Source organism: Argentina silus, assembly GCF_951799395.1.
Source record: "Argentina silus genome assembly, chromosome: 4".
Classification (NCBI taxonomy): Eukaryota; Metazoa; Chordata; class Actinopteri; order Argentiniformes; family Argentinidae; genus Argentina; species Argentina silus.
This window is the reverse complement of record NC_139658.1, coordinates 22,551,365-22,663,864: the sequence shown is the minus strand read 5'-3', so window position 1 is coordinate 22,663,864 and position 112,500 is coordinate 22,551,365. Positions and strand designations below refer to the sequence as shown.

General features: G+C 46.8%; 16 protein-coding genes across 23 annotated transcripts in view; 12 read left to right on the top strand and 4 right to left on the bottom strand.

Moving 5' to 3' along the window:
- Positions 1-3,223, top strand: part of plch2b (phospholipase C, eta 2b) — a gene marked incomplete at both ends in the record, with an annotated part of 13,656 nt that extends 10,433 nt beyond the window's left edge. Inside the window, 6 exons of the mRNA XM_083668546.1 lie at positions 1-90; positions 389-513; positions 882-966; positions 1,271-1,417; positions 1,758-1,837; positions 2,036-3,223. The exon at positions 1-90 is cut by the window's left edge and continues 18 nt beyond it. Of these exons, the coding sequence (XP_083524672.1) occupies positions 1-90; positions 389-513; positions 882-966; positions 1,271-1,417; positions 1,758-1,837; positions 2,036-3,223 (1,715 nt within the window). The remainder of the gene's footprint in view (positions 91-388; positions 514-881; positions 967-1,270; positions 1,418-1,757; positions 1,838-2,035) is intronic.
- Positions 3,224-4,315: 1,092 nt separating this feature from the next.
- On the bottom strand, positions 4,316-9,650 carry grik6 (glutamate receptor, ionotropic, kainate 6; the record flags this gene model as incomplete). Its single annotated transcript, XM_083669316.1, has 9 exons — positions 4,316-4,711; positions 4,896-5,140; positions 5,372-5,591; positions 5,858-6,075; positions 6,633-6,730; positions 7,368-7,591; positions 7,897-8,076; positions 8,183-8,214; positions 9,581-9,650. 9 exons carry the CDS (start codon positions 9,648-9,650, stop codon positions 4,613-4,615), a joined length of 1,386 nt encoding a protein of 461 aa, XP_083525442.1. The 3' UTR covers positions 4,316-4,612.
- Positions 9,651-11,500: 1,850 nt separating this feature from the next.
- On the top strand, positions 11,501-21,590 carry brpf3a (bromodomain and PHD finger containing, 3a). Of its 5 annotated transcripts, none has more exons than XM_083669110.1 (13): positions 11,501-11,794; positions 12,785-14,317; positions 15,321-15,477; positions 15,679-15,810; positions 16,847-16,975; positions 17,450-17,762; positions 18,006-18,344; positions 18,869-19,441; positions 19,903-19,972; positions 20,076-20,158; positions 20,297-20,394; positions 20,956-21,116; positions 21,351-21,590. In XM_083669110.1, exons 2-13 carry the CDS (start codon positions 12,798-12,800, stop codon positions 21,532-21,534), a joined length of 3,759 nt encoding a protein of 1,252 aa, XP_083525236.1. In that variant the 5' UTR covers positions 11,501-11,794; positions 12,785-12,797; the 3' UTR covers positions 21,535-21,590. The 5 variants fall into 5 exon arrangements, with proteins under 5 accessions (XP_083525236.1, XP_083525235.1, XP_083525232.1 ...); XM_083669109.1 differs by having other exon boundaries at positions 19,888-19,972; XM_083669106.1 differs by having other exon boundaries at positions 18,869-19,495.
- Positions 21,591-23,122: 1,532 nt separating this feature from the next.
- On the bottom strand, positions 23,123-30,076 carry mon1bb (MON1 secretory trafficking family member Bb). Its single transcript, XM_083668362.1, has 6 exons — positions 30,026-30,076; positions 29,345-29,445; positions 28,183-28,917; positions 27,020-27,812; positions 25,849-25,996; positions 23,123-24,945 (listed from the first exon to the last, which is right to left on the bottom strand). Exons 2-6 carry the CDS (start codon positions 29,427-29,429, stop codon positions 24,715-24,717), a joined length of 1,992 nt encoding a protein of 663 aa, XP_083524488.1. The 5' UTR covers positions 29,430-29,445; positions 30,026-30,076; the 3' UTR covers positions 23,123-24,714.
- Positions 30,077-30,689: 613 nt separating this feature from the next.
- Positions 30,690-32,536, top strand: tcta (T cell leukemia translocation altered). Its single transcript, XM_083669164.1, has 3 exons — positions 30,690-31,024; positions 31,187-31,241; positions 31,599-32,536. The coding sequence occupies exons 1-3, from the start codon at positions 30,814-30,816 to the stop codon at positions 31,639-31,641; spliced, it is 309 nt and encodes a 102-aa protein (XP_083525290.1). The 5' UTR covers positions 30,690-30,813; the 3' UTR covers positions 31,642-32,536.
- A 112-nt stretch (positions 32,537-32,648) lies between these two features.
- Positions 32,649-36,752, bottom strand: glyctk (glycerate kinase). 2 transcript variants are annotated; one of them, XM_083667540.1, is made up of 5 exons: positions 36,560-36,752; positions 35,361-35,739; positions 34,797-34,948; positions 34,463-34,638; positions 32,649-33,945 (listed from the first exon to the last, which is right to left on the bottom strand). In XM_083667540.1, the coding sequence occupies exons 2-5, from the start codon at positions 35,714-35,716 to the stop codon at positions 33,049-33,051; spliced, it is 1,581 nt and encodes a 526-aa protein (XP_083523666.1). In that variant the 5' UTR covers positions 35,717-35,739; positions 36,560-36,752; the 3' UTR covers positions 32,649-33,048. The 2 variants fall into 2 exon arrangements, with proteins under 2 accessions (XP_083523666.1, XP_083523667.1); XM_083667541.1 differs by lacking the exon at positions 36,560-36,752 and having other exon boundaries at positions 35,361-36,438.
- A 106-nt stretch (positions 36,753-36,858) lies between these two features.
- wdr82 (WD repeat domain 82) lies at positions 36,859-41,860 on the top strand. Its single transcript, XM_083669275.1, has 9 exons — positions 36,859-37,229; positions 37,749-37,846; positions 38,313-38,379; positions 39,554-39,653; positions 39,795-39,911; positions 40,104-40,259; positions 40,690-40,759; positions 41,258-41,400; positions 41,644-41,860. Exons 1-9 carry the CDS (start codon positions 37,069-37,071, stop codon positions 41,671-41,673), a joined length of 942 nt encoding a protein of 313 aa, XP_083525401.1. The 5' UTR covers positions 36,859-37,068; the 3' UTR covers positions 41,674-41,860.
- A 2,585-nt stretch (positions 41,861-44,445) lies between these two features.
- twf2 (twinfilin actin binding protein 2) lies at positions 44,446-53,969 on the top strand (the record flags this gene model as incomplete). Its single annotated transcript, XM_083667573.1, has 8 exons — positions 44,446-44,542; positions 50,381-50,559; positions 50,758-50,853; positions 51,153-51,257; positions 52,345-52,470; positions 52,983-53,133; positions 53,498-53,619; positions 53,799-53,969. The coding sequence occupies 8 exons, from the start codon at positions 44,446-44,448 to the stop codon at positions 53,967-53,969; spliced, it is 1,047 nt and encodes a 348-aa protein (XP_083523699.1).
- Positions 53,970-55,658: 1,689 nt separating this feature from the next.
- LOC310802952 (cytokine-inducible SH2-containing protein-like) lies at positions 55,659-58,066 on the top strand. The gene is made up of 3 exons (XM_083667586.1): positions 55,659-56,097; positions 56,607-56,767; positions 57,052-58,066. The coding sequence occupies exons 1-3, from the start codon at positions 56,078-56,080 to the stop codon at positions 57,546-57,548; spliced, it is 678 nt and encodes a 225-aa protein (XP_083523712.1). The 5' UTR covers positions 55,659-56,077; the 3' UTR covers positions 57,549-58,066.
- A 263-nt stretch (positions 58,067-58,329) lies between these two features.
- On the bottom strand, positions 58,330-65,635 carry hemk1 (HemK methyltransferase family member 1). Of its 2 annotated transcripts, XM_083668277.1 has the most exons (12): positions 65,429-65,635; positions 65,029-65,202; positions 64,748-64,839; positions 64,545-64,638; positions 64,257-64,394; positions 63,951-64,015; positions 63,710-63,759; positions 63,512-63,617; positions 63,307-63,402; positions 62,431-62,541; positions 62,092-62,196; positions 58,330-58,837 (listed from the first exon to the last, which is right to left on the bottom strand). In XM_083668277.1, exons 1-11 carry the CDS (start codon positions 65,498-65,500, stop codon positions 62,133-62,135), a joined length of 1,062 nt encoding a protein of 353 aa, XP_083524403.1. In that variant the 5' UTR covers positions 65,501-65,635; the 3' UTR covers positions 58,330-58,837; positions 62,092-62,132. The 2 variants fall into 2 exon arrangements, with proteins under 2 accessions (XP_083524403.1, XP_083524402.1); XM_083668276.1 differs by lacking the exon at positions 58,330-58,837 and having other exon boundaries at positions 61,715-62,196.
- On the top strand, positions 58,830-61,543 carry LOC310803487 (cytokine-inducible SH2-containing protein-like). The gene is made up of 3 exons (XM_083668278.1): positions 58,830-59,564; positions 60,077-60,237; positions 60,492-61,543. Exons 1-3 carry the CDS (start codon positions 59,545-59,547, stop codon positions 60,989-60,991), a joined length of 681 nt encoding a protein of 226 aa, XP_083524404.1. The 5' UTR covers positions 58,830-59,544; the 3' UTR covers positions 60,992-61,543.
- Positions 65,636-66,018: 383 nt separating the features above from the next.
- Positions 66,019-70,263, top strand: nprl2 (NPR2 like, GATOR1 complex subunit). The gene is made up of 11 exons (XM_083668117.1): positions 66,019-66,362; positions 66,456-66,547; positions 66,790-66,958; positions 67,049-67,157; positions 67,311-67,447; positions 68,092-68,189; positions 68,336-68,372; positions 68,945-69,038; positions 69,146-69,263; positions 69,814-69,956; positions 70,151-70,263. The coding sequence occupies exons 1-11, from the start codon at positions 66,285-66,287 to the stop codon at positions 70,216-70,218; spliced, it is 1,143 nt and encodes a 380-aa protein (XP_083524243.1). The 5' UTR covers positions 66,019-66,284; the 3' UTR covers positions 70,219-70,263.
- Positions 70,264-71,036: 773 nt separating this feature from the next.
- zmynd10 (zinc finger, MYND-type containing 10) lies at positions 71,037-76,480 on the top strand (the record flags this gene model as incomplete). The annotated part of the gene is made up of 12 exons (XM_083668545.1): positions 71,037-71,125; positions 71,288-71,396; positions 71,720-71,836; positions 72,055-72,108; positions 72,399-72,551; positions 72,899-72,987; positions 73,592-73,686; positions 73,881-74,053; positions 74,891-75,016; positions 75,191-75,312; positions 75,841-75,966; positions 76,381-76,480. 12 exons carry the CDS (start codon positions 71,037-71,039, stop codon positions 76,478-76,480), a joined length of 1,353 nt encoding a protein of 450 aa, XP_083524671.1.
- A 1,050-nt stretch (positions 76,481-77,530) lies between these two features.
- On the top strand, positions 77,531-86,343 carry LOC310804136 (ras association domain-containing protein 1-like). 2 transcript variants are annotated; one of them, XM_083669246.1, is made up of 7 exons: positions 77,531-77,718; positions 78,237-78,600; positions 80,011-80,159; positions 83,973-84,080; positions 84,224-84,515; positions 84,764-84,879; positions 85,089-86,343. In XM_083669246.1, exons 2-7 carry the CDS (start codon positions 78,285-78,287, stop codon positions 85,233-85,235), a joined length of 1,128 nt encoding a protein of 375 aa, XP_083525372.1. In that variant the 5' UTR covers positions 77,531-77,718; positions 78,237-78,284; the 3' UTR covers positions 85,236-86,343. The 2 variants fall into 2 exon arrangements, with proteins under 2 accessions (XP_083525372.1, XP_083525373.1); XM_083669247.1 differs by lacking the exons at positions 77,531-77,718; positions 78,237-78,600; positions 80,011-80,159 and adding an exon at positions 80,932-81,407.
- Positions 86,344-86,550: 207 nt separating this feature from the next.
- tusc2a (tumor suppressor 2, mitochondrial calcium regulator a) lies at positions 86,551-90,461 on the top strand. Its single transcript, XM_083669281.1, has 4 exons — positions 86,551-86,702; positions 87,270-87,532; positions 87,831-87,951; positions 88,712-90,461. The coding sequence occupies exons 2-4, from the start codon at positions 87,366-87,368 to the stop codon at positions 88,775-88,777; spliced, it is 354 nt and encodes a 117-aa protein (XP_083525407.1). The 5' UTR covers positions 86,551-86,702; positions 87,270-87,365; the 3' UTR covers positions 88,778-90,461.
- Positions 90,462-92,061: 1,600 nt separating this feature from the next.
- Positions 92,062-102,562, top strand: LOC310803691 (uncharacterized protein). Its single transcript, XM_083668544.1, has 9 exons — positions 92,062-92,209; positions 92,604-93,579; positions 94,579-94,674; positions 94,984-95,366; positions 97,375-97,391; positions 98,881-98,970; positions 99,496-100,412; positions 100,872-100,961; positions 101,604-102,562. Exons 2-9 carry the CDS (start codon positions 92,650-92,652, stop codon positions 101,928-101,930), a joined length of 2,850 nt encoding a protein of 949 aa, XP_083524670.1. The 5' UTR covers positions 92,062-92,209; positions 92,604-92,649; the 3' UTR covers positions 101,931-102,562.
- Positions 102,563-112,500: the final 9,938 nt, after the last annotated feature.

Genomic DNA, 112,500 nt, shown 5'->3' with positions numbered 1-112,500 from the left:
CGGAGGGTCGCATGCTTGAGCTGAACAGGGCCAAGTTCTCAGCCAATGGGAACTGTGGGTACCTTCTAAAGCCCAGGTGCATGTGCAAAGGTGAGTATGAGATAAGGACTGTACTGTAGCTCAAACAAACATGTAGATAATATGCTAGTGTCTTCTGGTTTGTTGATCTTTCTCTTGGTGCAGTTACAGTTCTGTCTGTCCACACTATGCATAGCATGTTTATGATATATGTTATTGTTTGATTCACTCTGTGTATGTTTTTAACTACCCTTCCAGGGACTGCAGATGGAAATTAGCCTTTCTGGCTAACTCTGGCTCATTTACAGAAATGTTATTGATGTGCACTGTCCCTGTTTCTGAGAATGAGAGCTGTCTTGGTCTTCTCCAGGTGCCTTTAACCCCATGCTGGAGGACCCTCTGTCTGGACAGAGGAAGACTCAGCTGGTTCTGAAGATCATCAGTGGACAGCAGCTGCCCAAACCCAAATACTCCATACTGGGGGACAGGGGGGAGGTGAGACCACAGACAAATATCATCTCTGTGGGTGAGACATAACTGGACACTGGGGACATAAAGAACTGAGAACTGTCTCTGAGAACTGTCTTCTTCAAATCTTCTTCTTCTTCTTCTTCTTCTTCTTCTTCTTCTTCTTCTGCTTCTTCTTCTGCTTCTTCTTCTTCTTCTTCTTCTTCTTCTTCTTCTTCTAAAAAGGCTCTTTTGTGTGAAGGGATCTGCCTGTCATGACAATCAGTTGAGGCTGGTGGAGGTAATGCATTGTAATGCTTGGAATGGAATAGGCCAGTCCTACGATTTCTACCTCCACCAGCCTCCCCTGATGACCATGTATTGTATGTGAAGACATGTTTTCCGTGTTGCTCCAGATTATTGATCCTTTCGTGGAGGTGGAGATCATTGGTCTGCCTATCGACTGTTGCAAGGTGCAGACCAGGGTCGTGGATGACAACGGTGAGCATGAACTTGATCTTGGAACACAAAAAGATTCACAAAGAGTTTTTATTTAGGTATTTAATACATTCTTTACAAGGTGCTTATTCATAACACAAGGCATTTTGGTATCCAATCAAACCCTCTTCACATCAATTCTTTGTTTTTCATTTTAATCATTTATTTGAGTAGGGACCAGTACAATTGACACATTACCAATCAGATGCATTGCACCGCAACACTTTAAGCTTTTGCTCATTCCCAGTGTTAATCCCTCAGTAATGGCTCAGTAAGCACTAAAGCGCTTCCCTCCTGTCCATGGCAGGCTTCAACCCCATGTGGGAGGAGACCCTGGTCTTCACCCTCCACATGCCCCAGATCGCCCTGGTGCGTTTCCAGGTGTGGGACCATGACTCCATAGGGAGAGATTTCATTGGGCAGAGGACCATAGGCTTCAACAGCATGATGCCAGGTAGAGTAGATGACTGACTGCTTGTTTCAGTTCTGGAGTTTTACACTTAGAAATGTGACACTTATCATCAGTCACCAGAGTCAGGATATAGTACAGAACAGTACAGCAGTGGAGGCTGGTGGAGGTAGAAATTGGAGGATGGGCTCATTGTAATGTGTTTGGTACCATTCCCAATTCCATTCCATGCATCACAATGAGCCCGTCCTCCGATTTCTACCTCCACCAGCCTCCCCTGCATTACAGTACAGCACCACACAGTACAGCCATTGTGGATTTTGCTGTTAAACAACATGTGCATGTTTATGAGGTTCATGTGTATAAATTATGATTCATTTTGAAGGTTATCGACATGTCTACCTAGAGGGCATGGAGGAGGCTTCCATCTTTGTTCATGTTGCTATGAATGACATCACAGGGAAGGTACAGTAAGCACTGGGATGTGTTGGGATGTCTTTTTTTTTGAACATTCATGTTAAAATCAGACTCAAACAATTATCTGTATAACAATAGATAGTTAGGTTCGATTTCCCCTGAGGAAATTCACACACCGATATCATTCTCTCTCGCATTCGACTTCAACCGACATATCTTAGCTCGTCTTCTGTTTTTGTCCTGTAGCTCAAGTCCAGTAACGCAGTGAAGGGTCTGATCAAAAAAGCCAAGAGGCACACCACCGGTCATCCAAAGAAGGTCTCGCTGGACCTCTCCGCTCACTCCTCCGACGACGGCTATCCGCTACGCTCCCGTAAGGACCTGGAATCCTACTCCCAGAACAGCAGCCGGAACGGCAGCATGTCAGCCGAGCTTCTGGGGCCTGCAGCTAAGGCCTCCATCCACAAGGGGGCGATGAGCGAACCACTGAAGCGTGCTCAGAGGGTGCAAATCCTGGACCCGCTGCATGAGAAGAAGAAGAGCGTCCTCACCCGCATGTCCTCCACCCTCTCCACCTCCGGGATGGCTCTGACTCCGTGCATTAAAGCCACAAGCCCCGATTTAGAGGGCTCGTCCCAGTCATCTCCGCCTGAGAGTCCAGAGCTGGAGAACCAGCCGTTTCAGCCCGACTGGCCCCAGGACTGGCCGGTCTGGCCAGGCCAGGACAGCCCGGGACCAGGTCAGGCGTTTCAGTGGCCCTTTGAGAATGTGGACATAGGAGGACATGAAGGATCAACGTCTGGGTCAGAGATCAGTGTTGACCCTGAACCTCACTCTGTGTCAGAACCTTTAAATCAGACTGAGCCACAAACCCAGTCCCAGTCGCAGTCCCAGCCAAACCCTGAGCTCCAACACCAGCCCCAGCCCCAGCCTCAGCCCCAGCCCCAGCCCATACCCCGGCCCCTAATGCCACCACCAACCCCTCCCAGGGTCAGAAGGACCCTGGAGACCCCAATCCTCAAACGCCCCCCCAGCCCCTTCCGAAGGAACACCCGCTCGCGCAGTTGTCCACGCAAACAGCTTTCCTCTGTCCTCACCCCGATGGTGAACCGCAGGACTGCAGTGCACTGGCAGGACACTCTTCCCCAAAACTGGCAGCCTCCTCCCCCTCAAAACTGGCAGCCGCCTCCCACTCAGAACTATGGCAGCTTCGGCAGCCAGGTGAAACCCATACCCAACGGCCTCTGCCTGTCTGACAGTGACTCCAGCAACAATGGCAGTGTGGACAGCCTGGAGCTCCTGCCCTCACGCGTGCCAGCCGACGAACAGAGGGCGGAGGGCACCCTGCAACGGGAGATGAACGCCCTCTTCAATCAGAAGATGAAGGAAATCCGCTGCAAATCACCACTCTTTTTTAACGGTGAGAGTGAATGACTCCTGTTTCCACTGTGGCCGAGCCAGAGAGCGATGAATGATTTTAGAGTCGCAAAAGAGTTTTAAGTGTGTGTCTGTGTGAACTGCAGATCATCTTGATTGCTGTCTCTGGAGTCAAAGTAATGATTGTGTTATTTGTTTGTGTTTGATTCGCAGGACGCTCTACACTTTAAGGATCGCCAGAGCAGTGGGAATTCCTACTGGACTAAGCATGGAAGCAGGAAATAACTTTGGAAACATCACTATTCATTGAAGTTACAAACATTAGATATTTTCATAAAGGTATTCTTTAAGTCAGCTAGATGTATGTGGTATTGTGGTCAGCGTACTGATTTAAGATACGCAGCTGTAATCAAAGTATGGGAAAATTAGCATGAAAGTTTGCATGAAAATTTAAAAATGGCCCTCAAAGTAAAACACCCAATCTGATGTAATACTTAACTGGTACATACATGTACGTACGTCTGAGGGAAACAGAGGCTCAACACACATTGTCTTTGTTAGACTGGTTTTATTATTTTAAAATATTGTGTTGTAACGTTTACATCGACATCATTGTATGACATAATACTTATCTGTGTGTGCATTCGATGATCGCACAAACTTTGAACCAACGGTTTTATAGTTTTGAAATAAATGTGAAAAATGTGTGATGCCAATTGTACAAAAAACTGTATAATATAGAAGAAGAAGTATTCTGTGGAGATAGTCATACTAGATAGCACTACAATACAATACAAATATGATTATCTAAAGTACTTTGATAATAATGCACTACTGTACATCATATTAATTGAAAGCAATAATCTGTTTTTTTAGTTTTTAACTACTGAAAGGTAAATGTCATTTTCTCTTTGAAGCATTTCTCATTTCTACTTTTTTCACTGCCCGTGTATTTCTAAATCAGTAGAAAGAAAATGTGTAAATGTGTGACAGAAAGTTGCTCTTCTAAATAAAATGTTCTGTTGTCAGATCAAGCTGTACTGCATATCATATAACATAACTCTGATATGACATGTCATCAAGGCTACAAAACAACAATATATTATCATTAGTATTATTAATATACAACAAGTTAATATATCACTCTTTATTATGTAAATTAGATATCCCCCTGCATTTAACACACACATCATAAAACAACCACAATTAGCATTTCTGACACCCACGAACTCTCTGTGGTGCTGTATAAGACTTCACAAACAATTGTGACTTTGTTAACAGCTAACACTTACAATAGGGGTTCTCTAACGTGAAACAAAAAGTCTTTCAATAAGGGCGAATAAGCTAGTACGTTTTTCATGTCAATACGTTCCAATGGAAATACACTGGGGGGGGACGTTGCTTGGTTGGCCTTTAGGCGGCTACAGTAACTGATGTATTAGCTCCTCATGCTTTGTCTTTGTCTGCAGTTTCCTGGGGTCTGTTAACATTGGTGCTCCTCAGACGCTGACTCAGTTCACCAGACAACACTGAGCAATATGATTTCTGTGGGAAGAAATATTTATATGGAAGGCATAAATATATCGATATTTAGACAATAGGGTGATCTTGTTATCTATTCATATTTTACACAATTCCTGCATGCGCGTGTGTGTGTGTGTGTGTGTGTGTGTGTGTGTGTGTGTGTGTGTGTGTGCGTGCGTGCGTGCGTGTGTGCGTGTGTGCTCACCCTCTGCTCCCCAGCACTGCTCCGGGTCTTGGAGGTGAGCTCCATGAGGGCCAGAAGCACTCCCAGCCCCAGCCCCAAGGCCAGCACCAGGAACATCCCCTTCATACTGTGGGACTGCAGGGTGGAAGCCTTGGCTGTCTCAGCTATGCAGCTGCTGGCCCACCACTTACTGCGCAGGTAGTCCAGCTCCCCAGCCTCGCTCAGCTGCAGGATGGCCACACTCAGGTTCTTCAGCATGGGAGAGCCTGGAGGATGTAAAATTGAAGTGTGATTTTGCACCTGCAGTTGGCTTGTTAAGGAAAAGTCAATCAATGATCAATTGCTCTTCTATCTGATCTCCACTGTCGTGCCATGTCAACATTCCTTTGAGATTCTGGTCCATGATGACATAATTGCGGGTCTTCCCTGGTTAAATAAAGGTTAAAAAAAACATTTTTTATTTTTTTTAAATAACACTGCGACGACAGTCGGCTCACCTAGGGTGGCTGCGATGCTGTACCCTCTCATGCCGATGACCTCATGGGTCCGGACGAGCTCGCAGTGCCGTGCCGCTGCCAAGTCCAGCGACACAGACTCTCCAATGAACGCAAAGTTTCCCTCCTTCGCCCTGCGAACCCCCTCGTCCATTGACGAGACCAGACTCTTGGTTCTCTCCATGTGCTCGTAGATCCTGCGATAGTCTGGGTTGTTGGAGTTCTGCACGACGACAAAAGAGAGGAAAAACAAACAAACAAACATGGAGGGAGAGGAGACTGAGTTAGCCAATAGCATGCTGGCGACGGAACTGGGAAGACGGGTGCATTATTAGCCAATTCTTTTTGAGGCTAGAGGAGGAGGGGGAAGGGTGTGTGTGTGTGTGTGTGTGTGTGTGTGTGTGTGTGTGTGTGTGTGTGTGTGTGTGTGTGTGTGTTTGTGTTTGTGTGTGTGTGTGTGTGTGTGTGTGTGTGTTGCACAATCCTCACCTTGAAGAAGGCAAGTGTAGAGGAGCCAGACAGAGTCCCGTACTCAATCACCTCCTGGTTGGCCAAGTCCTCAAACCCTTTCACTGTCAGCTGAGTGGCGTCGAAGGCCTGCGAGGAGCTGAGGTTGGAGAAGTAGCAGGCCAGGAGCACCACGGCAAACAACCACCAGGTGCAGCAGATGACCCGCCCTGACAGGGCTTTGGGATGTGGACCGGCACCTGAGCACGTGGAAGAAAGAACACTTGAATCATCATCGAAAACGAAACAGAGTCACACAGTCCGGCTGTTTGTACGTGCTTTGAGAAGGCAATAGGCTCTTTGCACTAAGTGACGTCACGAAAAGGCTATCCTTGCACGTTAGTTTCCGGGGGACACTGCGCAACGCAGAGTGCGACACTCAATCGTCTCATTCACATTTACAGCAGGGGAGGCTGGTGGAGGTAGAAATCGGAGGACGGGCTCATTGTAATGCATGGGATGGAACGAGGAATGGTATCAAACGTGTGTGTTTCCTCGTTCCTCATTTCGTTCGGAATTTACAGGGGTAGGAAAATGCGGAGGTTCTTAGTGCAGACAGCCCATTGGCTGAAATGCCCCCGAGGTAGGAAAGCCCCATCCAGTCATTGCTTTATTATTACTTCATTATATTGTATTGTTGATTTATTGGTTGTTGTTGAACAAGGAGCTGGATTCCAAAAGCATTTCACTACATCACTTACGGCCGATGTACGTGATCAATAAAAATTGATTTTGATTAGATGTTTTGATTAGTTACCCTGCAGGGTGAGAGCCCCAGCGGTGTACCACAGGCTGTGCAGGAGGGTGAAGCTGTTCTCCTCCGTCTGGGGCTGACTCCACTCACACGGGCTGAGTCTGCGTTAACATGGGGAATGTTTGTGTGAAACACCTTCAGTTAGGAGTTACTGCCCTACCCTGCCCAACCCTAACCCTAACTCCAGCCCTAACCCTAGTTCGAGCCCTAACGCTAGCTCCAGCCCTAACCCTAGTTCTAGCCCTAACCCTAGCTCCAGCCCTAATACTAGCTCCAGCCCTAACCCTAGCTCCAGCCCTCCAACCCTAGCTCCAGCCCTAACCCTAGCTCCAACCCTAACCCTAGCTCCAGCCCTAACCCTAGCTCCAGCCCTCCAACCCTAGCTCCAGCCCTAACCCTAGCTCCAGCCCTCCAACCCTAGCTCCAGCCCTAACCCTAGCTCCAACCCTAACCCTAGCTCCAGCCCTCCAACCCTAGCTCCAGCCCTAACCCTAGCTCCAACCCTAACCCTACCCCTAGCTCTAGCCCTAACCCTATCTCCAGCCCTAACCCTAACCCTAGCTCTAGCCCTAACCCTATCTCCAGCCCTAACCCTAGCTCCAGCCCTCCAACCATACCCCAAAAGATGATGCAACAGAAGTGCTTACTTGTCAAATAACAGGAAACCCTTTTATAAGTTAAATAAATAATATCACTTCCAATATCCAATTTTCTTATATATTTTCTTATATAACTCACCTTGCCACTATGCAGAAGCAAACAGCGGTCCCCAGGTAAGCCACGAGGATCCCCACCCAGGTCTCTGCTGAGAAGGGGGTCATGAAGCTGAAGGAGCCCGACTCCTCTGAGATGTCTTTACGCAGCAGGATGCTGATCCCCGTCTGCATGAAGGGCTTGGTCATCCCGACCACTTTCTCCCGCGCAGCAGTGAGGGTCAGAGGAGCGATCGCAAGGTCTGCCTCCTACAGCGACAACAAGGTAAACGTACATGCTACCTGTTACCACCAGTGGAGGCTGGTGGAGGTAGACATCGGAGGACCGGCTCATTGTAATGCACGGAATGGAATGAGGAATGGTGTATTTGTGTTCGATACCATTCCTCATTCCGTTCCATGCATTACAATGAGCCCGTCCTCCGATTTCCGCCTCCACCAGCCTCACCTGCTGTACACACGCAATTTACATTTTGTCTGCATTCACAATATCACACATTTTTTTATTTCCTGTACGTCTAGACGGTGGGTTCTGCTAACTGTCCTGGACTCACCCCTCTCACCACCTCCCCGATCATCCCATTCCAGTCCCCATTGTCGTCCTGCCTGCCGTAGGAGCCGTCTTTGACCAGGTGAACGTTGTATTTGAAGTCCACTTTCTTGGACAGTTCAGACAGCAGGTCCATGCAGTAGCCCTCCATCTGGGAGCCTTTGGACATCGTGTATGGATCTTGCTGCAAAAACGAGACACCAAGGCACAGTTCATACATGACACCGCATCCATGCAGCAGCAAGTGAGTCAATGTAAGTGGACGTGCCAGAAGGTGGGAGAAGAATTACCTTTATTGTGGTGATTCTCAAGTCTGTCCGTACTGTTTGTTTTAAAGGGGGAGAGAAAGAGGTGGAAATGCATGAGACAACAGCGTTTACGCTGACCCAGTGTAGAGTCGGATGAGAGGGCACAAGCCAGTTTAGTGCTGCTCCTTCCACCATTAGCATTGACGCTCTGCCAAAGTGTCTTTCCGGTCCCACAGGCTCGACATCACTGAGTCACCAACCGCTTTCCTTTCACGACGGGAGTGCCCTCCAAATTTAGCCGCAGGCGGAATCAAAGGGCCTATTGTGTGGTAGCCACCTTTAGCTCTTCTAACCCTGAGGCAGTGACCCCTCAGCAGATAGTGTGAGGTGAACGTGGGGGTGCATTGACGCCCCCCCCCCCCTCTCTCTCTCAGTCACCATTGGTTTCCGGCAGCATCCCAGAGAGCTGGCCTGGACTCCTTTCCCCCTCTTGAAAGGTCTCTAAAAACACCACAATCTATTTACGGCTATAAACCAGTTTGGCATGTCACAAAGGGAGCCACAAAGCCGTGGCACTGTGGGGTGGGAGGGCAGTCAAAGAGTACCAAAAGCCTTGATTCAGGCTAAGACCTCGGGGCTCCATCAGTACCACAGGGGGACTCCTGACAACCATCAGCTCCTCCTATTGAGAAACTGACACGCATACAAGCTCCTCGGGGACCTGTCACTTTTTGGCTACTCTTAAACACAGGCCTTTTTGTTTGCTGTGCTGAATTGATTTATGACCGTCTTTGTGAGCATGTCGGCTGGCTTGCTTCCCTCTCTATCTGAGTAGGCGATGGTCGGTGCCAGACAGGATATGGACCCTCACTTTGATCCCATGCCCAGCTGACAGTTATGCCATTTATGGCTCTTCAAGCCTGAGAAGTTCGACCAAGTCCAGCAGCGAGGACATGAGGAGTCTGGCACAAACATGAGTATATCCACTGGCACGGTGCCACCAGACAGGGACACTGACAAGTGCATTCACTGGTCAAACAGCAAAACATGACACGGCTAAAGTTACAGTCCACAATTATAAATTTTTGTTCACGTTTTCTCATGTTTTCATTGAAATGATCTTCCATGTCAAGATCCCTGTTGTACATGTAGGCCTACACTTTTCACCGGAATTATACTCAAACTTTTGCTGTTACAGGTTAAAAACTTGGCATACCTGCAGAATTATTTATTATTAGCATTGTGAATAGTGCAAGGGAGGCCAGTGGAGGTAGAAATTGGAGGACGGTCTCATTGTAAACCATGGAATGGAACGAGTAACGTGTTTGATACCAATTCCTCATTCCATTCCATGCATTCAAATGAACCCGCCCTCCGATTTCTACCTCCACCAGCTTCCCCTGCTGCAAAACATTACTAGCATTATAAACAGTGGCTTACCTGCTGCACAGGTACCCATGCTCAGTAGAACCACCAAGGTGCACACGATGAAACTCAAAAGCACCCTCATGTTTTCACCTCTGATCCTACAAATGAGGTAAAGTTATCAATGTGGTTTGCCACAGTGCACAAAAAACTATACATTCCGAAAAATAACTGCAAGGATTAAACAGTTCAAAATAAGTACACATATTAGGCCTAAACTAAAATGCATAGTCAATTGAAAATGTTATTTAATCCACTAGACTAAATAAAATGTAATCATAAAGTTAAGCCCCAGATCACCAAATAATGGAAATAAAAGATAAACAAAAGACTTCTCCATACCTGACTCAGCTCCTAGTCGTTCAGTGAGACTGCTGTGTTGGACCCTCCAGTGGAAGATGGATCGTAATGAGCTGGATGGGCAGAGGATGCTGAGAAGTATTCATTTCAAGAAATCAGGGCGGCTGAAACAGCCAATAGACTTGTTGTGGGTGGAGAATGTACTGTGGAAGGTGGGGGGGGGGGGGGGGGGGGGTTGATTGGGGGCGACAGGCATAGAGCGGAAAAGACACTTCCTAATATGGTCCTCTGTCAAAGGTATGTACAGTATGTTTGACAGATTCAACACAGAATCACTAAGATCCAAGCCCACTTTACAATATTTTACATTTTGGAATGAGAGTGTTCTACATGGTATGTTACCAGACGGTTAGGGTTGTGTTTCTGTTTGGTTTGGAGTCAGTCAGCCCTTTTCAGGTTCATATTTCACACTTGACGACCCTCCCTTAAATCAGGTGTCGAGTGTGGTAGGCTAACGGAAACAGGGAAGGGAACGTGTGGTTATAGGGAATATGTAACCAGGAAAGGGAAGAATGTTCTCAGTGTTTGGGGACACTTCGGATGTGGCTGATCCCTCCCCACTCCAGCATCCCCTGACACCGTAGGTCCTCCTTAGTGTCCGAGGGATGATGATACCATGATTGAATTACCTATGATGCAAAAACTAATTCAAAAAACTAATTCAAAAACACATTCAAATACTAACTTGTACCACACTCACTGACCCTTATGAACCACCAAGGAGGCCATCATGGACATGGAGGTGGACCCACTCATTTGGGAAGGTGCAACAGTGAAATGTGGAATCATGGACACTGAAAGCTAGGGTTGTGCAATAACATTGTGTGCAGTGCTCAGGGACCTGGTCCTAGCATAGATTACTTTTTCTTATGATGACTGATGATGGATAGACAAATGTATTTGTTGTAAGTCGCTTTGGCGTCTGCTAAATTCCATAAATGTAAATGTAATAACAATAAGGGGGTGTGTAACATTGAGTGTATGTGGGAGGGGGGTTATGGTTCAAGGGAAAGGAGGGATAAAGTCCTTAAGCTGTAATTTCTGTCTTGCTATTCATAAATCTTGTTTATGTGTTTCGTTTCTATCCTACCGCAGTCCATTTTCTACACGCAAAGCAAATATCTGTGAAAATCAGACAATAAAGAAATCTAATCTAATGTGCGTAAATTACTCATCTAATCTAATGTGTGTAAATGATGTGTAAATTAATGCATATAGTGTGAATTAGGACATTGTCTGATAGAGGGCAAGACATGTATTTGGCATGGTATAAGAAATAACATGTAGCGCTATAACGGCACCGTGTTGGTAAAAGGACGTAACAGGTGTCACATACTGTTGTCCGTCGATAATGAAGATAAGGCGCGCAAACTAAATGTTGGGGTGCTTATCTCAACGCACTCTGCTACTGTCTGCTCTGGGTCGAGCCCGGTGGCTTGGGTTCTTCGTCTTCGCCAATCAGAAGCCAACGCGCGTTGTGTACGCGGTAAATTTGCGACCCACAATTGGCTGTGCTCGATTTTTCCAAAGGGGCGTATTTTTCAAGCCATCTTGACTGAATATTATAGCTAGATTGCTACATCTAGGTACACTGACCTGACAGTTATTACAGGATTTTAATGAACAATATATTGAAGCTGTTCTACGTTGAAAACGTCTAAATCACAGATATGAAATCAGGTCGAGTTTCAACCTATGTCCGAAGTCACAATGGAGGACTGAAGTACTGAAGATGACGCTGTCGCCCCTGATATTACCGGCTAGCTATGGCATAGCTCGCTACTAGCATGTCCGCCTCGGTCGCATTTTAACATTAGATAACGCTATATTTCTCTGTGTCGCGCATACCACACGACAGCGTAGAATAAGGTAAATACTTCCGACGTTTTTACTGACATGTTTGTTGTGCTTGTGGAGACCTAATGCTCATGTTGAGCTGTGTCCCTGTCTCAAGCGAGAGTTGTTGCAAGCTATTTGCAGGGGTTATCAAGCCTCATACCCATTCAAATGACAGTATTGCGGTACTTAAGCACACATGAACAAAGGTGCAATTGTGTACGGTGTTAACATAAGGCGATGCAATGTCCGGTTGTGTTATTGTCATGTTTAGGGGGTTACTTGTCAGTTCACAATGTTAGTGTTGACTGCAATTGTTGTTGTACGGAGAAAATGGCTGACGGTCGGAGACTCTTGGTGTTTAGCGCCCCGCAACCCAACTATGTTCAGCTGGAGCGGAAAAAAAAGAGAAAATACGACGATTTGATTGGTTGGAAATAAATATATGTAAATTTGTCGAGCCGTGATTGGATGCCGAGATGTACTCTCTTGGGTGCAAAGTTAGTTGTGCAGCTCTAGACAAACTAGTTAGTTAGTTACTGGAACACCAAATTGGAAACATATACATTGTGACAGCCACTTATCCAAGCGATTATCTGTTCAAATTTACTGATTAGTAGCAAAACTGTCCTCTTTGGCTGCTGTGTGGCTTTTTTTTTGTAGTTTTCTTTCCAGGAAGAGGCTACAAACTGTAATACACACACATTCCAGTGAGACAGGCTTGCTCTAACTTGCAGTAGACAGGCGCTATGGTATTATGTTGGTGGACTTATTTATTTGTTTGCTTATTTGTTTGTGTTTCAAAGCTATTTTGGTGGATTATCCTTATCTCACATGTAACTGAGTGGTAGTAATTGTATCTGTCATAACTCCATTGTAATTAACATTGTTTTCTGATCTAATCACTTGTAGTGATTTGACTTGTATTTATCAGAGAGGTAATTATATAGTATAGTGTAACTGATGTAGTGTCATCTTGTGCTTGTAATTTGCATGACAACCTCTCATTCTATCCGTTTTTAGGGGCCCGGCCCCTATGAGGAAGCTGAGAAGGAGGGGATGCGAACCAGGGGCTAGTGGTCTCGAGATGCCCAGGGGCAGAGGCAGGGGGCGGGGGCGGGGCAGGGGCAGGGGGTCGGCAGGCCAGCTACGACCATCCTCCCCGTACAGACTCCAGCTGTCTCCATCCAGGGAGACTTTGACCTATGCTCAGGCCCAGAAAATGGTGGAGGTGGATCTGGACGGAAGACTCCACAGGATCAACATAACGGACCCGCTGCCGGTCATCACCGAGGACGAGATGACGGCCCAGGACATTGCTGAGTGCAACAGCAACAAAGAGAACAGCGAGCAAACCCAGGGCAGGGCCAGGCCGGGCCGCAAGCCTCCCAACGCCAAGGGCAGGCGGAGAGAGAGCAAGAACGCGTCTCACCAGAGCCGTCGGTCCGGCTCTCAGCAGAATGCGCAGAGCCAGACGAATCCTTCCCACCCCTCCCATCAAGGGCCTTTACCCGAGCCCACGTTTCGCGTGTTGGACTCCCTGTGCACCTCTGACGCGCCCCCCCTCCCGGCCGCCTACTACCGCTACATCGAGAAGTCCGGCGAGGAGCAGGACTGCGAGGCGGAGTACGACATGGACGAGGAGGACCTGGCCTGGCTGGAGATGGTCAACCAGAAGAGGGTCACGGACGGCCACGCCTCCGTCTCCGCGGACACCTTCGAGCTGCTGATCGACCGCCTGGAGAGGGAGTCCATCCTGGAGTCGCGGAACCAGGCGCTGTCGCAGAGCGCCATCGACGAGGACGCCTTCTGCTGCGTCTGCCTGGACGACGAGTGTCTGAACAGCAACGTCATCCTCTTCTGCGACATCTGCAACCTGGCCGTCCACCAGGAGTGCTATGGCGTGCCCTACATCCCCGAGGGCCAGTGGCTGTGCCGCTGCTGTCTGCAGTCCCCCTCCCGCCCGGTGGACTGCGTGCTGTGCCCCAACCGCGGAGGTGCCTTCAAACAGACCAGTGACGGGCGCTGGGCCCACGTCGTCTGTGCCATATGGATCCCCGAGGTGTGCTTCGCCAACACGGTCTTCCTGGAGCCCGTGGAGGGGGTGAAGAACATCCCCCCCGCCCGGTGGAAGCTCACCTGCTACCTGTGCAAGCAGAAAGGCCGAGGGGCGTCCATCCAGTGCCACAAGGCCAACTGCTACAGGGCCTTCCACGTCACCTGTGCCCAGAAGGCCGGCCTCTTCATGAAGATCGACCCGGTCCGGGAGACCGGCGTCAACGGAACCACCTTCTCCGTGAAGAAGACCGCCTTCTGTGAGAACCACTCTCCGGTCGGCTCGCGGCACCGTGACGGGTCAGGGGACGAGGGTGTGGAGGGGAGGCTGGTGGGGGGCAGGGGGAACAGGGGCCAAAGGTCGTACACCCAGAGCCCCCCGGCCCAGAAGGAGAAGAAGACGCCCAAGGGACAGAAGAGGAAGACAAAGAAAAGCTCTGGTGGGTCGTCACGTCGGTCCCCCGTGCCTGTGCTCCTGGTGCCTCAGATCCCCTCTCACAGGTTAGATCTCTCTGTCTCTCTCTCTCTCTCTCTCTCTCTCCTCTTCCTTTCTCTCTCTCTCTCTCCTCTTCCTCTCTCTCTCCTCTTCCTCTCTCTCTCCTCTTCCTCTCTCTCTCTCTCTCTCCCTCCTCTTCCTCTCTCTCTCTCTCTCTCTCTCCTCTTCCTCTCTCTCTCCTCTTCCTCTCTCTCTCTCTCTCTCCTCTTCCTCTCTCTCTCTCTCTCTCTCTCTCTCTCTCTCCTCTTCCTCTCTCTCTCTCTCTCCTCTCTCTCTCTCTCTCCTCTCTCTCTCTCTCTCCTCTTCCTCTCTCTCTCTCTCCTCTTCCTCTCTCTCTCTCTCCTCTCTCTCTCTCTCTCCTCTTCCTCTCTCTCTCTCTCCTCTTCCTCTCTCTCTCTCTCTCTCTCTCTCTCTCTCCTCTTCCTCTCTCTCTCTCTCTCTCCACATCACACCTTAATTGTTCTTCTTGTAAGTCGTGACTTGAATGTCATTGTAAATGTTCAGCTAATGGTGTCATTATGTCTGTCATTAGATTCCCCACGTCCCACTACACCTCAACTCGTTTGGTGTCGGGGGTGAAATAAAGTCGCCCAAATTGTCAACATTCTAGAGTGCCACGGGTGACTTTATTCACCAAAAAATGCATACATTTCTATGCTTCATTTTGTAGCCAATCAGAGTATGTTTGTTGCTAGGTAAAACACTTGGCGTGTCCCGGAATTCTTTGGCAGCCAGTGAGTTAAATGTACTTATTGTAAGTCGCTTTGGATAAGAGCGTCTGCTCTATAGCTTGAATGTAAATGTACACCTAATGGTCTCTATCTCTCTCATTAGATTAACTGAACACTTTGAAAAAGGCAATCTCGTGTTTTACACCAGCGCTGATTGTATTTTAACGTCGTAGCGTTAAAGCAATACGGCGGCAGGACTGCATGTAATGACATCAACAGACGGTAATGTAGAAATGTTGATGAAGTATTGATTTAAAAAAAAATATTGACTTGACAGACTCAACAAGATTTGCACTGGGGTTGCTGTCCAGAGGAAGAACCAGTTCATGCAGAGGCTTCACAACTACTGGCTGCTGAAGCGTCAGTCGCGAAACGGCATGCCCCTCATCAGGCGACTGCACTCACACCTGCAGGCCCACAGGACTGCTGAACAGGTCAGCGCAATGGGGAGAGGAAATACCCAACTATTACTGATTATAGATCTCAAGATGATTGTGGATTTTGAATTCTAAAGGTGTGTGTGTGTGTTCTTCTGTTTGCTCGTTTGTTCTGTGTGTCTGTGTGTGTGTGTGTGTGTCTGTGTGTGTGTGTGTGTGTGTGTGTGTGTCCGTGTCCGTGTCCGTGTCCGTGTCCAGAGGGAGCCGGATGAGAAGCTCAGTGCTGCTAGGGAGGAGCTACGGTACTGGCAGAAGTTGCGCCAGGACCTGGAGCGAGCCCGACTCCTGGTGGAACTCATCCGCAAGAGAGAGAGGCTAAAGAGGGAGCAGGTACGTTACGGATGAGGGCTGAACGCCACGATAACGCCACGAAAGTCCGTATGTCCTAAAATGCAGAATGTAAACAAAGCTGGACACTCGTCATTTTTGGAGACAGGATGTCAGAGTAATGATTCCTAGCAGAAGAGAGTCAGCACAGTACTGTAGCTAATAAGCGGGACGTTTCAGTAAACTACTAAATTTACCGTACGCGCAAACTTAGTGAACATTGGGTGCTTAGTGGCGTAGCACACTAATGCGCTTACCACGTAATCGCAAGGTTCCTGGTTCGATTCCGACCCTCGACCTATCCTGCATGTCATCCCTCCTCTCTCTCACCCATCCTTCCTGTCAATCTCTACTGTCTCTATCCCAGTAAAGCAGAAATGCCCTAAAAACATACAGTACCAGTCAAAAGTTTGGACACACCTTCTCATTCAGTGGTTTTTCTTTATTTTTATTATTTCCTACATTGTAGATTAATATTGAAGACATCAAAACTATGAAGGAACACATATGGAATTATGTAGTAAACAAAAAAGTGTTAAATAAACCAGAATATGTTTTATATTTTAGATTCTTCAAAGTAGCCACCTTTTGCTTTGATGACAGCTTTGCACACTCTTGGCAAGGTGTGTCCAAACTTTTGACTGGTACTGTATTTTTAAAAAAAACTTAAAAAAAAAAAGACTTAGTGAACATTGGGCAACATCAGAACATATTTACCATTCGTTTTGCTTGCATCATAACGATGACGCCCGGCTCCAAAAATGAGGTGTGTCTCGTGTTTTGTTTACATTCTGCAGTTTGTGACGTACAGACTTTCACAGCGCATTGACAAATACTCTGTATTCTACATCTCAGGCGTTACCAACTGCATGTATGAAAATAGTGTTCTGTTTTTATTATTATTATTATTATTATTATTGAGTCACTGCTTCCCTCTCTGTAACCTCACATGTTCTCTCTCTCTCTCTCTCGTTCGTTCGTTCTTTCTCCCTCCCCTCCGTCCACCTTCTCTCTTCCATCCATCACTTCCACTCTCCAGTTGAAAATCCAGCAGGCTGCTCTGGAGCTGACGTTAACGCCGGCGCTGATGCTGCTCCGCTCCACGCTGGACCAGCTGCAGGAGAAGGACACGGCTCAGATCTTCTCCCAGCCTGTCAACCTCACAGAGGTCGGTGGAGTAGGATGAAATGAGTGCGTGTGTGTGTGTGTGTGTGTGTGTGTGTGTGTGTGTGTGTGTGTGTGTGTGTGTGTGTGTGTGTGTGTGTGTGTGTGTGTGTGTGTGTGTGAATGAAGCGTAGGGTCTTTATCTCTCCTCAAAGTTGATCCCGAGTTGGGAAAAAGGTGCAGGGTTTTGTCTTGTCTTGTTTAACTCATTTAGTGAGAGTAGAGGGTGAATAAAGTCGCCCAAATTGTCAAGGGTGACTTGCAAAAATGCATGAATTATGATGCTTCATTTTGTAGCCAATCAAAGTGTTGTTCCTAGGTAAACACCACATAAAACACTCTAGGTGGTGAGTGTTCCGGAATTCTTTGGCAGTTAGCTGTAAGTTAACTGTCAAATCAATCAGTCACCAAGCCTTTACTCTTTTCTTGATGGGGCTGTTTCATTCAATGTATTATTTATTGTTGTACATTTACCAAGGTACCAGATTATCTGGAGTTCATCTCCCAGCCCATGGACTTCTCCACCATCCGTGCCAAACTGGAATCCCACGCTTACTGTTCCATAGCAGACCTGGAGGGCGATTTCAACCTCATGGTGTCCAACTGCTTGAAGTACAACTCCACGGACAGCATGTTCCACCGAGCGGCGCTGCACCTGGGCGAGGTGGGGGGAGCCGTCCTCCGCCATGCCCAGAGACAGGCCCTGAGCATCGGGCTGGACCCCAGCACCGGCATGCACCTCCTGGACGCCCCCAACAAGCACAGCTTCTACAACTGTACCTGGGACGACGGTGGGTGAACAACCTTAGAGGAATCAGGCTTTCACTAGCATGACACTCGTCCCTCATTCCATCCCCCTCCTTTCTGTCCTCCTCTCCCCTTGTATGGCCACTAGGGGGGATGGCCACCCGTCAAACCCTTGTTGGTCTTTTTTTGGCTCCTCCTGCAGATATAGTTGTTTTTAACCGTGTGTGCTGATTTACTGATTTAATAAACAGGCTAAACTGAACTCTTTCCCTCCCTGCTCTGTGCAGTGGACACTCTCCTGGACCCGGAGAACCGGCTCCACCTTTCCTCGGACGAGCAGCTGAAGGCCCTGCTGGACAAGATGGACATGGTGACGTCCATGCGGTGCAGCGGGGGGAGGACCAAGCGCCTGCGCCTGCTGCGGCGGGAGATCAACACGGTCCGGCACAAGCAGCAGCGCAGCTCGCTGTCACTCAACGGGAAAGAGGAGGAAGAAGAGGAGGACGAGGAAGAGGAGGAGGAGGAGGAAGAAGAGGAGGTGGTGATGGTGGAAGAAGAAGAAAAAAAGGGAAAAAAAGAGAGTGTGGATAATGGTCCTTTAACGTCAGCCTCTACACCTGGGACAGGTAAGGGGGGGGGGGGGGGGGCTATTGCTTGTACTCCACAGTACATGGTTGACTTTACCTTTTATAATACTTGTTTACAAAAGACACTTGAATGTTAGTATACAGTACCAGTCAAAAGTTTGGACGACCTTCTCATTCAATGATTTTTCTTTATTTTTATTATTTTCTACATGTCTACATAATCTACATTCTGTAGATTCATATTGAAGACATCAAAACTATGAAGGAACACATATGGAATTATGTAGTAAACAAAAAAGTGTTAAACAAACCAGAATATGTTAAATATATAAAGAATAAAGTAGCCACCTTTTGCTTTGATGACAGCTTTGCACACTCTTGGCAAGTCTGTGTCCAAACTTTTGACTGGTACTGTATATTTTAGTAATATATCAGAGACCCTATAAAAACAAAGATATTAATTCCAAAATACTGAATGTTACACTGCAGTTCACCCCTTGTGAATGATATTCCCCTTGTGTGGTGATGATTGAATTCAGGATCTTAATGTTTCCTTTGCACAGACGACTCTCCACCGGTACTAGAGCCCACCTGCCCGGCGTCCTCCCCCCTGCCCGGGGATGCCCCGCCTGAACCCCCCGTCCTGGGCGTGGTGACTGGAGGGCGGAGGTCACCCGGGCGCTCCTACAAGCGGCAGAGATCTGCCCGCAGTGGGGGCAAAGGTCAGGACGACGACGACAACGACGACGAAGTGTCGGAGGCTCCGTCCTCACAGGAGGAGGCTGTTCAGAAGGTGGCCTCTCTGGGGAGCCCCCCCACGCCCCCCATGGCCGGTGTCGGGCGCCGTACGTCCGTTCTCTTCAAAAAAGCTAAAAACGGAGCGAGATTCGCCAAAAACAAGGCCACGCCACCGCCACCGCCGCCCCAGAATGGGGGGGATGCGGCGGTTAAAACCAACGGTGTGGACAGCACCCCCACTACTCCACATCCTCCCAGCGCCACGGCTCTCTCCACGCCTACCCCTATCCCCCCTCCTCCGCCTGCACCCCCCTCGCCGTCATCCCACCACCTGAGGTCCAGGGGTCCCAGCTCAGACAGTGACGGAGACAAGCCCCTCCCCCTCATCAAAGAAGAGGGTAAGGGAAATGGAGTTTACGTTTCTGCTGTGGTTTCACTCCTCGACGTTTTAGGTGGTTGAGAAACGTTCTACCACATCTTAGCTTGCTCTTAGAAAAGGGGAAAAAAATAATAGCACACTGGCTTTCTTGCTACTTGACATTTATGTGGTGAACAGACCTTCATCAGGGTGTCGGTCTGTTGGACGAAACGTACGTGACTTTCCACATAAATGTGACGCAGCAGAAAAGCCAGTGTACTCAATTTTTACATGACATTTACTTAACTTGTTAGACAATATTTCCTCCCAGACCATAAAAAGATTTCTGGATTTTGTTTCTCTTGCTATTTTTATCTGTGGAAATTGAATTACAGAAGGGAATGTTAAAACTTTTTTTTTTTTTTTTTTAAGTATGAAAGGATGAGATACAGGAAAGTAGGATTCCATTTTAATGATTCCATCAAGTGATTTGTGTTCCAGTGGGCTTGACAAATGGGTTAGGCAAGCACAAAGACTGTTCCCCAGACACTCCCAACGACCAAAAACACAGGTGAGAATCCACACAAACACCTGACACCTGAGAAATTAAAAATAACCTGAGGAAGAACGTGTTCAGAAATAACCGTTTCACTTCCCTCTCGTCCGCGCGGCAGCGTCTCCCCGCCTAAACGCAGCCGAGGCAAACCGGCTCTGGCTAAAGTCCCAGAATGTGAGAACGGAGACATCTCTGGAACAGGTTAGTACCTCGCCTCGGCCTAGATCAGGTTTGTTTGATCAAGGAGGAGATCGCAGCCAAGAATATTTGACATGGTGTTTTTTTTTTTTTTTATCTGTACGTCTGAACTCCGGTTCCCGTGTTTGTGTTTGGGCTCAGGGAGGAGCGTGCTGCTGCCCTTTGACAGCGAGACGGAGCTGACCCCCCTGGACCTGGTCTGGGCTAAGTGTCGCGGATACCCATCGTACCCGGCAATGGTGAGATGGTGAATGACAGCATTGGTTTGGTCACTTATTGATTTTACAGAATAGTGTCGACTATTACAGAATAGTGTCGACTATTACAGAATAGTGTCGACAGGATTACCTCAAGAGTTTGGATTACAAGAAGAACTGGTTATCAAACCCCCACTTATACGATGCTTTGACATAGGATATTTTGTCAATACGTGTCAGCAAATAAAACCTTGAAGGGACCAAGTTGCCAGCTGTCCAGAACCTTTTTTCTTGGTACACACCCTCCTGTACGATGTAATGAACGTTTCAGTGATGTTGAACCACTCAGATCCTGTATGATGTCATTAATGTTTCAGTGATGCTGAACCACTCAGATCCTGAATGATGTCATTAATGTTTCAGTGATGCTGAACCACTCAGATCCTGTATGATGTCATTAATGTTTCAGTGATGCTGAACCACTCAGATCCTGTATGATGTCATTAATGTTTCAGTGATGCTGAAGCACTCAGATCCTGTACGACGTCATTAATGTTTCAGTAATGCTGAAGCACCGAGAGTAACCGTGATCCGTGTCCACAGATTGTTGACCCAGACATGCCCCAGGAAGGGCTTCTTCACAACGGCATCCCCATCCCTGTGCCCCCTGTGGAGGTGCTGAAGCTGGGGGTGCGGAGGCAGGAGGAGGAGGAGGAGGGGGAGAAGCTGTTCCTCGTGCTTTTCTTTGACACCAAAAGGACTTGGTGAGGAAAAAACTAGGCTAGATGAGCTGTGTGTGTGTGTGTGTGTGTGTGTGTGTGTGTGTGTGTGTGTGTGTGTGTGTGTGTGTGGTCTGTCTGTCTGTCTGTCTGTCTGTCTGTGTGTGTGTGTGTGTCTGTGTGTGTGTGTGGTCTGTCTGTCTGTGTGTGTGTGTGTGTGTGTGTGCGTGCGTGTGTGTGTACAGTATGTCATTGAATCGTCCTCTGTTTGCCTTTCAGGCAGTGGCTGCCGCGGGACAAGCTGCTGCCAATGGGGATGGACAACACTGTGGACAAACTGCGCTTAATGGAGGGCAAGAAACCCAGCGTCCGCAAGTCTGTGCACACCGCGTACGACCGTGCCATGATCCACCTGAACCACGTGAGGGGGAACCTCAACTTCAACCCCTCCAATTTTATATGAAGGATTTGAGTTGTCGGAGTCCGATCGATCCACAATAAGCTGTCTGGTTCGGGGGGTGGAGGTGGATGGGGGGGGGGGCGATACCTCACCAACACCACCAACAACAACAACAACAACAACAACGATCTTAAAGGAGACACAGGATTAGCTCTGTTGATGGCCATTGTACAATAGCTTCTGGTTGACCTCGGACTGGTTTATTAGATTACTAAATCAATGTTCGGTCTCACTGACTCTGACCTCCTTACAGCAAATGTTATTATGTGGAGTTTTGGGAAAGGGGGGGGATGTGAGAGAGACACTGAGCTGGAAGAGGGGGGAGTTCCTTTTAGACTACGGACCTGGATTTTAGGATATATTTTTAGATAAATATTGTGATTTTATTCATTGTGATTGCTTTTTATTGTTTTACACAACCACTCTGTTGCTATGAATCTGTGTTATAATAATATCAAGTTTGTTTTAGGCCAAAGTGAATCAAGCACATCAAAGGAAGACAATGAAAAGTGTTGGAGAGTCGGCTTGGTTCGGGTTGCGTATTCAGATTGTATTCGTCATTGAGATACCACGCTTCATACACATATTTTTCCACATTGTGAAGCTGTTTCGGTTTTTATTTTTTTATATGAAATGGTAATGATGGGTGTGCTTTTGTAGCTATTTGATTGGACGGTGAGGACGTTTGAATGTTCGATCACTTAGAAGGAGACGGTGCTGTTTCTCAACGGTCATGTCGGCGGTCACTGCAACAACATCGGTAACGCGGGCTAGCGGTCAGTACGGCGGGCTTACCTGCAAACCCTCCTATAATGACTTGAAAAGCACAATCTGTTTGTTTGAAAAGGTTTGTAGATTTGATGAGCTCTGAAGCCATAGGTATGATTAAAAGCGTGTGTACTGTATATATATAAACTCAAGTCGAGCAGGGTGCATGTGTAGAGACATTTGCACATCTTTTTTTGTATATATGTAAATGTCTGTGTTTATAATAGCCTACATGAAGTAATTTAAGGAATGCGGAAAAAAAAATCTAAAATATTAGATTTTAATTTATATCGTGTGACAATTGAAAGAGTCTGTTATTTAAAAAAAATAAATATTGAAAAGATTTATGTATGATGCTCCTGTAGCTCTTTGTGACAGTGATAGCCGATCTTGTTCCTAGCGGTCCTTTGGCACAGAACCCTGTAGTTGTGTAGGAGTCCAGTGCACTAGCCTACTAGCCTGCTAGACTGTTTACTAGGCTGCACAGAGGCGTTTTTGATCTTGTCATTTGAATTGTAACGCAAGATCTACAATCTGACTGAAACAATATTTTCTCACAAGAAATAAATATTGTGTTAAAAATGGTCTGTTTGTTTTTAAGTCATATATACATAAATACGCCATTCAGCATTCACGCTTTTATCCAAAGCGACTTACACTGCAGTGAGTGCGTACGTTTTTCAGTATGTATGGTCCCAGCGGGAATCGAACCCCGAACTTGAGCGTTGTTAGTGCCGTGCTCTACCAGCTGAGCCACAGAGGACCTCGTATACACAGTACAAGTCTGCAAACACACACTTCTGAAATAATGACAATCATGGGCTAGTGCAACCTAGAGTTTATTTTAGCACCAGTTAGACACACATCAACACTCTGGTTCCTAACAGACAGAGAAGCCAATTGACAATTTACACTGGTCTCACTTCTCACACAAAAATAAGTACATTCTCATTGAAGGAACAAGCATTACTGAAAACTTGCTACAAGTGTCTTCAAATAAAGAGCCCCACACAATGAGAAAGACTTCAGTGCCATGGCGTCAATCCACCTTTAAAATTGGACTGTCTTTTAATACTGAAAGAGAAGGTATGAACAGACGTCCGGTAACTTAGACTGAGGGTGAAGAATTTGGCTTCCAGCAATAAAGACAATGACAGCGGCAATAATGACAATGTAGAGTTGTTTATGATTACAATTCCAGAGCAGTTACTATTTACAATCTATGCTGCAGAGATGGTTAAAGCACATGCAGGTCAAAAAACAGTTGGAACAGTTTTATGAACTGAAAACAACGTACTGTAGAAAAGTCATATCATAGACCTTCAACAACTCTGATGCATACAAGAGATAATGTAGTCAAGTGCTTTCCATTCCAGTTTTCATGAAAATGTCAACAAAATGCAAATTTCAAAGTACAACGGTTTACCTGTTCACATTTCCTGTCACTTATCGATAACAACTACACATTTTAAGCAGTTTCCAATTTAAATCAGCCTTTTAACATCTTGTGTGATGGAGCAATGAATGATTAACAATGACGAATGGGCATTTAAAATGACCTAGAAGAGGACAAGGAAATGCAGATTTTATTTTTCTCCTCTCACTCGAGCGTTTGCGGTGAAGGAGTCGTATTTCAAAAACAAGCACAAGAGAGTTTTAGGTAGTGTAGTTTGTAGTTACTCATTTTTGTCATGTACAATACAATACAACAGTCAGAGTGAAAGCTTTAACTGTAACACGGCTAGTTGTACAGCAGGTAACAAGTCATTAAAGTGGTACATTCACTGTTTAGGTGAGAGAAAAGTGATCACCTTCATTATATAATAAAACAATATAAAAACCAATTAAATTATATAGAGTTGCATTGATATTCAATAATTCTACCACAAGCCAATTTAAAATGTACTCATTTTACATTGCAGATTCCCTGATCACTGTAATCTAAAAACACTGATTCAATTACATGCTTTGTCGTCAAGGGAAAAGGAGAAGTAATACTGTACTTGTTTCCGTGAAGGTCGAAGAAGAGGAAAATCCTCCTTAAATAGTGTAAAACAAAACTTTCTGAGTCCAGTAGTCAAAGTTCAATATTGTCCAACGAGGCGCAGGGATTGGCCAGAGCCAAATACCTCTTTGTAGCCAGTGCATTCACTATGTTGAGAGAGTGGGATTGGACCGAGCGCGCGGGGGAGGCTGGCGGAGGTAGAAATCGGGAGGACGGGCTCATCGTAACGCACGGAACGGAGTGAGGAACGGTATCGAACGTGTTTGATACTATTGCTCATTCCGTACTGTACATCACGCTTGATGCACATTCCCCGTTCCGTTCCATGCATTACAATGAGCCCGTCCTCCGGTTTCTACCTCCGCCAGCCTCCCCTCGCCAGAGATACTAGTGTACAGGAACGCGGAGCACTATAGCAGGGACAGGAAGCCATTATCTGTGGAGTCCTGCTGGTCGGAGCCCCCCTTCCCTCGGGAGCTCTTGCTGGGGTTGGGGGTGGTTGAATACTTTGGTGGGTATCGGATAAAGAGGCGGTCCTCCTCCTTCTTAATCCACCGTAGGAGCTTAGTTATGGCGTTGATGGCGCAGGCCTTGGTCACCAGGGGGCTGAAGCAGGTGTACAACTCAAATTTACTGGTGACCTGTTGAGGAAAGAGGAGGACAGAGAGTCATGCATCAGTTGACTCGGCAAATCAATCGAACTGCTTTTTATTCACACGAGGTGATGGTTTCAATAATCAATAATCACTTTGTCATTAGTGCTGTGTTCATCAGATAATTGTATAGTGTAGTAAAGTGTAGTAAACACAATTGAAATCCTTAAACTTATGGGGCAGTCACAGCATCCCAGACATACTGCTCCACTTTCAATGGAAGCTCTCAGTTGAATATGCTTTTTTTGGTCCAGGAGAGGGCTTAAGATAAGTCTGGGAAACCTGCCCTAAATCACCACTAACATGCATGTCAGTGTGACAAGGATTAACACAACCTCCAAGAGAGAGACAGACTGAGAGCGAGAGACTGAGGGAGGGAGGGAGGGAGGGGGAGAGGGAGAGAGAGAGAGAGAGAGCTGCTTAGAGCCGCCTGTCCTCAATAACACCAAAGTGGGTGACCTTTAACATTTGGAGTAACGCTGCTAACGGCTAATATCATTGAGTGCATTGTGGTATACAAGGAGACAAGGTTCTCCAAAGAGGCCAAGGAAAGAGCATGAGAAATGCACAGCAAATAGTCCTCCAAGGGAAGAAACTGTTTGACCTAATTCTTTTAATAAAACCCCTTTCTAACTAACATGACATATGAATTAGTTTCAACCTTCCGTTGAGGAGAAACAGGAGTTTGAATGAATGGAATGAACATGCTCCCCAGTAGACAGCGCAGCACCACGTCGGGAATGATCAAGGAATGTAACAAGACGTCTGCCATCCGAGCCAGCCGACCGGCGTCCATCTCCGCCGGTTAGCGTTACTCGAAGCACTTTGCAGAATGCTAACAGTGCCCTCTCTCTCGAGGCGTGCATCATACCCCCACAGGGAGCACCATACCCAGGCCAGCAGGGTTTCCCTCTCGGCCACGTGGTAGATGAGCTTGAGGGGGCGCGAGGAGCTGTGGATGCGGCTGTGCATGTAGCGGTACAGGTCCAGCAGCCTCATCTTCTCCTCCTCCGTGCTGTAAGGGGCCTCCATCTCTGGGCTGCAAGGAACCACAACATCACAGTTACAGGAAACGCAGACAGATCAAGAACTCCGATATTATGCAAAATGCATAAAAAAATATAAAAAACATTGTAGGCCTTGTGTATCCTACAGTGCAGTGTCGAAGATGGCCTGTATCTGTGTTTTCTCTGCACTTAGACGTGAACAGCATTAGGTCTATATATTGACACTTGCAGACAAAGGCACCCTTTCAAATCAGAGAGCAAAACCATTTACCATTCTGGATAATTGTTAATTACAGTCTATTACACTTTATCAGTGTAGGAATACCAGCGCTCCTTATAGATCATGGTCAGTGAAAACTATCAAATCTCTCTGAACTTGTGGGACGAAAATACTCCATGCAAAAGGTGTTTGTTTGTTTACTCCCATTCTAAATATTCTCAGACACAGATGTTAGGCTACTTGTCTGTTTGATGGAGGCCTACTGTATTATTAGATTGTGTGAGGTTGTGCTCACTGGTCAAACTCATGGAATAAGACACCAAATGCTTCCAATCAAGATGAATGAGTAATAATTGGAGTCAGTTGACAATGCTTGCTTAAAAAGAGAATGAGACAATCTTGTTTGTTTCATGGATATCATGCATTTCCAATTGTATCGTGAGCAATACAGTCCAATGTCCCTTTTTACTTTAAACTTAGAAGGTATAATCATTGTCTAGAATAAAGTACTGTAGTTTCATAACACCGTTTATCTGTCTACCATTCAGTGATGCAGGGCATAAAGTTACATCTGCTAGCTAAATAACAGTCAAATGAAATAGCCTAAATACAGATGTTAGCAAATACAAATAAAAACACAGTCCAATGTTGTTTTTCAATTTAAAAACTTACAGAACACACAAGTAGCCTAATATCTGTGTCCAGGATCTTTTGTCTGAGAATATTAAGAGTAGAGTAGGAGTATCAAAGAAACTGTTTTTTCGCCCGAAGGTTCAGAGAGGTTTTCACTTTCTCACTAGATCTGAAAGATACGCAAATAGAAAGTAGGACGCACCTGGTGAACTGAGTCAGCTGCCGGTGATTGTCTGGCACATCAAAGGGCTTGTACATGAAGTGTCTGAGGTCAGAGACTCCCACCTGACTCACGCTGTACGACTGGGCCTTCGCTATGAGGCTCAGGGAGTTCTGGGCCACCATGGCCTCCTCTATCCTCCTCTTACACTCAGCCACGGCGTAAAAGGCCTCCTTGTCTGTGGAGAGCAGCAGCAGACAGACAGTGCATTCAGGGGGGTCCAGGTAGGAGATGTAGGCGTAAAAGTAACAGTCAGGGTTAAAGAGAGGGAGGCAGATGGGAGTCCAGATCTCCCCGGCCTGGAAGGCGGAGGAGGCTCCGATGAGGTTGAGCAGGAGGTGGACGTCCGCGGGCTCCAGCCTGGTGTCCTCGATCACCGTCTTCTCCTGGACGATGGTGAGCAGCTGGTTCTTGGCGATGAGGATGGAGAAGACCAGGTTGGGGGTGATGGCCTTCTGCAGGATCTGGCTGAGGTTGTCCCTGAGAGAGGAGGTCAGCGGCAGGCAGTGCACCGCGGCCAGGAGGAAGCTGGGGTCAGAGTCCACCAGGTTGAGAAGGCCGTCCAGGATCTTCTCCGAGCCGGCCAGTAACCTCCGCAGGTCGTAGTTCTTCTTGGTCTCGAAGATGCGGGCGATGCTGGCCTGCGTGAGCATGCTGATGATCTGGTAGTAGACGTAGAGAAGCTCCCCACGAAGCTGCTGTTCCGACTGCCGACTCCTGGAGACAGACACCAGCACCAGAGGACCCTTCTGCATGAACACCACCGTGTGCTCATCTGATGGGGGGGGGGGAGAGAGAGAGAGGAAGAGCCAGGGGAGAGAATGTTAGGCTTCTATTGCTGTCAAAAGGAGTGACAAAAATTGATGTTATAACAGTTTAATAGAATACCATATCAGACAGCTCAGTGCAGACTTATCTGCCAAACAAAACATGATTTCTAAATGGCAATATATCAAGAGGAAAGTCTAGATTGACAGGGTCTACAGCAGGGGAGGCTGGTGGAGGTAGAAATCGGAGGACGGGCTCATTGTAATGCATGGAATGGAATGTGGAATGGTATCATTCCTCATTCCATTCCATGCATTACAATGAGCCCGTCCTCCGATTTCTGCCCCCGCCAGCCTCCGCTGGTCTACAGGTCTCACCTGAGTAAATTGAACGGATGATGTTGTCTCCACTTTGGACGAAGGACACCAGCGCCATCATGACTCCCATGGTGGAGGACAGGGCTTCCTCGCTGCCGTAGCGGGAGTAGATGGGCTTCCCCGCCTCGCTCAGCACAAACACATGCTTTCTGTGCTGCCGCCAGCTCTCAGACGTCACATCCTCATCGCGGTGAGACGGGGGAGCCTCCAGAGTGCCGGTCTCTGACAGCGGGGAGGACCTCCCCTTCACACCCACACCTTGCTCCTCCAGTTTACCCCTGGCCAACACGGTGACCACAAACTCTCCCGAGTCGTCCTGGCCATTCTCAGTTAAGGCCTCCGCTGGGACATCCTCTGGTTGAGCACAATCACTGTTCGGACATTCCAGCGTACTGGAGCCATCAGTCTCTTCTTCCCCTTGTACCTGGTTAGCGGCTGGTTCTGGTGCCAGAGTCCCCTCACCTGGAATATCTGTCGGCAGTGGGTCCTCTGTAGGTTCCTCTGTGCTCCCATGCGTAGCAGGTTCCTCTGTGCTCACACATGCAGCAGGTTCCTCTGTACTCACACATGCAGCAGGTTCCTCTGTACTCACACATGTAGCAGGTCCCTCTGTGCTCACACATGTAGCAGGTTCCTCTGTACTCAGACTGGTATTGTCAACTCTTTCTACTGGAGCAGCTGGTTCTGGAATCATGTGATTATCCAAAGAAAGAGCAGCGGTGAGCTCAGCAGAGCCTAGGAAGACATCGGAGAATACTCAACTTAGTAAGAATCACAATCACTCAACTATAATTGTTTCCTTCTTATTCTAGATAATAAAAGCAGCATATAATATTTGCCAATCACAAGCATACAAATTGTTGCAAATGAAATAACAACAACAAACAAAATCATCGTTCATTGGAGACAAATTATTTGATTTTCTGTGGCCACAATTGTTCAACACATGGGTGTGGTCCTGTGGACAGGCTCACTGTAATGCATGGAATGGAATCAGGAAATGGTATCAAACACACTGTTGAATACCATTCCTCATTCCATGCATTACAGTGAGCCTGTCCTCCGATTTCTAACCTCCACCAGCTTGTGTTACCTCCTGACTTAGAGGATCAGTTTCATAATTGAGACTCAGATGGAACCACAACAAAGAGGCATTCATTACCAGTTGATTGAGTGCAATTCACAGATGAATCATCACGATTCTTCAACCCCTCTGCCTCTCCTTTTTCTTGACTGTCCCTCTCCATGTTAACATCCCAGATGCTGGTAGACACAGAAAAGGAACTATGATGAGATTAAGGCATATCTGTCATTCATTTTTGATAAGATACAGGCATCAGCATCAGAAGACAGACACAACTAAGCAGTTAGCAAGCAACTGAACTATTAAAAGACAAGCACAGGCAAGCCGCGACATTTAAGCCGACCAAATCAGACTGGCTAGGTAGGTCAATAAGAGGTACTGCCAGCCAGCTGGATGTTGTTCAGCCAGTAACGAGCTACAGTCCTACAGGGGCTATCTGTGCCAATCCACAGAGTGTAAAACAATCTAACGAGCGTGTCATTGATCTAATTTAGCAAGACGAAACCCCAAATGATCCATAGCGTCGCGATGTTCAACAGATTTAGCTACCTAGAAAACTGGCTGGCATGAAGCGAGACGGGGCTCAATTACAGTTGGATACGCCGGTATCTAGCTAACTGGTTAGCTACCCTAACCAGCAGGATCCGTTCAGCCAGCTATCACAGGACAGAACAGCTGGTTTCTGCGATATTGTATGTCCAACGTACGATCAACTCGTATACGACATTTAAAAAAAAAAAGGGTGTCAGTCGAGCTTACGTCTGGAAAGTGTCTTGTCAAAACAGCTAGCTTGCCGAAAACAAACTGCATTTGCACCCACTGAATTAACACATCCGGAATCCCAGAGAGAGTCCTGAAGACAGACCATCCGATGGCCAATGGGCGTTCGGACGGTGCAGGTAATAGACCAATGATGGAAGAGGACACCGCCCCTCGGTGTGCGTTCCAGAACCCCCGTCGCTGCCTTCAGTCCAACGCGACCGGTTGCAGAGGAGATGTTTCTGTCAGTGTGCGTTGTGTGCCGAGCCTCATACCTTGCCACATGCAACCGTAAAGTGTTGCCTTATAGTTTGGCACAGCAAATAAGACAATTCAAAACACTATCCACAATACTGCAACATGAGAAGAAAAAAAACACAAACATGGAAGATTGCCATAGACATGCGCAGCATCATATGAATGATTCGCTAAAACTAGACAACAATCTTGCTAGTTTCTTCATTTTCTGACTTGCAGATTCGATTATGAAAACACGTCTCCAAAAATATCCGATGCGTAGACATTGCAGTCGTGATGTGTCACTGTAAAATATTACGGAATTTATTTGTTGAAAAAAAAGTCTATGCATGTTGTCAGAAGTGAACATTAGTCACGATCGGTAATGAGATTGTATTGAAACGGTTAGCACCAACTGACAGATAGATCGCAGCACGCAAACAACACCTCAGCTCAGTGAAACAGCTTGTAGTGTTTTAAGCCGAGCTAGTTTCAGTGATTACGATATGTTTCCTTATACGTTATTGATGTTGGACGGTGTTTTTTAAAACATGGAAGAGCCGTGGGATTTCGAGTTCGTGTCCCGTATTGTGGACAGTTTCGTGTCTTTCCTCTCCGAATTCGTGGATGACTGGCTGGCTAATGATATGAGAGTGTCTATTTTCAAGATCTTATTCAGCTGGCTTGTTCTCAGTCTCATCGCCATCCACTTTGCTTGGAAGGTTTACGGAAATACCGTAAATGACATGTATTACCGCCAAGGTGAGTGAGTGAGTGCTGACTGTGATTAGCCGTGTTCTCTAGTCTAGGCGTCTTCATTGACTCAGCTCTATGTCGTCAAGCTACAGCGCGACGCGTTTGACCTTTGATGATATGCGTTTCTAATAATCAAGATTAACCGATCCGTGGTCCTCTCATCATTAGGGACCGGTGGTCAGAATGGAGGCACGCCGGATACAGCACCTCACCACAGCGGATGGTAGGTGTCCGAGCATCCCTGTTTCATCAGGTACCCCCAACACTGTATGTGACTCTTCCCTGTCAAGCCTGCGTGTCTCGTTTAAATGCTGCTTCTCGCTTGATCTTCATCTTATAAATAGCACTTGGGACCTATACGTAGCACATGTTCTGCATTCTCTAACCAACGATGGATCTGATTGCATTGGGGGGGTTATTTCTCTCCTTAATGGTGGATTTACCCACTGTTGATAGAAGGTTGACTCATTTGCTTCCCTGCGTTATATCAGTGATCGATAGTTCTGACTGTTGTTGAATGGGCATGTCTTGTTTTGATCATATGCGTGAATTGGTTTATTTACTTGTTTCCTTCTGCTAGGGAAACTGCTGCGGGGGACACCCTCAAGACACACCGCGAGTGACAAGTCAGGACTCTTCTAGTTGGACTACCACTTGCTCCCTGACCAATCAATTAAACCGCTGTTAGCTACAGACTGGACACAGACTTGGTCATGTTGTGCCTTTTCAAGAGGGCTGGAGTAACTTGATGCGTCCTTACTCCAAGTTGAAGAAGAAGAAGAGTCCTCTCAAGTCAGCTGTTGTGAGGATATCAAAGTGGAATCAGCTTTCAGTCACACACATCATAATAACATGCTAATAGCTTATCTATTTAACTGTAGTACATCTGACACCTGCCCAACTTTGCCACTTGATTCGTGAGTCAGTACAGGTTCTTATTTATTTTATTTTATTAAAATGCCCGTTCTGATATCATGGCAGTGCTGTTTCCGTTGGCTGGCTGGTTGTTGTGAAATAGACAGAATCTGGAGAGACTCTGCAACAGTACTGTGAGAGTTGTAGGTTGGTGACTGGCTGTTGTGAAACCTAATTGACCAAGGAGACTGAATTTTCTGTCACATCCCCCTGTCCATGTAAATGGCCTGGAAGCAAGGGCCCTGGAGAGAATGTTCAGATGAGGAGGCCTTATGTCAAACAGCATTACCCAGCCTACCCAGAGATCTTTTTCTTCACAAATGTGCATCAAATTTAGACATCATTCTACAAATTGTTCACCTCATTCATCTGTGCTTTAAATATATTTAGAAGGAGTAAAATCATGAGTCCTAACTGACTGTCCTATGATTGCTGTAAAAAAAGAAAAACCAGGAAGACCAACAACACTCAGCCTTTTGTTGTGTGAGATACAGGCAGCAAGTACCGGTAGAAGTTAATTGATGAAGACAAATTGATTGTACATTTTGTAAATTATGGTGTTGTACAATTGAAGGGGATTAAACAATTTTGTTGAAATCTACATCTCCAAGCTCTTGTTGATTGTTTATACAATGTTATGCAGAAAAATATAGTACTGTCCTAATTTGACAAACCTTAAATGAATACACACAATGTGAATACAACTCAGTGTTTATTCTTCTCCTACACAGTAGCAATGATAATGCAGATTAAATGCTGATTTACAGAAGCGCTTGCTGGAATGAGCACAGTTGGCATAGTTTGGCAAGATTTGAAAAGTTACACCTGAATGAAACCTATCCCAAGTCTGTAAGTGTTCCAAATACTAACAGCACTTCCTCAATTGCTAGCGGCACAATTCCTCGCGTCCTCTCCTCTGTCCTCCACACTCAAGCCGTCCTCAAAAGGCCTCGGAGGAGAAGATCTAAAGGGGGAGAACCTCCATCTTCTCCTCCAATGAGCTTTCAGTAGGACACGACTGGAGGACGGAGGAGGAGGCGATGAGTCGTGTTCCTAACAGTTAAGTAAAAGGCTGCTATCATCTGTGTCTTAAGGGATTCTACACTTCATATCCCTCAATGCTTAGGGATGACTATAGGGATGGGCGGGATGAGCAACATGTGCACGTCCATCACATTAGTGCCCGTTAGCCCTGGTAGGAGCAGGCGCTGCCCGCCAGAGAGACTTGAAAAGAAGCTGAAGGAATCATTGTTGGCGAGGAAGCCGTCGGTGTCCAGCCCCTGTACTCGAGCTTCTTCCCCGAGCCCACCGTCCGTGACGGCCCCCGCTGCGTCGGTTGGCCCGTCTTGACCATCTGTCCCACCGCTCAGGAACAAGGGGCCCATCGGAGGGAGCTCCATGCCTCCAAGCTCCAGCCCCACCCTCAGGGCCAGCTCCTGGTTCCGTCCGCCACGTCCCTTGCCCATCAACTGCACGGTGGGCTCTCCCCCAGCCAACAGGCATGTGGCGCCCCAACCTTCCCCGCGCCCCTCACCCAGCACCTGCATGGCACGGCACAAATCCCAGCTCTCCACGCCCACCTCCGGCCCCAGCTTCAGGACCTCGGAGGCTATATCAGGAGGGGGCTCGTCGCGAGAGCAGGCGAAGCGGGCCAGCAAACCGTAGAGGCGTGAGAGGGAGCGGACATCGCCACACACCCCCGGAGACAGCACCACCGGACGGAACCCCAGTTCCCGCGCGCGTCGACCCGCGCACTCCAAAGCGATGCTGTTGGAGCCGATCACAGCGTTGAGAACATGCCCCTCCCACTCAGACTGCGCTCCAGCCTCCTCCCAGCGGGGAGTCGCCCGTCCGAGGACCTCCTTGACCGAGGCGGGGAGGGAGGCGGACAGCCCGTAGCGCTCCAGCACCGACAGAACCTCCTCGGGCCACACCTCGGTCCACACTGTGGGACCGCTGGCTATCAGGTCCAGCGGGTCTCCTATCACGTCGGACAGAACCAGCGCCACCACCTGTTCAGGAATGATGAGGCAGAATATGTCATTTCACAGAAAATGTCATTTGTAGAGGTTGATACAATTTCTGGTTGAAGTTTCCTTATTGTTATTGTAGAGTGGGTTGCGTGTGTGTGTCTAGGATACTGAATATGCTGCACGTGAGTTTATAAGACCTCCAGTGTTCTCGGATGAAAACTGGATGCATCAGAGGAGGCTGGTGGAGGTAGAAATCGGAGGACGGGCTCATTGTAATGCATGGAATGGAATGAGGAATTGTATCAAACACGTGTCATTCCAAGCCATGCATTACAACGAGCCCGTCCTCCGATTTCTACCTCCACCAGCCTCTCCTGGAAGGCATACAGCTGTGGCCATACTATATATGCCATTTAGCTGACACTTTTACCCAAAGCGACTTACGTTGCAGTGAGTGCATACATTTCAGTATATATGGTCCCAGCGGGAATCAAACCCGCAACCTAAGCGTCGTTAGCACCATGCTCTACCGACTGAGCCACAGAGGACCACATACCTGAGAAGGGTGAGCACAATGTGCCAGTCCTCCACCCTTCAGTAAGGAGAGGGCACGGCGTACTGAGTTCAGCTCCTGGATGGTGGCACCCGCCCCTGCCAGTTGGCGTGTCACATCCTGTTTCTCCTGTAGAGAGATGGGCGGGACTGGCGCGGGCAAGAGTGCGGAACCTCCTCCTACACAAACGTATTGGTGTGAGGACAGGCAAGCGGATCTCACATTAACAATTGATCGATTGAAAGACTCCGAGGCCCGAGGCCGAGACTACGCTCGGATTGAGTAAGTGCTCGAGATCGTGTCCAACAATCACATGAAGCAGTTGGGTTTGATTTACCTGAGATGAGTACAAGCAGCAAGTCGTCTTTTGTCAGCGTGCTGGCCAGCTCCTTGATGCATTCGGCCGCCCTCTGTGCATCAGCGTCCGGCAGGTTGTGTTTTGCACCTTCCATCACTTGGATACGACTGCCGTCCTTCAACAGCATCTGGCTGAGGAATGATCAAAGCAGCAATCAGGACAGTCATTTATTTAGTAACCCTCTGCACCTACTAACATTCTTGTCAGAACCACAGGCCCCGATACCGTATATCTCTGTTGCGCTAGTAACAACATTGTAATAACACTGTTATACTGTAGTACATTACAAATTGCTTTGTAATTACATAGTAATATAGTTGGTGTGTGTGTGTGTGTGTGTGTTACACAAGTGGGGTGAAAACTGTTCCTTGCAATAACACAAACCGCCCAACTCAATATTTCAATAATTACTAGGTAACAACATAGTAATTATGTTAGTACAACGTTATGACTAGAGTAGTTACAGTGTTATGTAAGGTATGTACACTGGCAACTTAACATGAAGTGTTACCCTCTTCTCCTGCTCCTCAAGCGGTCACTTACTCTTTCCCGTGCTGCCGCAGTGTCTCCTGAATGCCGTGTGGCACACTGATCACTCCTTTCACCAGGTGGTCCCCCACGATCCTCTCTGCCTCCGCAGCCATGCCCAGAACAGCTTTGCCAAAGCCCACCAGGTGCAGGTTCTTCCTGAGGGCGAAGCTGTGGCCGTTCACCAGGAGGGCGTCTCCTGTGCGCTGCAGACTGCGCCGCACCACGCTGTCTGGTTGCACGCCTTCGATGGCTGCAGCGAACACCTCCCGCGCACGCTTGTCCAGGGACATCCTGCACAGTGTGGTTCTCCTCACCCTGACGGGGGCCAGGAGAGACAGAGGCCGACACAGGGACAGGACGCGAGCCATCAAGCCGTCCTCGCGGGCAGCACCTGTGCGGCAGGAAAGGTCAAAGGTCAAAAACCTTGAGGTTTGCGTGAGTTTAGACTAGCACGTTCGGTTGCTCTGATTTAACTGGTTTGCACTATCCGTCTCAAATGTGAATGTGCATTAGAAGTACACACAACATTCCAGACAGATAGAATCGAATTCTACAGTTGATGGCCCTCTAACCATTGAGAATGCCCACACAACAATTCAGATAAAGCCATATTTTTTCCTGCAGTTTGTTGACAAGACTTTGATTGTGAGTAAAAACCTACAGTAATGAAGTTGCCTACCTGTGCACAGGATTAGAGCAGGGAACCCTTGGAAGTCCTCTGTTCTCTGTGTGAGAGCTATGTGCTTGGAGAGCCAGGATCAGAAATAAGACAGTGTGGCAAAATCTAGACAGAGCTTGACTCAGGTTGAATGTGTACCCTCTGTGTAATGATTGACTCAGCTTGACCATAGAGCAGACAACAGTGCAGTACGGGCTGTGTGGTTTGTGTGTCCGGAAATTTTGTACAATCAGCGACAGTTGAGGGTCAGCAAAACAGCAGATTGTGCTGAAGCATAACAACCGAAATATTGGCTGTGTGGAATGAGTGGTAAGTGTGGCAGGAGGGGGCTTTTTTCAGACATTTTCACGATATGCATCTCATTGACAAACCAGGCTTGTATTTTCGGATTTTCTTATCGTCGCCGGGGTTGCTTGTAACAAGGTTATTGGCAACGACAACCCAGTGAACAACACACACCAGAAAGCAACGACAATGAAAATGCAGGGTCAGGATTACACTGATTCAAACAGCTGCACGCAATTTCACTCACCTGCATGGCTTCTTCGTTGCTTGTGTACCTTGAATGCACCTTTATAGTAGTTTTTGGTCGTGTTGCACTATGACAGGCTACGGTAAATTGACACTGGTAGGTCGTAACCCGGAATTAGCGACTTCTAAAGTGGTTGTCAAAAGTATTGGATAATATATGTGATATCGATCGTAGCGTGTCGCTTTAGTTTGGTTGTTTACATTGCAGAGTACTGTTTCGCGAATTTAATCGCGAGATGTCACGGTGAAATTATTGGTGTGCGCGACTCTGGAATGCGCGTGGCCGACGTCAGTTACGTATCGAAGGCGGTGCTTTTCCGTGACTCGGATAACATGTACCACAGGCGGGCTTTCTTTACAGTTTTTGAAACGTCCTTGTATATTCTGTTTTTTGTCTTAGTATAGCTTGTATTTCTTTTTGAATAAGCCATTTAAAATCGATTCTCGCATATTAGATTCAACTGGAAACCGAGGGTCTGCGCCCTCTCAAAGAAAACCACAGAGGCCATCATGAAGCTGACGGACAATGTGCTGCGAAGCTTCAGGGTTGCGAAGGTTTTCCGGGAAAATTCAGACAAAATCAACTGTTTTGATTTCAGCTCGAACGGCGAGACTGTCATCTCCAGCAGTGACGATGACTCCCTGGTCTTATACGACTGCCAGGAGGGAAAGTGAGGCTCAAATTCAACTTATTTCAATCGAATGTTTTTGCCGCACTACACGCTACTAGCGAGCGCAGGCCAGCCCCTGCCTGCCTGTCTTGGCTGCTGCTGCTAATCTGTCCTGCGAGTGAGGCCTACTGCAGTGCAAAAGCCTCGGTCTTGAGTTCAGACCCAAACGGGGATTGTGGGGATGCCTTGCAGTGGTCGATAGCGAGACTCTTACGTTTATTTCACATACAAGCTTGTGTTCGTCAGTGTTAGATGGATGTTATTAACTTGATTTGTATTAATTTATCGTTGTGGTTATTCGTTTTTACAGATAAAAACTAAAATAAGCGATCAACGTTACTCAAGAGAGCATGATCCTCGTGGACTTGTCGTGATGTGTATTCTGCAGATGATGGCATTTAAAATACCTATTACGCTGTAATTACATGTTAACAACGGTGTTGGTTGCTAATACTAGTGTCTCAGATTCATAACGTATAGTGGGTTTTTTCTCTTACACTCAATCTAATGCTGTTCCAGACCCAAGCGGACCCTTTACAGTAAAAAGTATGGAGTGGATTTGATCAGATACACACATGCAGCCAACACGGTGGTCTACAGCTCCAACAAAATCGATGGTATGTCATTGAATTTGTACATATATTTATCAAAAAAGGCATTGAATTTGTAACGGATACTGCAACAACCTGTTGTCCATGTAATTCTTGCCAGACACCCAGTCATGAGTTTGTCATGTTGTGCTGAATGTAATAGAGATTGACTATTATTGTATTCGAAGGTGTGACCACCATGTACTTGTATTTGAAGCCTGACCACCATGTTGACCTCCGCCTGGGACAGTCTGCCATGCTCACCCTGGTTTGAGGTAGTTGTTTGTACAGTTTGAGGGTCTGTGATTCTGCCCGATACAGGAGCTAACTGTACAATCCACTGCCTTGCCTAGGGTTGAGCCTACTCGTCTGAACCTGCTCGGCGTCCTCCAGAGCTCTGCTTGCCCACTGCCAGTATACCGCTTGCGTTTGATGTGTGATGATGTATTTTCTTCTGCCCCCCTAACCCCCCTTTCAACTGTGGTTATTGCAGACACGATACGGTACCTGTCCCTCCATGACAACAAATACATCCGCTATTTCCCCGGGCACAACAAGAGGTGAGGAGGACAGGAGAGAGGCTAGAGACACACCTCCTAAGACCTCTTCACCCCCACTACCCCCCCTGTACTAACCCAACCCCCACCCTAGAGACCCCTTCACCCCCCCCTGTACTAACCCTACCCCCACCCTAGAGACCTCTTCACCCCCACTACCCCCCTGTACTAACCCAACCCCCACCCTAGAGACCTCTTCACCCCCACTACCCCCCCTGTACTAACCCAACCCCATACCCTAGAGACCTCTTCACCCCCACTACCCCCCCTGTACTAACCCAACCCCATACCCTAGAGACCTCTTCACCCCCACTACCCCCCCCCTGTACTAACCCTACCCCATACCCTAGAGACCTCTTCACCCCCCCCTGTACTAACCCTACCCCATACCCTAGAGACCTCTTCACCCCCACTACCCCCCTGTACTAACCCTACCCCATACCCTAGAGACCTCTTCACCCCCACTACCCCCCTGTACTAACCCAACCCCATACCCTAGAGACCTCTTCACCCCCACTACCCCCCTGTACTAACCCAACCCCATACCCTAGAGACATCTTCACCCCCACTACCACCCTGTACTAACCCTAACCCTAGAGACCCCTTCACCCCCACTACCCCCCTGTACTAACCCTACCCCATACCCTAGAGACCTCTTCACCCCCACTACCCCCCTGTACTAACCCAACCCCATACCCTAGAGACCTCTTCACCCCCACTACCCCCCTGTACTAACCCAACCCCATACCCTAGAGACATCTTCACCCCCACTACCACCCTGTACTAACCCTAACCCTAGAGACCCCTTCACCCCCACTACCCCCCTGTACTAACCTAACCCCATACCCTAGAGACCTCTTCACCCCCACTACCTCCCTGTACAAGTTCTCTCCTGTTAATAAAATAAAATAATAATAATAATAAAAAAAATACGACTGCCCATGGCCCCTGGTCTGAGCATTGATTACTTTGTCTTATGATGACTGTTGGATAGATGATTCACTTACTTAAACAAATGTATTTGTATGGATAAAGGCGTCTGCTAAATGCCGTAAATGTCGAGAGACCCGGTGGACAGTAAGGGTCTGGTGTGGCAGTTTGAATATGTTGAGTATTGGTTATTTGTTTCAGGGTAGATGTTTTATCCCTTTCTACCGTGGTTTCAATGTTGTTTCAGAGTGACGGCTCTCTCCATGTCTCCTGTGGATGACACATTTATCTCAGGCTCATTAGATAAAACTATCCGGCTGTGGGATCTGCGGTCTCCAAACTGTCAGGTTTGTTCTTTCTCTTCTCTAGTGTTTTGACGTCTATGTCTCATTAATTCTCTTTGGTGTTGCACACCAATTGCCTGGATCTGAGACTGACTCTCTCTCGCTGTCTCTCTCTCTCTCTCTCTGTCTCTCTCTCTCTCTCAGGGTCTGATGCACCTACAGGGGAAGCCAGTGTGTTCCTTTGATCCTGAGGGTCTCATCTTTGCTGCTGGAGTAAACTCAGAGATGGTCAAGCTTTACGACTTGCGGTCTTTTGACAAGGTAAGTCACTAACATGTTGTGTGTCTGTGAGTGGTGTGTGTCAGAACTGAAGTCTATTGGTGGTGTTTGTTTGTGCTGGTAATGATTCGTCTTGAGAAGCTATGGTATAGAGTAGTAGAAAACTGTTGCTTTCAAGGCAAACTGTTGCTTTCACGACTTAAACAAAGTAATTTATGCTTCTTTTTCCCACAGGGCCCTTTTGCTACTTTCAAGCTTCCGTACGACCGGACGTGTGAGTGGACGGGACTCAAGTTCAGCAACGACGGGAAACTCGTCCTTATCTCCACCAATGGGGGTGCTCTCCGCCTCCTCGACGCCTTCAAGGGCGCTGTGATGCATTCCTTTGGGGTGAGGGATCAGTCACATTCACCCAGGCGCTAAACACGTTGACAACGCTGTTGGATGCACTTGACACATGACGCGAGACACATGGACACAGCCGTTTTCAAGCTAAAGCAAGCTGTCAAAGCAGTACATGCTTTTTCGTATATGGTATTGTTTTGACCCCGAGCTGCACCTCTTTTCCCCAGTCCTTCTTGCTGCTCAATGTGTACATTTAAATCTATGTGGGGTTTTTTAATGTTTTTTTTTTTTTTTTTTTTTTTACTTTGTGTGCTGCTATTTTGGCCAGGTCTCTTGTAAAAGAGATTGTTAATCTCAATGAGACTTAAGCTGGTCAAAAAGGTTAAGGTTAAATAAAAGGTGTTGACAAGTGGTGCAGGAGAGAAGTAGGAGTATGTTAACTGACGTCTCCTCTGGGTCTCTGTCCGTTCTGCAGGGCTACAACAACAGTAAAGGAGTGACGTTAGAAGCTTCATTCACCCCTGATTCTCAGTTCATCATGATCGGTAAGTCCAGAGGTCGGGACTCTAATACCCCTGCAGACTCTAATACCCCTCTTTCTTCTAGTTGTAATTGCATCTGAAGCTGATTAATACACAGGGTTCCTACGCAGGTCTGAATATTGACCATTTCCAGGCCGGGAAAAGTATGCTAAACACAAAAAACAATTGACACAATCTGGAATAATATCTGTGATTTCATATTCATACCAGAAGAGTTCAGAATATAATACAATATTTCTTTAGGGCCAAATAATTTACCCAGGTCGACAGGGCTGCTTTATGTAGCTGGACCCTATTTGATGTTTGACAGAGGTCAGGATGTAGAGAACACCACACACACGTTTCTGACAGATGTGCCGAAACATAAACCCACAAATCAACTGAGCAGTCTGAAAATGTTGGTCTGAAAATTTGAAATGGGGAAAACACGTAGGAACCCTGATTACAATGCATTTCTAATTGTTTTTTCGTTATACTACATTTTGGTGTGTGTGTTTTCAGGATCTGAGGATGGGAAGATCCACGTGTGGAACGCAGAGAGTGGGATGAAGGTGGCGGTTCTGGACGGCAAACACACGGGTCCCGTCACCTGTCTACAGTTTAACCCCAAATTCATGACCTTCGCCAGCGCCTGTTCGAACATGGTGAGACACTCGTAAACACACACATACACACACACACACACACACACACGCGTATGCATGATATTCTCCGTGAGTCAAGTATGGTCAAAACACAAATCCTTTGGTGGGCTGCAGGGCCGAGAAAAGTCATTATAAAATGACTGGAGCCCGCACACTTAAATGGTCCACTGCCTTTTGTTTAATAACGTTGTGGAGCCTTTGAGCACGTGAGTGTTTACCAGTGGTGTTTCTTCCCCTCTGAAGGCTTTCTGGCTCCCGACCATCGATGATTGATGAGAGCGAAGCTCTGAGCTCGTCGCCATTGGAAGAGTGAAGTTCCGCTTGTCACCAAGAGGGGTCCTCACAGCACATCCAGCTCCTCATGACCCCTAATCTCATGTGGAGTTTGTGGAAACTCATGTTGATTGTAAATAAGTAGACCGCAGAAATAAATTGTCAGATTTTTTGTGTTTTTTTTATACTATTGTATTATGAAGTATGTTTTTCTTTTTGTGAAGAAATTCTGGTTTTCTATTTTGTGAGTTTCTGGATTTCAAACATGATTAAAGGCACCTCGCTACTCACAACCCGGTTACATACCTCTTTAGCAACCACAGTAGAGCGGTAGCTGATTGATGTGGTCTAGGACAGCTGTAGATTCATGGTGCATTCAGAAGCTGTAGGAAACTCAAGAGATATGAGTTCTTAAGTGGGAAATAACCACGAGAAAGACCCTCCCAAGTCCACGGAAGTGGGAAACCAGGCCCAGTATGATGACACCCGAGTTTATGAGTTGTGATGTGTCCACTGTCACCTTTTACTGTACCGTCACAAAAATAGACACAGATTTTGACAGTAAATGGAAAACGTGAACAGTATTCATCGTTCTGTACAATTTATACATGTTTAATTGTTAACTTTTTTAATGAATTGTTATCATTCATTATGAATTGCAAACAAAATGTCATTGGTTGAAGAGTTGTTCCCACTTCAGAAGCACTCAGATACATTCATGTTGGAGTTATGACTTCACCAACTGGGAGCTACGAGTTCCCCAGAGCCGAACAAACACACCATTAATCTACCATCACATAACAGGAAAGTATAGTTGGTTGGTTACCTGTGTACTGGCATGTCTTACCTGTGCCACACGTAGGTTTATAGTGAGCCAATAGTCAGAGGTTATTATTCAGTAGGTACCTTCACATGTACAATATCACATAGATACACAGTCATGTTCTGAGTTGACACATTCAACACATTCTATGCAAAGCACCTTGTTGGTAACAGCCATTACATACACGTACAGGAATATTTCAATTATAATCTCACTAAATCAGAATGAGATTCTGTTCATATACAATCTGACATTATTTTCCACTCACTAGTTCATTTGCCCAGAAAGCTATTTAGGTATATGTTTCACTAACTTAGATATTTAACAAGTCATACAGTGCTGCTTGAAAGTTTGTGAACCCTACAGGGATGGTCATTATTTTTGTATAAAATATTAAAATGAACTTATAAAATCTTTATCTAAACCCCAATTCATAATAAAGATATTCCAAATAAAGGACACAAACAAAAAATATGATATATTTTCATTGTTTATTTAACAAAAACTAAGTCAATAGCTTGTGGCCCCTCCATTAGCAGCAATAACATGGAGTAAATGTCTCGTATAGCCACTAATGAGTCTCTGACATCTGTTTTGAGGGATTTTTGCCCACTCCTCCTTACAGAACTCAGCCAATTGAGTAAGGTTTGAGGGGTGTCTGGTATGAACTGCCTGCTTCAGGTCCTGCCACAGCATCTCGATTGAATTTAGGTTAGAACTTCGTCTTGGCCAATCCAAAACACAAATCTTCTTTTTCCTGAGCCATTCTTTGGTAGATTTGCTTGAATGCTTTGGGTCGTTGTCTTGTTGGAAGACCCATTTTCAGCCCAGCTTTAGCTCCTTGACTGATGGCTTGACGTTCAGATGAGCAAAATGTAGTTAAACTAATAATTGAGCTGTCTGTAGGGGAAGCCTGCTGAATCAACTCCTCAAACATTGACAGCCCCTGTAAGTGAGGCCAGACCTGAGGTACAACATATTCACCCACCATAATGGTGGTGAGAAATCCCAAGATTAACACTACAGTCCTCTTGGCAAGGAGCAAGGATATCTCTCTTATCGAGCTCTCTTATCCTGTCTGATGTCACAATGGGCAAATGAGTGAACAAAAAGCTGTTCACTACGAGAGGCTCCATGATAAGAAGATATTAAGCAGTGCAGCCACATACAATCTCACTACTTTGTCAAGCACAAGCACAAAACAAACAACTATCACATCACTGAAATAACGTACTTACAAACCCTTATAAAAGCAACCATAATTAAGATTTATTTTAAGGTTTTCTAAGAGGCTTTTTTTAAGAATTTACAATGAGCCCGATTTCTACCTCCACGAGCCTCCCGTGCTCCATGGTTACGTAAAAAAGAAGATCATTTTGTGCCACTTAAAAGCACACGAAAGCACAATCAAACACTGTTGAACATTTCACTAACCAACCCAACTGAGCTGCTACTGGGTCAGGGGCTCAGGTGAGTTTGGTTGGGTTTTTTTTCTTCATCAGCTCACTAGTTCTCCTTTCAAGCAGGTTCTGGTGGTACGAGGAGGGTAGGGGGGGAGGACAGCTAAATTTGGGAGAGAGGGGATCAGGTTCCCTCTCTGGGCACACATGATCCTGTCCTAGTTACTCGAGCTGTGTCCCTCTCATACGGTCACACTCACTCAGCGATTCGCTCACACACACACACACACTCTGATCAGTGCTCACACATACACCGGCTCTAGCCGTGCTCTTACTGCCACAGGTTGTCTCTTTGTGCCTCTCTTTGACTGGGCTGAATCTCCACATCTGCTCTGGGACTTTGGCCTAAACCTCTGCACCTGTTCTGGGACTTCACTTGGCTCTTCCCCCCCCCTCTCTCTCTCTCTCTCTCTCTCTCTCTCTCTCTCTTTGTCTCTGGAACCCCAGTAGAGCACCCGGCGGGTGGGACAGACTTCTTGCTGACCCGCCATGTTTCTGGTTCTCGTGGTGACGCCAGAACTGAGGGAGTTCTTGGCCAGGGCGAGGGGTGGAGCCGTCCGCCTCATCCAGGTGCGGATCCAGGACGGTGAGTGACCCAGGGCAGAGGCTGAGTTATGGGGGCAGGATGCAGGGCCAGGAGGGGTATGGGGTCTGGGGAGCTCAGGGTGGAGTGATCAAGGGCAGGAGCTGAGCTGTAGGGGCAGGATGCAGGGCCAGGAGGGGTATGGGTAGCTCAGGGTGGAGTGATCAAGGGCAGAGGCTGAGTTATGGGGGCAGGATGCAGGGCCAAGAGGGGTATGGGGTCTGGGGAGCTCAGGGTGGAGTGATCAAGGGCAGAAGCTGAGCTGTAGGGGCAGGATGCAGGGCCAGGAGGGGTATGGGTAGCTCAGGGTGGAGTGATCAAGGGCAGTAGCTGAGCTGTAGGGGCAGGATGCAGGGCCAGGAGGGGTATGGGGTCAGGGGAGGTCAGGGTGGAGTGATCAAGGGCAGAAGCTGAGCTGTAGGGACAGGATGCAGGGTCAAAAGGGGTCTGGGGTCTGGGGAGGTTAGGGTTGATATATGATTCATATGATCTGATCATCGATATTGATATTCCATTGGAGTTTCATCAGCTAACTAAGAGATGAAATCGATCGATTGATGTGTATGATACATTTTTTGGTGAGACGTGAGGGTCACGGTGTTGTTGTTGTTTGTTTGTTGTTCAGCTGTTCAGCCACCTGATTGTGTGAATGACTCTGACGCTCACATTGATGGGTCCTTTAAGGTTGACCAAAAACATAGATTTCACAATGTGTTGAGTAACTGTCCTGAAGCCACATGAGGTTAGTCAGATGATCAGCGCCTATCATTTGACTGTGATGCAGGCCTGGTTTACTCAACTTTGTGGTCATGGGCAAGCTGTCAAGTTGATATATGTTCCCAGGCTACATTAACCAATCACTGAGCATAGTTAGTGCAAAGTACTTGATTGTGTCATATGCTCGCCATGACACGAGCATGACTGCACAGTTGCCTTATAAGATAAGCCAGGAGCTCACATGCTCAGACATGCCACCACGTACACTGTGCTGTACATTAATGAGCTGAGGTTTCCAATAAGTCTAATATTCGAAAGACACAATTATTTTATTTTTTTTGGGGGGGGGGGAATATTTGTCACAAGGGTAGGGCTGTTCGTCAGCTGAGTGAAAATAGTAAAACACTCAGGCCACGTGCCAGACTACGCATCTGGCTTTATAAAACGATGCATAATGCAAGAGGCCGGCCTCTGTAGCGTAGATATATTGGTAGATATAGATAGACATAAAGACGTGCATCCGGGATGTTTACATCCTGTTTGGGACGTCTTGTCTGGTCTGACTGACGTCTTGACTGGGCAGTTTGTCATCCGGTGATATAAGACTATCTGACACATTCAGTCTGGACATTTTTGGGCTGTCTGGCGTGTTTGTCTGTCTCTATGGTTAGTCATCAGGGCCTGTCTCCGGGCGGTTTATGGGTCAACAGTCAGGGTATAGTGACAGTCTTAAAGTCCGTCTCGACAGCTTTGAATCCGGTTTGAGATCCCATGTCTTAGCTTTTTGGGGCTGTCGCAAGGCTAATTTGGGGCTGTCCCTAACTTGTTTGGGTAGACAACCATGGACTTAGTTATGTCCTGCTATCCAGTGATGTGTTCATACCAATGTTAAAAGGGAAACAGGATATCAAGCACTATTTCATCACTGTCCTGTGATTCGCTGGCTTGCCATGCAACTTGCAATTCTCATGTCTCATTGGTCAGTTTCATTGGTCACATGTGCACAGGACTCATGGTCTTCTTGGGAACTGATCTCTTGTGACAAACGGTGGACTGGTTTAAACCTTAGACACAGTATATAGACACTGATAACAACAGCTTTCAAAAATGGGCGGGGGAAGGGGGGGGGGGGGTTATGGTGTGTGCGTGTGTGTTCTCGAACACAGTGTGAGAGAGAGTAAGAGAGGATGGCTGATGGAAAATATGTGTATGTGCTGAGAGTTGGAATGTGTTCGGGCCCAGAATAGCAACTGCTGTGAGAGATGGTCAGGAAATCCCCTGCACCCCCTCCAAGGGCATTGACTTTTAGTGTGTGTGTTTAAGACAGGGCGCGTGTATTCTTTTCTTTAACGCGTAGCTAATCAGTGGTTTTATTTTGTTGTTTTGTGCTTTTTTTTAGCTGTGTGCCTCTTTTTAATGTACCATTCATAACACTTTTTATGTGGTGGCAAGTCGTGAATTTCGGCAAGTATCAACTCGCCAGTTTCACATCTAAAACACAGCAGCTCTGGAACAATCTAATTATTGTACAGTGCATGGTAGCCTAAGGCCCTGGGTTAGTGGATGACATCGATATCAATACTATTGGTTTTTGTGCCATCATGGACAGGACTGCCACGAACTGTTACTGTAATCACTGATCGTTTCCACCTCTTTGTTGCTCATTGCTCTCCATCAGGGAGATAAATGGGGCAAGAGACTTGCTGAATAGTTCATTGAGGTGTTGAGGCTAATTTAATCTGAGTGTTGACACCCAGCACAGAGAGGAAGTGAAAGATACATTTACATTTACATTTTTGGCATTTAGCAGACGCCTTTATCCAAAGCGACTTACAAATACATTTGACTAAGTAAGTGGATCATCCATCCATCAGTCATCATAAGAAAAGGTAATCTACAGTACCAGTCAAAAGTTTGGACACACCTTCTCATTCAATGGTTTTTCTTTATTTTTATTATTTTCTACATTGTAGATTAATATTGAAGACATCAAAACTATGAAGGAACACATATGGAATTATGTAGTAAACAAAAAAGTGTTAAACAAACCAGAATATGTTTTATATTTTAGATTCTTCAAAGTAGCCACCTTTTGCTTTGATGACAGCTTTACACACTCTTGACAAGGTGTGTCCAAACTTTTGACTGGTACTGTATGTTAGGACCAGGGGCTGTTGGCAGTCACAATGCTGAAGAAGGAAGAATTATTATTATATTTTTTTTTTATACATTTATTTACAGTAGATATTATATATTTAGGGTAGTGGGGATAAAGAGGTCTTTAGGAGGGACAGTCAAGATGTAGCCTGACGAGATAGGTCTTCAATCTAAGGCGGAAGATAGGTAGTGACTGCACTCCTGACAGCAGTGGGAAGCTCGTTCCACCAGCGGGGCGCCAGGACAGTGAAAAGCCGTGACCGAGTAGCACGACTGCTGCACCCACATAGAGGCGGTGGAGCCAGGTGGCCAGCCGAGGTGGAAGAGCAAAGTGATTGGGCAGGGGTTTGGAGGCTGACCATTGCTTGCAAGTAGGGAGGGGCTGTTCCCTTTGCCGCCCCGTAGGCGAGCACCAGGGTCTTGAATCTGATGCGAGCTGCTACCGTGAGCCAGTGAAGGAGGGGTGAAGGAGGCAAGTGACATGGGAGGATTTGGGGAGATTGAACACCAGAAGGGTGGCAGCATTCTGGATGGGCTGCAGAGGTCTGATGGCGGAGGCGGGGAGCCTGGCCAAGAGTGCGTTGAGTTCACAAGTGTCTGGACCAAGGGTTGTGCTGCTTCTCTGGTGAGGAATGGATGTATCCTTCTGATGTTGTTGAGGAAGAGTCTACAGGAGCGTGCTGTCGCTGTGATGCTCGCCACACAGGATAAGTGGTTGTCAAGGATCACCCCAAGGGTCTTGTCTGTCTGGGAGGAGGTCTTCCCCGGGAGGAAGAGCAGCTCAGTCTTGTTAAGGTTGAGCTTGAAGTAGTGGGCTGACATCCAAGCGGAAATGTCTGCAAGACACACAGAGACACGTGTTGCCACCTGTGAGTCAGAGGGGGGGAAAGGTCTGTAGTTATGGACAGCAGACAGGTCTAGAGTTGGTTTCTTGAGAAGAGGCTTGACTCTGATGCCTTAGATGTCTAAAAGGCAGCTGGGACAGATCCTGTGGATAGAGAGGAATTGATTATGGTGGTAAGGAATGGAAGGAGGTCTTTGGAGATGGATTGGAGAAAGGGGGAGGGGATAGGATTGAGGGGGCAGGTGGTTGCCCACTTGGATGTGACCAGTTTTAGAATATCATCAGGGGAGAGGAGGGAAAGAGCTGATAAACCAGAGATGGAGTACAGTGCAGTGGGTTTGGGAGGAGTGGTAGCAGTGTTGGCGAGAAGTAGAGAGAAAGAGCTGCTAATGTCATTAACATTCTTTTCGAAGTAGGTGACAAAGTCATCAGCAGACAGGGAGGAGGTAAGAGGGGGAGGAGGTGGGTTGAAGAGTGAGGAAAATGTGGAGAACAGTTTCTTTGGGTCAGAGGCAGAGGATTGAATTTTGGAATGGTAGTAAGAAGCTTTAGCAGCTGATGCAGATGAGGTGTAGTTGAGGAGGAGAGAGAGATAAGGTTTTAGGTCATCAGGGAGGCCGGTTTTTCTCCATTTCCTCTCAGCTGCCCAGAGCCCTATTCTACAAGCTTGCAAGGTTTCAGACAGCCAAGGAGCGCGTGGAGAGGATCATGCTGGCCTGGCAGACAGTGGACAGAGAGAGGTGGAGGAGGTCGCATCAGTGGATAGAAGGGAGAAGGATTCAACAGAGGGTAGGGAGGCAGACAGAGGAAGAGAGAGCGGTGATGGAGAGGGTACGCAGGTTGCGATGAGAGGATACAGCGTGGGTAGAGACTGACTGGGAGGGGAGGGGTGGGAGGGGGTGGAATTGAGGGGAAGGGAGAAGGATATAAAATGATGATCAGAAACTGGAAGAGGGGTGACAGTAAGGTTGGAGGTATGGGAGGATCTGGTGAAGACAAGGTCAAGCTGATTGACCGCCTTATGAGTGGGAGGAGAGTGGGACAGGGTAAGGCCGAAGGAGGAGAGAAGGTCAAGTACTCCAGACGAGTGAAGCTTCTCTGACTGGATGTTGAAGTCACCCAGTAGTGAGAGAGGTGTGCCGTCCTCAGGGAAGAAGCTGAGAACGACATCCATCTCATCTAAGAAGTCGCCAAGCTGACCTGGTGGACGATCGATAGACAATGTGAAGTTTGACAGGGGAGGTGACAGAAACAACATGGAATTCGAAGGTGGATATGGACTGGTGTGACAGGGGAAGGGCATTATGTGACCACTTAGATGAGATGAGGAGTCCTGTGCCTCCCCCTCGACCAGAGAGTCTAGGGGAATGAGAAAAGGAGTAGGCATCAGAGAGGGCTGCCGGAGTAGCTGTGTTTTCCGATGTAATCCATGTCTCTGTGAGAGCAAGGAAGTGGAGGGACATGAAGCAGGCGTAAGCTGAGATAGCCTCTGTTTCCGGAACGCTGACTGGCAGTTCCAAAGTCCTCCCACGACAGTGAGGTCATGGTCAGTTGAGCATGGTGGGTATGTTAGATTGGACAGCAATTGGCTTCAAACAGATTGCTTTCAACAGAAACTAGGTCCCAGAGCTTCAGGCAGGATAGCCACAGCAAAACACAGCAAAACTACTACTTAGTCTAGAGAGCAGGTTTCACCACTCAATCCCAGATGAGCCACAGAGGAGGGATCAGTGCATGGAAGAGGGGATGAAACATGATGTCACGAGAGAAGAGGTCCAAGGGTTTAGATGACATTGGCTTTGGTTGACAGAAGCAGTGTGTGAATGTGCGTGTGAATATGTGTGTGTGTGTGTGTGTGTGTGTGTGTGTGTGTGTGTGTGTGTGTGTGTGTATGTGTGTGTGTGCGCGTGTCTGTCTGTGTGTGTGTGTGTGTGTGTGTGTGTGTGCGCGTGTCTGTCTGTGTGTGTGTGTGTGTGTGTGTGTGTGTGTGTGTGTGTGTCTGATATTACATCGCACTGGCTGTCATGTGAGGTGAATGATGAGGTGTGCATTGACTAATGGCTGTGGAGGGAAGATTTAAGGTGTGGGACCAGGTATGTGATGACTTCTTCTCTGTTTTTCAGAGCAGCTGGTGCTAGGGGCATTCAGGGAGCCGGAAAAGAGCTGGGACCAGGACTACAACCACCTCCTGCTTCCTGTTCTGGATGACCAAGAGCCATGCTACATCATGTACCGCCTTGACTCCCAGAATGCACAGGGCTACGAGTGGATCTTCATCTCGTGGTCACCTGACCAATCTCCAGTATGTGCATCTGTGCAAGACACACCGTCTCCCCCATGTTCACACACCTCTCAGTTCACACATCTCAGATGTACCATGCCTCACCCACAAGGGAGGCTGGTGGAGGTAGAAATTGGAGGACAGGCTCATTAGCCCAACCTCCAATTTCTACCTCCACCAGCCTCCCCTGGCCTCACCCATGCATTGTGTTGACTGCAGGTGAGGCAGAAGATGCTGTACGCAGCCACTCGAGCCACAGTGAAGAAAGAGTTTGGCGGCGGCCATGTGAAGGACGAACTCTTCGGCACAGTCGAGGTACGTAGGAGACAGGGGAGGCTGGCGGAGGTAGAAACCGGAGGACGGGCTCATTGTAAAAGCACGGGACGGATTGAGGAATGGTACCAAAGTTTGATGCCATTCCTCACTCCGTCCCATGCATTGCAATTTCGTAACGTCTCCTGGCTCGCTCCAGCCTACGTTCCTCCATGAGCCCGTCTCTGACATATCACATTTAGCCCCGCCTGCCATGTTCTCTGATCGGAATGGCCTGTATGGAACTGTTGGTATTCCGCTGTCTCACCCCTGAATGATTTCTTGTTTGCTGGCTGCTCTAGGAGGACATCTGCCTTCAGGGCTACCAGCACTATGTGTCCTCCTGCTCTGGCCCCGCCCCCCTCACAGCAGCTGAACAGGAGCTGCAGCGAATCAAATTCAACGAGGTGAGAAGAAACCCACGCGTCGTCGTCGTCTCGGCAGCGATGTCACCAACTCAAAAAAGCGAATTGCTAATTGTGTACATGTGCACCAGGGGAGGCCGGTGGAGGTGGAAATCGGAGGACGGGCTCATACACGGAATGAAATGAGGAACGGTTTTGATACCATTCCTTATTCCGTTCCATGCATTACAATGAGCCCGTCCTCCGATTTCTACCTCCACCAGCCTCCCCTGCCTGTACTGTACAGCATTCACCCACTGTCTCAGTGTCAGTGTGCAGTTTCAGCAATTAACCTCTTTTTCGCTGCTTTTCCAGGTCAGGGTTAAACAGGTGAGTGATGACATTCTTGCAACTGTGTGTATGCGCCTGTTTTTACGTCCTGAGAGGCAGTGGAATCCCAACAGTTACGGTGAGGAGGCATATTGTTGCCCTCACAACAAAGACCGCCGTGACTTGACTAGTTTTAGTTATAGCCTTGCATGATTGACACAGTGAAATTAGTTGGACATCAGCTGGTCCAAATCCAATGTCCGTGTTTACTGTGCCAGACAATCCAGGTCTCTGAGGTCACCGCCCTGTTACAGCTTACTGTGTACAAGTGCACCAGGGGAGGCTGTTGGAGGTCAGAGGACGGGGTCATATCATTCCATGCATTACAATAAGCCCGTCCTCGATTTCTACATCCGCTGGCCTCCTCTGAAATGCACGATATACATGCAATACCAGTCTGGGAAAAGAATGCCAGCATATCGCAAGAACTGCTGAGGTCACTCAAACTGCTTCACACCCCTTGTACAATTTGAAATTCGTGAACAAGTAAAACTTGCATGACAAAACGCACACCAAAAAACGGCAAGGCAATCGATATTTCCGGGGTACAATTCTACAATTCTAGCACCCTTATTTGGTGGACGGCCTTTAGCCTACTGCTGCGTGTGACTGAGAGAGAAAGGTGTATTTACGGTGTAAATGCGTTTGTGCCCACCTTTTGTGTATGTGAACACACAGTGGTGTGTCCAAATACACAAGTGCATGCACTGTGCTTGCGCCATGTAAGGTACGCTGTGTGTGTGTCTGCTGCCCCTCACAGGTAAAAACCGAGATCAGTGTGGAGAGTAAGCACCAGACTCTGCAGGGTATCGCGTTCCCACTGCAGGAGGAGGCTAAGCGTGCTCTGCAACAGCTAGCGCAGAAACGCATCAACTACATACAACTGGTGAGCTACACGCGTGCTCACACACACACACACGCACGCACATGCACACACACACACAGCTAACATCCACACTGTACTCACTTAATCATATGTAGAATCGGTGGCTTTTACAAATCATAAAATGTTTTGCACAAACTGTACATATCAGGTACATTGTTCCCCAATAGTACTTTGTTCCCCCCAAAAAATCTAAACCATCAGGCAATCTGCTCTTTAATATGGTGACTACAGGCATGTCTGAGGCCTCTCTGAACTTCCTCTCAACTTGGCTGTTGCATCATACTGTAGCCTCCTCTGTGTCTCCTCCTCCCTGAAACACAAACACAGTCTCCTGTCACCTTGTCATTGAACCAATGATGCTTCCACCCACTAAAAGCTGTTTGAACGTTCCTTGTAACAAGCCAAATCCAATCGACCGAAATAGCCACAACAAATTAAGACCATTTCGACCATGATACTGAGCCACATACACTACCCCTCAGTGGTAACGCTTGTGTGTTTGTGTGTTTCAGAAGTTGGACACAGAGAAAGAGACGATCGGGTTGGTTCACTCCAATCCCACAGACACCGGCGAGCTGCCCTGCAGGGTTCCCACCGACACGCCCAGATACCACTTCTTCCTCTACAAACACTCCCACGAGGGAGACCGCCTGGAGTCTGTAGGTCAGTCAGTGATCCTCCACTACCCCCCCCCCCCTCTCTCTCCCTCTCTCTCTCCCTCTCTCTCCCTCTCTCCCTCTCTCTCTCTCTCTCTACTGTATCTCCTTTCAATAAAATCTATTTCAATGGCGCACTGCTATTCCGGTCATTGTTACCGGACAAGGAGGAGCAGATCACATCTCTACCAGTTTGCTTCAAAGTGGTAGTCAGAGCGAAAATGTCCTTGCATTTAGAAAAAGAGAGAGACTTTTATTTTGAAGACAGAATCTATTTCCCGTTGGCAGCATGTGAAGGTACATTTTGGAATACCTCACGGCCGGGTAGCCTGAACACTTTTTCTCCCTCTTTCTTCTTTTCCTCCCTTCAGTGTTTATATACTCCATGCCAGGGTACAGCTGTAGCATCAAGGAGCGGATGCTGTATTCCAGTTGTAAGAGTCGACTGTTGGATGAGGTGGAGAAAGACTACCACTTGGAGGTCGCCAAAAAGGTAACCGGCTGAAGTTGAATACATAAAGTACGCCAGGCGAGGCGGAAGTCAGGACGTGACGACGTTCCACCTTCCATTCCCTGCGTCACAATGAGCCTGTCTACAGTTTGTGGTGTCTGTGCGTTCACTGCATGTGAAGCCTGTGGGTCTGTGTGTTTTAACTCTGGGTGTGTTCACAGATAGAGATTGACAACGGAGAGGAGCTGACAGAGGAGTTCCTGTATGACGAGGTCCACCCGAAGCAACACGCCTTCAAGCAGGCGTTCGCCAAGCCCCGAGGCCCGGCAGGGAAAAGGGGCAACAAGCGCCTAATCAAAGCGTCAGCGGGGGAGGGCAGACAGGAGAGCTAGAGAAGGACACACCCTGATCCTGTCCCTGTCCCTGACCCTGTCCCTGTCCCTGATCCTGTCCCTGATCCTGTCCCTGATCCTGTCCCTGTCCCTGTCCCTGACCCTGACCCTGACCCTGTCCCTGTCCCTGATCCTGTCCCTGTCCCTGTCCCTGTCCCTGATCCTGTCCCTGATCCTGTCCCTGTCCCTGATCCTGTCCCTGATCCTGTCCCTGATCCTGTCCCTGTCCCAGAGGCCTCCTCCTGTTGCTTTGACCAATGGCAAATCGCTTGGCCACCAGGAAGAAAATAGAGAACAGAGGGATTTCTCTTGTATCATTTTGACCCCCCTCACCCTCGCTTGTCTTCTGAACAATGTGTAATTAAAATCTGTAGGAGAAACGTAGGAATTCCATTTCTCGTCCCCAGTCTTTGTCTTTTTTGGTCACATACTGTATGCATCAACCTCCCGAATACACACACACACACACACACACACACACACACACACACACACACACACACACACACACACACGGCAGACAGACCAACCGATGGTCTTAAAGATACCTCAGCCAAATTTCTGAATGGAATTCCAAATAAAAAGGTGTTTTTTCTGTATGTCGTGGTTATTTCTTTATCACTGAGAGAACACATGAAAGACACCGAGAGCACAGGCTGTACAGTATGGCACATACAGTATAAATACAATTCCAGGTCCTGAACTGTACAGCATGTGTCCTGTCCTCTGGTTGCCTCTACTCGAAAGGGCATACAGGGGGTCACATCCCCTGGCATTCTGACTGCAGTACCACTGACTGGCCTGTGGAGGCAGCAAAAGGCTACACTCTGAGTGGCAGATTATCAAAATGAGCAGTCAAGGACTGTGCAGGGATTCACCCAAATTGACACCTATAGTTGTGACTTCTAACCACAGACTGGTCTACGTGACCATGAGAGTTCCTCGTGGCTGTGTTGACACATTTACATGGGTTAGCTCGAGTAAGGTCATCTGAAGTAACATGACCCGAACACATAAAGGCCACCATCACATTATTGGGGTCATTTAACTCATAATTAATAATAAGGTCAGGGGTTAACCCTAAAATAATACGGCGACCCCAAATATCGGTATATTACACACCACATATGGAATTGTAAATTAATTAATAGTAAATGAATTTCAAATAAATAAAACTTCCTTCAACTCAAACTGGATAACTGGAGACAATAAACCACGGTAGCCTAGAAATGTGACATTCTTTTTCCTATAGTGGCAGGAAAATGTTGCACTCCTGTTCTTACTGATATGTCTGTTTGCGCCACGGTAAAATGCGCAACTCTTCCTAGACGAAAATCCATATTACTGGAAATAGCCTAAGCATTCCCATTATCTTAATGATGAGCCACCGTTCTCAGAATGCAGAGGGTAGCCTACAGCAGCCTAGTGGGCGGAGATAGAATCACCACGATTCTTGGAAAGTGGAGGGGGGAAGGGAGGGGAGCGATTCCTGGGAGCGCCTATCGCCGCACCAGCGAATGCAGAACACGAAGTCAACCTCTAGCCTAGAGACAGAGGGAATTTCCCAAACGCTGTTTTAACGTGCTTAAAAACACAACGGAAGACTCCCGTTAATAAAACATGAAGTATTTCCAAGGGTTTCTTCCGAGTTTAGTACAAACTATAACCGTAAAAACCGCCGTCCTTGGCGGCTGGCGTGACGTCAGAGGCGCTGATGTACTGAACAGTTCTCAGAATAGAGTTCTTGGAATTGGTGAATTTTAAAAGCCGAACCCACACTGTTCGCTTCACACATTTGGATCCCGTTCTAGAAACAACACTCGTCGCTCGGCCGCTCTGTATTTCTTTTATTTAAAAGGCTAGATTTGAACATGTATTCCTAAATGTATTTATTTATTGTTTAGCACTTCTGAAAAAAAGCCTACATTATTACAGCACAGCATTAACAATACTCGGAAGCGCTTTTTTTTTCTATTTCTGTTCACAACAGTTGTGGACATTTCCTTGAATAACATTTATTTTGGATTCCTTTCGTTTTATTGATTATTATTCCGAATCAAAATGCTGCTGTGGAATTAGACACGATCACGGGGTTTTGAATACTCGCCATGATTCTTTGTGTTCAAGGGTAAGTTGACATTCTTTTGTCCTGGTGCCTATATGGGTTTACAGTCAATTTATCAATGAACGGCATGTTTACGTAACCTTGTAAATTCTACTGGCAGAAATGTGTTCATAACATAGCAACCACTTTATCAATCATTTCTATGTGGTTGCTCTTAGAGGGTAGCCTATATATTACGCAGGTGACACTATTGAAAATGTGTCCATTTTGAAAACATAACCCAAAAAGCTGCCAATGTACGCGCATTCATGTCAATCGTATGCCTGTGAGTTCTGAGTTCTTCTAAATTAACCAGTCAGAGAGAACCGTACACCTGTTACTGAGCATCCCAATCCTAAACAGAAGAGCCATATCACAGACAGTGTTATTGGTTATGAAAGGACACCGACGAACGGTGGAAGGAACGGCTGTAATCTAGCCATTTTACGAGACAGCATGTCATATACGAGATACCCGTACGTGTCACCCCATATATATAGTCCTGTGTTCTCATGGCTGTTATCTCTCTCCAGACCCAGAGCTCTGATGCCTGGCCCACCAACAGACGTCTCCATGGGCATGCGGAGCGGGACCGTCCCCTCCCCGCACTGCCTTCACAATACCACTCCACTGTGGGACCCCACGAAGGACCTGCGCGCCATCGCCAGTAACTCCTGCTACCTAGAAAATTCAGGTACGGCGCTGCCGATCACACTGCAGTCGGTCTGTCTCTGAATAACGTCAATATACCCCAAACAAGAGGTTTTATGCCATTGTGTTTCTTGTTATAATACTTTCAAAAATAAGAGATTCAATTAAGTATCAACTATTAATTACGGTCTTATTCGTCAAATCAAATCTGAACTTGTAGGTGTAGGACAATGTTTCATGTATGTCTGAATGAAAGTGAATAACCCATGATCTCTCTCTCTCTCTCCCTCCCTCCCTCCCTCCCTCCCTCCCTCCCTCCCTCCGCAGGGTGGTACTGGGGGGCCATCACAGCCGGTCAGGCCCATGCGGCACTCCAGGCAGCGTCAGAGGGGGCCTTCTTGGTTCGGGACAGCAGCCACCCCCTGTACCTGTTAACACTCTCCGTAAAGACCTCCCGCGGACCCACAAGCATACGTATCCAATACAGTGGCGCCCGCTTCCTACTGGACTCCAGCTCCCCGGCCCGGCCCAGCCTCCTGTCCTTCTCAGACGTGCCTAGCCTGGTGCAGCACTACGTGGGCCCGGGGAAGAAAGGGGAGGAGGGGAAGGTGGTGGAGACTAACACTGACAAAGCCACCCAGCGGACACTTCAGGACATCACGGTGGTGTTGAAGCTCAAGAAGGCCCTGCGTAAGCCCCAGGCGTTACCTTCCCTGCAGCACCTCACTCGCCTTACCATCAACCGTCGAACCGACTGTCCTGACCAACTGCCACTCCCGCGTCCCCTGGTACACTACCTGCAGGAATACCCTTTCCATGTATGATGGGCCTCTTGTTTACACACCCTATGGAAGGGTAGGATAGACATCAAATCACAGTTCCCCCTCTAAGGAAAGCTGCTGATAGAGGCCCCCAGCCCCCTGCACCTGGGTATGACATCACTGTTCTTGGAAGTGATGGCTCAGTTAAAAGGAGTCACAAAGGACCTGCGGTCATGTGACTGTTCTTGGAAGGAATCGGCCCAGGAAAAGAGAGACTGGTTGTGAGTTTGTTCCTCCGAGGGAAATGGAGTCTCTCGTACTGTAGACCAACAGGAGATTAACTGAACTGGAAACACATCATGTTACTGTAGTGTACACTCACTCCCAAGGATTGTGGGAGCTGTCCGTGTCCACCCTTCCCTCATATACTGTGCTGTGGGTGTACATGGTGTTCCCTGTTACTAAGCAGTGAATTGCTTTCAGTGAGACATATTTTTTTATTATTGTTTTTAGTCAACATTTGTGTTTTTTTTAACCTTCTAAGTATGTACATTTGTTTCTATTAAAATGACTCTGCAACAATCTTATTACACTGCCTTCTTCAATGTCCTTTTGTCTTCTAGTGGGTCAAACGGGTCATCCACAGAAATAGCTGCCTGCACATTCCGTTTGTGCCTATCACACTCTTACGCAATAACAATGACCGCAATTACCTTTTAAAGAGAATGCCCCCCTTCCCCCATGAGTTTTAAGTATGTGCCATGTGGATTCTGTGAAGCAGGTACACTACCTGCAGGACTACCGACTGATTCCAATGTATTCCCGTGAAAGAGTGTGTATCTGAGGGAGTGAGTGAGCGAGGGGACGGCTATTCATCAGCGGATTCGAAGAACTACTGCAGGCTTTCTGGGAGGGTGAGTTTCTGAGAGGGAGGGTTCTAAGAAAAGCTTCGGTAATTAGCTTCAGCCTACCGCTTGCTCTTTCGTTATCTCTTGCTCATTGCCATGCAAACACAGTATTATCAGCACTATGGACATATACATTGTAGGTCCATCCACAATGTACATGTGAGTGTTTGTGAATTGTGAACTTTAGATCACAATAGTGTGTGTGTGTGTGTGTGTGTGTGTGTGATTGATAGATAGATACATAGATAGATAGATAGAAACTTTATTTATCCCAGGGGGAAATTCAGGAAAAATGTGTGTGTGTGTGTGTGTGTCGGGGGTGGGGACGTTGAAGCTGTTGCAACCTGGACTAAAGCCAGTGTAACAGGATCCGCATCTCAGTCTCTCAACCCTGTTCCTTTTCTTGCGCGGCACGTCCCTTTCTGAAGGATGCAGAATCTTGGCCTAAACAACAGAGTGTGAAATTAATCTGATCAGTGGGATATATTTAGTAACCAGTGGAATATACCCAGTAACTGCAGGTATTATTGTCAACCTCAAATGGATCAAGTAACAAATGTCCGTTACAACACATTAAAATAGAAAATACATTAACATCTCACCATAAAATATAAGAACATTATGTTTCGGAAATCTAACAGGAAAAAAATAAAATAAAATAGAATAATGAGAAAAACAGTGATTTATCCCTGACCTGTCAGTGATGTCATGTCGTGTGGACACATAGTGTAGACCCTCTACATCTCAGAATAGAGTTCTTGGAATTGGTGAATTTTAAAAGCCGAACCCACACTGTTCGCTCCACACATTTGGATCCCGTTCTAGAAACAACACTCGCCGCTCGGCCGCTCTGTATTTCTTGTATATAAAAGGCTAGATTTGAACATGTATTCCTAAATTTATTTATTTATTGTTTATTGTTTATTTATTTATTGTAGCACTTCTGAAAAAAAAGCCTACATTATTACAGCACCGCATTAACAATACTCGGAAGCGCTTTTTATTTTTTTTATTTCTGTTCACAACAGTTGTGGACATTTCCTTGAATAACATTTATTTTGGATTAAGTTTTGGTGGTTTTAATGGTTATTATTCCGAATCAAACTGCTGCTGTGGAATTAGACGCGATCACGGGGTTTTGAATACTCGCCATGATTCTTTGTGTTCAAGGGTAAGTTGACATTCTTTTGTCCTGGTGCCTATATGGGTTTACAGTCAATTTATCAATGAACGGCATGTTTACGTAACCGTGTAAATTCTACTGGCAGAAATGTGTTCATAACATAGCAACCACTTTATCAATCATTTCTATGTGGTTGCTCTTAGAGGGTAGCCTATATATTACGCAGGTGACACTATTGAAAATGTGTCCATTTTGAAAACATTTTTTCAAAAAGCTGCCAATGTTAGCGCATTCATGTCAATCGTATGCCTGTGAGTTCTGAGTTCTTCTAAATTAACCAGTCAGAGAGAACCGTACACCTGTTACTGAACATCCCAATCCTAAACAGAAGAGCCATATCACAGACAGTGTTATTGGTTATATAAGGACACCGATGAACGGTAGAAGGAACGGCCGTAATCTAGCCATTTTACGAGACAGCAGGTCATGTACGAGATACCCGTACGTGTCACCCCATATATATATAGTCCTGTGTTCTCATGGCTGTTATCTCTCTCCAGACCCAGAGCTCTGATGCCTGGCCCACCAACAGACGTCTCCATGGGCATGCGGAGCGGGACCGTCCCCTCCCCGCACTGCCTTCACAATACCACTCCACTGTGGGACCCCACGAAGGACCTGCGCGCCATCGCCAGTAACTCCTGCTACCTAGAAAATTCAGGTAAGGCACTGCCGATCATACTGCAGTCTCTGAATATCCTGAATATACCCCATATCAGTACATGGGGTTTTACGCCATTGTGTTTCTTGTCATAATATTTTCAAAAATGAGAGATTCAATTAAGTATCAACTATTAATTACAGTATTACTAATCAAATCAAATCTGAACTTGTGTAGGACAATGAAAAGGCTTCATGTATGTCTGAATGAAAGTGAATAACCCGTGATCCCTCCCTCCCTCCCTCCCTCCGCAGGGTGGTACTACTGGGGGGCCATCACAGCCGGTCAGGCCCATGCGGCACTCCAGGCAGCGTCAGAGGGGGCCTTCTTGGTTCGGGACAGCAGCCACCCCCTGTACCTGTTAACACTCTCCGTAAAGACGTCCCGCAGACCCACAAGCATACGTATCCAATACAGTGGCGCCCGCTTCCTACTGGACTCCAGCTCCCCGGCCCGGCCCAGCCTCCTGTCCTTCTCAGACGTGCCTAGCCTGGTGCAGCACTACGTGGGCCCGGGGAAGAAAGGGGAGGAGGGGAAGGTGGTGGAGACTAACACTGACAAAGCCACCCAGCGGACACTTCAGGACATTACGGTGGTGTTGAAGCTCAAGAAGGCCCTGCGTAAGCCCCAGGCGTTACCTTCCCTGCAGCACCTCACTCGCCTTACCATCAACCGTCGAACCGACTGTCCTGACCAACTGCCACTCCCGCGTCCCCTGGTACACTACCTGCAGGAATACCCTTTCCATGTATGATGGGCCTCTTGTTTACACACCCTATGGAAGGGTAGGATAGACATCAAATCACAGTTCCCCCTCTAAGGAAAGCTGCTGATAGAGGCCCCCAGCCCCCTGCACCTGGGTATGACATCACTGTTCTTGGAAGTGATGGCTCAGTTAAAAGGAGTCACAAAGGACCTGCGGTCATGTGACTGTTCTTGGAAGGAATCGGCCCAGGAAAAGAGAGACTGGTTGTGAGTTTGTTCCTCCGAGGGAAATGGAGTCTCTCGTACTGTAGACCAACAGGGGATTAACTGAACTGGAAACACATCATGTTACTGTAGTGTACACTCACTCCCAAGGATTGTGGGAGCTGTCCGTGTCCACCCTTCCCTCATGTACTGTGCTGTGGGTGTACATGGTGTTCCCTGTTACTAAGCAGTGAATTGCTTTCAGTGAGACATATATATATATTTTTATTATTGTTTTTAGTCAACATTTGTGTTTTTTTACCTTCTAAGTATGTACATTTGTTTCTATTAAAATGACTATTTAAATGGCAACAATCTTATTACACTGCCTTCTTCAATGTCCTTTTGTCTTCTAGTGGGTCAAACGGGTCATCCACAGAAACAGCTGCCTGCACATTCCATTCGTGCCTATCACACTCTTAGGCAATAACAATGACCGCAATTACTTTTTAAAGAGAATGCCCCCCTTCCCCCATGAGTTTTAAGTATGTACCATGTGGATTCTGTGAAGCAGAAAAGGGCTGATTCCAATGTATTCCCGTGAAAGAGTGTGTATCTGAGTGCGTGAGTAAGCGAAGGGGACGGCTATTCATCAGCGGATTCGAAGAACTACTGCAGGCTTTCTGGGAGGGTGAGTTTCTGAGAGGGAGGGTTCTAAGAAAAGCTTCGGTAATTAGCTTCAGCCTACCGCTTGCTCTTTCGTTATCTCTTGCTCATTGCCATGCAAACACAGTATTATCAGCACTACGGACATATACATTGTAGGTCCATCCACAATGTACATGTGAGTGTTTGTGAATTGTGAACTTTAGATCACAATAGTGTGTGTGTGTGTGTGTGTGTGTGTGTGTGTGTCGGGGGTGGGGGCGTTGAAGCTGTTGCAACCTGGAATAAAGCCAGTGTAACAGGATCCGCATCTCAGTCTCTCAACCCTGTTCCTTTTCCTGCGCTGCGCTGCACGTCCCTTTCTGAAGGATGCAGAATCTTGGCCTAAACAACAACAGAGTGTGAAATTAATCTGATCAGTGGGATATATTTAGTAACCAGTGGAATATACCCAGTAACTGCAGGTATTATTGTCAAGCTCAAGGGAATCAAGCACCAAATGTCTGTGACAACACAGAGTGTATTTCTACTAACATCTCACCATGAAATATAAGAACATTATGTTTCGGAAATCTAACAGTAAAATGAAAATGAGGAAAACAGCGGTTAATCCCAGACCTGTCAGTGATGTCATGGCGTGTGCAGACATAGTGTAAGCCCTCTACATTGTCCTCCACCCAGCGTTGGATGAGTGGAGGGTGTCGTGGGTCTACCTCCAAATACACACGACTGCAAGAAAGAGGCAAAGTAATACACAAAGTAAAGTAATAACAGAAAACAAACAATTTTACCGTAATTAAAATGGTTAATCCAAAAATACATCCAATACATTCCCACAAATGGTCCCGATAAAGACATGTATGTTTCACAAGCAACCTCAATCCCACACAGCTGGACAACCTCAATCCCACACATCTGACGACCTCAATCCCACACATCTGGACAACCTCAATCCCACACATCTGAACAACCTCAATCCCACACATCTGACGACCTCAATCCCACACATCTGAACAACCTCATTCCCACACATCTGACGACCTCAATCCCACACATCTGAACAACCTCAATCCCACACATCTGACGACCTCAATCCCACACATCTGAACAACCTCAATCCCACACATCTGACGACCTCAATCCCACACATCTGAACAACCTCATTCCCACACATCTGACGACCTCAATCCCACACATCTGAACAACCTCAATCCCACACATCTGACGACCTCAATCCCACACATCTGAACAACCTCATTCCCACACATCTGACGACCTCAATCCCACACATCTGAACGACCTCAATCCCACACATCTGGACAACCTCAATCCCACACATCTGGACAACCTCAATCCGACACAACTGAACAACCTCAATCCCACAACCTAAATCCCACACATCTGACAACCTCAATCCCACACATGTGAACAACCTCAATCCCACACATGTGAACAACCTCAATCCCACACAAACCGCTGAACACAGTGCTTTACCTGTGGTTGGATAGGAGCTTTGGAGCCAGAGTCAGAATCTGTCTGATCACCAGCATCCCATCGCCGCCTCCATCCAGCGCAGCATGGTCCTCAAACCTTCAGGCAAGAGAGAGCACGTCAGATCAGATGTCTCCATTCCAACTCCGAGACGCAACTACAATAGAGGGGCAAGGTGTGTCTGTGTGTAGGTGGAGGTGTGCCTCACCTGAGGATTTCAGGTTCAAGTGTTGTCATATCTTCAGAGAACAGGTACGGTGGGTTGCTTACCAAAGCTGAGACGGGACTGCACATGCTCACAATCGCATCTGCATCTACAACATAAATAATATCCTTTAAGTTGTCAACAACAACAACAACAACAACATCAGCTCTCCTTTGCCATCAACGTTCCTGTTTACCCTACCCCTCATCACATCCATATGATGAACCTCAAGTCGGTCCTGGAGCCCCAAACTGTAACACAAAGCCAAAAACACATACTCAAACAAGACAAGAGTAAATTAATGTAACCAAACTAATTCTGTTGTTTAAATATACAAGATATTTGTATCTCTGTAACATTTTACGTACACGCTGTACATCCCTGCTCTGCCTTCTTGTCAGGTTTCTACAAATCAAATGTGATAAAAAATTGTCAAGATTACCTGTGTGCATTTTCTGTTGTCAGACCCACAGCATCCTGGCTTTTATCCAAGGCAACTGCTCTAAGCTGAGAGAGAGAGAGAGAGAGAGAGAGAGAGAGAGAGAGAGAGAGAGAGAGAGACAGAGAGAGAGAGAGAGAGAGAGACAGAGAGAGGGAGGGAGAGAGAGAGAGAGAGACAGAGAGAGAGACAGACAGAGAGAGAGAGAGAGAGAGAGAGAGAGAGAGTATCTTAAAAGATTTCAGTGTTGTCTGAGTGAAGCTCTGGCATCCAATATTTTAGAAAGAGAGACATCAAAGGAAAGCTCACCTCTGGGAGGCTGTTCAGCAGACTGAGGGAGATGGCACCTGAGCCACAGCCCACTTCCAGGCACCTAAAGCCTGTCTCCCCTTTAACTCCAGCCCCTGGCTTCAACTGGAGGTCTGTAAGAACTAGGCCAACTAGCTCCTGCAGACAGGCAGGCAGACAGGCAGGCAGACAGACAGGCAGGCAGGCAGTCAGTCAGACAGTTTATGGAGGCATTGTAGCCTAATTTCTGTGGCTTTTAGAGATTATATTGCGATTATCGTCCCGTGTTTAGCTATAGTCCTCCCTCACCTCAGTTTCAGGTCGTGGGATAAACACAGGAGGTCTCATCTTCAATGTCAGATCTCTGAAATCCCACTCCTCAATCACATACTGCACTGGCATCCTGAACATCAAACACATTTCACATGGAATTCATTAGCCTGACGGAAAACCGATAGGTCACGTGAACGTATTACTGTCGTAAATATGGAATCAACAGCAGAAGCCTGTACCTGGAGAGACGCCTGGCACAGAGCTCCCACATCTGCTCTGTCTGCTCACGCGTAAGGAACTCAGTAACCCTGTTCTGCCCAAGGCTATCTAACTGTGGGGAGGAGTGAGGAAACAGGATAAAGAGGGTAAAGACTTCAAAGACTGTTGAGTGGGGGGTTGTACTGTATTGACTGTGAGAAGCAGGGAGACTGAGAACCCCCAAAAAGATTGGCAGCGGAGGACATGCAATTGAATGAAATGTATGTATTGGGAAATATAGAATAATATTTGGGAAGCTCACAGTTTTAGCGCCAAGCAGATGTGCAACAATGTACTGGCTGGAGAGAGTTGGCTCTGAGACGCCTCTCTCCTGGAAGTGCTTTGCCCACAAAGCCACAGCTGCCTGCACAGTGAGTCTGCTGGCTGGAGGTAAGGCTGGCACACATGCGGCCACTGCCAGGGAGGTATACAGGCCCTAAAAGACAGAGATTTGGGGAAATTAAGTCATTGAGGATGTTTATTTGATCGCATGATATTTAGTTATATGTGTTCTCACCAAATGGTACGCAAGTGACGATTGAATTCAGCGAGCTATATACGTTGTTCTTCATTTACCCTTCGCACTGTCTGACTCCTTTCACAACGATATGTGCCTAAATGTCTAACTGTATTCGCATTTGCATCCTCTTTCATTTATTTACCTTGTGGCCAAAGCGATTATAAACCCCATTCAATGATCTTCGTATCCACATCCCTGTCAGACACACGTGCATCACGTTTGTGCGATGCTATAGCAGGAGGTTTACAGAAAGAGAAATACTGTTGTCTTAATATGTAGTGAAAACATATCTGATACTGCACTAATACATAGAAAACTTAAGGACTTCAGTTAAACTACGTTGCGAAGGGAGGTGTACTACTCTCGCTGTATGCTCATACTCTCTTTGGTATGACTGCACCATTTTTCAGAATAAAAGTTCCTCGAAACATCGTGTGTAGAATATTAGTTTCGTTGCGCCTATGTATGCTTTCAAGGTATCAACGTTCTGTTGCAATTTTTGGCAATTGATGTCGCTCGGAATAATGAAGCACTGTAGCTATTTGAGATTTGTCCGAAAATGGGCTCTAAGCAACCATTCTATACTATTCTCTGCACACTACTATTTTGAAATTAGCCATGGACTTCATCTGCTGGTACTGGAACGCACCCATAATATTAAGGCGCAGCGGAATTCTCCATGATTCTCTTGAACATAGGTCAACGTCATCGACCGTGCGAGGCTAGCCGAGCTATAAGATACCAATACGATGATTTTGTGTATGTTGTGATGCATGTTTAGTATCGTAGATTAGCAGATCTTAGGTCGTAAACAGGTATCTATTTGTGTAGACTTAGTATGCACACAGGAGACACATATCTTGCTTATACTGCTTGTGCAAGGCGAGCCATCTCGCCGGCAGTAGCTAGCTTTCATTGATGTAAACAACCCTCCTTCCTCTGTCCTGTTCTGACAGCCTGGACCGTTATACTAGCTAGCTAACTGTTCTAACTTCGCCATGAGGATGACTAGTCGAATTGAGTGTATATTTTTCAGTGAGTTTCATCCCACACTGGGCCCAAAGATTACATACCAGGTAGGTGTACATTGACATGGTTTACAATGACATTTTGTGACAAGCTTTCTACACCATTACTCACACTTATGTGTTGTGCTCTGTTCTTTCAAGGTTCCTGAGGAGTACATCTCCCGTGAGCTCTTTGACACAGTGCAAGTGTACATTATAACCAAACCAGAGCTGCAGAACAAACTCATCACAGTGTATGTACGCTTAAATCCACTGTACTTACAGTACCCTGTATTTGTATGTTGACACTGACACTCACTCACACCAGAGGAGGCTGGTGGAGGTAGAAATGAGGAATGCTCATTCTGTCCCATGCATTACAACGAGCCCGTCCTCCGATTTCTACCTCCACCAGCCTCCCCTGATTGACCCTGTACTCTGTTGCACAGCCAACCGTATCTCTTATGTCCTCTGACCTTCTGTGTGATTGGTGCAGGACGGCCATGGGGAAGAAGCTGATTGGTTGTCCGGTGTGCATTGAGCACAAGAAATATAGCCGCAACGCTCTGCTTTTCAACTTGGGTCTCGTGTGTGATGCTCAAACCAAGACCTGTGCCCTTGAACCAATCGTCAAGAAGCTCTCCGGGTACCTCACGACACTGGAGGTAGAGTTGAGACTGAATCCCTGGAGACTAGTGGCACTTCCATACCATCCTAGGATGCAGGCCTAAGTATCTAACTCTTTTGTTTTGCAGCTGGAAAGTGGATTCATATCCAACGAAGAGAGCAAACAGAAGCTTCTGCCCATAATGTCCACCTTGTTAGAGGAACTCAACGCCACAGGAGCCTGCACCTTGCCCATCGGTATGCTTCTGCAAATGCACTCAGCGCTGTGTGGTACACAACTCACATGGTCAAACCACTCTCTCACAAACACTCTCACACACAGACTCTCACACACAGACTCACACACACAGACATACACACACACTTTTATTCCCTCGTTGCCTGTTTCAGATGAGTCTAACACAATCCACCTGAAGCTCATTGAGCAGCGCAGAGACCCCCTGATCGTCCAGGAGTACGACGTGCCTGTCTTCACTCAGTGCAAGGACCACTTCATCAAGTCCCAGTGGGACCTCACCACTCAACAGGTAGCTACTCTCCTGCTGCTGGCTCTGTGCTGCAGCCACTCAACAGGTAGCTACTCTCCTGCTGCTGGCTCTGTGCTGCAGCCACTCAACAGGTAGCTACTCTCCTGCTGCTGGCTCTGTGCTGCAGCCACTCAACAGGCACACCTGTAGCTTCCACACACCGCTCCGTCTCCTTTCGCCAAGAGTGTCGAGTGTCGTGGTGTTGGCTTGCCGGGAGCTTGCGACTTCAATTCAACATGAGTGCCCTGACCTGTTTCAGCATCATTTACCCCAGCTTTGAAAATGTCCACGTGCTGTCCGTCATCTTGACTTCTTGTAATGACGGGTATGAAGTGAATCTGTATGGATGTTAAAGCAGGCCTTTGGATAGATTGTGGTGCCAGAGAAAATCTCAGATGGAGAAAATCTCAGATGGTGAAAATGTCAGATGGAGAGTACATGGAGGTTTTCAAAGCGGGGATAAGTGATGTCAAAACATGTTGAATTACCTGTACCAGTCAAAAGTTTGGACACACCTTCTCATTCAATGGTTTTTCTTTATTTGTATATAAATGGTAAATGACAGCTTTGCACACTCTTGGCAAGGTGTGGCCAAACTTTTGACTGGTAATGTATATGAGACTTAAACGTTACTTCTGTTGTAGATTCTTGCGTACATAGACGGGTTCAGGCATATCCAGAAGATATCTGCGGAGGCGGATGTCGAGCTCAACCTGGTTCGGATTGCTGTGCAGAATCTATTGTAAGTACTGTACATTGATTTTAATTTAATAGATTATTAATAGATTATTGTATGTACTGTACATTGATTTTAATTTAACAGATTGTTAATAGATTATTGTAAGTACTGTACATTGATTTTAATGTATGTAATGTTCTCTTTCACAGGTATTATGGTGTGGTAACCTTGGTATCGATATTCCAGGTAAACCAATCCTCAATAACAGTATATCCTCGGTGCGTTTAGTGGCGTAGCACTAAATCGTGATCGTGAGGTTCCTGGTTCGATTCCGACCCTCGACCTATCTTGCATGTCATCCCTCCTCTCTCTCTCCCATCCTTCCTGTCAATCTCTACTGTCTCTATCCCAATAAAAGCAGAAATGCCCTAAAAACATATTAAAAAAAAAAAAAAACAGTACAGCGTCTACCTACTGTGCACGTCAGTAACGTCTAAGTCTCATATACATTACCAGTCAAAAGTTTGGCCACACCTTGCCAAGAGTGTGCAAAGCTGTCATCAAAGCAAAAGGTGGCTACTTTGAAGAATCTAAAATCTAAAACATATTCTGGTTTGTTTAACACTTTTTTGTTTACTACATAATTCCATATGTGTTCCTTCGTAGTTTTGATGTCTTCAGTATTAATCTACAATGTAGAAAATAATTTAAAAAAATAAAGAAAAACCATTGAATGAGAAGGTGTGTCCAAACTTTTGACTGGTACTGTATGTGTCTGGGAGATACCGTGTGACTCACTGCATGTTCCATTTCTCCAGTACTCCAACGTCTATTGTACAACTCCGAAAGTCCAGAGCCTCATAGATGACAAGCCGATTCAGGAGGAGTGTCTCAGCTATGTCACCAAGCAAGGTAAACTGGTTAACAGGGATTTGGAGCTTTAATACAGAGCTTATCCTTTTTCTTGGAATCTCCAGAAAGGATTGATTGTGTTTGTTTGAATGTGTGTTCTGTTTCAGGACAGAAGAGGGCCTATCTGAGGGATGTGTTCCAGCTGTACTGTGGTCTGACTCCTGGCACCACCGTTCGGGACCTCTGCTCCCGCTACTCCCAGCAGCTTCAGAGAGTAGATGAGAGGTAGCTAACCAAGTCACTTCATCTGCTGGACACTGCATAGCATTCATACGAGGGGAGGCCGGCGGAGGTAGAAATCGGAGGACAGGCGGGCTCATTGTAATGCATGGAATGGAATGAGGAATGGTATCAAACACTGTGGACTTGGGGCGCTTAGTGGCGTAGCACACTAATGCGCTTACCATGTAATCGCAAGGTTCCTGGTTCGATTCCGACCCTCGACCTATCTTGCATGTCATCCCTCCTCTCTCTCCCATCCTTCCTGTCAACCTCTACTGTCTCTATCCCAATAAAGCAGAAATGCCCTAAAAACATATATATATTTTTTAAACACTGTGGACTGAATGGCGGGAGAGAAAAGGAGCTAAGCCACAAGATTGGCAAGTCAATGGACCGACCGTTGGACGCACAAGTTTGATACCGTACCTCATTCCATTCCATGCATCACACAATGAGACCGCCCGTCCTCCGATTTCTACCTCCATCGGCCTCCCCCCAACTCACGTGGTTGGAGGAGTAGGCGGTGACGGTGATGTCATGTGATGGTCATCAGGAGGCTGATCCAGTTTGGGCTGATGAAGGGTCTGATTCGCCGGCTGCAGAAGTACCCTGTGAAGGTGATCCGGGACGAGAGGAGCCGGCCGCCACGTCTGTACACCGGTTGCCATAGCTACGACGAAATCTGCTGCAAAACGGGTAGGTTTGAAGTTTTTTTGTTTTTGTTTTTTTTGCCGATGCTTTGATGTGCTGGGCTGGCACATCAAAGGTTGGTAGTGATGAGTCCGTATTGGAGGAGGACTGGTCAGAGAGGACTTGATACGTATCTTGTGGGGGGAAAACTGTGTACAGCACTGCGGTCTCCTAAGGGGATGTGAATCTTGTTTTTGCAGGGATGAGTTACAAAGAGCTGGACGAGCGCTTGGAGAATGACCCGAACATCATTGTCTGCTGGAAGTGATGCCATCAACAGCAGTCAACACCAGGGGAGGCCGGTGGAGGTAGAAATCTGATTTCTACCTCCACCGGCCTCCCCTGATCAACACAGTTCAGACTGAGGAAGCCTGATCATGTCCAACAGAGCCATGGAGGGTCCTGTGGTTCAGATAGAGAGCGAGAGACCTTCTGCTGGCTACAAGCATCGCAGGGATGCCTTAACCAAAGATGCCACCACCTTCACTCTGACGAGGAACAGTGACGGGAAATCTGTATTCAAAGGCAGAGAGACTTTGGGGGATTTGATTGCTGTTATGTCGCCCATTTAAATTCTTATCTATGCATCAGGTTTCACCATCCGGTTCAGACTGAGACTATCACATGGATTCATTAAGAAACTAAATACTAATCGTTTATAAAAAGCCTTACAGGAGGAGTGTGATCTGATGATGCTTATGGCATTTTATCAAAACTGTACTGTATGCAGTGTTAATAAACGGACTTATTGGGGGTGAGTGACCCACTTGACCCTTGTTTGTTTGTCCTCAATCCTCCTATGCAGTCCTTTCACCTCGCCTTTTTGTTAAAGTTATTAACTTACCAGTACCAAAGATAATACAGGTTAGGGTTAGGGTAATTAATACAGAGTCCTCTTACCTGCCTGCCTGCTGAATAAGGGGGGTTCTCCTGCCCCCCTCTGGCGGTAAGATGCAAGCGTGAGTGTACAGTAACTATGACAACCACGACGACAACTGAATAAGTGCGCCTTGCAGTTATCGCGACTCACTCCTTTATTTCTAAACGTCACACGTCTTTAGTTAGCTTGTTATTTAAGTCTGAGATATGGAGACGTCAGTTATTTTGCCTGGAGAGGCAGAAGGATATGTCCAAAGTCTGCAAACTTTCTCTCTCAAGGAGATCGGCTCTCCAAGGTACGTAAGCTACTAAACATGGGAGGACACACAAGCTAGCCGGCGGCTGGTCGGTTCCCTCTAGTCTAGCTCTGAACTTTGAATTTTGGCTGAACATGTCAGCAATATTATGTTCCCTTCTGTGGCATATTCCATTGTGGCTGTACGTTTCTTCACTGACAGGTGGTTCAGACAACACGAGTATATAGAGAAACTCAACATGCAAGCGATATTAAACGCTTCTGCCACGCAGGACGAGTTTATCAAGGAGCTCCTTGTATCGTATGGGAAGGTGAGATCAACATCTGATCTTTTTAGAGTCAGTGTGCCTCCAATGATGGGCCCCGTTCGAATACTCTAACAATGCGTCCTTCCGTCCTTCCTTCCTCCTCCTTGAAGTCACTTAATCGATTAGATCTAGCGTGGATTGGATTGGTTTAAACACGCTTTGCACAGCATGCATTGCCTTCACCAGTCGAGTCGTATTAGATCAGTGATTTCATTCAATCTAGAAAGGAAGGAAGGATCAAATATAAGACCACTCAAACAGCGGCCCTGGTTCCATTGACAACAACACAAGCCCCGTTATTCATTCTCCTTTTCCCTCGTCCCCAGATCGCCACCCTGGTCCATGAGATGATTCTGGTGGAGGTTTGGAAACAAAAAGTGTTTCCCATTCTTTGTCAGCTTCAGGACTTCAATCCGAAGAGCACGTTTCCTCTGTATATGGTGGTGAGAGGATAAACAGTGGCTGACCTCTGCTATGATATCATACTGCAGTGGAGGCTGGTGGAGGTAGAAATCGGAGGACAGGCTCATTGTAATGCACGGAATGCCCCACCTCCTACCTCCACCAAGCCTCCATTGTCATTCTGTATTCACATGCTGATCTTGTTATACTGACATTCCATTGTTTCTTCTGCTCTACCGTTGTTCTGTCTCATATCCAGATTCACCATGAGGCTTCAATCATAAACCTTCTTGAAACGGTTATGTATTATAAGGTGAGCAGTGGTTTAAACGTTACACGTGCCTCAGTGTGTGCTGTTCGCGTGTTGTTTCAAACATTTCGGGATCATTGTGAAGCTGTATGTATATTTTATGTAGACCTGTACTTTAAATGTGTAAATTGCATATGATCGAACCATCAGTGAGGTGCAGGGGAAGGCTGGTGGAGGTAGAAATCGGAGGTCGGGCTCATTCTAATGCATGGAACGGGATGAGGAATGGTATCAGACACGTGTGTATCATAGGATGCTCTGAATACAGTTTGTGCGTGGTGCCATGGTTACAGGATTCCTGCGAGGCAGCCGATGACTCGGTCCTGGACCTGGTTGACTACTGTCACCGTAAACTAACCCTGCTGGTCGGCAGAGGCTCCAAGAACGACACGCCCAAGCAAGACCGACTTAATGAAACACGGAGTGCAGACCTGTCCTCGATACAGGTGACGAGTGTAGCAGTGTTCACTTCAATTCAATTTAATAGAACTGTTTTAATCCCGGAGGAGCCAATTATGAGGGCATTGTTACTATGTTACAAGCAACAATAATCACATAAAAACATCTTAATAGTCCATAACACCAGTGCTTTGCCTTACATATTTGATTTGGGGGCATTTGTACCCCGCCTAAGAAAACGTCTGGGGGAAACGCTGCATAAACACAACATAAAAACATGAACACAACACATCTGGAGTCTGGATTCCAGGCAAGTGGAGAATTGTTTACTCCAGGATGAAGGAGTGTCTTTGGTTGTGAATGCTCTACTGTGCTCTGTGTGTGCCTGATGCAGGAGCTGCAGGGGCAGAACACGACGCTGGAGTTTGAGATCTCCCTCAAGGCTCTCTCTGTCCTGCGTTACATCACTGACCATGCTGACAGGTATGGATTCACTGGGCCATGTCCGTCAGTGCTGTTTCAGGTGGGGCTTAGAGAACGTGTTACAGTGTGGGACTTGGAGCAGCCAGTAATTAATGTATTGATTTGGTTAATCTGAGACCCTTTTTTTCCCTCCAGCAGTGCTGTATTTATATATATATAATATATGCCTTTTAGCTGACGCTTTTATCCAAAGTGACTTACATTGCAGTGAGTGCATACATTTCAGTATATATGGTCCCAGCAGGGATCAAACCCACAACCTAAGCATTGTTAGCGCCGTGCTCTACCGACTGAGCCACAGAGGACCCCTGATTTCAGATATGATAATGAATACACAAGTTACCTTTCTCGTCACACCAGATTTCACCTGCAGCTTGACAGGACATTCAACGAATTAAAATGCTGATCCAGGACCTCTTTGTTAAACAACATGGTTGTTTTTCTTGTTTAAATTGTGTGTGTGCTCCCTTGTAAAAGAGACAATGGGACTCCCTGCCAAAATAAAAGGTTGCATTTTTAACAGCTCATCTTTAGATATATAGATTCTTGTGATAATAGTAATGCTGCTGCTGATGAAAACTGTTGCATTTGTTCTGTTTTGCAGTATAAGTGTGATCAGTAGGATGTTGTGTGCCCATAATCTGCCCTGTATCCTGGTGCAGCTGGTAGAGAATTGTCCCTGGAGTCGCTACACTGCAGGTCTGTCACACACACACACACACACACACACACACACACACACACACACACACACACACACACACACACACACACACATGTTTTTCTCCACTCGCTTGCCTCACTTTTCTGAAAAATAAATCCATTAAACAATGAATTAAGTTTGCATAACCGTACCCTACACATCACTACCTGGCCTCTGTCTCCCCCTACAGGAGAAATGGAGAAGTACATCAACAGCAAATGGCAGAAGATTCCATCGGAGGACCTTGTGAAGATGACAAAGCTGGACGGCCAGGTCTGGATCGCTCTGTACAACCTGCTGCTGAAGGAAGACTGCCAAAGGAAGTACGACTTCCACAACTACAACAAGAACCAACTGCTGAAGGTAAACAAGTTCTTAAAGTGTTGGCGTCGGGCGCCTCAGAACCCTTAGTTACCCCCATCCCCCAGTAAAGTCAGTAATCTGCATTTTTCTTTATTTTTGCTATATACCAGGGGAGGCTGGTGGAGATAGAAACCGGAGGATGGGCTCATTGTAATGCAATGCAAACATGTGTGTTTGATACCATTCCCCGTTCTATTCCATGCATTACAATGAGCCCGTCCTCCCATTTCTACCTCCACCAGCCTCCCCTGCTCTATGCTCAACTGTGGCAGTTGTGTAGTCATGCACCCCATGTGACACCCTCATTACGCTGCCTCACTTAACGTCCCACTAATGCACGGCTGCACTTAGGCTGCATCCTAGTGACCTCTGACCCAGAGCTGTAGCTCAGGAAGCTCGTCAGTGCCAGATGATTGTCCTCCAACGTCTGATCTGATCTCCTCACTGATTACAAGACAGATGAAGTCCATCAAGGCTCTGTTTTCACTGGGGTGTTTCCTCGTAGCATTATTTCCAGGATTTTTCTCTCCTTCCTGACTCTGCAGGGGAGGCTGCTGGAGGTAGAAATCGGGCAACGGGTTCATTGTAATGCGTGTGTTACAATGAGCCTGTCCTCCGATTTCTACCTCCACCAGCCTCCCCTGTGACTGAGAGCAAGGCCGTAGCCTTCTACTGTCCTTGCCTGAGGAGGATCTAACATCTGACATCTAAAAGCTCTGTTCAAGCGATTTCTTTTATATTTTATATTCTTTCATATTATAACAGACCACAATAACAAAATGCTTACTCATATTCAGCTCTAAACAGAGAATATAACCCCTTCTTTTCTGCGTGCAGCTACGGGGTTTCCTGACGGAGGTTTTGATGGACCAGCTTCCCAACCTGGTGGACCTCCAGCGCTTCCTCAGTCATCTCTCTGTTACAGACCCCGCCCCTCCGAAAAAGGACCTCATCTTGGAACAGGTGAAGATTACACGCACACACGCGCGCGCGCACACACACACAGATACACACACACACACGCACACACACAGATGCACACACACACACACACACACACACACACACACACACACACACACACACACACACACACACCCCTGTCTGTTGTTCAAAGGAAGCTTTCTTTACTTGTAGATTCCAGAGATGTGGAACAACATTGTTCGTGATAATTCTGGGAAGTGGAAGGCTGTTGCCAAGTTCCAGGTGAAGGAGACATTCAACCCCTCTGAGAGTGACCTGAGACAGCAAGCATGCAGGTACAGTAATACAGAAACTGGTTAGACTACAGCAAGTGAGACCAAACTACACAAGCTAGAATGACTGAGTGTGGTTTAATAACTATAATGTGTCACTGTTTATACTCTCTTTAAGCAATAAGTAACAAGAGGGTGTGCTTTATTGTGCTTTATTCACAATAAAGCACGGACTCAAGTACCTTATTACTTTTATACAACGGTTACAAAACAAAACTGAGAATTGTGACGACAAAAAACAATGCCTTAAGTGTTTATTTTGTGACGGATTGTGGTAGTTTCTGCCCTGCGCTCAGAAATGTAGTTCTCAAAACGACCACTGTTGCCAAGGTAACGAGATAAGCAAATCTTCCCGATTCAAGTGTTTGCCCTGGGATATTACTGAAACGTATGGTAAACAGGTCAAACTCAACAGTTTTACTTCTTACTTTATTAGGGAATAAACCATGACTTTCAAACGCCTCTCTGCCACTCAACGATGCTTGTTCTGATCAACCCGTTGTATAATTGTATTCCAATCCCCTGTGCTAGGTTGGCCCAGACCTATAACCTGGATGTGATGGAGAGTCTGATTCCCGAGAAGCCCAGGTGTGGAGGCTGTGGGAAGGAGGCTTTCAAGAGATGCTCTCGGTGCCAGGGAGAATGGTACTGCCACAGGTAGGAAGACCTGTTCACTTCATATAGCACTGCACAGGGAAAATCTCTGCTAAAAATCAGTACGTATACCAGAAGAGGCTGGTAGAGGTAGAAATTGGAGGACGGGCTCATTGTAATACATGACACGGAATGAGCACACAGGCTTGATACCATTCCCTATTCCATTCCATGCATTACAATGAGCCTGTCCTCCGATTTCTACCTCCGTCAGCCTCCCCTGATGTGTACAGTTTGTCAAGAGAACACTGTTGCCACAGGTCCAAAACCTTAAACTACATCAGTGTATTTTCCGATCCTGCGCTGAAAAGAATATGGAAAAAGCTGCTGATTTTATTCCTACCCTGTTGTCAAGGAGGTTCTGTCGTGCATAGCAACCAGAAGACATTTTAAGTCTTAACTGCTCTGTTTCTTTAGGGAATGCCAGGTGAAGCATTGGGCCAAACACAAAGTTGCCTGCCAGCTGATGACCGAAACCACTGAGAAACTCCAGAGGGACATGAACATTCAACCCTGAGGGAGACAGACTTTACAGACACGTGACGGGAGAGAGCACAGTGGACTGAATGACGGGAGTGAAAAGGAGCTAAGCTTAGAAAGATTGGCAAGTCAGTGGACCAGTGGAGGCACATGTTTGATACCATTCCTTATTTCGTTCCATGCATTACAATGAGCCCGTCCTCTGATTTCTACCTCCACCAGCCTCCCCTGAGGTGGACAGATCTTCTGCATCTAATGTACATTCCGTTTTGGATGGGATTCTTTTACAGTTTTAGATATGGCTCCGTGACCAGGATTTTTTCCCCTGATTCGTTAAAGTTGTTATGACTTGTGATGTAAACCTTTAAGAGAAATGGTATCTGCCGTGGTTTCAATATAAACCAGTTACCTACTGTTTACATTTATGTGTATGCAAACATTCACTGTTCCCTGTTTTTCAAAGTGTGTCACGTCATTAACTATCAAACTCGTGATCCTAAGGTAATGAAAGTGTAAGCCTGTGTGTGTAAATACCTGAGCTGTCAAATGGAGTTATTGCTCCTTTGATCTCACACCTGACACCCTGGGAGTGGAACACTCACCAGACTTCTAAATGAAATCGTCATAATGGGCTCCTGTGTTGCAGCCGGTCATTTTGGAATTGTATTAAATACTTATCTGAAACAAATATATTAGCTGGAACAGCTCTGTTAAAGATGTTTATAAAAGGCACGATGTTTTAAAACAAACTTTGATAGCTTGTGGAAAGCTTGTGCCTTACTCATAATCATAGTCCATAATATGTAATCCTTGTCATAACTGTTTATGATCTTTGTTAAATGTCACTGTTGAGTCGAAAGATGTTGGCCTATATAGGTTTACAGTAAAGAGTTGGTGGGGGATTCACACCCGCCCCGTTCTATACTGTGCCAGACTCAGAGGCAACCCCCTACGTGAAAACAATCCGGATGTGAGTAGAAGGGCTGCGATTGTCTCACGTTCTCTTCTTTCTGCTCAAGTTTAACCCAATGATTGTAACACGTCGGGATGTCAGAATTGGTGTGGAGCGGAGCGTTAGAAAGAAAACATGCTGTTGATCAACTTTTTCGGAAGAGCGATATTTCCGTAATGTAGGTGGTGATAAGTTGTTTCCAGAGATGTCTGCAAGGCAGCACACCTCCGCTGCCCGTGATCATTTTTATGGAAAGTTGGTCTTGTTCTGAAGAGAAGAACATCGAGGCATCGGCCTCCGCGGGGGCGGCTTGTCTTGTTTTGGTAAGTTGAAAAAAACATTATGATCATGGTCATATTTTGCATATTCTAACCTTTATTCTAACGGCCCCTGCAGCTTCTCGTGTTGTACTTGTGCCCAAGGAGAATTGAAGAGGCTCCCCATCGGGGATGCTGAACTGTATTTTAGGCGGATAACGGGCTCAGTATGGCGTCCCGTTAGAAACCGAAAAGAGAGCTTTCAAAACGCTTGAAGATTGTCGACTGTAGTACAATGTGCAGCACATGAACAATCATATTGACGATCTTGGCAGTATGACTAACACTATTATGTCTTTGGATAAACAAGAGACATCATTCATAAACAGCGTTTGGGATGTCCTGCTTCCTTTAATTGAAATCTAAAAGTATATTTTCTTATGTTATTCTTATGGTTATCCATAATAATACATCGTTATAAGCTCTAACTATACGATAACTAACATTATCCAATCAAGTGATAAAAAAAAAAAAAAAAAAAAAACAGTTTGGACTGAGGTCTTGCGTTCCTATTGCGGTTACAGGTGTGACTACCTGTAAGTAATGAAGAAACTGAACAGGTGAATGAGAGAATGTCTTGGGGAGAGTTTATCGAGCTCCGTGAGCTGAGACTGGATGACCGAATAGAACTGACGAGGTCCGAGGCACCTCGCTCACCGCCTCGCCTGGAGCGGACCAATGCCCTGCGGATAAGCCCAGGGAAGGTTCCGGAGCTGCTCAGCCGGGTGGGCATCATCAGACTACTGGGGGACAACTTGGACCCGCGGCTCACGGATGAGAGGGGAGAGGGACACGACTTCCAGCCCTGCAGCCACGCCCAGCCCACCTGGTGTGATCTGTGTGGAGACTTCATCTGGGGGCTATACAAACAGAGCCTGCGCTGTGCCAGTAAGTTCGCTTGCACGTGGTGTGTGTGTGTGTGTGTGTGTGTGTAGGCGTGCGTGTGCGTGCGCGTGACACTGACTGCATACCTGGGTGGATGTGTGTCAGGTGGGGATTTAATCATGAAAGTTTCCTAGATTAAACCATGCGAATATTTTCCTATATTCAGGCATAACATGGAGGGAGCGAAAGGGGCCCTGTGCACATGCCTGAATCTAGGAAAACATTCTCATGGTTTAATCTAGGGAACTTCCATTATTAAATTAGAAATTTGCTCTGCCACTCACAAAGTGCCCTCCTGGATGGTGTCTTTGTGCAACCAGATTTAACAAATGTTGTAACGTTTATTAAGTTCCCAGTCAAATACCCAGACATCCTACATGCACACATTCACACACTCGGTTAACCTATGTGCTAGGCCATATAGTTTGGGGTTATTGTTTCTCAGCAGCAGGACTAATGGTCTTTTTGTGAGAGAGGCTCCATTCAGACCACATAGTATTCATTAGGCCTGAATAGGCTTTAATGAAGAGACTCTATAAAACGGAACATTACCATTCCTAGCAACCAGAACCCAGCTGAGAAACACCCGCCTGCCAGGTCCAGCCCACTTGTTGCAGTCTTTAGTGGGCTATTAGGTTCAGTACAGAACTGATACATTCCACTGTTTGCAGTGCACAATGCGAGGGCGGGGTGTTGAGGTGGTTGCAGTGGTTTGTTGTGTCTCTGTGTGCGTGCTTTTCATGGGCCTGTATCCTGTACGATGTTCCTCTCTTACATAATTGTCTTTCAGAGTTTAAAGTATGAACTTCCTTTCCACTGTGGCTGAAAGCTACCGTCCCGGTGTGTAAACGACAGCAGTTAGTGTGTGTGGCTGTAGTGTTATGTGGATCCTAGTATATTTAACTACATATGTACACATGCAACTTTTCATGTCTTCTGTTAGTGTTTGTTTTTCTTTACATGCATGCATGTAGGGTACGTTGTGACCATGAGAAGTGTGTATGGGAGCATTGTCTGATATAACTAGTGAGTGTGAAATCTGTCCCTGTCTAAAGAAACAATCTACAGTCTGTTTCAGAGATAATGGTCCGATCATGCTTTCTGGTCAGGTTTAAGTCGTGTTGTATAAGTTTAGTGATGTAATGATTCTAAATGGCCAGTGGAGGACAGCAGACATTTGGAATTCCTAAATGTGCCAAAGCTGGGATAGAAGTTTGTATGCTGTGCACGAGTCACTTCCAACATTCCCTGCATCCAGTGTCTTCAATCCTACTCATGACATATCACAGAATCTTCAAATAATGTGACGCAAAAACACTCTTGTTGAGAAGGTATAATTAATAATTGGAATTACAATCCCATGGTCCGATGACTCCTGTTTTTCATTAACTTTTCTATATTTTTTTCTTACAGACTGCAGATTCACATGTCACTACAGATGCCGAGCTCTCATCCAATTAGATTGCAGCTTGGATCGTGGCTCATTGGACCACACTTTGGACCGGGCTTTTGTGGAGCAAACCACAGGCATAGAGCACACCATAGAGACAGATACTAATGTGGTAAGGGCCTTATGATCTGATATAGAGGGTGGTAATTATCGTTCATGTGTTTATGGTCAATTAGGTGTCATTCATCAGCCATGTCCCTAGATGGTGACATGCTGTCTGCGCACACACACACACACACGCATGCACAGACACACGCACACACACATTATTTTATTTTCTCTCTCTCTCTCTCTCTCTCTCTCTCTCTCTCTCTCTCTCTCTCTCTCTCTCTCTCTCTCTCTCTCTCTCTCTCTCTCTCTCAAATAAGCACTTGTATGGAGTTACAATCATCCCCACACTGTGAATGTTATAAATCCCTTGTGACTGTCTTTTGTTTTGGTCTTCCTCTAAATGGTACTCTCCCACGGTTTAAGTCGTAAATTATTTATGGTAAATGACTATCAATGTGTCTGATGAATATGCCGTTGGACACGCTTTTCTTACTCAAGGTTTCTTGTCTAACCAGTTTGCTGTGACTGGGCTGTCTAGCGAGACTAATGTCACCCATACTGACCATGTGATTCCTTTCGGTCCTCACATGATTTATTTATTTTTTCTCACGTTGTCTTTTTTGTTGGCGGACAGGAAAAGGGAGGGTATGAGGTCATTTGGGAGTTGGAATTCCCCCCTCCCCCTTGCACCCGCGCCGGCATCCAATCAGGTCGAGTTGCGCTGGTTTTGTGTATTTTCTAATCTCAACTGTCTGGGTGGGGCCTCGGCTGGGGACCAGCGCGTCTAGGGCGGGGGGGGTTGTTCGCATCCTGTTTCACAGCCCTGAAGACGAAACGTGGTCACTTTGAACAGGAAACTGAAATATACGCACTACAGAACAGCCTAAACAAGCGTCCTCGAAGTTTACAGGGAGATACAAACTATATCCTAGTTTCCTACAAGAGTAGCCAGCCCGTTTAGTTTAAAAGCGTCTGTAATTGCGTTTGGTCTAGTACTCCGTAATTTGGTTAAAACTGGTGTAAATAGTCGCTCAACGACTAGGTGACAAACTTGTTACATTGTATCGAATTCTGTTATCTAGGTCATCAACTCTAGACTCGTTGTTACATTGTCCGTACATTGCAACTTTTGATCATGAACAACGCGGCAAGCGCCTCGGATAAAACTCCGTCCTTTGAGAAGACTTGGGGCAGCTCCACCAGCAGCGGCTACTGCAGCGAGGAGAATGACTCCAACTCCGATTCGGAGTTCGAGCAATACTTCACCGCCCGAACGTCATTAATAAAATCCAAACCCAAGAAAGACAAGGTGAGACAGTAAGAAGGAATCGGCAAAATGTCAACTACGACAGGCTTGACACAAGTGAACTTTTGCTCCTGTTGAAAAACAGCTGTTGGGTACCGGGTATTTCACCGACCGGTTCTAGAATACGGTTGCCTCGCCTCATGATCCTGTATGTCCTGTTTTATGTGGTAAGCGTTGCATATATTTAGTAGTGGCCTACTGAGTCCATCATAACATCAACGATGGGGGAAGATCAGGGACAGTGTCTTGAAGTCTTAGAAAGTGATGTAGGCCTACTTGAGAGTATAATTTACATGTTCAAGGAAGTTGTCAACGCCATCATGCCTTTCTGCCTGTTACCATTGTCCATATTGTACTAAAATTCAAGCCTTTGGGCTTTTATTTATTATTAAATAACTCATAAACACACAGTCGTCAGCACTCCTGAGACTAGTCCATGTTTAGTGACGCACCCATGCCTCAAGTTTCGCAACCCACACTAATCATGTACCAACAACACACATTTCAATGAACAAACACCATTTTTTTTCGCCTTTCCGATGTGTCTGTATGATTCGTTGAGTTGAGTGCTATGCTATTGCACAACTCGATCATGTGTTGGAAACTGCTGCTTACCGCTGCTTACTGTCTTAGTCACCCATGTTGTATTGCTTTTGATTAGCAATGGGTGTTGTTCCCTTATATTTTACAACTCAAACACACTCACCTTAAATACATGGATTCTGTTGACAACCGTGGCATGCGATACACAAAGGTATGTCCTGTGTTTGTGTAATGTATGTTTGTCACCTTTCATTCCATACGGAGAGTGAGTTGGCTGCCATGTTGTGATTGCCTATTGACTCGTTATCTGCAGGACGGTAACTCAACAGCCTTTCAATCAGTCTCAGGATTCTGGTTATTGATCTCATCTTGCACAGCGTGACGTTGATTGATGTATTTCTGTGGACTTTCATTCATGCTGGCCAACAGTTGTGGCCAATAAATGTTGGCCAAAAAAACGTAAACATCAGCTAATTCTTCTCATTTGGAAAGGATTACAGAGAGTAATCTAATTTTCAAAATGATTAAATGGCTTGTCAGTGGTTAGTGAATATTTTTTCCCCCCCATTCTAAGTGATTGCCTTATGTAGAACATTGGCAAGCTATTTCATGGGCAGTATGTCCCAGGGGAGGGGGGTGGAAAGTGTCTAAATGCTGATGTGGGCAACATTCAGAGGGATTTATGGGTATTGATCAATCAATGGATTGTTTTTCCCCTCGTGAAAAGGCGCTACCGGGCAGGCCGGCTGTCCATTCAACAGAAAAATGAAGGGCTTGTTGAGTCTTAATTGACACAGGAAGGAGGGGGGGGGGGGGGGGTCAGTGCATCACAGTGCTGCTGGATGACATGTCCACACAGGAAACCAGCACTAACCATTTGACACAGGATGTGCATAGTTGTGGCTGATGTGTCTAATGGGGTCGGAGTGTAAGAGTCTTGCAGATGTTTGAAGCCAACCACATGTGCATGTCTGAGAGATGAGATTCTGTGGAAGGACGATGAGGCAGCTGACTGGACAGGATATCCCTCTAAAACAGAGGAAGGCTTTGTGTCCGACTCTCTGTGAGGGGAGGGGGGGGGGTTGCACAGCTATTTTTACATCCGGGGAGGCTGGTGGAGGTAGAAATCGGAGGACAGGCTCATTGTAATGCATGGAACGGAATGAGGAATGGTGTCAAACACACTACTCCCACCAGCCTCTACTGCAAGGTCCAGAAAGCTGCCTCCCTCCCCAGAGAGAGAGAGAGAGAGAGAGAGAGGAGGAGTCGGGGAACTTGATTGGTCAGTGCTGACATCATTGGGCTCTGCTCTGCTACGTTGACAGGAAGCAGTTTGGAGTCTGATGCAACTTTGTGAAAGAAGGAGTGAACTCGCAGGAGGTCATAATTGGGAATCGTATTACACTATCTACTAGGAAACGTGCTAAATCTTAGCACATCTTCCAACCCTCGTCGTAAGCAAGAGGCAACGACTGAAAAGCAGTGATAGAAGTTTTCTCAATGAAGATTTACTAATGCCCCTTTTCCTTCAGCCTCTGTGGGCCGGATCCAATCTAGAACACTGGCCCCCTTAATTCTGACCCCTGTGAACCCCATTCCTTAAAGAAATGTATCAATGAAAACTCATCTCCCCTCGGTGACCCGAAGGTCACCCCTCCTGAATTTTCATGAGATGGATGTCTCAATTGACATTTTGTAATGAGGTTTTTGGGTGAATTGATCGATATCTTGCCTCCTGTTCTACACTCCAGCTCATCTTGTTCATCGTCAGTATGAACTATATATAGGGGCTCTATGTTTGTCCCGTGTCATGTCCGCCTTGTCCTTGTTGACCTTGGTCCCATGCTGACCCATAGTGGTAGGGACACCAAACTACAGAAGATACTCCCATGTCTATTTTCTTTCACTTTGAGGAAGATAAATGAGTATGCTAAATGAAGATGGTATCTGAATATGATATTAATGTGTGTCACTGATGAATGGCTGACTGAAATGTTGATTGATTTTCTCTCTTTCCCTGGGCAGGATGAGCAGATAGAATTTGGGAAGAAGCAGGAGCTGTCGACCGCTGAGATCCAACAGAAGGTGAAGGAATTCAACGCTCAAATCAACAGCAACCTGTTTATGAACATGGTGAGTACTAACAAATATAAACACACACAATATTAATCTTATCCTCACAATAACCATGATTGTACAATATTCTTTAGATGAAGAATTTGTCTTTTATGTATTATATCGATATTTATATTTATTTTATTTGTCATCCTCACCAGAACAAAGATGGCTCTTACACTGGCTTCATAAAGGTCCAGTTTAAGCTGGTACGGCCCATATCGGTTCCCCCGCCGCGGAAGGGCACAGCCTCGCAGGACGGCGCCGGCAAGAAGGCTGGGGCCGTGAAACGCCGCACCTCATTCTACCTGCCCAAGGACACGTCCAAACACCTGCACATCAGCTCCCGCACGCGCGCTCGGGAGGTCATCGAGGCGCTGCTGAGGAAGTTCACCGTGGTGGACAACCCCGGCAAGTTCGCTCTGTTTGAACGCACAGAGCGCCACGACCAAGGTGAGCCTCTCCTCTTGTATGTATCTCATTATGTGTCTGTGGTTTTGTGACATGACATCATGACTCAATTTAGCCATTTTGTGGTTGATGTTGTTTTTCTGTTGTGACACAAAAAAGTAATTTGATTAATTCTGTTGTCTCCCGTTTCTCCCCCCTGTGTCTCTCTCCCCCTGTGTCTCTCTCCCCCTGTGTCTCTCTCCCCCCGTGTCTCTCTCCCCCTGTGTCCCTGTGTCTCTCTCCCCCCCCAGTGTACCTACGTAAGCTGTCTGATGATGAGCGCCCGCTCCACCTTCGTCTGTGCGCTGGCCCCAATGAGAAGACCCTCAGTCTGGTGCTGAAGGAGAATGAGACTGGAGAGGTCAACGTGAGTACTCTCGCCTTTTAACAACTCATCCGTCTGTTCCACTGTCTGTTCCACTGTTTATGCCACTGTCCATTCCACTGTCCATTCCACTTTCAGTAAATAAAAGATCCAGCACATAAATTATATAAATGACTCTTATTTCAACACGGTGGTAAATTCACATTGTGCCTTTATTAATGTGGTCTCTCTCTCTCTCTCTCTGTGTCCAGTGGCACGCCTTCTCTATGCCGGAGCTCAAGAACTTCACACGCATGCTGCAGCGCGAGGAAGAGGAGCACGTCAAGCAGATAGTGCAGCGCTACGCGCTCGCCCGCACCCGGATGCAGGAGGCTCTCGCTGGCTCCACCCCCGGTTGAGACGAACCTCCGCCAGAGGGGGTTTGACGACGTGCACCTCTTGACTAGCCCATCAGCAGAAGAAGAAGAAGAAGAAGACGACGGCCAGTCATCGCTGCATCCAAAGATCCCAGAGGAAAAACTACCCAGAACCTCCCTCAGAGGAGGGGAGTGAAAGAGCGAATGAGAGCACAGGAGAGTGAGGGTAAGGGCAGGCGAGTGTGCGAGTTAGAGAGAATGAGAGAAATGAGAATGAGAGAAATGAGAAGTGCCTTACACCTAGAGAGAGAGAGTCTGTTGTGCCTGAGAGAGAATGAGAGTTGAGAGCATGTGAAAACTGTGGCTGATGAGAGACCGGCTTTGTCCGGTTCCACCTTTTTATTAGGCGGGGGGCGACATTTGACTGTACCTGTACCTTACCTGTACTGTTTATTCTCAAGTTATTCTAGCTGTTACTTGCATCTGGAAATGCTGTCATAACAGCATTAGGGGCATTAGGTCAGTGATGAGAGGGAATTGTTTGTCTCTCTCCTCTGGGTTCGGTCTCCCAAGTCCCCATAGTAGACATTGACAACATTCAGGTACTGCTTCAGCATTTCCAGACACAAATTATCAGTCGGAATAACCAACTGACAGGAGCCAGGTATTTTAGGTGTTCATTTGATTTCCCCAGCGTCTGCCACATACTTCCTGCACATCCACATTGTGATGGATGTCACTCTTTTTGCTGTCCCTGTGTGAGTCTGAGTGATGTTTGGACATTTGTTCACATCTGTGTCAGTTGAAAAGACTATCCCCATGTTCATCTGTTTGACAGAGGAATTGCTCTTGAAACCTGGTTAACACGGTTGAACTGGAAGCTGGTAAAAATGTTGTATGTTCATGTATGTCTATTTTTTCATGTTCCACTGTATGTGAGAGGATAAAACTCAAGCTAACTGCATTTTATTTCTAAGTTTCTCTTTCTATTGTTCATAGGAGTTGCACATGTGTTTAGCAATGCAATAATCCCTATACACTTGAAGGACTGATCCTCTGTTTTAAAACTTTACTGTCACCATTTCACTTTTTATAACGATGTAATAATTCTTGATTTGCACTGTTTCATTAAAAGAAAAAAAAAACTTTACCATGAAAGTGGTCTCTCTTTTATTCAAAATGGTTATATTACATTATATTATAATCGATATGCAATAAATAACCGGAGGTGGTATAAGAGAGGTGGTGTTATCTGATCCAGTGTGGTCCGATGACTGTATTATGTTCACTGGGCTGTTTTGTCGCTGGCAAGGTCAGGTGACCAGCAACATCGTCGCCACGATTGGATCAAGACGCCAGCTGTGCTTGCAGGGCTAGCTACAGCTAGCTATAAATATAATAACATAAATATACTATTATCAGCATTATAGACCGCAAAGGAAGAATCCACATGAGCTTCAACCCCGAGGACAGTATCCACGTAACCTAAGCAACGATGACAACGACACAGTACGTGCTGTCACATGAATACACGACCGCTGGGTTAGCCAGCTAGCTACCGTAGCCATCGGAGCTAGCTGGCTACTTGTTTACAAGCTAGCCTCCCTGATCCTAAAGACAGCAGGCAACGCTAATAAAGCGAGCAGGTGGACAATGGTTTGTTAGATGAGATTAGCCGTGTTAGCCGATAGCAATGTTATGTATGGCCAGTGTAGTAGTGTGTTAGCTGACGGTTAGCTGTCTGGCTTGTTAGGATAAAAGGAAAGCTGTACCCTTTGGTGTCTGACCCAAATAGGCTGGCTAAGCTAGCTTTACAAGTACAGTATCTACCTAGCTCATCTACTGCTGGTTAGCTAACTATGGTCATGGTAGTAGGTGGCCAACCCGTTTAGCTTGTGTGAACAAACCAAGTAACACTGTTCTCTGGAACATTGCACTCGATTCCTATAACAGCATCACTTGGCACAGTCTGCTGTACTGTGCATTGAGCCAGTATCTTGTTGTGAAGTAAGATCCACAATTCCTTCAAAAGTGAAACAACGTCTGCATTCTTACTGTATTCTCTTGTTTTTCCAGGTTCAAACCCATGTAAACAATTGCCTGGCTGGCCAGCTCACAAACTCATTGCCTAAGGGGTTTTCTGCCATAAGGGATAATGTCACATCTGTAAAGATGGGAGGCAGCGGATCAAAGGCCAAAGGTGTTTGGCCTTTCGCAGGTTCAGGAGCGGGAGGGGATTCAGGACCGGGAGGGGATTCAGCCAGCGAGGGGAATGAGCAGTCCGTAGCCCGGCTCAAAAGTTCCAAAAACGCCACCCCGTTTGTTTTCACGAGGAGGAGGTAAATGTCTCCAGGACCAGTGGCCTTAGATAAAGGCCAACAACTACATTTCCCATTTTAATTAGCTGTACTCCAGTATAAACTCCTCTCTTTACCAGGGTGGTGGAGTTAGAGATCAGAGGATTGGGGCTCATTGTAATGCATGGAACGGAATCAGGAATGTGTTTGATACCATTCCTCCCTCCGTTCCATGCATTCCAATGAGCCCGTCCTCCAATCTCTACCTCCACCAGCCTCCACTGCTCTATATACATTAAGTCTTATCCTCAGAAACCAACCTCTTGTTTTGTGATGACAGTTCCCTCTACTATGACGAGGACGGGGACCTGGCCCATGAGTTCTATGAAGAGACTGTGGTGACAAAAAATGGGCGGAAGAGGTCTAAACTGAAGAGGATTCAGAAGAACCTCATACCTCAGGTGAGCTGGGCCCCAGACCTACCTCAGGTGAGCTGGGCCCCAGACCTACCTCAGGTGAGCTGGGTCCCAGACATACCTCAGGTGAGCTGGGTCCCAGACCTACCTCAGGTGAGCTGGGTCCCAGACCTACCTCAGGTGAGCTGGGTCCCAGACATACCTCAGGTGAGCTGGGTCCCAGACCTACCTCAGGTGAGCTGGGTAAACCCTTCAAGTACCTCATACATCAGGTGAGCTGGGCCCCAGACATACCTCAGGTGTGCTGGGCCCCAGACCTACCTCAGGTGAGCTGGGCCCCAGACATACCTCAGGTGTGCTGGGCCCCAGACCTACCTCAGGTGAGCTGGGCCCCAGACCTACCTCAGGTGAGCTGGGTTAACCCTTCAAGTCCCAGACAGAGTGATGTTTTGTTCAGTACGTTTCCAGCTACCCCTCAGTGTGGTATGATGAGTCAGCTACCCACCAGCACTACCTTCTGCTGGCCTGCAATAGAGACTGTTTGCACGCACACACACACACACACACACACACACACACACACACAGTCACACCCACTTATATCATTGCTGCTATATATAGCTTTTTTGCACTATTTATCTCACTGCACTTATTGTTCGACTGTTATTACTTGATAGTATATGGATAGTATAGGTAGCTCGTAATAAGCATTTCATTGTACCTTTACAGCTGTGCCCTGTGTGCATGAACTCTGATTTGATTTGGTGTTGTTTGGTTTTAATGTGGCTGTTGTCTCTGTTTGCAGGGAGTTGTGAGGCTCGACTACCCCCGGATCCACGTAGACTTCCCTGTCATCCTCTGTGAGATGTGAATAAAACGGGACCGGTCTAAATGTGGAAGGCACCTTTCAGTCAGAGTCTGCCCCACTCGACACTCCCTCCCCCAGCCAAGCAAGCCCCACAGTCACCCTAAGCTCCATCCCCAATGCTTGTTGTCCTCTTGAGGCGATGGGGAGGGGGTCTGACTACACACTGAAGCTGTGGACGGAAGACCGCAGCTTATGCCGCGGAGAGGACGAGAAGAGGTGGAATAGATGTTTTGGTGAAAGATAGAACATAGAAGTTACAGTTCTGCCTTTTGTGACATTTGTAGAGGTGTGTGTGTGTGTGTGTGTGTGTGTGTGTGTGCGTGCGTGTGTGTGTGTGTGTGCGTGTAAGAGAGAGAGAGAAAGAGAGCACTCCAAATAATAAGGTTTATGAACTACCACCCTGTATTCAGTATGTTGACAATGTTCTTGTTGTACTATCATATCTACGTCTGCCTCGATGAAGGGAGCCCAGACCTGCACTAGTGACCTTTTCATGTAAATACAGTAACTAGAGTTGTCTGAGTTGGAAATACTTGAATAAATGGTAAACCAGGCTAAAAAAAACAAAAAAGAGCGTCTTGAGCCTATCCCCCTTCATTCCCCAGCCCACATTATGACTCACAATGACAAATCAGATCAGGGCACATTCAGACACCGGAAAGACCCCTACACTTGATCTTTATGAAGAGCTGTGTTTCCCATAGCAACGCGGTCATGGGTTTAGGATCGAGATTGGAGCGGCATGGATGCACACCCCAAGAAGCCAGAATTTCTGTAGCAGATCAGTTTACAATACCAAGTAACTGAAACTTAATGTGTTGGTTTTGAGTGACAGTAGATCATTGTGATAGGAACGTATACGTTATAATAAGCAGTAGTTTGAATCACACTTATCTCGCTGCTGTACATCTGTTTGAGCAACAGGTGGCAGCATTCTATTGCGTCTATGTTAGCTGTGAGTCATTCATAGGTTTGAATCCGTTTTTTTTTTTTTTCCGATAATTCTTCATATCAGTTTCTTTTGTCATATGTAATGACTTAGCCTAGTTATTCAACAACTGATGAAAAATGTAGTTGTCCATGAACACGTACTTTATTACTAAAGAATTTCTTTGCATATGACATGTAAAATGCCCCTGTAATGGAAATGTGTAATCTATCTGTGTAGTAAATTATGGCCAATGATCTATATACCTATATATATATGTACATATAGATCAGTGCCATTGACCATATGGTCAGTTTAAATGTCATGTTACTGCCATTAAATAGCATGTGGCAGACCAGGGCATGGCAAGCATCTCTCTGGCCCCTGTAATTGTGTGGAATGTGGTTGGGTGTGTTCGGAGGTCAGAGGTCATTCACTTTGATGTATTTCCTCTCCATTGTGCTTTGATGTTCAGCACACTTCCCCCTGGCAATGAGGTTACTCTGAAGGGGAAAAGGCCTCATACAAGGACCATTAACACATTAAAGCAGTGCCGTCAGTGCTGATGGACTAAGACATGTATGAAACTACACTGTACTTGACAGACAGGGAGGGTTAGTGAACTGTAAACTATGTACATATCAAAGTGAAATAAGTGTGTGTGTGTGTGTGTGTGTGTGTGTGTGTGTGTGTGTGTGTGTGTGTGTGAGTGTGTGTGTGTGTGTGTGTGTGTGTGTGTGTGTGAGTGCATATGTATGCATGCTCTCTGGATAGTGTAAATAAATATGTACATTTTCTACAAAGCCTGTGTCTGTGTGTTGTTTGACTCATGATATGACTTTACAAAGCCTGCGTCTGTGTGTGTTGATTATGAGTAATGATTATGTTTAGGTTATCTATACACGTTGTTCATGTTGCTATCCATGACTGTTCACCACATGACCACATCAGTCAAGTTACAGAATACAGTGTGTCTGTGTGTGTGTGTGTGTGTGTGTGTGTGTGTGTGTGTGTGTGTCCAATGTTGTATGGTCCTGATTCCTGAAGTAGTGTGTGTGCATGATGGAGGTGACTGGGCGTGTGTTTCCAGTTCCTGTCACATTGTTTTCTCTTCCTGGCGACGCCTGAGAGCTGATGATGTAACGTTCAAGGGTCAGGGGTCAAAGGGAAACGGAAGGTAGAAGGAAACTGCACATCCCCTCTCTTCCCTCTCTTTCTCTCTCACGCACGCACACACACACACACACACACACACACACACACACACACACACACGCACAAACACACACACACACACACACACACACACACACACAAAAGTCTGATGACGTCAGCAGCAGGTGAGTCAGCAGACCGCAGGGAACAAATAGCGGAACCTTCAACACAGGAAAAGGAGGTCTCTTTTTTCCCAATCATGTGCTCTCGAATCCCACGTGTCACACGCAAGCATCCTTTCTTCCTCCCTAGCCTCATCCCCCCATCTCCTCGTTTCAAAGCCCTGTAACTCTGCCTGCTCTGCATTTATCCACAGCATTTGGCAAAATGACAGCATGTGGTACTTGGTTGGTTCATTGAGCCATTGCCAATGGCCGTCATCACATGCGGTGCCCCAAGCAGTGACATCTGCAGGCCAGATGCCTGTGCCCTGTGTCCGGAGTATGTTTACAGTCTAATAGCCCTTTTGATCTATCGTTCTAACGACAGTTGAAATAGAGATCAAAATAGGTCTAAGTATTGTGATGACATTTTTGTATGGCAGGCAGTTAAGGCAGAGTGTAGTTTAGTTTGACCATGCCTTGTGTGCTGTAAGTACCAATGGAGTCTTGGGGGTAGAGAAAGGGACAGGGGTTTCCAATGTGATATTGTGCAATGTGTTGATATATTGTTATACATCTGTGCAGGACACAGGCACTGTGTCAAGAAAAGTAAAGCACTACTACTATTTGGAGCCCTGGGCTTGGGCAATGATACTGCAACAATGTATCTATTTTTATGACTAGTAGCAAACTTTATGGACTGACGCATGTCAAGTGTTTGAATGGGACACAGGCTATTCAGTTGCTTTACTTATTATTATCAACAAGAGGGCAAATCAGTTTAACACAATTGCCTAAGATTTACCGAAGTGTTTTGGTGTAGTACTATACTAAGATAACCAATTGACACGCCTCCAAATATTTTAATTGAACCGTGTATTTCGCCACTCCCCCCTTTTCGCTCTGAATGGAACATTCTGAAGTGGCTTCGCACTCGGGATAGGCGAGTGAGCGCAACTGACAACAGCAGTACGGGGGGTACGGTGAATACTTGAACTGAAGTTGGGACGAAATGGACGAACTACACAAATGACAAACGAACTGCCTTTTATGTTCATACATATTGCGGCAGATTATTCAAAGCTCTAGTTGCTTGGACCGGTTTGTTTAATTTACCCTTTTCCAACTTATTTTAAGGGAAAGACAAACGTCCTGGAATTTTGGGAATGGTTTCTCACTCTGCGGAGCAAGGTACTGTAACGTTTTGGATTTTCCTGTTCAGTAGTTCACTGATAAACACGGAGTAGAAAATGGGTAGCACTCTACTCTAAGCAAAAATGTAAAGGTAACGTGTTTATCGACAGCATGTGTCATTCAGCATAGGCTACTGTATATATGTTTACAGTAAAGTTCCCTAAACTAATGACAGAAAGTTCAACTGATCCAAATAACTGTCCATTTTATTACATACGTTCATAAGCCTACTGCATGTGTTGAACTTGTGTTGTGGCATTGCGTTAATTGGTATTCAGGTGTCATTTATAGCTATTCATAGTGTCAAATTGGCAATTAGATATCAAAATATCAAGTCACTCACTTTACTACTTTACTACTTGACTTTTTCAACCTTTTGAACTCGTAACAGGAGAGCAGAGAGTGACAGCCCTTTCTGTGAATTCACCACAAAAGTCATGTTGCTCTGGACTCAGCTTGAGTGGAGAGCGTTGCTGCTGGTTACCCTTCTGTGGGACTGCTTCTGTGCACAGGGCCTGAAGCCGACAAGATGGCCACTCTATCCCCAAAAGCCCCTGCTCCTGGCCTGGAATGCCCCGACGGAAGACTGCTATCCACGTCATTCTATTCAATTTGACCTCGAGCAGTTCCAGATCAAGGCCTCACCCAACGAGGGCTTTGTCAAACAGGACCTCACCATCTTCTACAAGGACCGCATGGGCTTATACCCCTCATTTGAGCCTGACGGTACCGCGGTGAACGGCGGGCTCCCTCAGGCCGCCAGCCTCACCCAGCACCTGGAGAAGATGCCCGAGGGCATGCAGAAGTACATCCGGGAACCCGGGGCCAAGGGGCTGGCGGTAATCGACTGGGAGGACTGGCGCCCACTGTGGATCCGCAACTGGGACGTCAAGGACGTGTACCGCAGACGCTCGCGCCAGCTGGTGGCCCAGAAGAACCCCACCTGGCCCCCGGAGCGTGTGGGGAAAGTGGCCCAGCAGGAGTTTGAGATGTCGGCCCGGAAGTTCATGCTGGAGACCCTGCGGCTCGCCAAGAGCCTGCGGCCCAACCAGCTGTGGGGGTTCTACCTGTTCCCCGACTGTTACAACCACGACTACAGGAACACGCTGGAGAACTACACGGGCCGCTGCCCCGACGTGGAGGTGGCCCGGAACGAGCAGCTCAAGTGGCTTTGGACCGAGAGCACGGCCCTCTTCCCCTCCGTCTACATGGTCACTCTGCTGCGGTCCTCAGCCTCCGGGCGCCAGTTCGTCCGGAACCGGGTGAAAGAGGGGATGAGGCTGGCGTCGTCGGGCGACGGGCTGGCTCGGCCGGTCTTCGTGTACGCCCGGCCCACCTACACTAACGGGCTGGACCTGCTGACAGAGGTGAGGGGGCGTGGCATGCTGCACACACGGATGCCGGCCATGTAATGCCGATCAGGAGGAATGACCCTTGACCTTTCCCTTGACCTTTTCCTTTACATTGTGTATTGTATGTGATGTATGTATTTTAGGAAAGATCCGTACTGAGATTGTGTCGTACACACACACACACACACACACACACAGGGAAAAGGTTGTCAAAATCTAGTCTAAATGAAGTATAGCGCTGACCCTGACACACAGATCTCCCTTTCTAGAACCCTACACCTTTATCTGTAGCTGCAGCCCTTTCCTGCTCCATTAGCAGACACCCCAATACGTGTGTGTGTGCGTGCGTGCGCGTGCGTGCGTGCGTGCGTGCGTGCGTGCGTGCGTGCGTGCGTGCGTGCGTGCGTGCGTGCGTGCGTGCGTGCGTGCGTGCGTGTGTGTGTGTGTGTGTGTGTGCGTGCGTGCGTGCAGGATGGGTGTTGGTCAAGTTTCACAAAACGACTCGCTAACACCCTATAGAGCACTTCCTTACGGAGGCATAAACAGATAAGAGCTGGTCACTTACAAAGGCTATGACCTCCCTCCCTCCCTCTCTCTCCCTCCCTCCCTCCCTCTCCCTCTCCCTCTCTCTCTCTCCCTCTCTCTCTCTGTCTCTCTCCCTCTGTCTCTCTCCCTCTCTCTCTCTGTCTCTCTCCCTCTCTCTCTCTCTCTCTCCCTCCCTCTCTCTCTCTGTCTCTCTCTCTCTCTCCCTCTCTCTCTCTGTCTCTCTCCCTCCCTCCCTCCCTCTCTCTCTCTCCCTCTCCCCCTCCCTCTCTCTCTCTCTCTCTCCCTCCCTCTCTCTGTCTCTGTTTCTGTCTCTGTCTCTCTGTTTCTGTCTCTCTCTGTCTCTCTCTCTGTTTCTGTCTCTCTCTCTCACACACACACACACACACACACACACACACACGGATGCTGACTGTGCTCTGTGTGCTGTGCATTCCATGGTCATGTGTAAATGGTGTCCCCTGCCTGCAGACGGACCTGGTCTCCACCATCGGAGAGAGTGTGGCACTGGGGGCGGCAGGCATCATCCTCTGGGGAGACTCCACGTACGCCAGCAGCAAAGCAAGTGTCCACGCGCCACCATGATGCCAACACACGCAATCACTGAACCTTTAAATAGACCACACTAAACCACAATGCACTGCATCGCTCAATGACCACCTCACATGACCTCTCTGCATGTCACAGTATCAAAGTCAGAGTCACAGCCAACCGCTCGACGCCATAGTCGACCACTTGATCATCAGCTGACATCTAGCTTGAACACACCAATCCTAACAAACAATCCTATCTGATGGGGGTTTTTATTTAATTTTGGGTTTCATGCCAGCGTTTCTGTTCCTAACGTTCTCTGTCCATGTCTCTCTTTAGGCCGTCTGCTCCAGCCTGAACCAGTACCTGCGAGGTCCGCTGGGCCGGTACCTGCTCAACGTCACCACAGCCGCGGAGCTCTGCAGCCAGACGCTGTGCGGCTCCCAGGGGCGTTGCCTCCGCAGACACCCCGACACGGACACGTACCTGCACCTCAGCCCCCTCACCCACAGCATCACCAGCCAGGCCGGCAGGTTGAAGGTCACCGGTCAGCTCGGGGACACGGAGAGGAAGGACTTTGAGGCGGAGTTCCAGTGCCAGTGCTTCAGGGGTTACGAGGGCGAGGGGTGTGTCCAGAGAGACCCCCTATATCAGCGGGGGCTAGCGCCTCGGGCCGTGGGAACTTGGGGGCTCTGTCTTCTCCTGCTGCTTGCCACTCTCCTTCTCTGGTGACGTAGACACACCCAGAGCTGGCTGCAATCAGATTCTTGAGCGTTTTCCATGACGCCTACCCCAGGGGAGGCTGGCGGGGGCGGACATCGGAAGATTGGCTCATTGTAATGCATGGAATGGAATGGGGTGGGTCTGACGGTGTTTCTGCCAGATACTGTTACTCATTCTGTTCCATTTATTTGATATGATTATAATGAGACCGTCCTCTGATTTCTACCTCCACCAGCCTCCCCCTGATCTTCACATACTCACACATGGACAAGCATACACCTGTCGGTAGGGCGCCATTGTATTTACTGTGCCCCAGATTGCTATACAGTTGGTGAATCTATGAAAACAAGTGAGACTTTGGGAGAAACTGTGCAACAAAGCAGAGTTATGGTTGTTTATTGTGTTTTCACATCGGAGGGCTTGCTGGAAATAACTTTGTTTACATTGCTCTCTTGTTCTCCTCCATCCCACTATCGCTCTCCTTCTTTCTCAAGGTGTCATTTTCCCATGACACGAAAAAAATCTAATCTTTTTGGACACGCATGGGTGATATGTTTATGTGTGCGCGTACAACTGTGCTTCCGAAGTGCTTGTGTGATGGTGTGTGTGTGCGTTCAAATGGGGCAGGTGCACTTGATTCTTGGAATAGCACAAAATAGTAGTAGTTTTTTTCTAGTATGGTAAATATTTGTATTTATATGAATGTATTTAGTTGTGTTTTTATTTTTTTGCCTGTTATTTCCTGGCCAAAGCAAGACTACTGTATTCTCTCAAGAACAGTGCATCTGTTTCATTGTGTCCTTCACTCCCCATTAATCACAGCTGTTCTGCAGTATATCAAAACTACCACTTGATTTTTGACACTGTCGACCCCCCTGCACAGCTCTCCCTCATGTACATTTTCTACAGTTAATATGTTTAACTGATTGACTGGTTATCTTGCAGCACTCCAATTATGGACTTTTCGTTTTTGTATTTATACTTGGCAAATTGTTGCCCCTACAGACTGACATTCATGTGCTAACTGACATTCATGTGCTAACTGACATTCATGAGCTAACTGACATTCATGTGCTAACTGACATTCATGAGCTAACTGACATTAATGTGCTAACTGACATCCATGTGCTAACTGACATCCATGTGCTAACTGACATTAATGTGCTAACTGACATTCATGTGCTAACTGACATTCATGTGCTAACTGACATTCATGTGCTAACTGACATTAATGTGCTAACTGACATTAATGTGCTAACTGACATTCATGTGCTAACTGACATTCATGTAGTAACTGACATTCATGTAGTAACTGACATCCATGTGCTAACTGACATTCATGTAGTAACTGACATCCATGTGCCAACTGCTAAGATGCTTTCACCATGTCCTAGCTCTATTGTGACATAAGTAGTTTACAAGAAAATAAACAGTTGTGCCTTCTCGTGAGTCAACTTTGTGACAGCAACGATGCATTTATGTTTGTAGTTTTTTAGTTGGAATGATGCCCGAAGGCATCCATGCTCATTGGCAATAGCCTACAAGTCCCATGTGTACTAATGCAGCTCACGGTCATCATTGTATGTAAATGATGATGTACAGTACCAGTCAAAAGTGTGGACACACCTTCTAATCTACATTGTAGATTAATATTGAAGACATCAAAACTATGAAGGAACACATATGGAATTATGTAGTAAAGCAAAAAAGTGTTAAACAAACCAGAATATGTTTTATATTTTAGATTCTTCAAAGTAGCCACCTTTTGCTTTGATGACAGCTTTGCACACTCTTGGCAAGTTTGTGTCCAAACTTTTGACTGGTACTGTACATTTATGGTAAATTCAATGCTAAACTGAGTGTTATTGAGTGCCTGTGTCCAATTTGAAAATGCAGTCAAAGAAAGGACCGAAATCTAGAGAAGTCTGTCATGAGCGCAGCTGGTTGATCAGGGACACTTTTTAGGCCTGCCACAACTTTAGCGACTCCCCCTATGCCCCCCTATAATTGTAGGGTACTGCAAGCCAGGAGTTATTTTGGACTCTTTCAAGTCTGCAGCAAGCCTTACATTTTCCAGTTTCCAGGGCAGGGGCATTGTGACAACATGGAAGGAAAGAAGGGAAATGGCTCTATGTCGAGCTTTTACTTCCAAATTGGTGCAGATTCAAACAGAATGACAGTGAAGGACCTGAAGTGATCAATGACAGGGGATCAGAAGGTGGATCAAGATGAGTACAAGATGATGTTTTCCTTGACAAGACAGGCACCTGGGGGGGCGCTTAGTGGCGTAGCACACTAATGTGCTTACCACGTAATCGCAAGGTTCCTGGTTCGATTCCGACCCTCGACCTATCTTGCATGTCATCCCTCCTCTCTCCCATCCTTCCTGTCAATCTCTACTGTCTCTATCCCAATAAAGCAGAAATGCCCTAAACACACACACACACACACACACACACATATATATATATATATATATATATTAAAAAAGACAGGCACCTGGGGGAAAGTTCTGGATGAGCCATTTCTCAAAGTATAATTCTCCTGTGCATTCACAGTTGTACCTGGTTCTACGTCAGACTTAGTGTTGCACTGATTGGTCTTTTCTTATGGGAGGAATCCAAGTCAGCCTATCGTATTAGAACACTGTAACAGGTTCTAGGTTTCAAATCAACAATGAGCTGTTCACATCAATTTCTTGCAGGGTATGAAGACGCCTGCAGATGTGAGACCTTGGCCAAATAATTAACTACTTCTGCTAATCTTATCTTGCCTTGTGCCCTGTGACCTGTAGACCCCAAACTCTCTGGGTCCCACGAGATAACATTAAGGAGTACAACTATTCTCTGATTCATGCTAGACACCTGCATATGACTTCACACTCACAGACAAAGAGACTGTTCTGTTATCAAAAGTTAACTACATTGTTGAAGCAGAATATGTCAAACAAAGCAAAAGTCAATACACCAAAGTCAATATGGCCCTGCTTCTCTACCTAGGCCTTTATTTAAGTGAGACTTGGGGGGGGGGGGGGACTCTTTAATAGGCTACAGCAATGTAGGCCAACTTTAACTGCTTTCCTCTTTCGTAATTGTCGGGTGGCAAAGGCAAACGTTTTTTAGACCATTCATACAGCAGGCCTACCTCACCATACAGTAGGCTTACACTATTGTACACTATAGTATTTTATATACACTCTCATAATGCAGTGAAAAGTAATCCAGATTAAGTTCAATAATAACCAAAAGTGGACAGGCATGGCTACGTCTAGCGATCTCATTTGCATGGTGATTCAAAACGAAACAAATCTGTTACTGTACAAATCTATAACTGTATCTTTTCCGCTCGCTGATTCAACCGTGCAGGGGATCAGTCCACTGTGTCTTTAACAAATCACCACGGTAAAAAGCGAATGTACCGCCTAGTTCTCTCTGATTGGTGGTCTGAGACTCTAGAAATTGTCTTGCTACTTGTCTTCTCTTTTTCCTTCTCAGTTCTTCCTCTTTTTCGGGATCTGAGAACAGGGTCACGGGACGGCAATCATTTCCCTCCATGGTCAGTTGACTGCCCAGCCAGTCCCGACTGCATGTACTCCACTTGCTGACATGGGTAAGTAGACGAGTTACAAGCCGTTATTATCACATTATTCTCCTGACATGACCTCTCTATTCTTTTGGGAAGAGACAGTCAACATTTCGCAATGTTTACGTTACACAACTACAACGAGGAGCATAACTGTCAAACTTCGGATTGGTCCAATAAGCACTACTAACGTTATTATGGGCAATAATTCTCTGCACTGCATTTTACGTGTAGGAGTCCCTCCAATTTCTTTTTATGAAGCCTACTCTTTTGAATGAGGTGTGTCACTTACTCAGAACTTTGACTATGTGCACATCAGGGGAGGCTGGTGGAGGTAGAAATTGGAGGATGGGCTCATTGTAATGCATAGAATAGAATGAGGAATCATATCAAACACTTGTGATTGATACCATTACTTATTCCATTCAATGCATTACAATGAGCCTGGTCTCCGATTTCTACCTCCACCAGCGTCCCCTGAATTAACCTTCAACTCAAATCTGACATACTGTAGGAGTATTACATAGAATTGTATTTTCTCTGTGTCTGCAGGTATGCCATTAATTTACCCCGTGGTGCTCCTGTGCTTGAATGGGGTGGTAGGCCATGTTCTTGGCATGCAGTATGGACGACCCCCTCCCTCCCTATCCCAGGTGCCCTTCCTCACCGCGTGGAACGCCCCCACAGCCCTCTGCAAGTCTCGCTACGGGGTGGACCTGGACCTGGGAGTGTTCAACATAGTCCAGAACCAGAACCAAAGTTTCATGGGTGACAACATCACCATCTTCTACAAGGACCGGCTGGGCCTCTACCCGTGGTACTCCCAAGGGGAAGCTGTGCACGGCGGGGTACCACAGAACTCCAGCCTGGGCGAGCACCTCAGGGCTGCCGCTGACAACATCCGAGCCTACATCCCAGACAGGGAATTCCAGGGGCTGGCTGTGGTGGACTGGGAGGACTGGAGACCGATGTGGGAGCGCAACTGGGAAAGCAAGCAGGTGTACTGGGAGGGTTCCAGGGCACTGGTGAAGGCCAGGCACCCGGACTGGAGCCCCGTTCAGGTGGAGGTGGTTGCCCGCAAGGAGTTTGAGGAGGCAAGCCGGGCGTTCATGGAGGGCACCCTCAAGCTGGGGGAGAGGGATAGGCCTAAGGGTTTGTGGGGCTTTTATGGGTTCCCCAGCTGCTATAACTACTACAAAAACACAACAGCGAACTACACAGGGAAATGTCCCCCCACAGAGATAAAGAGGAACGACGCCCTGTTCTGGCTGTGGAACGTCTCCTCCGCCCTCTACCCAGATATCTACCTGGACTTGAAGATGAGAGGGCTCGGCAAAGAGATCCTCCTCTACACACGTCACCGGGTGTTGGAGGCCATGAGGGTGGGGGCGCAGGCGACCCCCGTGCCCCCCCCCGTGCTTCCCTACGCTCGCATCGTCTACACGTACTCACTGGAGTTTCTCTCCCAGGTAGGCGTCCCCCTCTGGTTCTCTCCCAGGTAGGCGTCCCCCTCTGGTTCTCTCCCAGGTAGGCGTCCCCCTCTGGTTCTTTCCCAGGTTGGCGTCCCCCTCTGGTTCTTTCCCAGGTAGGCGTCCCCCTCTGGTTCTTTCCCAGGTAGGCGTCCCTCTCTGGTTCACTGCTAGACTGGCAGTCCCTGTATCAGTGCAATTGTATGAGTCTGACTTTTTTAGGTTGAAGTAGAGGTCCTCAGATTGTATTTGATGGTATTTGTATGGACACAGATACCATCCAACAAAATCTGAGAACCTCTACTTTAACCTCACAGTAATTGTTTGATTTCAAATCCAAACTTTTGGACTACAGAGCCAAAAGAAGAAAAAATAATGCTTCACTGTCCCGTTACATACACAGGGCACTGTATATGACTACAGTACATCCATGTCTGCCTTGGTCTGCTTCTTGTACAGGAGGACCTGGTTCACACCATCGGGGAGAGCGCTGCTTTAGGATCTGCAGGAGTAGTGCTGTGGGGAGACGCGATCTACGCCAAATCTAAGGTACTTTTTAAATTATAATACATTTCAAGATAATCAATTGTCTGTCATACATTTTTTTTTAAATATGTTTTTAGGGCATTTCTGCTTTATTGGGATAGAGACAGTAGAGATTGACAGGAAGGATGGGTGAGAGAGAGGAGGGATGACATGCAAGATAGGTCGAGGGTCGGAATCGAACCAGGAACCTTGCGATTACGTGGTAAGCGCATTAGTGTGCTACGCCACTGAGCGCCCCCAATTGTCTGTCATACATATGCACAAATCCACACACATCATCGACGTGTGTAGAACTGTATTTTGTCATTGTGCTCACCAGGCACGGAATGACCTGCAGGATACACCAAGACTTGCTGTTTTAGTGTCATTGGGCCATCTTAGGAACTTGATGAAGGATTCCTCAGTGGAGGAGTGGTCTTGTTATTATTGATTGTTGTCTGTAAAAATGTTATTGCCTGTGTAAATTGTGTCCTTTTTAAAATCTTGAGGTGTATAAATAATAGAAATGTGTATATATTTTGTAATCAGGGCACCCTTGAAAAAGAGACCTTGGTCTCAAAGGGACTCCCCCTGAATAAGAGACAGGGTTAGGTTCATGGGGTCTTAAGAGTCTAATGATTCATTGTGATTTACTCTGTTTACCAGGGGTCTTGTGAAGCAGTGAAGGCCTACCTGGATGAAACCCTGGGTCGTTACCTGGTCAATGTGACCACCGCAGCCACTCTGTGTAGCCGAACGGTGTGCTTCTCTCGGGGGCGATGCCAGAGGAAAGTCCCAGGCTCCCGGGCCTACCTCCACCTGGACCCGGAGGCCTGGACAGTGGTGCCAGAGAAGAGACCACAGGGTGGGCAGCTCTACAGAGTGCTTGGACAGCTAAAGCCTCATGAGGCTGTGGACCTGGAGTCCAAGTTCCAGTGCCAGTGCTTCCCTGGCTGGACTGGGAAACGCTGCTCCAAGCCCCTGTCAGGCTGAGAGACTGTTTGTTTCAAGGGACATTAGCAGCTACATTAGCCACCTCTGGTTTCAATGTGGAACTGCGCTCTTTCTCTCTCTCTCTCTCTCTCTCTCTCTCGTGCGCGCGCGCTCTCTTGCACTCTGTCTGTCTCTGTTTGTCTGTCTGTCTGTCTCTCTCTCTTTCTCTCTCTCCTGCGTGCTCTCTTGCTCTGTCTGTCTGTCTCTCTCTCTCTCTCTCTCTCTCTCTCTCTCTCTCTCGCTCTCATACATAGTACAAAGGGACAAGTTATAACCTCAGCCAATTAAGGAGATCCTCTTCATATTGACTGCCGGTTGCCAATTTCAGCTATGAATGAGCTCCACGGTTGGAGCCACCAAGCCCTTCATTAGAGCCCTGTGTTCTGCTAGGTCACTAACTGGAGACGTGGTGAAATTTACCTATGGTTGTTTACAGCATGTGGATGCATGCACTGTAATTGGGTTGTTGGTCAGAATTGGGTTATTCTTGAACTTGAAATGTTACAGAAAGTGTTGTATACGTATTCCCTTAGGAAGGGAGTGCATTAATGTGAGGTATACCTACGGGAGATTGTGGTGATTGTGTGTAAGTGAATTCTCACAGAAATAAAGCTCTCAGTAAATTGGTGTGCATCGATCCTGTGAAGGTCATGTTGACCGAAACATCACATGTTTTAACTACTGTTAAAGCTTTAAAAGTAGACCAGTGTCTGTCTGCTCCGTGAGTTGCATTGAAGATAAGTGTTATCCCCACAGACATGGTCAACGACACACACTCTCATTTACAACAGTGTCAGTTGTTATGATACGCAGTAGCGAACAAGGTGCTGTGTGACTTGGCGCTTGGAGTTGTCATTGCGGTTAGTGGCCACTAGGTGGCAGTACGGAACAGCCGATTTTAAAACAAGAATTAACCAGGTCCTGTGTTATCTTTGATAAAAGCTGGTCACCAAGGAGTGTGAGTCAAGTGGCCATACACTAGATATGATCCGACTGAATAACCATACATACACACAGACATTCTTACGTCGCAATTTCAAAGCTCATAACGTGTTTAGTAGTGCTCATCCACTGGACTACGTCGACAGTTGTTGAAAGCCAGAGTCTCAGAGAGCTTAGGAACATACCGTGACCCCGATGACCTTGATAGATCTACAAGCGGCGTCTTTATCTGATGGCTGCCGCTCCAAAGCGGTGTAGTTGTTCTGTAATTTCCCCAGCTCCCCTGGAAGATGGGCGGAACAGAGGACCAGACTCCCAGAAGGCCGCGCTGCGTTTCCTACTTCCCTCCTTTATCACAGCTCGCTGGATTGCGAGGAAATGAGGAACAGATAGGAGATATTTTTTTAAAGTAGAAGAGAAGAGAAGAGAGAGATATCAAAAGACATCTGTTTTCACTCAACCCTTCGTTCCCATGTATGTGTACTGTCCTCGAGGAGGAACCACACCTAGAATTGTCGAACTTGAAGCAAACTACAAATGGTTTTTGACACCATATCCTTTGCGTTTGAAGATGTTTATTTTTTTTTTAAATATGTTTTTAGGGCATTTCTGCTTTATTGGGATAGAGACAGTAGAGATTGACAGGAAGGATGGGAGAGAGAGAGGAGGGTTGACATGCAAGACGGGTCGAGGGTCGGAATCGAACCAGGAATCTTGCGATTACGTGGTAAGGGCATTAGTGTGCTACGCCACTAAGCGCCCCTGAAGATGGTTTTAAATTGCGTGGATACACAATAATGATAAGTGGAAGGAAAACAAAAAATGGTATAACAACCATTACTGTGTTGACTATGTTGATCATGTCAGACAAATGGTTGCCTCTCAAGTTGATTGACGTTTTAACTGGGCCTTGCAATCTGTTCATCAGTTTGCTATTATCCGTTCAGCAGGAGCGGAAAATAATACATTTCCTTCCTGTCCAACGGAAGATGAGAAATGGATTTGCGATCTGCTATGTTTTGAAATCTCATGAAATATGGAGTCGTTTTGAGGTGTGGCAAGAAAATTCAGATACTGAAGCTTTCGCTGGGCTTGTAGTGATGGACCTGTGAGGGTTTAGATTACACCATATTACTCTCACTGTGAAACATCATATCAGTGTAGCTCAAAAAACATTTAAATCAATGTGAAACTACTTCTCCAGGCTATTGTATGGGTGTATCCCCTCCCAGTTCAAACCCTATCATAGGCAGTGGAGGCTGCTGGGGGCAGAAATTGGAGGACGGGCTTGTTGTAATGCATGGAACGGAATGAGGAATGGTATCCTCTTATTCGGTTCCATGCATTACAATGAGCCTGTCCTCCGATTTCTGCCTCCACCAGCCTCCCCTGCTGTAGATGACCCAGGGTAGATAAGCCTTAATGAGAGGCCACAGCGACTGTTTATCTGGCTTAACTCCCCAAACAAGTGGACCTCTCATTTCCTCTAACCCCTGTCAGCTCCAGCCCCTCCATCTCTCTATCCTCACATCTCCACGTTTCTTCATTTTGGCGTCTCGCTCTGTCACCCCCCCCCCCACCGCCCTCCCCCCCCCACCCTGGTCACGCCTCACCCACCCCACCCCCACCCCCACCCTCACCCCCCCCTCCCCTGCCACTCGGTCTCGGTCTAGAGAGCGTCTTGGTCGCTCTTGGTTTAATAAGCGTTTCGTCACGCTCGCTGTCCATGTCCTTCAGAAGAGTCAAGTCTCTGATCCGCCTCCACGGGGCTCTTATTGTCCTCTGAGTCCCGGGGAAGTCATGTTCTCTGCCCTATGAGCAAGCCTGCGGTTTCTGTTCATTGATCACTGGATTCAAATCATACAATAGAGTCATGGAAGGGGAATTTTAGATCCTGTTTGATGCAGCTGGACACCGACTACAGTAAGACCATGCTGGCCTTATGGTCCACTGAGCATAGACAGAGTGTGCAAAATTGTATTCACAAGTATGTGTCACGACATGTGACACAAGCAAAACATCGACGCTATCCTGTTTCGACATGCATCCATTGATATGGTCCCCTTGAGACGGTTGTGGAGACTGTCATACGACACCCCCACTCATCACACTATCGCCACGAAATATAAGTACTGTAAGTTACATCAGAGAGAGAGAGAGAAACAGAGAGAGAAACAGAGAGAGAGAGAAACAGAGAGAGACAGAGAGAAAGAGAGAGAAAGAGAGAGAGGCAGAGAGAGAGTGAGAGAGAGAGAGACAGAGAGAGGCAGAGAGAGAGAAAAAGAGAGGCAGAGAGAGAGAGAAAGAGAGAGGCAGAGAGAGAAAGAGAGAGAGAGAGAGGCAGAGAGAGAGAGAGACACAGAGCGAGGCAGAGAGAGAGAGAGAGAGGCAGAGAGAGAGACACAGAGAGAGAGAGAGAGACAGAGAGAGAAAGAGAGAGAAAGAGAGGCAGAGAGAGAGAGAGAGAGAGAGAGAGAAGGGTGTAAAAGGAGAAAGGAGGTGCCAGAAAGGTCATGGCGTCCTATGTCTCTGAAATGGGGCTCTGATTGCACTCACTTCACTAAATGGCCATTTCTCTAACAGCAGAATCAGTCTGAGTGGCAGACAGTGCCCTGCCTTGCTGTTGTGCATGTCCTACCAGCCCACGGGGTGGGCGCAGACGGATTGGACGATGTTTCATTTTCTTTATTCATGTAAGACGAAATGAAAACCACCTTTGTGTAACATATCAGGAGTGTAATGAGAACTGTCTGGCAGCCTCTGTGGGTGCAACGCGCACCTGTGTGTGTGTGTGTGTGTGTGTGTGTGTGCGTGTGTGTGGATATGTGTGGGTGTGTTCGTGCGTGTGTAAATGCATGGATGTGTGCATGTGGTATATATATTTTTACAATTGTGTGTCTGTGTGTGGTTATGTGTGTGTGTGTGTGTGTGTGTGTGTGTGTGTGTGTGTGTGTGTGTGTGTGTGTGTCTGTGACTGTGTTCAGGAATTGCTGTCTCTGCTGTATGTGTGATGAGAGGTGAGCTGACAGACTGTCACATGTGACTTATCCTGCAATGGCAGCTCTGTTCTCAACCCCCCCCCCCCACGCCCCACCCCGCCAGACCCCATTACAGCTCAGAAAAAACAAGTCTTCACACACACACACACACACACACACACACACACAAACATGCACATACACGTGCGCGCGCACACACACACACACACACACACACACACACACACACACAAACATGAACACACACGTGCGCACACACATACACACACACGCACACACACACACGCACACACAGACACACACACACGCACACAGACACACACACACACACACACACACACACACACACACGCACACACAGACACACACACACGCACACAGACACACACACACGCACACACACACACACACACACACACACACAAAATCAAAGTCACACAAAACGTGTGTGGACTGTAGTCACTCATGTGGAAAATTACAACGGCCAATCAATTGCTAATAGAAAGTCTTTCCTCTTGCAGTGGCCAATCAAGTGGTCTCAAATGTGCCATCTCCTCTTAGCAACGGCCAATCAATCACTCACAAAGGGTCACATGGTAATTGTACTCTTCAGAACATGAAATGACTCTGTTTCCATGGACACATGCTGATGTCACTAGGTGGGTAATTGACGGAGTTAATAAATAAATAAATAAGTAAAGTAATAAATACAAATAGAACTCGAGTATAAACATTCGTTTAACCCCATGCCCCCTCAGTCAACGAGGGGAACTTGCACTTTCAGATCAGCCATTTATTTCGTAATTAATTTAAATATGATTTATTTTTCGTATATAAGCATATAATCCATTTCAGCATTTTTTCGTTTTACTGCATTTTCATCTAAGCTCATTTGAATAAACATTTTTCTCCATATTAGTCTGGGTAATGAAGTGGATCTCGGAAGAAAAATGCTTTTGTTATGAGAGTGCAGATTCTCAGCGGAGGCTCCAAGGAGACCGGCAGGGACTCCGCTGGTCACCTCTCCACAAGTAAACACTGATTGGATTCTAGATTTGATCCAGTGTAGAATCAGAATAAAGACTTGTAATTTACTGCAAGGCATAAATGAAGAAGAAGATAAAGGACGGGTTGGGGGGGTGGGGGGGTGCGTGGGGGGAGAGGGGGGTTGGGGGTCTTATCAGTGTCATCCAATCACATGTAGACTCTCTGTGTGTATCCCCCTGGCTAGAAGCATTGTCTCGAGCTTCCGTGTTCTCTGTTAGAATCAACAGCGGTATGTTTGTGTGGCGGTTATGTTGTAGTTGACTGTTTTCATTAAGCGTGTTGGTGGCTGTTAATACGATAGCTGTCTCAGCCATGTAAACACTGTCACGTCAGTGTGTTCTACGCTGTCGTTAAACAGTCCTCGGAGGTTAATGTCAACCTGATGAGTGTTGGGTCAACAGCGGCGACCTCTGGAGCAGCAGTGTTTCACTACCACAGCAATTAAAGGGAGCTGAGTTAGTTTGAACTAGTTACAGTAGATGTATCATCAGATTGCCCACGGAGGGGAGGGGGGAGCCTTACCAGAGCTCACAACAGACAATGAACTTCCACTTCCACTTCCACAGGTCAGTTACAGTCCACTACCAGGGGAGGCTGGTGGAGGTAGAAATCGGAGGACGGGCTCATTGTAATGCATGGAACGGAACGAGGAATGGTACCAAACACCACCAGCCTCTATGTGTTTGATACCGTTCCTGCATTACAATGAGCCTGTCCTCCGATTTCTACCTCCATCAGCCTCATCTACAGTATGTTAGAACTTCACTGGATCCATAAACCACTACATTACCCTTCACACACAGTACAGTAAATGTGTGTGTGTGTGTGTGTGTGTGTGTGTGTGTGTGTGTGTGTGTGTGTGTGTGAGAGAGAGAGAGTGAGAGAGCGAGAGAGAGAGAGAGAGAGATTAGAAACATTTGATTTGCATATTCTTTGCCTATATATATTTTTTTCATTTGCAAGGCAGTCAAATGGTGACTGCCGTCTAATAATAGTTCTGATTTCATTCTTGGAGTTTCAGCTTGCCTTGAGTTTTTTTTAATTAACTTCAAGCCCCCCCTTGAAACAGAACTCTGAGACAAGATTCCCTTTTGAAGAGAACATAAATAAATGTTTCTCTGTAATAGAATGTTGGCTTCATGGACTCTTCTCGCCACGCCGTTCTACACAGCAGTGGAGTACATTAGTGGAGTACATGATTACATTTCTACGATATCACTGATAACTTCTCCACCAGGGGAGGCCGGTGGAGGTAGAAAGCGGAGGACGGGTTCCATGCGTTACAATGAGCCCGTCCTCCTATTTCTACCTCCACCAGCCTCCCCCGCAACCACTGCAACCATTTTCTGGTAGAATATGCCCTGCGGTTATTGCCGGATCTGACTCCCTATCCCTACATCCCTGTCTCTGTCACCATCACAACTGTCTTCCACCCTCTATCTTGATCTATAGTACCTGTTTTTCTGAACTCCTTTGAAATGGGTTATTTAATGGGAAAGATATGGAGGCTTTTGATCTCACACACACACACACACACACACACACACACACACACACACACCTACACGCACGCACGCACGCACGCACGCACGCACGCACACGCACGCACACACCCACACACTCACACACGCACGCACGCACACACACGCGCACACGCACACACACAGATCCTTATATATATTCAGCATTAGTCTAAGAATCTAGGATTGCTGTTGTTCGATCTCAACAGAAAATGTCACGGTGCGTCGTAACCTTTTCTAGAGCACGTTATCTGCTCTGATAGCGTGGCTGAGCTGGGACAGGGGAGCGCGGCGACGCGATTGGATTTGAAAGGTCCCCGTCGGAGTCATGCCCGCGGGCTATCTCCCCTTCACAGTTCAGCAACACGGGGGCCACGGCAAGCCTTCCACAAGCGCCCCACCCCGGCTTAGTTTCAGGGATCTGGTCTGTCCCAGTGTATCTGTGTCTCTCTGCTCAGTGTCAGCACTCAATGAATCCACCCTGTTCCGGAGAATAGGGAACACACCACTCATTTGCTGTGAGAGAGCAGAGGGAAAGGAGGAAGAATGTTACAAGGAGTGAAATCTGGCAGTTACTAGGAATCCTACCTAAAGCATATATGTGTGTGTGTGTGTGTGTGTGTGTGTGTGTAGGGGTGAGAGCTGGTGGAGGTAGAAATCGGAGGACGGGCTCATTGTAATGCGTGGAATGCAATGAGGAATAGTATCAAACGTGTGATACTGTTTGTGTTCGATATGTGTTCCTCATTCCATTCCATGCATTACAATGAGCCCGTCCTCCGATTTCTACCTCCACCAGCCTCCACCAGGTGAGAGACGTTTCCCTGGCTGGTGTCTTACCGGCGATGTTTGATGGTGGGGTTGGGGGAGGAAGGGGGAGGAAGGGGGAGGAGGACGTTGGCAGGCGAGGCAGCTTGTGGAAGTGCTGACATGTCTACCTGTCACTTGTCTACCTGTCACTTCAGGACACTGCATGAAACCTGGGCTCTGATAACGTCAGTCCTTCTCTAGGTCAGGAGAGTACCTCTAGACTGTTAGCTTAGGTACAGGTCCATCAGGGGAGGCTGTTGGAGGTAGAAATCGCGGGACGGGCTCATTGTAATTGAAGGAATGTGTGTTTGATACCATTCCTCATTCCGTTCCATGCATTACAATGAGCCCGTCCTCCGATTTCTACCTCCACCAGCCTCCCCTGAGCTCTATGTATGTATCTACCTAGGTATGGCAACTCTATTGATGGTAAAAGGAGTTATTGTTGGTCTGACTGACTATAAAAGTCTGTTTGAAGTTTCCAATTCCTCTGACCCCTTTGACATTGTCAGATATCTTGACACCAAAGGCTTCCAATTCTCATAACAAAGTAAAGTTCTAGTAGGCTTACTGTACCTGTAGATACTGTATAAGAAATGCAAGTTCTGCTGTATTGATCAAGGGAATATTGCTCTCGCGTGTTAGCAGTTGGGTGGAACAGTAATACAGTGTTAGAGGTCGCACTGGATCAGGTGTCATAAAGACACTGGATTTGAAAGCAGACGTCTGTTCTTTCTGAAGGCGGATGTGTGTGTGTGTGTCTCTTTTGAAGGTATTGACACTTTAATGTAGAAACAGAACTGCAAAATTAATTTTGACTCAGAAGCCTAGTCAGATATTAAAGTAACTGATGGATGATATTACAAAGCTTCATCCCAGAAAATACTGCTCTTCCATCTCTGACAAAATGACAGTGAACATTTTTTTCATTAGTCTTGAGTGTAAGCTTTCAACTCCAACGAAATTACCTGAAGTTGAATTTCACAGGATGCTGATGAATACGTCAAGTGCAGGGGAGGCTAGTGGAGGTAGGAATCGGAGGATGGGCTCATTGTAAAGCATGGAATGGAATACGGAATGGAATGGAATACGGAATGGTATAAAACACGTGTTTGATGCCATTCCTTATTCCATTCCATGCATTACAACGAGCCCATCCTCCGATTTCTACCTCCACTAGCCTCCATTGGTCAAGTGTAATTCAGTATTCCTACTCTCATTTATCGTTCACCACCCAGAGAAGTGTATACTTCTGTGCTCCCCTATTTGGACACCAGGGGGCAGTAGTAGTCAATATAACCCAATAGGTAAACATGGGTGGCACTGTCACAAGCAGGTGGATGTTCTCTGTCAGGCTTGCTTGTTTTTTCCATCCATTTTGGTTGCCAGTCAAACACAGTGTGATATATTAGCCTCTGTAACGTTCATATACCAATAATCCCACAATACTTTATCGTTGTCCAGAGCTTTTGGATGTGCCAGACAAGATTCTTATCAAGTACATTTAGGGTTCAAGCTGAGATATATAGTTTTGGAGTTTCTTGTTTTACCTTGTGGAAAAAAAAACAGCGTACACCTCCTGAACTTTACTTTGTTATGAGAATTGGAAGCCTTCGGTGTCAAGATATCTGACAATGTCAAAGGGGTCAGAGGAATTGGAAACTTCAAACAGACTTTTATAGTCAGTCAGACCAACAATAACTCCTTTTACCATCAATAGAGTTGCCATACCTAGGTAGATACATACATAGAGCTCAGGGGAGGCTGGTGGAGGTAGAAATCGGAGGACGGGCTCATTGTAATGCATAGAACGGAATGAGGAATGGTATCAAACACACATGGAAGTGCTCCACATGTGTTTGAGACCGTTCCTAATTCCGTTCCATGCAGTACAATGAGCCCGTCCTCCGATTTCTACCTCCACCAGCCTCCCCTGACAGAGCTGCTGTCACCCACGGTTCAACATGTAACGAAATAGTTAAGAAATCTAATCAAGTACGAAATTAGAGTTTATTCCTTAAATCTGACTGTTGCCCCTCCTGTAACAGTCACATTAAAACACACTCCTGTAACAGTCACATTAAAACACACTCCTATAACAATCAACATAAAAAAAAAAAAAAACTCTCCAGACACATCAAACTAGATTTCATGTCCTTAATTCCTCAAATGTGGAACAAACACCCTGTCTGGTTCCACCTGGAGTTCTCTGTGCTTCAGCGGTTCTGCCGGAGCATTCTGGCTCTGGTGTGTGACATTCTCTCTCCTCACCTGTTTCCTAGACAACCAGCGTTTATTAAAGGGGCAGTTCTGGCTGCTGACCGCATGTCCTTGACCAGAACCAAACTGACACCTGAAGCTTGTTTTGGTTGGCCCAAAGACGTTTAGCTCAGCCCGGCCAGGAGACCAAACATCTCCGGATGACTGGGGATCGGTTCTATGAACGTATGTCTGCTAATCTGGGCCACAAGTGGGCAGGAGGACCAGAACCGTTTCTGGTGATCCAGAGCTTGCGGGAGGAGCAACATGGCATTCTGTGGACACAATAACACCCTGCCTACTGTAACCAATGAGGAAAGGTTATACCCTTCTGTTATACAATACTGAATATGTTACGCAAGTCGTAATTCACATAACTCTGAAGAAGTTATACAAGTCGTAATTCACGGAACCCGTTGCATTCAAAGCTCTTCATACAAACTGGGTCGTACGATTTCATACTAGTTTGGCCCAGGTGGGGACTGGGGGGGACTGGGGGGTTGAGACTGGGGGTTGGCCCAGGTGGGGACTGGGGGTTGGGACTGGGGGTTGGGACTGGGGGTGGGGACTGGGGGTTTGCCCAGCTGGGGACTGGGGGATGGGCGAGGTGGGGACTGGGGGTGGGGACTGGGGGGTTGGCCCAGGTGGGGACTGGGGGTTGGGACTGGGGATTGGCCCAGGTGGGGACTGGGGGGGAATGGGGGTTGGCCCAGGTGGGGACTGGGGGGAAATGGGGGTTAGGCCCAGGTTAGGGTTGGCCCAGGTGGGGACTGGGGGTTAGGCCCAGGTTAGGGTTGGCTTCTCCCAGCTTGTCAGAGTGAGCTGAATGGTGGTTCTGTAATTACTTCTTCAGACACTCATAACTCTATTGATTGAAGTGTGTAGTTGAAGTGTGTAGCAGGGGAGGCTGGTGGAGGTCGGGCTCGGAGGACGGGCTCAATGTAATGCACGGAATGGAATTTCATTCCTCATTCCATTCCATACATTGCAATG

Excerpts from the sequence above, each read along its gene's own strand:
- mon1bb (XM_083668362.1), bottom strand. The coding sequence starts at position 29,429 with ATGGAGAGGGACAGTCAAGAAAAAGGAGAGGCAGAGGGGTTGAAGAAT. Across the intron at positions 28,918-29,344 it reads GAATTGCACTCAATCAACTG|GCTCTGCTGAGCTCACCGCT; the intron begins GTAATGAATGCC and ends ATGTCTTCCTAG. Across the intron at positions 24,946-25,848 it reads GGGAAACCCTGCTGGCCTGG|GTCACCAGTAAATTTGAGTT; the intron begins GTATGGTGCTCC and ends TTTCCTCAACAG.
- LOC310803487 (XM_083668278.1), top strand. The coding sequence starts at position 59,545 with ATGATTCTTTGTGTTCAAGG. Across the intron at positions 59,565-60,076 it reads ATGATTCTTTGTGTTCAAGG|ACCCAGAGCTCTGATGCCTG; the intron begins GTAAGTTGACAT and ends ATCTCTCTCCAG. Across the intron at positions 60,238-60,491 it reads CTGCTACCTAGAAAATTCAG|GGTGGTACTACTGGGGGGCC; the intron begins GTAAGGCACTGC and ends CTCCCTCCGCAG.
- hemk1 (XM_083668277.1), bottom strand. The coding sequence starts at position 65,500 with ATGCACGTGTGTCTGACAGGGATGTGGATACGAAGATCATTGAATGGG. Across the intron at positions 65,203-65,428 it reads ATAATCGCTTTGGCCACAAG|GGCCTGTATACCTCCCTGGC; the intron begins GTAAATAAATGA and ends TCTGTCTTTTAG. Across the intron at positions 63,760-63,950 it reads ACAACAGAAAATGCACACAG|TTTGGGGCTCCAGGACCGAC; the intron begins GTAATCTTGACA and ends TTTGTGTTACAG.
- brpf3a (XM_083669106.1), top strand. The coding sequence starts at position 12,798 with ATGAGGAAGCTGAGAAGGAGGGGATGCGAACCAGGGGCTAGTGGTCTC. Across the intron at positions 20,159-20,296 it reads CGGAGACATCTCTGGAACAG|GGAGGAGCGTGCTGCTGCCC; the intron begins GTTAGTACCTCG and ends GTTTGGGCTCAG. Across the intron at positions 20,395-20,955 it reads ACCCATCGTACCCGGCAATG|ATTGTTGACCCAGACATGCC; the intron begins GTGAGATGGTGA and ends CCGTGTCCACAG.
- glyctk (XM_083667540.1), bottom strand. The coding sequence starts at position 35,716 with ATGGCTCGCGTCCTGTCCCTGTGTCGGCCTCTGTCTCTCCTGGCCCCC. Across the intron at positions 34,949-35,360 it reads CTGCGGCAGCACGGGAAAGA|CCAGATGCTGTTGAAGGACG; the intron begins GTAAGTGACCGC and ends ATCATTCCTCAG. Across the intron at positions 34,639-34,796 it reads GCTGCTTGTACTCATCTCAG|GAGGAGGTTCCGCACTCTTG; the intron begins GTAAATCAAACC and ends ACGTTTGTGTAG.
- LOC310802952 (XM_083667586.1), top strand. The coding sequence starts at position 56,078 with ATGATTCTTTGTGTTCAAGG. Across the intron at positions 56,098-56,606 it reads ATGATTCTTTGTGTTCAAGG|ACCCAGAGCTCTGATGCCTG; the intron begins GTAAGTTGACAT and ends ATCTCTCTCCAG. Across the intron at positions 56,768-57,051 it reads CTGCTACCTAGAAAATTCAG|GGTGGTACTGGGGGGCCATC; the intron begins GTACGGCGCTGC and ends CTCCCTCCGCAG.
- nprl2 (XM_083668117.1), top strand. The coding sequence starts at position 66,285 with ATGAGGATGACTAGTCGAATTGAGTGTATATTTTTCAGTGAGTTTCAT. Across the intron at positions 66,959-67,048 it reads GGTACCTCACGACACTGGAG|CTGGAAAGTGGATTCATATC; the intron begins GTAGAGTTGAGA and ends TTTGTTTTGCAG. Across the intron at positions 67,448-68,091 it reads GGGACCTCACCACTCAACAG|ATTCTTGCGTACATAGACGG; the intron begins GTAGCTACTCTC and ends CTTCTGTTGTAG.
- tcta (XM_083669164.1), top strand. The coding sequence starts at position 30,814 with ATGGAAGAGCCGTGGGATTTCGAGTTCGTGTCCCGTATTGTGGACAGT. Across the intron at positions 31,025-31,186 it reads TGACATGTATTACCGCCAAG|GGACCGGTGGTCAGAATGGA; the intron begins GTGAGTGAGTGA and ends TCTCATCATTAG. Across the intron at positions 31,242-31,598 it reads GCACCTCACCACAGCGGATG|GGAAACTGCTGCGGGGGACA; the intron begins GTAGGTGTCCGA and ends TCCTTCTGCTAG.
- wdr82 (XM_083669275.1), top strand. The coding sequence starts at position 37,069 with ATGAAGCTGACGGACAATGTGCTGCGAAGCTTCAGGGTTGCGAAGGTT. Across the intron at positions 40,760-41,257 it reads TTCTCAGTTCATCATGATCG|GATCTGAGGATGGGAAGATC; the intron begins GTAAGTCCAGAG and ends GTGTGTTTTCAG. Across the intron at positions 41,401-41,643 it reads CCAGCGCCTGTTCGAACATG|GCTTTCTGGCTCCCGACCAT; the intron begins GTGAGACACTCG and ends TCCCCTCTGAAG.
- tusc2a (XM_083669281.1), top strand. The coding sequence starts at position 87,366 with ATGGGAGGCAGCGGATCAAAGGCCAAAGGTGTTTGGCCTTTCGCAGGT. Across the intron at positions 87,533-87,830 it reads TTTGTTTTCACGAGGAGGAG|TTCCCTCTACTATGACGAGG; the intron begins GTAAATGTCTCC and ends TTGTGATGACAG. Across the intron at positions 87,952-88,711 it reads AGAAGAACCTCATACCTCAG|GGAGTTGTGAGGCTCGACTA; the intron begins GTGAGCTGGGCC and ends CTCTGTTTGCAG.
- LOC310804136 (XM_083669246.1), top strand. The coding sequence starts at position 78,285 with ATGTCTTGGGGAGAGTTTATCGAGCTCCGTGAGCTGAGACTGGATGAC. Across the intron at positions 84,516-84,763 it reads CACAGAGCGCCACGACCAAG|TGTACCTACGTAAGCTGTCT; the intron begins GTGAGCCTCTCC and ends CTCCCCCCCCAG. Across the intron at positions 84,880-85,088 it reads ATGAGACTGGAGAGGTCAAC|TGGCACGCCTTCTCTATGCC; the intron begins GTGAGTACTCTC and ends CTCTGTGTCCAG.
- LOC310803691 (XM_083668544.1), top strand. The coding sequence starts at position 92,650 with ATGTTGCTCTGGACTCAGCTTGAGTGGAGAGCGTTGCTGCTGGTTACC. Across the intron at positions 98,971-99,495 it reads TACTCCACTTGCTGACATGG|GTATGCCATTAATTTACCCC; the intron begins GTAAGTAGACGA and ends CTGTGTCTGCAG. Across the intron at positions 100,413-100,871 it reads CACTGGAGTTTCTCTCCCAG|GAGGACCTGGTTCACACCAT; the intron begins GTAGGCGTCCCC and ends CTTCTTGTACAG.